Source organism: Rhodnius prolixus, unplaced genomic scaffold (assembly GCF_049639745.1).
Source record: "Rhodnius prolixus isolate KJV_2025 unplaced genomic scaffold, Rpr scaffold_12, whole genome shotgun sequence".
NCBI classification, from domain to species: domain Eukaryota; kingdom Metazoa; phylum Arthropoda; class Insecta; order Hemiptera; family Reduviidae; genus Rhodnius; species Rhodnius prolixus.
In genome coordinates this window covers 866,398-983,757 of record NW_027411635.1, presented here as the reverse complement: position 1 = coordinate 983,757, position 117,360 = coordinate 866,398, and the positions used below count along the sequence as shown (strand labels likewise).

Below are 117,360 nucleotides of genomic sequence, written 5' to 3'. Positions count from 1 at the left end.
TATTAAGTTTTAAAAAAATCGTGAAATCATTTTTGTGAAAATATATTTCTTTGGAATGCATGTACAAATTATTCGTTGCCAAAAAACCTGGCTTCCGATGGAAAAACTTTTCTTTAAATGAATTTTTTTAATAGATTCCAGCCCACTGTGGAATGTTGGAAATGAATGGGCTGACGAGTTGGCTAATATTTTCCAGAACTTCCTTTAAAATTAGTTTTCAAGCAAGAAAAATTAGCGGACAAAAAGAAGAAAAAAATGAAGCTAATTAAACTTCCGAACAGGAGACATATTCCCAACTCCGCTTTTTTGAAACTTCATTGTATTCAGATCTAATTACAAATAAAAATATTAAATCTTCGTTATTATTTATTAGTAGTAGCTCAATACATTTTACTAATGCGGGGGTTGAAGCACTTCACAATTACGCATCAAGGGGAGTTAAATGCTGTCCGGCCGTCACAAATTTAATCAGATATAGAAGACTTAAATTTCAGAGAGAATTGGCCGAACGCCTAAGGCACCTTGCTGGAGAAATGCCGCAGGAAGTTCAAATGAATAGCTGCTAATAAACGTTTTTACCTACCACTGGTTTGGTTCAATTATCGAAGTTTACGAACTTAGTTTAGAAATTAGTTGCAAAATCAAACGGTAATATCTCTTTTCGTACTATTCGGATTTCAATGAAATCTTTACCGAATTATAGAGAATAGTCAGCTTTATAAATAGAGTTAATAGCATTGTTCTAATCTCAATAGTTACTGTGATGTGGAAGGTTAAATTTTGAGACTTTTCGTATTTCTTCAAAACTTCAAACTCTTACAGCTCTCTTCATATTTATCAGATTTCATTGCTTTCTTCACCGAAATGTAGAGCATAGTATTCTTAATATGTACTATAAATAGCATTTTTCTAGCTGTAATAGTAAATGTGATATAGAAGGTTAAATTTCTCTTGTTTTCGATCTTAGTTTAGAAATTCGTTCCAAATTCAAACGTTAATATCTCTTTTCGTACAGTTCGGATTTCAATAAAATCTTTACGGAATTGTAGAGAATAATTAGCGTTATGAAAAGTGTTAATTGCATGATTCTAATCTCAATACCTATTATGATATGGAAGGTTAAATTTTGAGACTTATCGTATTTGTTCAAAACGTCAAACTCCTACACCTCTTTTCATATTTATCAGATTTCATTGCCTTCTTCACCGTAATGTAGAGAATAGTATTCTTTATAATTGCTATAAACAGCATTTTTCTAGCTGTAATAGTAAATGAGATATAAAAGGTTAAATATCTCTTGTTTTCGATCTTAGTTTAGAAATTCGTTCCAAATTTAAACGTTAATATCTTTTTTCGATCTATTCGGATTTCAATGAAATCTTTACGGAATTGTAGAGAATTTACAGCTTTATAAAAAGTGTTAATTGCATGATTCTAATCTCAATACCTATTATTATTATATGAAAGGTTAAATATTGAGTCTTATCGTAATTGTTCAAAACTTCAAACTCTTGCAGCCGTTTTCATATTTATCTAATTTCGTTGCTTACTCCACCGAAATGTACAGAATAGTATTCTTTATATGTGCTATAAATACCATTTTCCTAGCTGAAATAGTAAATGAGATATAGAAGGTTAAATTTTCAATGTTTTCGATCATAGTTATGCAATACGTTTCAAATGGAAACGATTATATATTTTTTCGTTCCATTCGGATTTTAATGAAATCCTTACGGAATTTTAGAGAATAAACAGCTTTATAAAAAGTGGTAATTGCGTGATTCTAATCTCAATAGCAATTATGATATGGAAGGTTAAATTTTGAGACTTTTCGTATTCGTTGAAAATTTCAAACTCCTACAACTCTTTTCATATTTATCAGATTTCATTGCCTTCTTCACCGTAATGTAGAGAATAGTATTCTATATAACTGCTATAAACAGCATTTTTCTAGCTGAAATAGTAAATGAGATATAGAAGGTTAAATTTTCAATGTTTTCGATCATAGTTATGCAATACGTTTCAAATGGAAACGATTATATCTTTTTTCGTTCCGTTCGGATTTCAATGAAATCCTTACGTAATTGTAGAGAATAAACAGCTTTATAAAAAGTGTTAATTGCATGATTCTAATCACAATAGCTCTTAAGATATTGAAGGTTAAATTTTGAGACATCGTATTTCTTCAAAACTTCAAACTCCTACAACTCTTTTCATCTTTTTCAGATTTCATTGCTTTCTTCACCGAAATGTAGAGAATAGTATTCTTTATAATTGCTACAAATAACATTTTTCTAGCTGTAATAGTAAATGAGATATAGAAGGTTAAATTTTCCTTGTTTTCGATCTTACTTTAGAAATACGTTCCAAATTCAAACGTTAATATCTTTTTTCGATCTGTTCGGATTTGAATGAAATCTTTACGGAATTGTAGAGAATATACAGCTTTATAAAAAGTGTTAATTGCATGATTCTAATCTCAATACCTATTATTATATGAAAGGTTAAATATTGAGTCTTATCGTAATTGTTTAAAACTTCAAACTCTTGCAGCCGTTTTCATATTTATCTAATTTCGTTGCTTACTCCACCGAAATGTAGAGAATAGTATTCTTTATATGTACTATAAATAGCATTTTTCTAGCAGAAATAGTAAATGAGATATAGAAGGTTAAATTTTCAATGTTTTCGATCATAGTTATGCAATACGTTTCAAATGGAAACGATTATATATTTTTTCGTTCCATTCGGATTTCAATGAAATCCTTACGGAATTGTAGAGAATAATTAGCGTTATGAAAAGTGTGCATTGCATGATTCTAATCTCAATACCTATTATGATATGGAAGGTTAAATTTTGAGACTTATCGTATTTGTTCAAAACTTCAAACTCCTACAGCTCTTTTCATATTTATCAGATTTCATTGCTTTCTCCACCGAAATGTAGAGAATAGTATTCTTTATAATTGCTACAAATAGCATTTTTCTTGCTGTAATAGTGAATGAGATATAGAAGGTTAAATTTTCCTTGTTTTCGATCTTAGTTTAGAAATTCGTTCCAAATTCAAACGTTAATATCGTTTTTCGTACTGTTCGGATTTCAATGAAATCTTTACGGAATTATAGAGAATAAACAGCTTTATAAAAAGTGTTAATTACTTGATTCTAAACTCAATACCCATTATGATATGGAAGATTAAATTTTGAGACTTTTCGTATTCATTCAAAATTTCAAACTCAAATTTTAATTCGATATATAAATACTATTCCTTGCAGTTCGGTAGAGTGCGAGCGAGGATTTAGTAATACGAATATTATTTTAAATGAACAAAGAAATAGAGTATAAATTGAAAATCAAGCAAGTCTCCTATTTATAAAAATTAATGGTCCACCGCAACAATTATTTAACATAATCCAGATGATTATTTAAAAATTTGTTTGAGGTCTCATCGTTCAGCAGTTGACACAACAAATTGAAGAAAGTTCATCCAAAAGATCCTGAACATAATGCTATTTGGAATATTGTACAAAAATTATGATTTTGAATGTATTATTACGAGTATAAATATTTATGCAATTGTTTATGAGTATTATAGGTATGTTATGTTGTCGCTTCCTTTCCTTTTTGGTGCATAAAAAATATTTTAAAAAATTAAAGTATATTATATACACCTAAGCGTTTCGGTAAAAAAACAATTAACAGGACATCCCTGCTCATAAGGTCAATATTATGCTACGGAGCACAGAGCTGGGGGCAAAAGTCATGATAAATAGGTTGGTTCAAGAACTGGTGAAACTTAACTACAATATATAACCCCTCTTGTAACTTAAAAGTCGCCCATCGGGAAGCAAGGTTCGCTTCCAGGTACAGTCTTTACTGTCAATATTAATTACTTGGATACAAATTTAAAGATATCCGTATTGGCAGGACCGGATTTAGATGAAAAGAGGCCTAGGCTATTCCTCTTATGAGGCCCTTTCACCTCACTTTTTTAAGTTTGTAAATTACATGAGAGATAATATAATACATCACTACTGTGATACATATCAATATGTTAAATGAAACATATTGTTATTGGTACTGGTTTTAGAATAGTGTAATTTTAATTTTGCTAACAATTTGAATGTAGGCCCCTCTTGATCTTGAGGCCCTAGGCTGAAGCCTAGTTAGCCTATAGGCAAACCCGGATCTGCGTATTGGAATGAAGTGTAGGTGCGATCTACTGGATTTAGATTGTAAGACACATATGGTAAATAAAGCATATCGGTGCTCTCTGTGCGATTTAAACCAGAATGAAGATACAAACCATTTCATAGCTAGCTGCCCGGTGTTGAATGAATTTATAAAATCCACTTTCAATAATGGTAACCTGATACAAGAAAAAGTAATTCAAATTATCAATGGCAAAGACTGAGAAAAATTGTGTCTATTTGTAAAAATGGTGGGGAATTATTGGAAGTTTTTAGTAAGTCGTTTCGTCTACTGACTGTAAATATTTTATTTTTTTACCTGCTTATAAGATTTTTTCATTGTATTTACGTTCCATAGAAATGTAGCAGTTTTAAAAAAAAACCAAAAGTTTAGTTATGTTAGCTCTATGGTAGGTCTACTTATTTTCATTTTTTATTAATTTTAGGGATGCAATTTTATTTGTTAGCAATGGCTCCTGGCAGACAGATAAATTATGTCGGAAAAATGCTTAATTCGTACATGGTAATTATTGTGAGTACTTTCAAAATAAAGCAATTTACCAATCTATCTATTTATCATTGGATTCTTAACTTCCTTTGATAGTCATAGCTGAGGCGAGTATACTTAGTGTAGGAGCAGTTCTATTTCAAAGTTTTGAGTATGGAGGTCTGATTGCGTACATCAAGGCTATTTACGGTGTCAGAAAAACATTATGCACTAGTCGTTAAGGGAACTCTTGCATTGAAATTATAACAAGTAAATTCTACAAATATATTTTGTAGAAGACAAGTGTCAAGGCATTGGTGTGCCAAAAAGCAGCTAGCTCATGGCTTTATATCGGTCCTTTGATAAGGGAGAATCAGGATAAGTTAAGCAAGATGGCGAGGGGTACATAACGGAGTTTATTGAGCATAAATGCTCTCATACATGCAGTAAGGTCCAGAAGTATGCAGATCTACTAGTGAAGGTGAAGAAAAAACAATTAATACGATAAATAAATCTTATTTGATACCAAATTTAAACACACCATACGGCTATTTACTGTTTCTGTTAGCTGCTCCAAGGATTGTTTGATAAGGTGGAAAGGTCACGTTTTGCCGGTCCTATGCTAACTACTTAAAAGCCAATTTCTAAAAAAGGCTTTTTCGAACTCAATTGGCTTATAAACGTAAATCTAGCAATAATTAAAAACTAAAATCTTACACCATTGCAAAGTATTTTGACTTTCCAGCAGTAAGTCGTTTAGTTTTTATTATCTCCTGAACTAATTCATCGTTAGAATTTATATTTTACTTGTACAGCGTTCAATATTTCATAATGATCTGAGGAATGTGGAGCTAGATATTGTTACAAACATTTTGGGTGTATTTTGAACTATGGAAACTTTAGCTGCCATTACTTCCTATACAAACACTTCGTTAGATTTATAATTTACCCTTATATATGCTCTTAAAGTGTACATTTCATAATAATCTGATGAATTGAGGCTAAAAATTAAGTCTCAAGTTTAGGGCGTATTTAATGTTTTAAAATTAAAGCGGCCATTATCTATTATATTAATAGTATAGTAATTATATTAATCTAATACTAGTATAAAGGTATTAATTCAGAATTGTATGTTTAAGATCTTATAATTATCTAATGAATGTGGAGTGAGAAATGGAACATAAATCTAGGTTTGTTTATGAAACAATACTATAAAAAAATTATCTGCTACTATCATCTAAAAAATGACATTGTTAAAATTAATCTTATACTGGTAAATAGAGAATGGTATAGACTATAAGTGTTTAAAATTTATTTGATGAATGTGAAGCGAGATATTACGACTTAAATTTAGGGCGTGTTTTGAACGATGAAAATTTTATCGGTTATTATCTACTAAACTACTACAACGTTTGAATTTATCTTATACTTGTATACAAAGACTGATGTCTGTAGGTGTTCGACATTTCATAATGAACTGATGAATGTGGAGTGAGTAAGTTTGGGTGTGTTTTGATTAGTTTAGCTGCCATTGTCTCCTAAACTAACACATCGTAAAAACTCATCTTATACTCATACTATATAGGATAGATAGATAGTGGTATAGTTTTTATCAAAACTGTCCGGTGGGGCAAACCACTTATTCTGGTCCATGGTTCTTTTTGCGAAGCAAAAATTACTGCGTAAGAGGAATTGTATAGAAATCTTCACCTCCAAAGAACTTTGGTGGTACCGTAGAGGAAATGAATTACTGGCTCAAAGTGAATTAATTTTGAAGAATAAGCTGAGGTCTTATTTTTATTTTTTAATTAAGGCGTATCAACATCAGAGGTTATTAACGCTCGAAGTTTCTTTTAGTGCATTTCCAGCTTCCGGAAAGTGTTCTCTCGTTATAAATAATTTGGTCTATGACAAAAAAAAGAGTTGTATGAAGCACCGAAAAAAAAAATTTAAGAATAGGCCTCTGGATTTGCATCTGGGATATCCGTACAACTTAACTATAGAGATAATTTGACGGGATAATTTTTAAGAAGTACGCGTCTAATTCACCTGAAAGTGCTATTGCACTGGAAGAAGAAATCTCTTCAACAGTTGGTATTAATAGTGCTTATTGTGAATGAGTAGTACGTTGTGTTTAACAGTGTGAGTGTATTTTTTGGCATGAAAGTATTTATTTGCGAGATTGCTATTGCTGTGAATGTATTTATAGGCGTGAATGTATTTATTAGCGTGAATGTATTTATTGCATGAATGATTTTATCAGTGTACGTGTATTGCGAGAATGGTGGTGTGAATGTTAGATTTAGGCTTTTAATCCGGGGTTGAAAGAAATTTATAAAAGTATTTCAACTCCCTTAGTTTAAATTCATTTAGGATTAGGTTACTTTTAGAGTGTGCAGAAACATTTGTTAAAAGTACTGCACACTTGAGTTAGATTCTACGAAATAGCCTCCTTAGGATACTAGACTAGATTAAATCTACATGGACTACATGGACTAGATTAAATCAACAGTTAACTTTAATAGTTAAAGCAAAACCTAAAGTACTTTTAATTGCTTGAATTTTGGAAAACGTCATCTTGTGAAAATAAAGGATGGTACAATCGGCCAAATCGCATTCCCCCTCGTCGGCTAAACCGATGATGTAAGAGGGGAACGCGGTCTGCTTTCGTTTGCCTAGGCTCCACCTTGCCTCGCTGAGCAAGATATGTGTGTGGCAGCCCGATAGGACAATAGGGTACCATCCCAGCTCCAGTGGCCTTTGTATGCGAAAAGAAAATGAGTAGTAGGCGCTAATGGCCACAAACGTCGATGCGCCAGGAAAAAAAGAAGAAAAAAAAATAGTGCTTATTAAGAATAGAGAACGTCTTGGTCAAAGTTTATTTTATTGCCTGCCTCAAATCACCCTAAAATATATTGAAGTTAATTTGAGCAAAAAGTGAACTCAAAAAAATTACAGACTTCTGTGCTGATATCGTCAAGCTATTAGCTGTAGAAAATGGTATCTGGAAAGTAGAAAAAAAAGTGGTCGTTTATGAAAATATTAATCTCAAACTCGTTTGTTTTATTTTGTGAGGCACATATTTATAATTATGATTAATTATTATTTGGAATGTCGTTTAAAAAATAATTATTGGGAATGCTATTATACGTTCAGATGTGGTTAAAATATTACTATTGGATATGTTATTACATAAATATAGAATGTAATTCTATTAATATGGATTCTAAGTGGTTGAATATTAATTTGTATATGTTTTGTATGATTTGTAATATTTCAACTCTCTTGCTAACAGAAGTAATTCTTATAGCATTAAATTAATAACAAAATGTTTTTCTGAATGTCGGCAAAAAATTAGATCAGCACTTAGGTACCTCTTAGATCATTTGCCATTTTAAAAATACGCGCATTTAGTGGTCAACGTTTTTCAAGAATTTGTTCCAACAAACTTCAGCAATGGTCTTAATGTGGCCCCCTCCAACTAAACAAATTACCATTAAAAACAAAATAACTTCAAAATCCAAGCCATTTCAATATAATTTTTTTAATTATCTTATGTGTAGAATACCTCTAACAAGAATTTAACAAATTCAAACAAGATAAAAGAAATAGGATCATCTAGATTTTTTAGAGTTGGATTTTTTAGCTCAAAATAGATTTTAAATTAACAAATTAAAAATTAATAAATTATTTATACAAATATTATTTAACAATTATCTGTATGTATATGACGGGAAATTATCTAAAACTGACCATGTTAAAGCCTGATTTAGAATAAAGAGAAGCAAGCTGTGTTTATAGTTTTGATATTGTAAAGTAGAAGGTTTGTTTTGCGGAAGGCGTGTATTTTCAAGAGTTTTAAAAAACTTATTATTTGATCATATTGTTTTATATTTATCTACTTCACAAATTAATGTGTTTTTTAAAAATACATTGTTTTTTATTTAATTGTTTTTTAAATTATTTTCTTTAGTTTAATTTTTTAAGAAAAATATATTATACTTATTTATAAATTAAAAATAAAAATAATGAGTGAGACAATGGATAAACATGTAGATAAACCAGAATGTGAAGATTGTTCAGAAGATTCAGAAGGTGCATTGTCTGCACTTTTGCACAAATTAGCATCTGTAAGTAACACCTTTTGTGTAATAAAAATTGTGAACCTACATTTTAAATATATGTATGTGCTATTAGTTAATTTTTTAGACAAAAAATATCGGAAATTGGGCCTCTCCGATAACGTTTTCAGTACATTTCGCTTGTAATTACACAGGTAGTCCTGTGGGGTAAAAGAGATTTTGAGGACTAATCTTTAAAAATTCATATCACACAAGAAACATGTAGGTTTTTATGTTTGAAATAATACAATACGATGTAACAAAAAAGGAATTCTCCTCTTTCATTTAAAAAATCTCATTTCGATTACTTTTTATGTATGTTTTTTTAATGTTCAAAACATGTCCATTATAATTAACCGCTCGCAAAGCCATCTCTCTGCCAGCTGTTGGATTCCCCATATATTACTGTTCCTACTGTAATCTCAAAAAAACTCCTGCATATCAGTTCGTTGTTTGTTTTTTTACTTGAGGTGTACTATGGTCTGGAAAATAAAAAAAAGTCACATTGAGCAAAATCTGGACTATAGGATGGATGTAAATAGAGTCAATAATACTGACCATTATTATTATTTCTCTTCTGAGTAAAATTCTATCTGTTGATTGCAGTCAACTTCTGATGTCGATCGGGAATGTCATTAATGACGATTTAATCCTAAGTATATCCGCCTTTCTTTTAGAAGCAATGCCAGAAGATTTTGTTTTTAAAGAGAAATTGGCAAACACTATTCTGGAAGCGGCCGTTGAGGTATATATACCCTTAATCTACTTATCTTTATCATAATGTGGAAATGACCAGCTAACGAGTTGGCAAGTTCTGCTGAAGAGTACTTATGGTTTGGATTTGATTCAGCAGCCTCCTGTAATGGCCATATGAACGTCTTACGCTTGACGTCCTAAACTTCTGTTTCATTCTAAGGTTGTATCGCCACTATTAATTTTTTGAAAAGAATCTTATCCTTTGATTTCTCTAGAGTTAGCTTAAACAACGGGAAGATTATTTTTTTGGGGGTGGACTAGGCCTTACTCTATTCAAAGGGCAGAGAGCCCATATAACGTGTCTAAAGACAACAGCTAAAGAACCAATAAAGGGTGTAGAGGCGCCTAATTGACATTTATTTCAAGAATTCGTTGATTTTTTTTGTGTATTTAATTTTAAGTGCCCTTGTATTTTTTTAGTAAGGTGTACCATTGCTGTGAGATGTGTTATCTTTAAAGGAATAAAGTATCTATTAAAAACTATTTTTTCAACATAATCCTTTTATCTTCAACCTAATTATTCAGTTCTTCATACGAGTTCTCGTATTCTATCATGTCTCGATCAATGGTACCATTTAAACTATTTTTATTTGTGTAAGCAACTTACATTTAATATGAAATTTTCTATTTTTTCAGGAGGATTTTTCGCTCATTGAGAAAAATGTTTTCAGTGAAGATGATACATGCACGTGTCAGTCATGTAATGAACGCAGGTAAGTGAGTTTCATATTATTTGTCTAGAGTGTAGGAAGCTTTTAGTTGTGGTTTTATTTTTAAAAATCACTAAAATTCACTAAGTTATTTGGAAAAGTTGAAAAAAAAATAAAAGTAAGTCTACCTGGATTTATTTATCATTTTTTTAAAACCTTATCTATTACATCTTAACCGTCTTTTCCCATAAAAACAAAACTCTTTTTTTTTTGTTTTTAAAACAAATATTCTTCTCACAATTAACATTTTGTTTAGCAATTTTTTGGACACTTATTTACCATTGTTTCCGTAAACTTATCGGGTTTGGAACCAATAGATAACCTTATATCGTACAGATAATTGACTATTACTTGCAAGTAACACTGTGCACAGTGTAACAGTGTATCACAGCAATGCCATTGAAGAAGCCCGCTCCTTGACAAAACCACTTTTCCCGACCTCTAACCTTTATTTAATGTTTTTTCTCAATAATAATCATAATAATAAGGGAGGGGATTAGCTCAGTGGTTAGCTGGATTGAAACGCAGAGGTTACGGGTTCGAATCCAGCTGCTGGCCCTTAGATTTTCTCTTCCTAGGGGCTTCTTATAGTTCACTGTCCGATAATGGACAGTGTTTTCTGTAACGAGAGAACACTGCCCTGAAACCGGCAGTGCACTGAAAAAAGCTCTGGGCGCCAATAACCTCAGATATTGATGCGCCTTAAGAAAATATAAATAAATAATCAATTTCAGAACCTTAGCTAAAGGAACGCTAGAGGAGTTGAAGATGATTCAATCTTATTGGTTAGAACTTAGACAGTATATTAGAATTGTATACCGGCTGTCGATGAAAGGATCTTTAAAATCAATTGACGACGATTATTTGGCTTATATGAAGGACATAGTTGCAAGGTAAGGTTCCACATATACTGAAAAAACCATCATCTCAGGTTTAGTCAATAGAGTCTGTGCGTTATTTCGGCTAATTTTATTTTTCTACGTGGTTTGTATAATGATCTTTGGAGACAGGCGTTGAAGATTTATACTAAGGTTAAATTAACAAAGGAAAGAGCAACTTCAATTTTTTTGCTTTTTATGTAATCGCCGGTAGTTGTTATTTGTGTCGCTAGATTTAGGAATAGAGTTTGTTTGTTGTCACATCAGTACAGAAAGCATCTTGAGAATTTTAAGCATGTCTGTACTTGAGTGTACGCTACGTGCCAATATTTTAGAAATTACCTTAATGAGTGCTCTTAAGTGCATTAAGTGCTCTTTTTGTACAATTTACGGATCTTCCAACAATTATTTAAAGAAAAACTACATCTCTCAGCTTCTTTTTAAAGGGCTAAATCTAAACAACCGATTTACCATCCATATAATGTTAAGAAGACTATTTCAGCATCTTCTAAAGTCTCCTGTCAGTACAATGTACTTGTCTGCTTCCATATAATATTTGTGGGCGTATACAATTATTTTAATAATGACGCACAGAGTGTAGACCCATCCTTTTAGGTTTTATTGTTTTTTTTTAAGTAAAGAAAACGTCCATTATGCTAATTTTTTAATTTTTGCGCGTGATCATTACAGATTATGTGAAGTATGCAATCCGCATCAATTATACCAACGCCTGGAGGCTCAGGTACGCGAGTTTGTGGTGGAGGTTAAAGTTCGACTGTTACAACTCATGGACCGTCTGGCCGACAATCCACAGCTACCGCGATTGTTTATATCAGGTAAGTTTTTAGAACTCCTTTTTTTGCAATAAAGTGCTTACAAACAAAATTACCATTTTCAAAGAAATGTCTCTCAATGTTGAATCCCTCGATGTTTCCATTTCTTGGACAACAAAAACTCGTGCCCTTCACTTTCAACTTTGGTAAAGCTATTACATTTTTTCTCGCGAAGAAAGCGTGACATCAACCGAAATCAAAAGGTAGTTGGAGGAAGGATATACCGAACTTCAGAATGGGCAAAGTGTTCATTCATAAATTTCTTTTTTTTCGATCTGATCGGGAGGTGTATAGTCCATACACGTGCTAAAAACAGAACTTATTCACTTGTCAGTACTGTACAGTTTTTGAGAATAGCAAGTTAGTTGTTGAAAATAAAGTAGAAATTTTGCGTATGCCAATCGGACAGGAATCCGTAATTAATAATACATCCATAAAACGCATAGCATCTGCTTTTTCTTAATTATTTGATTGCAACTGAAATTGCCATGCTTTCTAAATGTCCGCATAACCGTTGTTATTATTTTTTTCAACAACTTCGTATAGTACTTGATCAAGGAACCTTCCTTAATAGAACTGGCTGTTTGAAAAGTATATCATGTTTATAAAGACACACTGCCTAAATATTTATTTAATATAGTGTTAGTAAACATCAGACGTACACGTTGGGTTTATAACCCCGTGAAATTCTACGATTAGGAAAACTGCCATTTTTTAAAAACAATTTATACAATTCAAAACTGATCATTGTGTCTAGGCATGCTGGACCGTTATAATAAAATGATGAACGCAGCCAACGAAATCTCACCTGTTCTGAAACAACTAGAAGTGGATCATTTAAGCAAATTTAATTTAACCTGGAAGGTCTTAAATCAAAGATTATTCCAAACTAGTATTTATACGGATCTATTCTTTCAAAATAGTGTACCACTGTTCATAACTCAGGTAAGAAAATAATGTCCTTTATTTTCGCATATTATAGGGTGGCCAAGAGACCTTATGGCGCTTTAATGTCTAAAGTTGTAAATTGTAAGTTAAGTGTCTAAAACATCCACCGTTATCATAGCACAGCTGAATTCTGAGATATTACGGCGGAGATGATTTAGGGTCACGTGTGTGAGTGTTTCTTGTGCGACAACCTGTAACTAGTCTGTTGATTAAAACGTTTTCTGATTCATTCCTTGATGAAAAGAATAGAACTTCTCTAGTTTGGTTAAAACGGGACTTAAATAGGAAAAGTGTTGGTGAACCTTTCTGGTGCAAAATATTTATCGTTGGTTCCTGCTTTTTGCAGTTGTACCACACCAGTCGAAGATGCATGTTCAGATAAGTTTGTAAGCAGTAGGGGCCAAACATTTCTGTTGATTACGAAAAACGGACAGACTTGACTTCTATATTGCGTACATTTAGGACATAATTATCTCGGAACAATACATATATGCTCTTGAGATTTTTACTTTAAGGCTCGTCTAAATAATATTTAATGTAATTCTAGCGAGGTGCAAATCACAATTGGAATAATGCCAAGGGAGCCTGTCACCTCCAAGTTTTTCGCCTGTGTTTGTGAATGCCGTTTAACTGTCGGGTAGATTTTGGTTCACCCTTCAGTATTTCACAAATGGCAAAATGGCTTCAGCTCGTGTTAACAGTATCTTTCCCAGTTGTAGGGCTGTCATTTACCTTAGTGGGAAGAAGCTTCTTCAGTCACTGCAATGCTATATTTAAGAGAGATATGGGCATTTAACGACACTGATGATTTGGTAGAGATACAGCTACAGTTCGTGAAGCAAGTTTACAGTATATGTAAAAACACACCAAATGCTTTTGTAAGAGCTGAATTTGATATATTGCCAGTTAAAACTATAATTTTTAAATTCGTTCTTTCCTTGGTTGTTAAAATATTATTAATGCCTGCACACCGTCTGCCATCTACGAGTATCTGTTATAACTCTATGGCCTGTAAATCAAACTCTTAACTCATATTTAAACATAATCTTTTAGTTCAAACGAGTCGTTATCTCAATAGGTTCTCTCGCGTTTGTTGCTACCAATAATAAGAAAAAAAAAGAATAATTTGTGTTTACTTTTGTAAGTACTAGTATTGTATCAGTAGTGACATCCAGTATATACTTAGCTAAATTAACAATATGAATGTTCAGTTGTTCTCTAGGCGCTTCTCAACATTATCTAGATGAGGCTGTTCATTAAAAAAAGTAAAAAATAAAATAAAATAGGTTAATCAAAATTCGTTTAACTAATCTTAATGTTTTTTCTCATCGACTTCGGGTCATTAGCGCCCTACTGTCACTGTACTCTTTTATGTTTGTAGCCACTTTTAAGTTTGAGCGCAAGTCACCAGGCGTAATCCACACATCCCCTCCTGATCATCAGCCTAATATACGAGGGGGAGTGTGGAATATTATTCGTGCCATTTCTTATCTTCAACAACTTTATTTGCAATTGTTTTGTTGTGGCTTCATTTATTTTTTAAATATGGGCGAAACCAAAGGCATTTTTGAATCAATTTTTTTGTCTTTTGTTTATTTTTAATAAGACGTTGCCAAAGGAGGTTATTTACTGATAAGTAAATTAAAGGGGGTGTGCAGTACTTTTAACAAATGTTCCTGCACACCCTAACTGCTCTAAACATAATGCCATGGGGTTGAAATACTTTTCTACACATTTATGTTCTAAAACTACTAATTCATATTGCACTCTCGCCAGTAATACACTCACACTAATAAATACATTCAAGCCAATATATGCACACACAAATAAATACATTCATTCTAAGCATTCACGCAAGGGAAAAGTATATATTCATTGCCCCTTAAATTAATTGGACTAACCTAAAAGGGTGAAGCACTCTATATTCCTTCACTCATGTTTACTTTTAACCTAACTTTTGATATACAAATTTATTCCCTTCGAATAAGCAAACAATCTTCTTATGTAAGGAGAACCCTCTTACAGAAAAGCGCGTTTATCGTGTGCTAGGCCTACACTATCCCTACATAACCGTAATGTCTGACACTCTTCCAGCAAGTGTGCCACTGTTAGCCTTTCGCGGCATCGGGAGCACATTGATTTTCGTTGACCTAGAAGGAAGTGACCTTGTGTTATACGTGCATGACCAATGCTAAGACTGATTCACAGCGTGTGTAATTCTCAACCAGAGCGTTTTGCAAATGTGGTTTAATAGTCAGTTTTCCTGCTGTGTGGTCCCACTTGTGGTTCTTGTCATTTTCTTTTTATAATACGAATCTCAGTGGGACGCACAGGGATGACATCTTCAGTGGATGCAGACGCGCGTTTGGCCGCCTTGTTCGCCCGATCATTACCAGACTTCCCAATGGGGCCAGGCATCCAGGCGAATTCACCCCTTATCCACGTGCGCTCAGTTGTTGGGGTATCTTGAAAATATTGATGACGTAAGCGTCTGCCTTGTACCCGGATGCGTACTGAGGGAGTGACTCTTAGTTGGACACTCCCTCCTATGTATCCGACACTTCTTACTCCATTGCTTATTTTAATTTGGGTCGGAAATCGTAATAATTATTTAGGATTTCTAATAATTTTTTCGATAAATAATGAGTAAAATATCCTTTTTTAATGTACTGCTAGATCCATGCGAATGCTAGCGGAAGGTAGACAAAAGTGGGTTTTACGGAAAAGGAATAGGATTTGGAAGTTGAATAGGAAGAGTTGGTGCGCTGGGTCCTGAAAAAGATTTATTATTATCCATAATAATCATTTTGATTTGTCAAGGTTCGTGGTCCCGCCTACACGGACGCGCGCAAATGATTTCGGTCGGTGCCCTCGTGGCTCCCTTCCTAACCCTAGAAATGTCTTGAGGAAGGATTCCCTATCCGCTTTTCTGATGTAGGGCGGTCTTCCAGGTGGAGCACTCGGGTGAAACCAAGGAAGGCCAAAGACATGTGTTGGGATCAGTCACCCGCAGGTCGCCGTCTCCCTCATGCTCAGTATACTCTTTTCCGCTCTAGTCCCTAAGCCACGCTCGCGAGGGAGAGATATTTATACTCTGACTCTCAATGAGTGTGTGTCCTTGTTCGTGCACTGTGATTAGTCGTCTGTAGATGTGAGATGTGTAGGGGTTGCTACGCAAAATAATAGTAACCAGAATCTTTTGAACCCTTTGGTCACTTCATTTAACCCCAAAACCAGGTTAGGTTCAAGTGTTATTCGTTAAGTTAGAATTTGGTATTAAATTTAGGAATTAGGCAGATTTAAGTTGCAATAAATTGTAAAATAATTGTAAGAATTAGATAAGTTAGTTAAAGCTGGTAGGTTAGAGTTAGGCTATAGCATAAAAGGGTTGGTGCGGCAAGATAAAGAAGGCTTTGGCTGGTGAAGAAGAAGCGGTGGGGAGAAGCATGACGAAGAGGTGAAGAGAGGAAACGAATAGGTTATGGAGGGGAGTGATATCACTAGGTGATGGGTGGACGGACGGTGTTGGTTGGCCAACCGTCACGACTGATGTGAATCGCTGCCATATTCATACTTCTACTTACTGTACGGGAAACCGTGAAACGGCCCAGCCGTATTTAAGGGACTGGAGAGTCTAGAAACGCAGACGAGATTCGAGCCTGAAGAGAGAGAGAAAAGGGATGCCCAACACAGGGTGCTCTGAATGTGGGAGCTAAACCGAGCCATTAACTAACGTCAACTAACCAGTTTTTTTTTTACCTGTGTATTTTTTTGGAGACGTTATTAGTGATTATTGTAATCATTAGTATTTAATTATTTTTTATTATTACGATTATTATTATTTTGACTTACTAACTGGGCCCTTAATTTATATTTCGTTCATTTAACATTATTTTCTAATTAAGGTAATTTCCTTTTATTTCAAGAAATATATTTATATATTTTATTCATTTGGTTTTACCTGGTTTAGGGCATTTCAATTTTTGTTGTAAGGAATATTTCTTTTTTATTTAAATGTAAATATATGTATATATGTTGAAGTTACAGTTTTTTTTTTCATATGTGAATTACCCTATCATTGTGTAAGAAGGTAAGTGGAGTGACCAAAGAAGGTCAGCATACAACAGAGAACGGTGTAGTTATGGGATTAGACCCCCAGCTCACTTCATAACAGTCACCCAGGTTCGCAGCTTGCTGACCGCAGAACTCCTCACTTTCTTTTTATTTATTTTTTCCCCTGTTTCTCAATCGTTCTTTTCATTTCTTTCTATCAGTCCCCTTTTCTTTCCAATTGCCTCCTTAATTTTTCTTGGCTGGCGTAACCCCTTATAAGATTTAACCTGTCCGAATCCCCCACCTCCATAAAGCTAGCAGGCACAAAGTTACTCTTAGCTAAAACCACTTTCCGCGTAGAGAAAAGAAATTGAAAATTGTAGTTCAGCTTTAGCTGCCTTAAGTTTCCTTAAGGCGTAGCAGGGTATGTGATTTGAGTGGCGAGAAGCTCGAGTATGCCGGCAGGTTTGCTAATCCCAAGCAGCTGCGCACAACTGCCTCTGCAGGCCCTATTTGAGTTGTGTGAGTGTTAAGAGTAATGTAACATGGGCTCGTGTTGTTAGATTGGGAAACTGCAGGGATGCCAAGCTCCCTGAAGAAGTCCACTTCCCATTACGGGGAACTAATCTTAATGTAGGCCATTTGTACATCGATAACTCATCCTATTGTTTGTTTATGGAAATGTGTGTTTAAGTTGCAATAGTGTTGCCCTAGGTAGTTTGCTACATTTTGTATTTGAATATGTCATTCTCGAGCCACTTAGAGATCATTATTTTGGCGCTATTGTTCAGCTAATTGCTTCAATACATTTACAAGTTTGTCCACGTGGCTATATGATCGATTGATAGCATTCATACTTTCAGAATAGTAGTTTCTTTTTACTTTCTGTGCACATAATTTACTTATGTGTTAATTTTAATTCCTAGAAAACATTTTTAATTTTCATTTGATTTATAATAACATGATTTCAACTGAATCAGTTTCATTCTCTTTGAACTTAGTTGTAATAGCAGCACTAAACTAAGGGATTTTATCATGTGTTTGTAATTTATTATGATAATCATAGCAATATAGTATATTTTGTACATGATTTGTTTTGTTTAACGAGTAAAATTCGTTTTCAGTTGAGCTCCGAAGAAAACAAGATGCTAGTGCGAGAATTCTTAAGTTTCGACGATGAGATCACGTTAGTTGAAGGAATGTGGACCGATGTAGAAGCTCGAATTAATCAATATACGTAAGTTTTTATTTTCGGGAGGAGGATAATGTGTATTTTGGGGTTTTTTACAATGTTATAAATCTAGTGTGTACGTGTTTTAAATACTTTAACTAGAATTACTTTAACGAGTTTTGGATAGTTTATGTTATCGTTTATGTATAAACTATCAAATCTTCATATATACGAGGCGACTTTTTTAAGTAAGTACCGTTTTGAAATTGCAGGGCAGTGGTCGCATTTGGCGCATGCGCGCTGGGTACTTACATCTGTTAGGAACAAACCAGACGATATTATGGAAACATTCGACCGCGTTTACGTTTGTTAGTGAGTATTAAATTGCCTCCGCCGACAGTGAAATTTGCGCTGTGTCTCTATTTCTTAGTACAAAAATGGAAAAGCGGCTAAAATTCATCGTGAGATCTGTGAAGTTTTTGGAGAAAACATTATGAGCAGTGGAATGGTACGGAATGGGTTAGAGCTTTTAAAGATGGCGCCTGAATGTTCATGATGTGGACGAATTGGGCGACCTTCAGAGTCATTAATGAAGATTTGGTGCAGATACGCTCAACGATTTCATCGTTATCAAATGAGTTTCCTCAAGTGTCAAGAAGTGTTCTCCATGAAAATATGACCGGACACTTAAATTATCGTAAGTTGTGTTCAGCTGATCATCGAAAATGTTGACTGATATATACAAAAACAGACGGTTAGCCAGTGCTTAAATTTCCAAGTTAATCCAGTGACTACCACCTGTTTCTGTATTTGAAGATGTATCTGGTGGCCACGATGGCGATGATAAGGTCAATACGACGGTGTTATAGTAGTTGTCTAATCAGACGGCAGACTTTATGAGGATGGAATTTTACGAAACGTTAAGTGCCACTTATGTAGAAAAACAGATTAGGGTATAGGCATTCATGTAAAAATAAAAGTTTTAAAAAAGTATACTTGTTTTTCTTTTATTTCAAAAAGGAACTTACAAAAACATGCCAAGTATATGTGTGTGCCAAAAATATGAAAACCTAGCAACCACAACAAAATTTAATGTATTTTTAATTTTATTTATTAAAACTGTCCGGTAGGACAGTTGTATTGGGTTGTCCGGAAAATAATGCAGGATTATGGTTTTAAAATAAAAAAATAAAAATTAATGATTTACAACTGTTTTTATTAATCAAAGTAATCTCCATTACTTTTTATACATTTCTGCCAACGTGTGGGTAACTTTTCCATACCCTCTGTATAGAATTTGGAATCCTTAAAATTTATAAATTCAGAAAACGCATTTTCTAATGTTCTTTGATCAATAAATTTTTTATTTTGAAAATAGCGGTCCAGGTGTCTAAAAAAATGGTAATCGGTGCGAGGTCCGGTGTGTAGGGCGGGTGTGGCAGAGTCTCATAGCCAAAGCTCCAACAATTTTCGGGAAGTCAAACGTGAGTTATGTGGCCGAGCGTCGTCATGCAACAGAATGGGCCCCTTTCGATTGGCTGAAGATGGCTTCATTATTGCCAATTTCTGATGCATTACTTCAATTTGGTTACAATACAATACAATTTGGTTGATGGTTTTGCCAGGATTCAAGAAGCTGTAATGAATCAGACCAAATGAAGCCCGCCAAACAGTAACCATCACCTTTTTTTAATGATTTGAGGATTTTGGAAAATGTCGTGCTGCTTCTCCTTTGTCAAGCCACTGTCCAGAGCGTCTGCTGTTGTCGTAGAGGATCCACTTTTCATCGCAAATCACAATTCTGTACAGAACAGGATCGCTGTTGTTTCGGCAAAGAAGGGCAGCACAAATTTCATACCGCTGATATTTTTGGCGGTCGTTTAATGTTTGAGGAACCCAACTTTCAAGCTTTTTCACCTTCCCAATCGCTTTTAGATGGTCATGGTGGTTGATTTGCTGACTTCGAGTTTCCCTGCCAGTTCTCGAACAATTGTTCTGAGATTTTCTTACACCAAAGCTCGGAGAACATCGTCATCAAGGGCAGAACTTCTTCCTCGGCCTTCTTTGTCTTCAAGGCTCAAATCTCCCTCTAGGAATCTCTGGAACCACCGTTGAACAGTGCACTCACTTATACTGCCTTCGCCCCAGACATCGTTGATGTTTCTGGCCGTAAGACGAATTCAAGACTGAAATTTCGTTTTAACTCCGTAATTCATATTACAACAGTAAAAGACCAACTCCAACTTTCCCTTTTTCTTTTTAATACGCGAGTGAATGTAATGATTATTCAGAATAAAGATAAATCACAAGAATAATTTAGAATAGAGTTAAATTGAAATGCCTTTTTAACACTAACTATGATAATGAGATATATCTTTTATTATTCTAACAGAAAAATATTTATGGGTAATAAAAGGCCAGCATAAGGGTCTGCGACATCTAATACATTCTAAAAATTATGATTCTAGAAGTATGAATGAAAAGTTGGGTACTTCCTGATTTGTGTACCTTTTGGCACTTAATCAACCCTTATACTTAACTTTTAAAACTGTAAGTTTGGTAAAGGGGATTTATACAGGCCAGCAAATATGTTGTTTTTTAACCAAAATTTATAACAGAGTATGAAATCAAATGATGCTAATAATATAATAAACTAAAAAGTTAAGTAACTATAGTAACTTTCCGAAACTTACAAAATTATTGAAAATCTTAGTATAATTTAAACTTTAGTAAGACAAAAAAAATCAGGAAATGTGCGAAGAATATAACTAAATGTAAGTAACTCTGTTCACCGTAATTTTTTATAACTGTAAAAAACAACCCAATTAAGACCTACTCACATCACAATTATCTCCTAAATTGGTGTTAAATACTTTTAGGTCCTCCTGCAAAAACCATTTACATCGTTAATATCCTTAATCAATCCAAAATCAAAGTATGATTCCTGTTCAGTCGTACACAGCGTTCTCTTGACGGTTCTTTTTATATTTTTTTCTTCTCTTTCTCTCAACTTTCCTGCTCTCGCATTTATGCATTTACCCGCGCTTTAACTTTTTCATTTCTTGTTCCCGCCAAATATTTTATTGCTTTGGTTTCACAAACAAACCTTCCCCCCTCTAATCCTGTTTTGACCATGTCGTCAGACCCTTTTGTGTAGAGCAGGGATGGCCTACGCGTGCCACAGTGTGGCACGGCGGAGTTTTAAAGGGGGCTTCAGACCTTCCGTTTATCTGTGCAGTTATATGTCGTAAATAACTGTGTGTAAATCTGCACATTAATTTGAACTGAAGGTGTGTTGCCTTCAGTTTTCTTCTCAGTTCCATCCGATTTTTCCTCAGTTCTCTCTACACTTTTGACATGTTCTTGTGTGTTCTAAAATAAATAAAGTTCAATGTTGAATCACTGGCATCAGGAGTTTCCTGGTTTTTCAAAAACATCAGTTCCCCCAAATACCACAGACTCGGAACATACACATCATTAGCTGAAGCACTGGATCTCTTTGATTCGTTTACTTTCTTCATCTTCTTGCATAAAACGGATTATAGGTTATTTATTTTCTTCACTAGACAATCATATGTAGCATCAGGCTCGAGAGGTTTCAGTTTTTCAATTTAAACATCATAGGCTGCCACTTTTTTAACACGTTTGGAATAAAATATTGAAATTATAATAATGTCTTCAGGAACTTTGTCAAAATCCGTAAGATTAATTTGTACCAACAAGCAATTTTCCAAATTTACCCGATTTGGCTTTCAGATACAGATGTAGGTTTTGATCAACATATGTTTGTAAACAAAAGTTTTCTGTTATGAACATAATGAAGTCAAAATATCTCTCAAGATTAACTGATATGCACTTAATTTTGACCTAAAATACCTAATTTTGTTAGCTTCTCCAAGAACTAATCCTAATGTAGTTGACTTGGTAAAAAAACTACAATTTCAAAAGCCAAATTAATTAAGTACTAAATGTTTAATAATTATCTAGAACTAGCTGTACCCGGTCACACGCTGGCTCAGTCTGGTTGGATGGACCTATTTCGGACGATGCAAGAGTCTACGTCATTTTGGGATCAAATTGCTGCCAGAATCAAACTAATTAAGAACGTTTTACCAATTCCTCCTAGTGCATCTAAGAAAAAGATTTCTCAACCCCATGCGAAGATAGTTTGTATTATTTGATCTTAAATGCCTTTTTGCTCAAGGAATTATTTGATTGCACATACGAAAAAAATCACCCGTGTTGTAATTTTGTTCACGACGCAAATCTACATCGAACGAAGCAGCAGTAGGTCGATACGGTGATGGTATTCCCGATTGATTGGAAACATTGTTCACGATTTCTAAGCACAAATCTTCAATCATTGCATATTTCTACTGCAAAACCCATGTTTATATTGGAATTTTCCTTGCGTATTCGACGGAGAATATCTTCAGCTAAGTGCGATTTATATTTCTCCTATAACTCTGTTGGAGATGAAGGAGAGCAGTGTGGTTAATATGATTGCAAACAATGCACGAATTTGATTTGGATGTGACGTGTTGCGTGCGTCATTAATGCCTACAGTGTCGGTCGCTCTCCAATAAATTCAGAGCTTGAGTACACAGTGGAAAGTGGCATGTGTAACTCCGCTGACAATTCTCAATTGTTGGATAGGGCACATTTACCAACAGCATGCGAAGAAAGAAGCATTATTCTTGTATGGGATGCACGATGTACAGTCTACCTATCGTAGTTTTTTTTAAATATGCCAAGTTGTCTGTCGACTCGCTCCCCTCGTTTGCGTCGTTCAAATGATTTTCTACTCGTATTCCATGTGTAATACGTAGGTACATACTTCCGAATACATCAGTGTTTTCGCAAACGAGTCATTTTGAAATAACGTGAGAAAGCAGTTAACATTGTAGCCGGCACTGAATCTACCATTCTCCCCACCCCTCCATTACCACAACCCAAATTTCTCAAATTCTTATTAGATATTTTGTAATCTTGTAATTTATCATTTTCCAATTATAAAAATATTAATTCATAATTTTATTTGAAAATTTAATATCACTATCAACATAGGTAAAATTAACTGCACAACAAAAATTATGACACAACACGACCAATAACTAAGGTTTTTTACAGAACTAACAGAGAGCTTATAAAAGAGTTGTACGAATGCTGAAACCGGACTCCCCAATTAAAAAATGAATAATTACATTAAATTTGTCAAGGCGTGAAAATCAAATTGAAATAGCTTTGCGATCAAACCCAGTGCCAATCTAATAATATTGATAAAAATTAATATTTACCAACCCCTTACATTCCATTATGAAATTCTCTAATTTAAATAAAACTATTATATTCAAATAAAACATATACAAGGTTACCTTCAGAATCTTACTTTTTAAGTTCTTTGAATTAGTCGTAAACCCCTATGTATTTGTTTTGAAATTAAATACTTTTTTTTTATTTTATTTTACGATTTGTTTTTTGCTGAAGTTTAATTTATAAACAAAATGTTTATTTCCAAGTTCAAGATATGAAATAACGTTTTTACTAGTACCAACTGAAGTTGGTAAAATCACGTAAACATAATGATTTTTATTAAATTTTTAACCTCTGCGATGTCTGCAAGTTTGGTATTAGGTCTAAGGTGTGTATGTATTTCAAAATGTGGTAGTATATTTATATTGATTGTTTTATTTTGTCTTTGAAAATGTGAAGTAATGTAATGCTTTTTTTTTAGGCGGGCTTTCGTCCAACTACCAAATTAGGTAGACGGAGGCGCCTAGCTTGCATACTTTACTATTAAATTCTCATATTAACGATTAAATAAAATCTAAGGCCTATACCGGGAATCGAACCCAGTACCACAGTACTTCATAGCTTTGCGGGCATCGCCTTTTTGAAAATGTATTAATTTAGTTAGAACTATTAAAAAGTGTTGGTAGAGAAAGTTTTATTCGTCCAAACAGATTTTTTTTGTCGCATCTTCTATTAATTTAATAATTTAATTATTCAAATGATGGTTTTACAGACAAAATCAAGCAACAAATTTGGCAAAACAAAGATTTTTAAAAGACGAATGGCATGAGTTTAAGGCATTGAGGAGGACACGCGATAAACTTTGTCACAAGTTAACTACGTAAGTTGAGTTTTTGTTCTTTAAAAGTACCACTTAGCGCATTGATTTTCTACCCCTTTATTATGTGTGGAAGCAAAAGTTTTTACTCTGAACAGCCATAAGTTCATACAGTGTTCAAATCTATCACCTATATAATAAAAAGAATACAAGCATAACCTAAGGCGAAATGCAGCCAAAAACATCTGTCAGTCGGTTTACTTGCTGTTCCACTCAGCCATAACCTTGTGCCTTTGATGATATGTCTTCAAGTGGCAGAAGAAGTTAGTAAGAGTAATGAAAGGTTGCGAGCTGCCGCGAAATATTTCCTGGCATAAAAATTCTCAATTCCTTGCTCAGTATTCTGTTAAGTACTTTTTTTGCTTGGCAGTCCATTGCACGAGATAACAAGTCAAAGGAATTTGGGAGAAGTCCACGTAAAAATATTAAATTGTTTTCCTGAATCTTCGTTTCAATTAGAATTGACAAAAAAATAAATATAAGGCTGAATTAATACAATTTTACTACTGAAGTTGCTACTCATAGAGTACGATAAATTATTACAAATGTTGGCTCTATTCTTTTCTATTTTGTGTTGAGAACAAAGTATATTTTTCACCATCTGCCTATTTATTTATCTGTCTAAATTGCCGCAGAAAATATTATGTATTAGATCTACCTCCTATACAATATTAAGGGGAACTGAAACTCTAATCATCTCCCTAAACTGCAGCAAATATTATATTTAGATGTATTGCGTGCGATCTGATAACTCGATACTGCTACAGTTATTAAAATATACCAGATCTATGTTTTAGAACTGAAATCTTAAGCGTATCTGTAAAGAACCCCAGGTCAGTATAGTGTGCAGATGATATCACCAATATAATATTAAAGAGAACTGCTAACTTGAGTTTCTTCTAAAGTGCTCTAAGTAAGTAGAACGTATAGATGTTCCACTTATAATATTAAAGGAGATAACTGCAACCTTATGATTCCATGAGTTAATGCATTTTTACTTATTTTTTATTTTTATTTTCAGAGCATCTGAAAAATTAACAGATACAAATTTTAGAACATCGGAAAATAAAGACTCAACCACAGAATCCCAAATGACAGAGAACGTAGAAGATGCGAACCATCATGTTGAAGGGCGGTTGCCTGTTGATTGCGATAGTAACGATCAGCAGAATTTAGTACAAGAGTCATGTGAATGCCACGTATGCCAGGATGCCACGTCGCACACGCCGGTGGGTATTTGAAAATATGTTTTCTCTCACTTCTAATGTATTTACATTTCTGTAACTCCTCACAATCGACAGAAATCCGATTCCGATTTGTTGCTATAAGAAAATATTTCGCCTCTAGGTGTGAACCAGTGGTTTCTAGAAATGGTTGTGTGTTTTTCTGTCTGTCACTAATGCCTTATGAGATCTTCTTGTGTTATGGCAAGGTTTTTAGAAATTGTATGTGTGTGTGTGTGTGAGTGTGTGTTGGAAAATTGAAGATAGCTCCAATTCGATATTTGGTTTAAGTGCACCATCAGGAACGCCGACAATAGGATTATGGATCAAGTTCATGTTAAAAGTTCTTTGCTGAATAAATTTTTTAAGAGGTTCATCAGAAATTGCTCGATTTTTTAAAAATCTTTGGTATTAAAACTGCTGTTCGGGCAGTTGATCGTAAAAAAACTGCATGGAAGAGCGTAATATTTAAAATGGTAATACAATTACCATTTTTTCCTTTTTTCTGTAAAAGATACAATTCCGATTAATGAAAAGCGCAGTACATTTTTTGCAACAACGAAGAAGAAGAAGAACTTAATACCACTCCCTCATGGCTTTCTTCTCAGATTAAACCTTCTTCCCAATATCTTAATAGAATCTTAAGAATTTCTCACACTGTGCACCTTCTTCAACAATTATGGTCCAACTCCCCCATAATTTTATCAATTTTCACGTACCAACTTGTTCTTTATTAAAATCTTGAATATACGGATAAGCGGAAGTCACGTGAGATTTTGACTTTCTCTTATGCTTAGTAAGAAGAAGTATTGAGAACTTGTCAAAATTTTAAGTTTTTACCGGAAATCATTTGAGGTCCTTTCACTTTTATTCGAAACTTTTTTCTAAGAAAATTGCGTTTTAGGGGTTCTTTGGAGACAGCAAATCTAAGCATTTTTAAAAAATATATTTTCAGAGGTAGTTGCAGTTCTGCTGCCTACACAATATTAAATTATATTGAGAGTTCAGCTTATTCTAAGGGTTAATAAAATCTGTGAACCAAATTTGCAACATTAGAGAATAGAGGGCGCCAATAACCTTAGATGTTGACGCGCCTTAAATCATTAAAAAAAAAATAAATAAATAAATTATAGAATAGATTTTGGAATTTTCTGTAAAACTGCTTTTAATAAATTCTTTTTCAAGTTAGAATGATAAATCTAGAAATATTTATTTACTACTTTTATTTGAAACTATATAAAAAAAAAGATTCCAGGAAATTAGTGACATTGGTGTTGTTTGTGTGGGTGTCTGGAACCACAGTGCAAAAACATTTTAAAAAAGTCAGCATTAGAGTCTGTGACATGTCTGTATTCTAAAAAATATTAATGGAAGTTTAATGCAGTAAAATCACCTAATGGTATCAGTTACTATAAAATTTGCAAAAGTACAATGAATTATTGTAAGTTTTTATATCTTTTGTAAGAATCAGAATCATGTAAACATTTTTCAGAGTACTTCAAAAGCCCCCTATAGAGTAATCAGTTTAATAAGAGAAATCAGTTCAGAGAAATAGTGAAAAACTAGGAAAAATTTTCGAACGTTTTTAACTGGCTGAAATTACGAGTTTAAGTATGAATGTTGGGTACTTACTGACTCACTCAATTTTTTTTCTGCCTGATACCTGCTTATGGTAAATTGCCTTTTTGAAGTAGTCTTGGTTAAAATAAATAATAAATTAATCTGTAAATAAAGTTTCAAATATAACATAAATAGCCAAAAGCACACAGTATATTAATAATAAAGTTAATAAAAACCATTGTTCGTATATTGTTAATATTTTCTATACTCAGACCTGTTAGCATCTTCATTTAATGCCAGTTAAAATCAATTTAATCTGGAACGTAAACTCTGATAAAGATCTATCGTTTTTGTTTGAAATCGTTTTTATGAAATTTAATTTGTTGGGAATTTCTCAATCGCTGGGTCGTCATGCTTGATTGGGACTATTTTATTATCGTAAGCCTATACTGAAGTAAAAATTCAAAGTGAAAAAATCTTGAATATACGGATAAGCGGAAGTCACGTGAGATTTTGACTTTCTCTTATGCTTAGTAAGAAGAAGTATTAACTTGTCAAAATTTTAAGTTTTTACCGGAAATCATTTGAGGTCCTCAGAATGCTGAAAAATGTTCGTAGGGCGTTGTGTGGGTGTGTTTTTACAGAAAGTCGCAGTAAGTTCAAATTGGAATTCATTTTTGGTACTATTGTAGCTTCAGATATAGGTTAGTAAGTAAGGTTTTGCAGAAATCTGTCTGCCGTGCGACTTTTCAGCTTTTCATGATGTTGTTGAAAAATGACCGCAACGTTCTCCATTGGACTTCGCGGGTTTTTCACTTAAACACCTATCATTTTTATTTGTAACGTTTTCCCGTGAAAATAGATTTTAAGGGGTTTCGGGGAACTGCTACCTTCGTACTTTCTTCAAATCAGATTATTATATTGCCTCTATAAAATATCTAAGCTCATTATAAGCCTGGTTGTAATTCCATGTTTGAGGAAAATTTATGGTTGAACTATTGGTTTTCTAAATTGAACTTACTGTTTATTTATTTTTCTAAGGCTACTTGATTCTCTTCAAACTTGGCTTGCTATATACCCTCTTGAAAGAATCGTATCACATTCTTTGAGCGACTATATTTTCAAGTGTTAGGTTAACGTGGTCTTGACTGCTGATTTACAGTGCAACAATAGCACTTCCTATATTCTTTTGCTTGCAAACTACCATCTCTAAACATCGACAACCACGACGACGAGAATTCTTTGTATTTGTGGGAACAGAAAGTTAAAAAATTTATAATTTAATAATTTGAGTGGGAGAAAGTCATGTAAGTGATAAATAAGATTTTTATCTTTACCAATGTGAAGGTGGCAAACTTGAACACCTGTAGTTCATTCAGTCGACGGTTCTTTTGCCCGTTGGAGATCCCTGCTTTGGTTGAGAACATCTACTTTTTTTAAAGCAGATTTAAAGTCAACATTGAAATCGACCACTTTTATTTTTTTCTATTAATAATAATAATAATCCTGATTTGTTCTTGTGATGTTGGACACACAGGTGGAATACATGGACCATGTACTGCCTTTGCCTGCGCCTCGGGGCGGCTTCCATCTGTACAGGCACATACACGGCACAGGAGACGGTAAGTAGACTTCTAGACTTTCTAATACACTTAACAATTGTTAACAACTTTAATGTCCTTCAGCTTGACCATGAGTATATTAATTTTATGTATTCCTTAACATCGTATAGAAACATGTATGAGGTTTGTGAACTATATGCTTATAGGAAGTGTGGATAAAGCTACTCAGAAAGACCAGGAAGTGATCAACAGCCTGAACGAATTTATAAGACTATCTGATGAGCAGTTGTATTCCAGTCCCGGTATGTAAATGCTATCCATTTATAATGCAATTAATCTTCCCTCTAAAGTACCTAAAGTTCTGCTTAGACTGCAGCAACTGATGCATTATTAAGGGAAACTGCACCTTAAGTATCCCTCTAAATTTTCTCACATCAAAATTATCTACAGACTTAAAAAGTACATATATTAAGTAGAAATGCGACTTAATCTTTCCACTTAACTGCTTAAATTAGTACAGTGTCTACCACCTATGCGTGCAATAACGTGGGGAATAGCAACCCTAAGCTTCTTATTAAAGTAAAAAAAAATGTAAAAATCTAGCACCTAAATGGGGCTTAACAAGGACTTAAGCTTTCCGCTAAAGTGCCACATGTCTAAGGATGTTTACATCTACTAGCTTAATATACAGGTGTAAAAACAATTATTTGATGGCTAAAATTTTAAGTTTAAAGTGAATTTCATTATAAAAAGATTTAAAAGAAAAAACAAATTTTAATACTGCTGTGTAAGTTTTCTTTAAACTTGGATGCTATTGTACAACAAATATTAACTATTTTTCAATTGTAGTAATAATTGCACTTAGAGAAAAATATGTGAGCACATTAAAACAAATTATTGTCTAACCAGTAGCCAGTCGAAACACGAAGGACAAGGGTACTGATACTGGGTCGCAGGTACACCACGCGCACTGTAACAAGCACAGCGACACAATCAAGAGGATACCTTGTGTGGAGCGTGAGTATCCTCCCAACTTACTTTGTACTCTTATACTTTATCTTACCCTGTCTACCTCTTACGATTGCGATTATTCATTTTTTTACGGGGTATTCTTCATGCAATCAAATAGATCTCTTGCGCCCGCACTCTCTGTTGCTAGGTGAAAACATTCACTCTACAGCACCCTTAGGTAATGAAACTGATCATCCTGGTTTTCCAGAAGAGTTCAGGAAGAGATGTGGGAGCCGGTAGTAAGAGAAACCATCTCTGCGGCCAACTCATCCCTCCAATTACCTCCCTAAATATTCTGAAAAGTTCCTCTTTCCTATTTTCTAGATTGACACCATCGATTTTGTTTGAACTTGGCATGCTAAGGGCACACATATAAGCGTATAGTAATTGGTCTGAATTTTTTGCGATTTTCTGTAAAGTGGCTCCAACTGAATTTATCGTAACTCCTTACATAATAAACAGTTATGGATTAGATATTTTTTATTCAAGAATGTTGGTTTTGAGGAGTGCGGGGGGGAGCTGGATATCTGACCTATTGTTTAAAGTAAAAGAAAATAGTGTGATCGATTCTTGTGTTTTAGAAGAAGATGAGGGTAGTTTAATGCTGAATGGAAATGAAGATTCGCATTCAGATGTATCGCAGAATGACCCACGACATTGTGACTGTTGTTACTGCGAAGTATTTGGACATGGTTTGGTGAGTTATTCCGGTACTTTGAAAACAATTTCAGTTATCAGTGTAATGAAAGAATGATGCTTGATTAAAGAATAAGAAAACCATTCATTGGATAACTTTGATCGTTCAGAAATAAATGCATTCAAATAATGTGGAGAAAGAAAAATAAATCTAAATCAATTACTTATTTACATTATTTAATAAATTTAACCTTAAAATTGAAATCCTGAAAAAAAAAATCTGTGTTCAAAGTCATATTAGTTTTACCCCAGATTTTTAAAAAATTTGTTTCATCATTACAGCCAGCGGCTGCGCCGATGAGCCGAAACTACCAAGAGATGCGGGAACGGTTAAGATTACTTCTCAATAAGAAGAAGTCCAAATGTAAAAGTTCCTCGGCCAATTCCAATCACCCGCAGCAGATACCTCAGAAAAAGCAACAAATACCTGGTGAGTGACAAGTATTGTCATTGATAAATTCAATCGGAACTTAAGCTTCCCTCTAAAGAGTTACAGGTCAGAAGGATCGCTAAAATAAAATTCGAAGAAAATTCGGGTAACTGGTTAAATGCCTTCATTTATACTAAATAGTTTTCTTTAATTTTTTACATTTACTCGAAATCGTCTCCAACAATATTCATTACTTTAGAGTGCCAATTACTCGTTTAATATATACAATAATTTTTTTAAAATCATTTTTACCTTACTATCTACTATCTAAATACTAACAAAAACAAAAAATAGAGGTTTTGGAAAACTGTTTATCTGATCACATTTACTCGACCTGCATGTGAAATTTAAGGCAGCCCGCCACTATCTAGTTAGTTAAGGATAACTAAACATGTTTAGTACAATTCAGTATAAGTAAAAAAAAAATTGTTTCTTACAACTAAACTAGAGTTAGGAAGTTAGTTAATTTGTTTGCATTTATGTTAGTTAATAGCAGTGAAAACGAAGGCGACACACGGGCACTGGAAGATCTGATCGAGTACATCGAGGGCACTGAGGTCAAGTGCAGAAATGAAAAGAAGGCAGCCAAGAAGGCGCGACAAAAGGAAAAGAAGGTCCTCACAAATATTAAGAAACATTCGTAGACATGTATTCCTATACAGTAGCTTTACGATAGCGCTAACCTTTTTTATTCCTTTTCAGAGAATATTATTAATTAGAAAGAAAACTGAAGAAGAAGAACGAGCTAGGATGATTGAGGAAATGGAGAGGCGTAAAAGGGAAGAGGAAGCTGCTGCTTTGCGTCAGAAGGAGGAACGTGAAGCCGCTTTACTCAGGGCCTTGCAAAATAAATCTGGCAAGAAAAAGGGCAACAAGAAACGAGCTGTCAGCAATAATGGCAGAGGTATAGTAAACCAACAAGTTTACATTCCCCCTGTGGGTTCGGGGGTAGAATTGACCCACAGTATTCACCGCTTGTCGTAGAAGGCGACTAAAGGGACAGCTGCCCGCTGACCTTTCCTTTTCTATCCTTTTCATACCTTTTCCTAACCTCTTATATTTTTCCTTTCCCTTCCTGATTTCTTATCCCAAATCCTGGTTCCTTTCTTATGATGTGAGCTACACACGGAAATGCCTCGTGGAGCGCGAGGATTTTAATAAATGTCTCCCACGTGTAGGCCGTGCGTGGCGAATGGGGTAGGGGAGGAGAGGATCCTGGAGGTTGAGACGGAGGATAGCCTGCGGGTGTCTGATGTCAACACGCCTCTTTGGCCTCGTATTCACCGAGGACCCATGGTCTGAGTTAGCCCGCTCAGATCAATCGGCTTGGGCGACCGTAGGTTTGCGGGTCCGTTGGGCGAGTTGGGGGGGTTGCAGGGTCGATGCCGGGATTCATCCGGGTTATTGGCTTTTGTTTCCACTCAGCTAAGCTGCGTTCGACCATGCCACCTGGTGCCCCCACCGTAGTCACGTTATGCGGTGGGCTACCATCGGGTCTGTTTAGTGTCCGTGGAGGCAGGCTGGCGAGATGTGGTGATGTTGATTTCATTATGGAAATGAAAAACACTTCTTTTGATGGAGGAGAGTCGGTTGTGGAGCGAGCGGAGGGTGCGAGTCTTGGTGGTGGGAGTGATGGTGAGGTGATGGTTTGTGGCGGTGCAAGTTCTGACTGGATAACTCCGAGGAAGGGAGCTAAGCGGTTGAGAGGTTCTTCTCGGCTATGTGAAGGTGGGGTTCCTGGTCGCGGTGGAAGTCAGTTGGTAGGTAAGCCGGGAGTTTTAAAAATGGTAGCCGATTCTATTGGAATAGAGAGAGAAATTACTAGTTTTCTTAGGGAAGGGGAAGTGGCGATGAAGATCAATGAATTTGTTCTCTCGAAAGTTGGAGCCTTGGTTGGGTTGGTCAAGGATTCGGCAGAAGCATTTTTAAAATTGGAGGTGGGCATGGAGGCCGTTGGGAGGATGGAGGCGCGGCTTGGTGAAGTGGAGAAGGTGATATTGGAAATTAGGGAGAGTACGGTTCAGAATCAGAAATTAAGGATTAAGGATACTGTTGATTCTGGAGAGGCTTTGCAACCTTTGACGCGCGACAGGCAGGTTACGACCATTAAGCGGAAAACATATTCGGAGGCAGTAGATATGGTCTCTGCGAGTGCTTCGGGTAGCAAGAATGCGATGTCGATGAGGCGAAAGCGTCACTCCCCGGCCGCGGTGGTGATTGTCCGCCCTCCGGAAGGTGTGAACGACGCGAAGTCTGAATTAATTAAGTTAATAGACCCCAAGGAAGAAAAGCTGCGCATTAAAAATGTTAGAAGGATAGGAGGTGGTGGCGTTGTCGTTGAGGCTGCATCGAAAGAGGAGGCTTCTAGATTGGCAGGTTCAGAGACTTTAAAGGAAAAAGGTTTTAAAGTAAATATTTCTGGTCGTATTGGCCCTAGAGTTATCGTCTATGATGTTGAAAAGAGTTTAACTGAGGAGCAGATAGTTGATGCTATTTTAATTAATAAATGAAGAACTGAAGAGTGTTGAAGGATTTCGTGAGGGGTTTAAATTGAAATTCCGGGTTGGTCCTAGGCGGGAGGATTTGGTTAATTGGGTTGCAGAAGTATCACCGGAGGTAAGAGAATCATTAATTAGGAAAGAGCGTTTGTTTATAGAATGGCGATCGTGTAGAATACAGGAATTCATAGGCGTGCGAAGATGCTTTCGATGCCAAATGTATGGGCACGTATCTGTGGCTTGTAGGCAATCTGTTGTTGTTTGCGGATATTGTGCGACGGAGGGGCACGAGGAGAAGAATTGTACTAACTTGGATAAGCCCCCGTCGTGCGTTTTGTGTACTAGAGCTAAAAGAGTGGCGTCGCATAGTATTGCAAGTAAGACTTGTCCGGCCTATCAAATGGCGGTTCAGCATCAGATGAGTAGAATTAATTATGGCGCGTGAAAATAAATTGAGGATCGTGCAGATAAATGGTCGGCGTGCTGCGGTGGTGGCGAGTGAGTTGCGTATGAGAGCGTCGTGTTCCGAAGTGGATGTGTATTTGATCCAGGAACCCTACTGCGCGTTCGGGAAGGCGGCAGGTTTTCCCTCCCCTTTTCGTGTGTTGACTGGTATTGATAATGCTCAGCCCTGGTCTTCGATTGTTGTGTGTAATACCGATATTAGTGTCGTGGTCCTGCCTCAGTTGTCGGACCAGTACTTGGTGGCTGCAGAGTTACATGGTAGATTTGGTAGCCTTTACGTGGTGAGCCTTTATTGTAGATACAGCTGCCCCATTGATCAGTTTTTGGAGCGGTTGGAGGTGGTTTTGCACGCTCTGAGAGGAAAGCCTGTGATTATTGGCATGGGCGCAAATGCGAGTTCCCCCTTGTGGTTTGGTCAATGTTCGGATGCTTCTGGTTCACGGTTGGAGGAATTTGTGCTCGAAAAGGGTCTATCGGTTTTAAATGAGGTCTCGTCCTTTACTACCTTCTCGTCGTTCGCGGGGGAGTCCAACATTGACGTATCTTTGGCTTCTGTGTCGGCATTACGATGGAATTGGACGTGGAGGGTAGAGCCGACCTGGTGTACTAGTGATCATCGGTGTATTGTCATGGACTCGGTAGTTTCGTGTGTACAGAGGAAATATGAGGACGTTGAGCGTTTCCAGTGTGGAAGTGTTAATTGGAACAGGTTTGAGGAGAGCTTTGCTTGTGGGATTGAAAGAATGGCTGATGACCTTGAGTCCTTAGGGGCTGATGATAGGGCCGCTATTTTAGGGAGAACTATTGTTGAGGCTGCGAGTGTTTCGATGCCAAGTGGGCGTAGGCGGCTGGGGGGGGTTCCCTGGTGGTCATCTGAGATAGCTACCCTCCGTCGGGAGGTTGTTCGGGCGAGGAAAAGGTTTCAGAGATCGCGGCGTCGGCTGGGTCGGTGTGAGGCTTCTGGATTGGTCTGGGAGTCCTATAGACAAATAAGGAATAAGTATACCGCTGCGGTGAATGGTGCTAAGCTTGAATGTTGGAAAGATTTTGTTAGGAAGGAAGGTAATGCATCTCCATGGGGTTTGGTGTATAAGGTCAAGTTTAGAAATGTCTCCCGGGGTTCAGTTTTGACTTCGGTTATGTCATCTGGGGGGGATTATTCCTTGGATTGGCCCACTACTGTCCGTTCTATTTTGGACGCAGTCTTTCCGGCGGATTTGCCAGAGGATGACACTCCAGCACAGGAGGCGACTCGAAGGCTGAATCGGTTGTATCAGGACTCTTCTGACGTGGATTGTTTCGAGGAGGAGGATGTCGAAAGGGCGATTAATCAGTCAAATGGTAGGTCGGCCCCAGGTCCTGATAGAATTACTTTGGAAATGATTAAGAGGGCGTGGTCGGTTTGTCCGACAGCATTCGTGAATGTATTTAATTGTTGTCTGAACGAGGGAGTGTTCCCTGTGTGCTGGAAATCGGGTAAGCTGAGACTGATATTGAAGGGTGGAGATAGACCGTTGGATAGTCCCAGCTCTTACCGTCCCATTTGCTTGTTACCGATTTTGGGTAAAATATTGGAACGCCTATATATGAATAGATTAACGACGATATATGAGAGCAGAGGTCTTAGTCAGGCTTCCCAATTCGGCTTTAGGAGGGGACTGTCTACGGAGGACGCGATTCGCTCATTGATAGGCCACATAGTCCCGGAGTATAAATATATCGCGGGTATTTTTACGGACATTTCTGGTGCTTTCGATTGTATGTGGGGGGAGGGAATCTTGGAAAGATTAAGAGAGATGAACTGTCCGATGTATATCTTTCGTATGGTGGCGTCATTTTTGCGAGACAGGGAGGTTTTTGTGCGATCAGATTATCAGCGAGTCTCTCGGGATGTTACGCGGGGCTGTCCGCAGGGCACTATTTCGGGGCCGATCCTATGGAATATAGTCTTCGACGATCTGTTGGCTGGTGACGTTCCGGGATTGCTGGGTAGGGTCGCATACGCGGACGACTTAGTTCTTGTGGTAGGAGGTAATAGTGGGGCGCAATTGGAGGCTAATGCGACATCAGCGTTGAATTATGTTTGCACATGGTGTAAGCATAATAAACTAAGGATTGCTCCGAATAAGACGGTGGCGATGTTGTTGAGGGGGTCGCTTGCCCCTACCCGTCAGCCAGTAGTCAGATACTGTGGCGATAGGCTGAGTTGGGTGTCACAGGTCAGATACTTGGGGATGATCCTGGATGCGAAATTAAGCTTTGTGCCACATGTAAGGGATTTAAGAAGGAAGGCTAGTTCTTTTGTCGGACAATTGAGATCGGTAACGAGGAAAGAATGGGGATTGAAAAGGAAGGTAGTGAGTACCTTATACCGTGGGGTTCTGGTCGCTCAGGTGACCTACTGTGCGTCGGTTTGGGCCCATCGGGTGGGGACCGCGATTGTGAGGATGCATCTTATGGCCGTGCAACGTTCTATTCTGTTGCTCATGGGGCGTTATAGCCGGACCACATCCACGGAGGCTTTGCAGGTGCTCACGGGATGCTTGCCATTGGACATGGAGGTGGTTAGGGCCGCGGTGAGATATGGTTTGCGAAGGGGCATAGAGGTGCGTGTCCCCATGTTAAGAGCCTTACGATTGTCGGTGGCTGATATAACCGAAGATTACCGGTTATGGTTTAGGGAAAGAATGTATGGCGAAGTGGAAGAGGAATTGAATCGGGAATGGAGGAATAGGTGGCGAGCGTCAACTAAGGGAAGAACAACCTTTAGTTTCGTCCCCGACGCTGCCGGAGGTAGGCGGCTGGTTTCCACTGAGATGCCATATGCAGTTGCACGATTGGTCACGGGACACGGTATGTTGCGCGCCAAAATGTTCGAAATGGGCTTAGCAACGGACCCATATTGCGCTTGTGGAGATCCAGAGACAGCGAAGCACATTATTATGGAATGTGATCTTTATAATGATTTGCGCTGTATTATGTGGCGGAGAGTGGGATTTCCGTTCTGCTTGGCTGGAGACGTTTTCCCCTTGTTACTGGAGAACGCGTCTGCGTATGTGGCTTTCCGCGAATTCGCGCAGGCGGCCTTTGAGAGGCGGATGACCTCGGTGGTTGGTAGATGAAGTAGATCTGGTTGGTTGGTTGAAGGGTGTTGTTGGGAGTTTGATTTGGTGCGTATTTTTCGAGTTCGTGTTGGGTGTGCGCGAGTGTGTGTGTGATTTTATTTGTTTTATTTATTTGTAATTGTGTGATTGTTGTTGATGATTTGTTGTTGTTGATGATTTGTTGTTGTTGTTGTTGTTGTTGAGATTCTCTGTGCCTGTTGGCTTTGTTGCTTTGTTGGCCGGGACTTGTGAGTGTTGAGAGCTCATTTTGTGGTCGTTTGGTTGAACGGAGGAGTGTATACGTGGGGCGTGTATGAGCTAGCGCTCGGGGACCGCCCCTAAAAAAAAAAAAAAAAAAAAAAAAACAAGTAATCTGTTCTATGATAGTCTCGGGGGTTTGCCTACGTTTAGGATATCTTGTTAAGTCTTAGACAGAATTTATATCCCAGAGTTTATCAAAGCAATCAGATACGATGGAAGTACACCCGGAATCCATAAAGATGGTCATACCATCTTTCAATCTATTTTTCAAGTCATGAAAAATATGCTTTTTACGAGGAAGAGATTTGTCTTAAACCACTTATTAGGAGTTTTATTAATGAGGAATTGGTCTTTGCGGAGCAATATTGATCCAAAGCTTCTTTTAGGTCAAACTGCCACGAAAGATTCACAGAGACGAACAAAATCGAACAATGACCTTAAGAGGAAACAACATAAAGCTTTTAGCACAGCATCCAAGCAGTCATCCTGCATTGGGTCTCTTTTAACGTATTACTCTCTGTAAAATACCCAAACCAAAGCCCTAGACCTCTTAACATCTGCAATAATGAGTTTATTGTAATGTACTGTGTACCTATCAATCTCTTTATTTTTACATCATTTTGAACACTTTCAAACGCATTGCATGACATCAAATTCATAACTTAGTGTTGCTATTGATTAGCTTTTGCCTATAGATGTAGAGCCAGTTTTTTTGAGGATTCTTCAAAAAATAGTTGGATTCTGGCAGTCGATTTCGCGGCATTCTCGTGCTTGTTTTGCGGTCTGTTTGAAAGTATTTGTTGTGGCAAATGGATCACCCGGTTGTTGGAGGGTTCTTTTTTCTGCATCGATGCGACTGCGTGATTAAGGTCTACGTTTCGGCGCCACATTAAAGTGGTCTGCTGGCAATTTTGAATTTGAGTCAGAATGTTGATAGGTCTGAAGATGGTTTTATTGCAAAGAACTCTTTTTTCCCTTTCATATCTAGCTCTTTTCAGCTTTTTTGCACTATTTTATTCTCCATAGTTTCGTAAAATTAATAAGGCATTGTAATACTGTCATTTCCGCATGGGTAAATGGATTAGCCACTTCTTCAGGGATCTTGGCACACCTGCAGGCATACCATCCTAACAATACACAATATCAACAATCCTAACCCTCATATTATTCATAAGACGGCTTAGTTGATGTGTGTCATGCAATTCATAAATTGTACACGTTGATATGAACTATTTGGACTTAGCGAAACCCACAGGCTAACTCTACCAGTCCAAGGAGATGTCCTGCGATACGTGCCGAAGTTTGAAGATGGCCCTGGGGTGGTCGGGTCGAGAACGAGCCCCAGAGACACCTGGCACTTTCAGATTAGTAGCTTCTCCTGATTTACGCAGTTTTGGAAGGGCATTTAACTTCCCCAGAAAACCTGCCTAACTACCAGTCAGAGAAGAGACAACTTAGGAAGTTTCTTATTCTACCTACTCCCTAATATATGTACAAGATTCTAGTAGGGCGGCCGAAGGCCTACGCCACTGCGACCCCTCTGGATCTTTTGTGGCTAAATATATATATAGTTAATGCGCCACGGTAGCCGAGCGGTTAGAGGCGAGACCTGCGAAGCTAATATGTATTGCGGTACTGGGTTCGATATCCGGTCTTAGGCCTTGGATTTTATTTAATGGTTAATAAAAGAAATTTACAGTAAAGTATAATATGTTTGCTAAGTCGCCTCCGTCCACGACACCTAATTGGTAGTTAGACGTTAAGCTCCGCCTGAAAAAATAGGCGATTACTTTACTTTTTTTATATGTATAGTTTCTGTAACTTTGACTATTTCTGTTACAGGTAATAGTAATACTAGTAGCAGTAATCACAATAAGACTGAACAAACTCCACCTGGTCCTCAAATGGTTACAATCAAAAGAGTGATGGAGCCACACAATTCCGAGCCGACCGTAACTATAACGCTGCGTGGCGCCACACCCAACCAGGACCGAGTTTTGTACACCTTACTAAATGGACAAGGTACTTATTTCTATTTCTATGATATAACATAACCTACATGTTTTCAAGGTTTGGACCAATTTGACGGATTTTACTAAGTGGATGTTTTAGTTTTTACAGATTTTCCTAAATTCGGCAGTCACGACTGTTCTTCTAACTTCTTATATTCATTGGATTTATTTTAATACATATCTTTTATTTGAAACATTTTTCCAAGACCATTTTTTTTCAGAGTGGAAAACCACTTACTTTGGAGTGGCTAAGATTCTAAGTTTAAAGAAAGTGTTAATTCCCTAATAGGGATTTTCAAAAACTACATCAGATGGTTTCTAGAAACTTTGTGAAATAACCTAACGCAAAAAGGAGTTTTGCTTAAAACTTTTTTTCGTGAAAATTAACTGAGGTACTGGCTGAGTGAGAGCGAACGCACTTTCTTTTAATGTGGCTGTCTGTCAACTTTACTCACATCTTTGATGATGGTTAGAATTAAATTTTTTGTTAAATTGCTGTTTGCAGAAAATCCCATGTTGAGTAGCAAGTAAAGCAATCGCCTATTTTTCAGACAGAGCTTAACGTACATTAACCAAATTTGGTGCCGTGGAAGGAGGCGGAAGCACATACTTGACTAATAACATTTTTTCCATCAAATAAAATGTAGCTTCACGCGGTATTCGAACTGGGGATGTCCCAATTATAAAGCCACGCTCCACCGCTGTACCACTATTATTTATGAACAAAAGCTTATACATCAATTTTCATAATCAATCTGTTTTATTTGAGCCGCTTTCCCGAAAAAAGTAAGAAATTAATATTTTTATGAATTATAAATTTTATTCTGTTTCAGTCTGTAAAATGAAAGATGTTGAAAATTCGGTGAAAAATGTTAATAAATCTAACGTTGGAAAATCGGCCATCAATTGTAACGACCAAACATCACAGAATCAACCAAATGGGAAGAAATCTAAAAAAAAGGAAACACCAAACAATATTAATAATAATAACATTAATAGTAATAGTAATAATAACAATAATATTAGCAATAATAATTTGAATTCAATTACACCAAATCTAACAGCTGGTATACGGACAATATCGCAAGGTGTCTCGTTCAGTCCGACACTACCTTTATGTAAGGGTGTGCAATTACCACAGGCCAACCAAATACCAGTATCCGAAGGTTCCGTGAAGATACATTCTGGCAAGGGATTGACTAATCCAACCTCTATACAGATCAATAATGCTATCAATTCGCTGTCACGTCCGCACTCTTTCAGTATTGATGACATCAAGCTGCCGCCTGGCATTACGATTACCAAGGTGGATCCGCTGGTCAAGAGCAGACAGCCGACTTTAGAGAACGAGGTAACCTGACTATACATGTTTTTTATGTTTTCTTGCTCCTTGCAAAAAGAGAATTGCAATCGTGCAGATTTTTGTTATTTAGTTTTATTTGGAAAATGCAAAGTTATATGTAACTTGAGTATTGAAAAAATGGTTTTTAAAAAGTCGTCTGAGTATGTATACGTATGTCTGCCTTTTCCAGCATTACTCAAAAACGCAAAATCGCATATAGATTCGATAATGGTCGACAGTAAGTTTTAAACAAATTCGTACACCCGAAATGTCTCTTTACTGAATCTTTCTTTTAGTTTTCAGATATTTTCTCGAAAAAAAATGTACTAATTCTTAATTTTAAGGTAGTTACTTGGCTGAGGGGATTGTTTAGCCTTCTTTATAAAGGACCACTTTAGTATATTGTATGACTCTAGCGCTTACAGAATATTGACAAAAAATAATTAGTTGTTAAATTCCTAATTATTTATTTATTTATTTTTGTATTTATACAAAGTTGCATGTTACAGAAAGAGTTTAACCTTTTATTGTACTATAAGAATTAAGATTTAAAAATAATTGAAATAAACAAACTTATACAGAACTTAAACGTAATACAACTGCAGGTGAACTTAAAAAGAAAACGGAAAATGAAACTCAATAGTATACAAACTGTTAGTAAATAGGAATCTAGGCGGTACAAAATCATAAATTAATCCTTCGCATTACTGGCTGAAATAATATTACACAATCGTTCTATTGGGCACAGATTGGACATCACTCTTGTAACAAAGTACCACGTAAATCTCATTGCGTTAGTAATAAAGTTATATACGTTAAATACCTGAACTTTGTTTGTACATACAAGGATGTTTGTTAAAGAAGTATCTGACCGACTATTAAGGTATCTATTTCTATATAAACTGTAGTAGGGGCATTTTAAAAATATGTGTTCGAGAGATTCTTCGTTTGCTCTTCATAACTTACAAGTTTCAGATAGTTCAACGCTATAGCTTATCTTTTTTGTAAAAATGGTACATTTTTTGGCAGAAATAATCCTGAGTTGGCTGTACACCCTGACGGCTTCCAAACAAATATTATAGAACAAGTAATAGTTTTCATATTTTGCGTGCAGGATTTCCTTATACAATGTACTATACGAGGAGGAATGTGCTCTCTCTAGGTCATTTGAAATAGATTTCTGCCTCCAATCACCCAACAGTTTGTTTTTAAATTTTTTCATTAAATCTGCCCGCTGGCTCTCCCACAGCCAGTCGTAGCCTAACGTTATGAAATAGCTTTTTATCTGTGAAACCCAATTATATTTAATGACATTACTAGAAGAGCTATCCATAATTAATAATTTATTTTAACAAATTTTAGGCAATCTATTGTTGGGCATATCTAACAATTTTATCAGCCAGTTCAAAGCTCTTTTTAAGACAATGTATTCTAATTTAACCTGACCAATTTCTAGTCTCACCATTGCTGGCAGTGCATGCAGTTCAGCAAAATAAAGATTTAAAAAATTAAATTCCCAATTATAAGAAAATCGGTTGGCCAGTTTTGCGAATTTCTTATAAGATTTTCCAGCTTTTACGACTTTTTCCGTGGACTCTTCAGATAATTTTTTAATTTTTGAATACTAACCATTTATGAGATAATACTATTTTTGATTGAAACACAAGTTATGTACTGCCGTGGTTTTTACTCAACTCAATCAATCCTAGGCTCTACTGTACTCCCTTCATGTTTAGATTTAATTTAGGGTGGTTATTATAGGCATAGGGTGGTTCCCTGTTCCCTGACAAAAGCCAGAAGAGACTTATTGTACCAACCTCTTATATAGAGAGGAAATCGCCCCCTTTCCTTAAGGAATAATTGTTTCCCAGTTTTTTTTGTTTTTTTTTTTGTGATATCTCGACTGGTCTCGATTCGCCAAATATCTACAAGCAGCGATTGTGATGCCATCTTGTAACCGAAATATCCGCTAGATGGCATAGGCTGTACTAGTTGGCTATATTTTATTTCAAGTTTAATGTAGAGTCTAACTGACGGTTGGACTGCAAACTCTATGAAAAAAGTAAAGTAATGCCTAATTTTCAGGGGGGCTTTTTGTCCAACTACCACTCAAGTGTCGTGAACAGAGGCGATTAGCAAACATACTTTACTACAAAGTTCTTATATTTAAACATTGAATAAATTCCAAGGCCTAGACAGGGAATCGAACCCAGTACCACAGTACATGTTAGCTTTCGTCTCTAACCGCACGGCTACCGTAAGATCCCTAAGATGCATTGCGGCTGGGGCAGTATCATTAGCGAATTCATATCCTCGCTGGGTTTTAATCATTAATTTGCTCACAGCACCAAGGAGATGCTGGGGATTACACCTGAGCTAAGACCACTTTTGGATTTGCTATTATAATTGAAATCGTAGCAATAAGAGAAAGTTATGTGCATTTTCATACCAAATTTGTAAATTTGTCGATCATTTTAATTAATAAATATTTGGTCTGTTGTTCTGTAAAGGAAGAAACATTGAAGAAAATCTCTTCATCGGCCAAGTTGAAGACCACGCCGTCAGAAGTTATTGTTGTGGCGACCAGCAAGTTCAAAGATCTGGCACAGAATAAAGGTAAATCCAACTACAAGTATCTAATAATTTGTTAAATTTCCCTTACTCCTTGGCTAACTGACGAAACTGCAACATTAACAGCTTTTAAAGTGGTATCAAATTTTAAAGGGACCTGTAACATTTATCGTTTTTGTAATGTGTCACATCTAAACAATATAAAGAGCTACCATTTAATGTTGTGAGAATCGTAATAGGGAATGCTTTTCTCTCAAGCGCAATTTCACTTAAATGTACAGTTTCATCAATTGAATATCATAGGAATTGAAAATAACTAAACTTCGAAGTAAAAAAAAGTTAACCGCGTCACTTTACTGAGTAGATGTTTTAATTTTTAGAGTTTCAGTTCCAACGTTTATCTTTTAAGTGGGCATGCTAACTGCATTTCAAATAACTTTTATTTCGCCCAGGAAAGAACTTTGTAACTTTTATTCATTCCAGGATCCTTTATTCAAGTGCGCCCGTAGAAAAGGGTGAATTTAAGCTCACCTCTATAGTGTCGTTCAGTATATTGTATGGTTCTAACCCTTATATAATATTAATGAGTAAAAAATGTTACTCAAAATTCCTAGTTAAAGAATATCAATCAACCGGAAATGTGATATACATAACAGCTTTTTTTTTCGTAACTTTCTAGAAATTCGCTAAAGGGTTCTATTTGAACTTTTGTAACGTATGTTAGGCCCACCATTTTGGTTTGAACATTTTTCTGGAGAACATTATTTTTAGTGAAGTTCTCGCGGAAGTGATGTCACGTTTCCTTTCAAACTGGTTTTATTATCATAGCGAACATTAATTTTTTTGATATTGAAACTAGTTATCTTGGATCACACCAATTTTATAATTTTATAAGCACAAATAAATTTAATGTATAATTTATTGTAATAATTTCCTTTGTTACAGTAAGAGAAAGTTGTTTTGAGTGTTCACTCAATGTTTTCGTTTGTATGTCATATTTTTTTCTGATTTTTAGGATGTGAATCAGATAGCGGACCAGAGACTCCATCTTCGAAAAATAAAAAGAAAAATAAAAAGCGAGACGTGCCTTCTTCTGTTATTGAAATGGGTGATCACAGTCCATATCCGGGTCTAGAAATTGAACCCATCTCCTTGTCACCGCATTCACGGCAGAATCAATCGCAAAACGATATAGTCAGTAGGATGTCCGTACTGACCATCAGTCCATACGGCGATAGTAAAGAGCCATCAGTCACTACAATTAAGGTATCTTCAGATTTTGAAACGCCACGCTTCCCTTTAAGCAATGTCATTTTAATATGGTGTTAAAAAAAAAATAGTACTTAAAAATACCTTTTAATGATGTATCGTAATAGCCCATTGTAGGAAAGATTGGAATTTATAGAAAGTATAACAGGAATGAATTCGTTATGTATTACACTTCCGAAGTCTCAGCAACTGCACGAATTTTTCTCAAATTGCTTTTTTGCACTAACAGAAAATGCTTTTTTACCACGATTATACCATTGGTTATTTGTCTCTAGATGTCGTTAATAATCTCGCTTTTCGTCACATGTTACATTATTTTTGAAAAGTGACTTTTTGACATCTATTAAGGTGTAAGTTCATGCGCTTGTATTATCTTAGTCTCTTTTTACATTTCCTTTAGTCAAATGTTGGCCAGATAACAATGTATTCAGCCACAGCCACAGCCCGCTCTGCTGCCAATGCATGACTTTATATTTACTCTAACATTCCCTGTAAAACATCAACATCAGATGATGGCCGCCATAAACTTATCATTCTAAGATCGTATCACTATGATTACATTTTTGAAACCGATAGCGGGAAGTATGCTGAATAAAGACATCCTTTCTTTTGATTTCACATAGATCGATGTACCAATTCATTTGTGTTTTTTTTTATATATGTATACAGGGTGACCATAGTTATATGCTCCACCCACTTTTTTTTAAAACGGCGGGAAATTTCGAAAAATAAAAAACACGTATTTAATCATTTTTAGTCTAGTTTATTTTCAGTGATTGACCCATTTTTATAATCGCCTGTATCTCGAGATACAGCATCCAACTTCTGTTTTTCAAATGGAACGTTATATTTTTTGTTGCTCCTAAATATTTATAGTATTTGAGCTCCTAAAACAACAACAAAAAAATTTGAAATCGGTTAGGTTTTTCAAAAGTTATGGTAATTTAAAATATGAAAAACAAATTTCAGTTTATTGTCAAAATTGCGCTATTTTTTTTAAAGAATCTGTTCAAACTGGGCACAATCAACGGATAGGCAAGCCAAAACTCTGGACTCCCACGCTTTGCTTGTAGCAGCACTTATGGTGGCGAAGTCAAGATCTAGGCAGACTAGAGTTATTCGACGTTTCAGATCATCGACTGAAGCCACGGGATTAAGGATACTTTACACTTTATTGTTTTAGGTATCCCCACAAAAAATGGTCCATTTGGTTTAAGTCCGGAGATCGAGGTGGCCATTGGATGGGACAATGAGCCCCTAAGCACTTTTCATGGAAATTTCTGTCCAGGTAACCTCGAACCACTCTCGGGGCAACCATCTTGTTGACATACATATCTAACCGACGTTGTAGATGAATATCTTCAAGCAGAACTGGCAAAATGTCTCTTAAAAAAAAGTTAGATACCTTTCACCAGTTAAGTTCTCTCTGTAGAAGTATGGGCCAATTAGGTGATTTCCTAAAACTCCACACCAAACGTTTGTAGAAAAAACAACCTAAACGTCGAATAACTCTCTAGCCTGCCAAGATCTTGTCTTCGCCACCATAAGTGCTGCTACAAGCAAAGCGTGGGAGTCCAGAGTTTTGGCTTGCCTATCCGTTGATTGTACCCAGTTTGAACAGATTTTTTTTAAAAAAAAAAAGAAGATAATTTTGACAGTAAACTGAAATTTGTTTTTCATATTTTAAATTACCATAACTTTTGAAAAACCTAACCGATTTCAAAAAATTTTTTTTTTGTTTTTTTAGGAGCTCAAATACTATAAAAATATGCAACAAAAAATATAACGTTCCATTTGAAAAACAAAAGTTGGATGCTGTATCTTGAGATACAGGGGTTTAAAAAAATGGGTTATCACTGAAAATAAACTAGACTAAAAATGATTAAATACGTGTTTTTTATTTTTCGAAATTTCCCGCCGTTTTAAAAAAAAGTGGGTGGAGCATATAACTATGGTTACCCTGTATAACTGTGAAGCTTCTTTATTTAGGAAGAGTGATATATTTCTGTACACCCTAGTATATTTTTATTATGATGCTTCGCTCCAGATTTTCTTCACTTTGAGATATCCTAGAAAAAAATAATTACGTTAAGAAGTGTTTGGTGGATGTTGCAGTGTTGCATGTTTTGCAGGTACCACATCCTGATTTAGAGCTGCATCAGGTGAGAAATCAAGTTCAGCAACAGCAACTACCGCAGGCATCCCAGTTGGGCGTCGAACACAATAAGAAAAAAAAGAAGAAAAATAAGAAGTCTCACTCGAACAGTAGCATGAATCCCGATGAATGGAATCTACTGGGTAAGTGTTGGATACAATTGGATGGCCTTTATTCGGTATAAATTTTAGCTTCTAACTAAGTTTTGTTGTACATGCCTCGCACGTAAAATCTTAAAAAATTGTCTCTTAGGTTCTCAGGATTGAACAAAGCTTTTTAGAAATTTCTTTGTTACTCAGTAGCATTTCCTAGCCTCGACATTACAGTATCTTTTAATGAGAATGAGAGGAAATAATAGCGATTGTTAACAAATCGCTCTAAAAAAAAAAAAAAACTGAAAGAACTAAAATTTGATGTTCCATTTAAATAGGTAGGAACTAAAATCTGAATTAGGGTTTTTGTCAAAAATTCAATGGGAAAAGTAGCAACGTTTGTCTTATATACGAGGTGTGGCTATTAAATAACGAGTCTATTGCTGTAAAACATTTTATTTTAAATTTATACATATCTAGTTATTATCACCTTCAATATACACCCCTTCCCTATCCCTACAACGCTCCATGCGAATTTACCAGGGTTCGAAACAATGCTGGAAGTCTTTTTCTGTGAGCTCCTGCATGACGCGTGCCGCTTTTTCTTTCACAGCTTCAACGGACTGAAATCGTGTTCCTTTTAATGCAGATTTGACTTTGGAGAACAGATAAAAGTCACATGGAACCAGATCAGGCGAATAAGGCGGATGGCCTAAAACTGGGATGTTGTACTTGGCTAGAAACGTCTTGTCAGACAATGTAGTGTGAGCCGGCGCGTTGTCTTGATAGAGAACTCATGACTTGTTCTTCCACAAATCGGGTCATTTTTTCCTTACTCTTTCACGGAGTTGAGCAAGCACTTCACAGTAGTAATGTTGATTAATTATAATCGATATTTTCATCCGTTTTGGTCGTGGAAGGGCGACCCGGGCGGTCATCATCTCCGATGTCTTCTCGGCCATATTGGAAACGCTTGAATCACTCAAAAACTCGCGCACGTAATGAATATTCATCGCCATAAATTTCTAAGATAAGTTAAAGATAAGTTTCAGTAGCGGTTTCACCAAGTTTCATGTGAAATTTCACGACAATTCGTTGCTCTACTACATGTGTAGTATAATGTTTTCAGCAAAATGAAACTAAAACTTCTTACACAAACGACGTAGTACTTCAGTAGTCAAGTCCCCCTTCTTAATGCTTGAAATTATAGATTCTCAACGTCAGAGATTAAATAGAGTTCAGTTTGTACTGGTAGCGGATTTATTATCTCTAAAATTATGATTTAGTGGAAAATGTGATGTTTGAAGAAACATTTTTAAGTTAGTGCTGGAAAACGGCAGTAAGAAAAATTTGTGTGATTGCTAATATAGTACATATATATATTTTTAATATTTTGTTTTATATGTTTTTTCAGATAGTGTTTTTGCTCCAAAAGATATTGACCTCAATGATGGTGAAATCGATGACGCAGAAAGAGAATTAGAAGCTTTTAAAAGATTTTGTTTACAGTCTGTACCGCCGAAACGCAAAGAAAAAGTTCATCTCAACATTAAGGATATCATATTGAAGAAAAAGTCTTCTACGATCACGTGTTCTTAAATTGACAAAAAAAAAAAAAAAGGATAATAAAAACACAAACTTCGATTTTTAATTTATAATTTTTTATTTTTACACTCAAAAAAGTCCAAAATAAATTTTTTAAAAAATGAAAAATCTTTAAGTAAAATTAAAACTTCATGACACTAGTGGCAAAGCAGATCTTCTCTTTTCTGTTTAAACACAAATATGTATATATCTTTCTCCTGTAACCGTGTAATAATGTGACAATTATTCAATCAAAAGTAAAAAAGAAAGTTATTTACTTCTAATCATAAGTGCAGAAAGCAGTCATTATAGTCATACGTAAATTAATTTTATTTAAATAAATGATCTATACTAGCGCTCGAATTCTAGTGGGAAGACTATATTAAATCTATATTTATATAGATTTAAAAATTATTATTTATGTAAACAAAAATAAATACATGAAAGTATTTGTTAAATAGGCCTCTTAAATTTAAAATTATAAGTAAAAACAATTCCATCTTTATGTACACCAACTACCGTTGGGTAAGACAAAAGGTAAATATTTGTTACAAACATAAACATGGTCAAGTGACAGACATGTAAGGAAGAATGGTTATTGCCAATTCCAGTAATAAGTTTTTATTATTTTTAGCCGAGCTTTTGACCTAGGTACTAGGTCATCTTCAGGGCTTATGCTATTCGGCAATTATATTTTTTATATTTTTAACAGTTGAGGTGTGTTTAGGTACGTTAATAGTATGGACAGAAGGCAAATCAACCTTTGATGCTAAAAATGTACTCCCTAGGTAAGTCAAAAATTGGGATAAAAATGATAAAAAATTATGACTAAAGTTGGCAATAATCTTTCTTCCTTTTGGATCAATGAATCAGTCACTAAAAACAATGAATAATATTCGACTGATATATACATTTTTTTCTATGCTACAATTTCCTTTTTTGTTTAATAAAATCAAATAATTTTTATAAGTATTTATAAAATATTGATTTTTTTTTTATATAATTTTTTCCCCCAATAAATTGTTAATGGCAGTAGGCTGTACTGGTCAGAAGGTCCTAGGCATCTTGCCTTGTCTACGCCAAGATTGACCCTGTGTGTACTTTTTAAAGCGTGTTACTAAGTTTACCTTGAGAATGTTTATTAAGAAGTTATGCAACTTTCTACCGACAATTTGAAGTACCCCCACATTGTAAGATAAAGAGTTTTTATCTGCTTAAATAATGCTGAAATCTGGCCACAGTTTTATTTTTCTCTCAACGTGTTTCTATTAAAATAATACAAAGTGTCTCTCTGTTATTTAGAATTCAATTATTGTTGCTAAAACTAGGATTTTTTCAAAAAAGAAACCTACAACAAGCACTTTATTATTAGGTTTATCAAAGCATTGTTGAGAAAGTCCAAAAATACAAAATCGAAATACAAAGAAACAAATAATTGGTGTAGAATATATGCGAAAGAATTCTTATAATATTAAACCTATTAAGTGTTTTATATTTTAAATTGTATATGTCATATTTTTTAGCTATAGTTATTACTTGTAATTAAATAAAATACTTTAAAAAGTAAATAGAAATAGTCATTTATAAGATCCGTCTGCTGATTGGTGACTCTACAATTTACAGCTCTATCGCAGATATAAAGTTCTCTAATATAAAGTTTTCTTCTTTTAAAGATCTACTATCTATAATTATATTACTTATAAAAAAATATTTATTTAGCGGGGCATAAAGCACCCATCTAGAGGATCCAAGTCTGGAAGAATAGTTTAGAAGAATAGATAGGATAGAATTATCCTTCGAAGTGCCATTTTAGTAAACGATTCCCTCAAATGTACCGCATAATGGACCTAGTTCAGATTCAATAGCTTCATGCATAGTATTTAAGAACCTAAATCCAATCCTAAGCTTTGCTCTAGAGCATTGATAGCCAACAATGCCCGGCCCGAGCAAAACATTTTATTAGAGCCCGCCGCTTAAATTATTACAATTTAAAACCTAAAATTAAAGTTGAAAAGAGAAAGTTAAAGAAGAAGATATCAACAAATCGCTCTGAATGGTAGCAGACACTGTTGAAAAATGCTCAATCTAAAACAAAATAAAGTGTAATAGATAAATAGAAATAGATAAATTTAGATGAAGTTATGGCCAGCAGTAAGTAAACTGCGAATTCCGACGATGGAACTAATCAGTAGCCTAATCGATTTTATCTTTCCCATTGATTAGGTAATTTTTGATATCTGTTGATGAAATTATCAAATAAAAATGAACATGAAAATCAAAGCACATAGCAATACACTCATTTTGTAAATTTTTGAAACTTGATTTGAAGTGGTATGTTTTGGTAGTGTATGCACACAATATAATAGAGAACAAGTTTTACTTATAGGGTACCCGGGTTGTATAAAGCAATTTTTTTACATAAATAATGTTAACAATTAGAGATAAAAACAGGTAATATGATTTGATGACTACGTTCAACTGTGCAGCGCGCACTCAGTAGACCATATGAACGTTGGTGGGTTAACATACAAGGTACAGAATACCACTTGGTTGTTTAGTCTTTAGTATTTTGATCATAAAGTCCTTATTCCAATATTTTTGTCACTAATCTTAAAATAAATTTATTTAGCATACCGCCCGCAAAATTTAGAAAAGCGAGAAACGAGTTGATGTGATGAATTGAGTGATGATAGTGACGGAGATCCTGATCTGATTTGAAAACAAAGTGAATTTTCTCTCAATTAAGATAGAGGTAATAATTAAGTTACAGTTCGATTATAGGTTTACTGAGTTATCTTTGCAATAATCTCTCGAACAATGCCATCTGACTCAGAATGGATAAGAATGACGCGAGAAAGGGGCCATTGTAAAAGCAAGGTGTTTACATTTTTCAGTACCAATAAGTTGAGTCATGAAGTAATCACTTGTTAAGTTGCTGTAACGCCTGAAGGTACTGTTTCTGCCGATCCCAAATATTTTAAACTCGTTCTGTCAGATATTTACCAACGACTTAAATGAATAGTCGGTATGTCGGTTAAATTATCTTTGGAAGGGGCAGTGAGTGGTACACTAATTGTGAAGTGCCGCGGAAGATCTTAGGGTATGTAGACAGAGGTTGAAGCGGCTGTAAATTTAATACAGCTTCGATTTTTATGAAGATATTTATGAGCTCTTGTGATGAAGTAGAATTCCCAATGAGTTTCGAAGCAGAGTATAAGTAGACTTGATTCTGCCTTCCAGATTCCTCAAAAGTATGGTGCCTGTGGAGGATTAAATACACAATCGATAAGATGATGATTGATGTGACCAAGAATGCGTTTTGAGTAGTTTCTGAGCCATGCCAGGCAGTTACTTCAGCAAGATAATTGGCAGCGCCAACAAGATTAGGATTAAAGAAAGCGGGAAGGGACCTATGCCCCACGCCACCGCAGCCAAAAGAGGCTTGTTGTATCTTCCCCTTTGGATCTAGTAGACGAAATCTTCCCTACTAAAGAGGTTAAGGACTTCCTGTACTAGTTCTTTTTGCGCTACTACCTCCTTGGTATCAAAGATCTAAAGGTATGATTCATAGCGCAACCACTTGATTGCAACGCAATCGGACGAGTGAGGGGTCGTTTCCTCCTCTTCATGACACAATCTACACAACGGTTCCGAGCTAATAAGCCCAACCTTGAACCTACCATCCCTGTGAACAGGCCTGTGATCAGAGTAATCTGATCTGTGCCCAAGCAGAGTCTCTTTGGCTCTTTGTTTACACAGTCAAGACATAGTCTTGCTGTGTTTGACCCCAGGATACATCACCCTGTTCTTTTCATGTTCTCTCCAGATCCAGCCTCTGAGAGCCACACGAACTGCACCCTTGATGATTCCCTGGCAGTAGGGGCACTGCTAGGGGCCCCCGTAAGCAATAGGCAGGCCAGTCTCTGCACCCTGACTAGAGCTTTGATGGCCGTCTGTTGTTCAGTCTTCCTCCTCCACACTACCGCACCGTAGGTGATAATTGGAATGAATGATCGTGTACAGAGGCAGTGGGTCATTTTGGGACGAAAACCCCATGTCTTCCCATAGGTTCTAGTAATACCACACCTAGCCTTTTTTGCCTTTAGTGTAACTTTATCTAGATGTGCTTTCCAATTGAGTCTGGAGTCTAGGACAACGCCCAGATACTTGACCTCACCCGACACTACCAGAATTTTGCCAAAAATTCCAAGCTTTTTGTGCCCCTTCTCCTAGGTAAAGCGGACCAGAGTAGTCTTCACGTGTATGAATTCACAGTAAGATCTACCCTTCTACACCAATGCTCTATGATCTTGAATGCTTCCTGCATGAGCTCAGCAACTACTGTTTCATGCCTGCCCCTGACCAATACAGAAATAACTACGTAGCCCAGGCCCGAAGCCTAGACACGAGTCCCCATCTCAGCTTGGGTAGTGCAGCGCCAACAAAGTTCTTCCCACAATCGGAGAGGTTTATCTCAGGTTTCCCGTCCTTACAATAAAATGTTCAAGAGCATTAATGAAAGCTTCTGTGGATAATGAAGGCACCAATTCAAGATGAACTGCTTTAGTGGTATACATGCATACAAAGAGCATATATGCACGTGCACCAGAGGTGACTTTCGTCGAGGTGTTTCTTGGAGTAAACAACCCTTGTACAACTGTCCTACCGGGCAGTTTTAAAATGATCCGAGAAGAAAATATCCAGAAATGCGTGCTGCTAAGTTTAAATGAAGGTAGCCTTCACAATTAGTGAAATTGGTCGCTTAGTTTTTACATTTCATTGAAACTGTCTTAGGTTCATTTTTAATAATTTTTTTGGCATTTATAATAAATTTATTTTTCACATATTTATGTACAAATTCAATTTTAAGGGCATTTAACTTTATAAACGTTGCTTGCTCCTTGCTATCAACAGCAACTTCACTAGTTACTGTTAGTAATCAGGTTTAGCAATAACCGGATAGTTCATGTCACTACCCCTCCATTATTTTCTTTCTACCTCCACTACCATTGCTGGCAGAATCTTTATCGTTAGGCATAGTTCAAAGTTCGTTTAAGTATGAACAGTAAACAAAAATTAAGCGAAGTGAAAAAGGAATAAAATATTTATTTATAATTCTTTTGAATTTAAATTCGCAAAAAATTAAACGAATCACAGGAAAAAGCAACAAATTTAAGTTAGTAAATGTTTCCTCAAAACCACAACAAAAATCAAGGAAAAAAGCACAATATTACCGCATAAAATTTGCACAAATGCTAAGAGCACTGATAACACGCCAACTGCTCTAGTTTTTAATCAACAAAAGAATCATCCCCTAAAGTTTTTAAAAATTTTAATCTGCGATAATGGCCCCATCTCTGCTGTACAAGGGCAAAGAGGGTATTTTTTTTTTTTTAAATTTAGACCGCTCTCTCCAAATATTTTCCTTCGGCAGAAAACAAAAAGCTAATGGGAAAGAAAAATACCAATTCCTAATGAAAGTTATTGATGCCTAGAATCGTATAGAAACAAAGTATGAACTATACCAGGTATTGGAATAGTTTCGACAGTTGTGTTTCGGAAGTATTGGACTATTGGAACGTTTCTAGAATCTCTATTGGAACCCTTAAGAACATAAGTGATTCAGGAGTAAAAATTAGTTGTGGGGTTCCGCATTTTAGTTTTAATTTAGGCTTCTGGATGGATGCAGTAAACCAATAAACAACATTTTTTGTTATTTTTAGTATTAAATTTAGAATAAATTAAATTGTGTAGGTTTTATTAAATTCATTTATTTTTTTAATTGAATTTTGTAACAACACTGACCGCCCATGTATGTGTAGTGGACGATTTAACTTGTCCACGTATTTATCTTAATTATATTATGTGGCAAAGTTAGGTACATTTTGACTTAACTTTTATTAAATACATCTTCATTTGATTTTCATTATAAAGAAAAAGAAGTAAGTTATCTATTTCAATAGAAAGGTTTAAAATAATCTGAGGCTCTTTACCTTAAAAATTATCAGTGCTTTACCGATCACCCACTTCAGTTATTCTGAAGTGTGATAGCAAGCAAGAAAATTAAAAGACCCATAATGCCTTATTATTTTCATTTAAAGGAATTTTAAAGGAGTTTATGTTGAAAATTTCTCTTTTATTTCAATTTTACAGAAATAACAAGTTGATTAAACATAATACAAATTACAAGATGACTTTGGCCGAACAACCTTGCTACACGCTCATCAATTTCTCCTCGGATATTGAGCCAATTAGTGAAATGCAATTAAAGCAGGATTTGGGTAAGTACAGTATTTGTACTAAGATCTAACAACAGTCAATGCGTGGTTTCTTAATTTTCCTTAAACGAATTTTGCTCTGTTTGTGAAGTATTACCGAAGGTTCATTTTTAAGAATGATCCAGTTAAATCTAGAAATTACTATTTGACGTCAATTTCCAACGGTAAAGTACGCTTCTTCTGGAGCGGAATCTATAACCTGATTCATCGTTTTCATCCTTAAAAAACTAACTGGTGAAGTAGGGTGGTTATGTCCCACTTAACAAGAAGCGGGGATGGTCCTCACAAACATGTCAACTTTCGTTCTTTGCTAATCTCAAGCGGACTTGAAGCCTATAAAAGGTGATCAGACGTCCTGGATTAGCTGGGTCATTCCTAACCTTGTCTCTCTGCCCCAGGTTGTCATTTTTCACATGGTTCAAATTTTTCACAAGGACTCTACATGGTTAGAAATAAAAGAAAAACCTAAATTTTATTGTTGAAAATGAGCTTCTGGAGAGTTCTCTCTCGTAACTGTTTTATTACATCAGATCCAAAGAGGCTGTATTTTTATTAATATGGGTAATTACAGATATCAAGCTCGGTAAAAAAAGCATTTGGTCAATACATGTTTCAATACCTGGAAAGTGTATTAAGTAACGCCAATCTTTGAAGTACTGAGGTAGAGATCAGACTAGCTTAAATTGGTCACGGATGGTTGAGTGATTTTTGTCTTACCTTGGCATTCTTCAAGGTAATACAAAATATGGCTAAGGACATTGAGCGCAGTGGGATTTTTGCGGAATTGAGACGCGAAAAATCCATATCTTTTTTACTGCAAAATATTTATTTCTCTGGATCTAAATCAGGAAAAACCTCTATCATTTGAAAGATACATGGAAAAAGACACTTCGAAGAACGTGGTATTGTATGCAGCGGGCTCTAAATACTATTCTTGAAACTATGAAAAAGTTACTTGCTTAAAGAACAAAAAAATGTGGGGCAGATTCTGAAATTCTGTTAGAATAATTAATATTAACTACATATGTGCGAGAAACTGCACTGTAAGAAACTGAACATTACTTTTTTACAGATTTATAATACATTTTGTGCACTATGTAAATTATTCCAAATTTAGTCAGTTTATCTGCACGAGAGTATTCAGAATGTGAGTTAATAATTCGTATAATTTGTTTTACACTTGCAATTTGATATCCCCTATTTGGCATTGTGTAAAATTGGATTAGATTTATTTACTACGATTTTTATTATTACTATTTTTTTGTTAAATTTTAATGAATAGGAGTATATTTAATTAAATTATGGTTTAAAGCATGTTTTTTGTTAGTGTTTATATTATTGCTAATATCTTTATGAAAGAGCCAACAATAAATATGTAAATATTGATTCCATACTCCGATAACGCACTTTCAGATCTTTTTAAAAAAATAAATATTTTTTGAAGCTGCAAATACCCTGATTTTTTTTTCAATAACTTTATTTGTCTAAAAAACGAAATATATTCGTATTTTAAAACTTAATTTTTTGGTGTTTTAATTTATCTAAAAGCTGAGACCTAACAATTCTTTACCAAGTGCTTTTTTACTTAATGAAAAACAAAATTAGGTTAAATTTTCCAAAAGACTATGATTTTATTATTGTTATTATTTCTTTGTGTTACTTTCATTTTTATATCACCTGAGTCACTTGCGGATGCATATATAGAAAGCTGCAGGTATTATAACCATCCCTGTTTATAGCACCAATTTACGAAAAAGCTAGTCTATTCATAAACTATTTCTGTGATTCATTAAGCGTTCTGGAAGTCAGAGATTTCTAATCGTTGTAATAGGTACATACATTAATTTCTAAACATTGAGTAAAGAACAATTCTGAAATTAATGTCTCACGGTATATTCCCCCTGACTTGGGTTATAATTTTCTCATCCTCTTCCAGAAAAAGGTGACACGAAGACCAAAATTGAAGCACTTAAGAGCACGATACACATGATTGCAAATGGAGAACGTTTGCCGGGCATTTTGATGCATATTATCAGGTTTGTGTTACCATCTCAGGATCATACCATCAAAAAATTATTGTTAATCTTTTGGGAAATTGTGCCGAAGACAACACCGGACGGAAAATTGTTACAAGAGATGATATTGGTCTGTGATGCTTATAGAAAGGTAAACTTCATATCTGTCATTTCTGCATGATTTTCGCTCTGTTTTGCAAGACTGCACTAAAATAATGTACTTTTAAATTTAATATAATTTTTTTTTTTGTGTTATTAGGATTTACAACATCCAAACGAGTATGTTAGAGGATCTACCTTAAGATTTCTTTGTAAATTAAAAGAACCAGATCTACTGGAGCCACTGATGCCGGCTATAAGATCGTGTCTGGATCACCGAGTCTGTTACGTGAGAAGAAATGCTGTCCTCGCAATATTTACTATTTACAAGTACTTATTATTTTAAAATTAATTGCTCTATAGAGGCCTGATACCATTAATTTTCAGAGGGTTCCTGTAAGACGTTTCGTATCGTATTCCAGTTGTTTTTAAACAAACGACCGATATTCAATTATTTAATATATATCCATAAATAAAGGGTGAAATAGCATCAAAACAAATGCTAGTTGGATAGAGCCAGCTCAGGATTATAATTATGTGTAAAAGAAATTCATTACCATCAGATCCTTAAATTTTTTTTAGCCTAACGAAGGTGTGTGTGACCGAACGTTACTTGCTGTTACATAATTTTTTTGTGTTTAATTCAAGCATGATTACTTTGGGATAGTTTTCGTTTACGTTGTGTCAAAAATTGTTGGCTGAAAAGTTGGATATTCAGGTAAAGTCCATCGGTCCATCTTCGTTTAGAAAACGACGAACATTGATTGATTTTTGTTTAAATTGTTTTTGTACTAATCGGATACTTCATTTCACCGCGATCCCAGCATAAGGGTCTTTGACATCTAAATAAATTCTAAACAATATTAATGAAAATTTAATGCACTAAAATTATTAAAATGATATCAATTGTAAGAAAATTTAAATAAAACACATGAAATTTTCGAACGTTTTTAAATGGTTGAAAGTACGAGTTTAAGTATGCATGACTTGTTGGGTACTTGTGTTATGAAATGTGGAATCGTAATTGGGAGATCCCAGTTCGAATCCCGCGTGTAGCTACTTTTTTCAATGAAAAATGTTAATGGTACAGTATGTGCTACCGCTCCCGTCCGCGACTCCTAATTGATAGTTGGAAGTTAAGCCCCTGCCTGAAAAAAAAAATAGGCGATTACTTCACTTTTACTTTCTCTCTGTAGTGTCTCAAGAATAATCTATATAGCGTTTGTAAATATCAGACTTACCTTGTTATATCTCAGATATCGTTTGTCTTCAGAAATTTTGGCTTCTTAATTCCTGATGCACCAGAACTGATCGCTGAATTTCTGGAGAGTGAACAGGATATGTCATGTAAGAGAAATGCATTTTTAATGTTGCTGCACGCAGACCAGAAGAGTGCACTTGCATATTTAGCTTCATGTCTAGACCAGGTTTCTACATTTGGGGACATACTCCAGCTGGTCATTGTGGAATTAATTTATAAGGTATGATAATAAACTGAAAATAATTCATTGGAATTCTTAATTTATTAGGTTAAGACCATGTTTTCACGATCTAGTAGAGTCTTCTCAAATCAAGTAGTTTCACAATTTCCTGGTTTCCGAATTCCTATTTTAGATTCTTGTTCAAAAATGTCACATTAAAATAGAAAAATGCACTGTCCTAATCTTGCTCTAAATTTTCATTGCCGCTCGACACAAATACGAACATAAACACACCCACAAAATACGCCCGGTTCCAAATTAAGGCTAAGCGGGGGAGGGTAAATGATGAATTGCTATAACCTCTTCTTAGAACCATTCCACTATCCATTGAAATGAGTCCAAGCAAGAATAGCAAAGAATACATTACTCATTTTAGTTTAGCAACGCGGTATTTAGATCAACACTTTTTATCAAAACTAAACAGGCTCACCAATGGTTAATCCAATATTCTTAACCAGTGATAACTAAACACATTGCTAGTTGGTTTTGCTGAAACACTTGCAGTTAGGGCAAACGAATTAATCTAACCCAGTGGGCAGATTTAGGGATGCTGCACTATTTTTATCTGAGCTAAGTAAATTTGATCGCTTAATACTGCTTTAAAACTTTTTTTTTAATTTAACGTTTATTTGGGTAGGTTTGTCATGCAAATCCATCAGAACGATCCAAGTTTATTAGATGCATATACAATCTGCTGAACTCCAGCAGTCCGGCAGTGCGATATGAAGCAGCAGGTACTCTGATCACACTATCCAACGCTCCTACGGCCATTAAGGTATGATAATTCGAAACCTTGAAGTACATAGGCGCAACAGACACCTTAACTAGAATTGTTAGGGAAAATGATAGTTCTGATATTGTGATTAGTAATTTGATTGATGGTTTTCCAGGCAGCCGCTTCTTGTTATATCGATCTTATAATTAAGGAAAGCGATAATAATGTGAAATTAATCGTATTGGATCGATTAATCGCTCTAAGAGCCATTCCATCGCATGAGAGAGTTTTACAAGATCTAGTTATGGACATATTGCGCGTGCTTGCCAGTCCGGATATGGAAGTCAGGAAGAAGGCGTTGAATCTTGGTAAGGTATCATTTTGAGATATGTGTATGAGGGTGAGTGATGATTGTAGAAAATGGCGCCCTTGACCAAGTTCCAAAATAGTTGATGGATGATTAATATCAATGGAGTACCCTAGGTCGGGGGACTTGAGCCAAATGTGGCTCCTATCCCCCAAACCATTGAAGGCTCTGCTAAAAGTAGTACTTCCGAACTACTTTCAATGTCGTAAAATATCCTTCACATCTTTTTTACTCCAAACCCTCCAAACATTTTTTTAGGGGTACGTCTTGGATCAATTTACGGCACTCGTATACACCTTTTCCCAATTTTTGATCACTCACGTTTTATCTTCCTTCCTACTTTGTGTAAATGTTGTGCAATATGTGCAAGTGTCCACAGCTATCGAAAATCTTAGTTGCATCCTGCTCAAGAATAAATGTCTCTCTCATAAAGTAAAGTAATGCCAATGATTTCGGGTAGGCTAATTAATTAGGTGTGTTAAACAGAGGCTACTAGCAAACGTACTTTACTGTAAATTTCTTATATTAACCATTAAATAAAAACTAAGGCCGGGAACGAATCTAGTACCATAATGCAATAAACTTTGCAAGCTCGGTTCTGACCGCTCAGCTCTCGTAATGCATTTCCTGCTTAACTTTTATATATTTTCTAGCTTGTCGGCTGTCTTCGTGTTTCTCCATTCCTCCGTCTTGAAACTGCTTCGTGACATCTACCGCTGAATCGGGGCATCTAAACGATGTTAAGGATCCCTCATTAGCCTACACTTCTTCTTTTTGTCGAAGAATAGTTACAATCTTAATTCATTGCTTTTTCAGCTTTGGATTTAACGACGTCTCGTTGTATTGAGGAAGTTGTGTTGATGTTGAAGAAGGAAGTGACTAAGACGCACAATCTGACCGAGCATGAGGACACGGGCAAATATCGCCAGCTGTTGGTCCGAACGTTACATTCTTGTTGCATGAAGGTAATGATACACATGTAGGTGATTTATATTGAGTGTGATTAGCTCCGATATTTAAAGCATTTCGTTGACACACAAATGTGCTGAATGTAGGATAGAGGACACCGTGGACTTAGCTTACTCTCTATCTACGTCTGATCATGAAACCGGTCTGAGTGTTGTATATAAACATGCGTGCTACCACTAAAGATAAGAGAAAGTATGAAAACAAACATGGGAATTTTGGTAAAGCCTAGTAATTGAAACTCTGATTTAGTTTCCAGATGTGGCTGGCTCTGTCATACCAGTGCTAATGGAGTTCCTGTCGGACACCAGCGAGCTTGCATCTTACGATGTCCTAGTGTTTGTAAGAGAAGCAATACATAAATTTGAAAATTTAAGACCATTAATTATTGAAGTAAGATGTATTTAAATGAAGTAATCTAATAAAGTAAGAATAATGATCTACCACTTATAGAAAATATTAAATTTCATTTATAGCGTTTACTCGAAGCATTTGTGTCTATAAAATCAGTAAAAGTACACAGAGCTGCCTTGTGGATTTTAGGCGAATATACAAACGGTGATGATATTAACGCAGTTTTAAAACAAATTCGTATTACTTTAGGAGAGGTAAGTTTCGAAATATTTTTCATGATTGCAACTCTAAAACCTCAAACAGATTAAAATTGGAAGTAATAAGGTGTTTCGAAAATAAAGTGACAGTTTTTCGTTTTAAAATATCCGTTTATTGTAACTGTATTTGATTTTTTTTTTAGTTTAAAATACTTTTTCGTACATCTCGCTGGCAATTCTACAAATGTTGAAAACCTCGCTGATACCAATCCTTGGTTCGAAAAAAAATTGCACTGCAGCTTTAAAGTTCATTGAATTAAATACATTTTCTTTTCTTCCGCCAAGAAAGTGGGGGGAATCGGACGGAGCTAAGTTTGGAATATAAAGAAGATGTAGTAGGAATTCTTTAAATTTATCTTTAGAGTAGTTGGAGGAGTTTGGGTCAAGCTTTATTTTGCTGGAACAATATTAGTTTGTGATTGACCTGTGCTTAATAATGCAGAACCATTTTTGATTGCAATTCTAAGTTGGCAATATAGATGAAATTCATAGAAGTCCATCGGGAACGAATTCGTGATGAATTACTTCATAGTAGTTCAGGAAACGTGCAACATCCGATTATTTCTCCAATTTGCACCAACAGTATTGTCGTTTATTTTCATTTAACCATTGACATCCTTTTATCAGGATTTCGCCAGTAAATCCACATTCTCTTCCGCAGAAGCGCAACCCAGACGGATCTTTAATCGCCCTGAATCTACTTTCTCTCTGAGGTTCGTACCCCTCTAAAAATGTTTGAAACTAAGTTGAGCAGTACGCTAATCCAGAAGAACATCTTTCCCTCGATTTCACATTGAACACAGTAGCTTAAGCAACTGATTCCTCTAGTAGTGGCCTAAAATTACTATTATATAAGACTTATGACTAAATCTTCTTAAAAAACACTAGAAGTGACGATATATTTGAAGGGGATACATTTAGGAACACATTCTAGAAACCAATATAATATTCACTAGATGTTGAGTGTAAGCATTTAACATATGTGGATATTAAAAATGTGGTTAGGTTTTCCGTGCTGGATAAAATCAGCTATATGTGGATGTGTTTTAAAGATCAGAATCTTCTTTTTTTAGAAAAACTGTCATCCGTATGTACCAGCCATTATTTAACCATAAATGTCTATTATTACTCTCGAAATTCGCACGTTTTCTCTAAATGCCTATGTTATGAAAATGGTACTGCTTCACAGTTGCCTTTAGTTGAGGATGAAATGAAAAAAGCTACTGGTGAAAAGTCCGCAGAAGAATCGGAACAAGGCGGTTCAGGTTCTAAATTAGTTACATCGGACGGTACTTACGCCACGCAATCTGTCTTCAATACAATATCGTAAGAAAATAACTTCATCTGATGTTAATAGGAAATCAATAGTGATCTAAAAACAGCTTGTTTATGCTTCTTACAGTTCGTCCAAGAAAGAGGATCGACCACCACTGAGACTTTATTTAATGGATGGTGATTTCTTTATCGGTGCATCCGTTGCATCAACTTTAGCGAAATTAGCTTTAAGATATACGTCTCGTATACAAGATCCAACAATGCAGAATTCATTTTGCACAGAGGCTATGCTAATAATTGCCTCCATATTACATTTAGGCAAATCAGGTTAGCATTTTTTGGTTGTTCTTAGTTAAACTGGCTGTACTTGAAGTAATATGTTGGGATATGCCTATAAAGTCGTTTCACCGGAGGTGTGCACCTCTTTTCTAGTTTTCATTTATTGACTCAGACTATTTTTTTTTCTTGAAAATTGATGAAAATTTTTATTCGGTAACCACCTATTCAGTATTGAGAAACATTAAATATTAGACTAATTCCTAATTTTACAAATTTTTTCGTTAGTCTTCATTTATTTTATTTTATTTCAGGTTTGCCTTGTAAAGTATTAAGTAATGACGATGCAGAAAGAATGTTATTTTGCATTAGGGTGCTGTCGGAGAGATGTACTCCCATAGTCAGAATATTCACCAATGACTGCAGAACTGCCTTAGCTTCAATGTTAATGGCCAAGCAAAATGAAGAGAGTACCTTGAGCAAGGTAAGTGTACAGAGTCTCGATAAGAAAAGGTTGGAAATGTAAATTTTATTTGTTTTACTACTTTGAACCAATTATGTTCCCATTGGTCGTTAGGAAATTATCTCTGTACTTAAGAAAAGTGGGTACCGCAATACTTCATGCTTTTTTACACTTTCATACCACAATAAATATTTTTTGAACCTCTCTATCTATTTCCCACCAATTTGATACCACTCCTCCTTAACATCTTCCTACTAACTTGGAACTCTCCAAAAACGTAGCATATTTTTCACACTATGAAACAGATGAATAATAAGAATAATTTTGAATAGGATAAAAATAAAATTTCTCTTTTTTACTATTTATGGAGCATTTTAACTCAAAATATACTATTAATAAAAATTACGGTATCAAGATTGTGACATCTAATAAATTCTAAAAAATTTAATGCACAGAAATCACTCAAATTATATTGATCAATTGTTATAAAAATTATAACAATTGAAAAAGAACAATTAAAATTGTAAAAGTGCAATTGATTGATTGTTGTGTTTTTAAATATTTACTGTAAGAATTCATTGTCCAATAAATCATTGTTCAAAGGCAAATTTTCAAATGTGCAAAAGATATCAGTCAGTTGGATGAGAAAAAAAGATTTGTAATAAACCTAAGTAAAATTCATAAAGCTTTTACTAACGGTTCTTGCAGGCTGAAATTAAGCTAAATTTGAATTATACTCGTATGTATGCTATTTGTTTGGTGTACCTTTTGTCGTTGAATCAACCCTTAACTTTTTAAACTGTAAGTTTTCGTTTAGGAGATATTAAGAGGAACAGCAATCCTTGACCACTAAGAGTGGCCACTTAGTACAATATGTAAATTGTATCACCAATGTAAGAAGAAACTGCAACTTTATAATTTTTGTCTTTAATGCCTTCAAGTACATTCACAGATTTTTCTCTTCTAAACAAGGCAAAAAACTGCAAAGACTTAAGCTTTACTTTGACTCACATTGATTTCACAATTTTACTTCACTGTATTATATTAAAGCAATATGAAATATACCTCTAATCCAAAAACACTGCACTGCACAGATCTATCTCTTCTAAATGATTGAGTTATTGTTAGAATTATTAAAATGTACTATAGAATTATTAAACTAGTTGTAGGGCTCTCTCTCTACAGTACAGATTTCTAAGTTTTATTTAACATTTTCTTTTCCCACGAAAAGATCCCGGGTTCGACTCCAGCTGCTAGCCTTTAGATTTTTCTCTTCCTAGGAGCTTCTACAAGCACACCGCCCGGTGATGGACACTGTTGCCTGTAATGAGAGAGAACACTATCGGGAGGCCAGTAGAGAAAAAAGTACTGGGCACTAATGACAGATGTTGACGCGCTTTAAAACAAAAATAAAATGTTAAAATGGCTCTACCGATTTCTATAAACATGCTCATATTAATAATAATTTTTTTTAATATCAATTTCGTTTGAAAAATAGATCGTATGATTATTTCATACCAGATTTTTTTTTCTTTTGTTTACTGTTTCGTCAGGTTAAAGAAAAATCAGTTCATACAATACAAGTAGACGACCCAATATCATTCTTACAACTAACCTCAGCCAACGGTAGTTCAGATCTTGGAGCTGAGAATGTGTTCGAAGTGAGCTTGAGCCAAGCCATTGGTCTCGGCGTTACTGGAGGAACTATCGGTACCAGCAACGGAACTGGACTAACCTCGCTATCCACCTCAGATCTACTCTTTCCGGCTAGTAGTTTAAATAAGGTTACTCAGTTGACAGGATTCTCAGATCCGGTCTATGCAGAAGCTTATGTGCATGTCAACCAGTATGATATTGTCTTAGATGTGTTTATTGTAAATCAAACAGGTAAGTTCTTTTTTAATGTTTTTTGTTATATATATACTTTTTATATATAATATATATACTTATATATATTATTTTATACATTTTATACTTTTATATATATATATATATATATAAAGTGAAGGAATTACGTTGATATGATGGGCTAATTTTGTACATATGTGGAAAAAATATTTTAACATGCATATGTGAGGAGCAAAACTCGAGAGATAAGCTGAATGGGGTTGTAATCTGTTTTTCATCAGGTAGCTCCTACTTGCTCACTTTATATTCGTCGCTCATAGAGCATATGAGCTTTGAGAACATGGGCGAACTGGCTCCCAAGGCAAGTAAAGCAAACCTTTGTGGGAAGGGAATCATGCCGCGAGCTTAGAGCTCCTGTATTCGCAAAAAAAATCAGGCAAAAGAAGAGTACTCTAGGCTTAGGAAACTTTAGCCCCTCCTAGGAATTTAAATGGTCACTACTAGTATTGCTTAACTGATTAAATGATACTATGTTTTGTGGCATTGCGAGAGTTGGGCAAGAGTGAGAGATTCTTGCAAACAGGCTTTGAAACGCCCACGACTACAATCTAGAGGTGCTTCTTAGGCAGCTATAAAATAATGTCTTTAAGAAGGCGATAAAAAATTAATTAATCTCATTCGGAAACCCTAAGATTCAACTGGAAATGAAAGTAGTGAAGCGGCTACTTGGGATGAAAATCTATAATTTCTATTTGCAGTATACATCCCTAGAGCAATAGTTTTTTTCAACATGTATTTTTCCTAACAGATCCTAAACTAGTAACTGATGACCACCATATTAATGTTGTGTAAAGTTTAAATAATGTTGACACTTCAGGCCCACTAGAAATTATATATATTGTGACGAATATTTCAGGTGATACTCTACAAAATTGTACATTAGAATTGGCAACTTTAGGCGATTTAAAGTTAGTAGAGAAACCTCAGCCATGTGTGTTAGCGCCTAGGGATTTTTGCAATATCAAAGCTAATGTTAAAGTTGCATCCACTGAGAATGGAATCATATTTGGCAACATTGGTAAGCAGTATTTCCTATAGGATAAAATTTGTTTGTGTGCGTGCCAATGTGTTTGTGCAAACATAATGTCTCAAAAACGAAAAATCACTGATACTTTGTTCTCTGTTTTGATACTATTTTATTCGTCTGTGGTGAGGGACTTCTCTACACGTTCCAAGCAATAAAAAAAAAACACATGCTCACCTAAATCGAAACTCGGGACCAGGAAAGCGGAAACACTCGAAGCTTCTTTTCTGTTCACCTCTACTACCCTCCTCTTAGCCTCCAAACAATCTTGCGAATGGACGTTATGTACTGTATCTCACTCTAACATAAGAGGTGTATTATGAGCTCCTTTACACAAACGTGTTTCCTTAAACTACAATGCTTTTTAAGAGATCCTAACAGTAATCTGAAAGATGACCTTGACGTAAACAAAGTCATTTAACTGTGAGCCCCGTCTGAACTCCTAAAGATTGCCGACAACTCAGTGAAATTATTTATCCGGATCTATACTGTTGTGAAGCCATCTATTCCTGAAAGCAAGACAGACCATAAGTCCAAAGACATGCCAACAGGATCAGGATCAATAAAGAGAAAAAAAGGCCTAATTGGGCATCTTCATTTCTCATATGACATATTCACACCAGAAGAAAATCCTTGCTAGAATTCTTCCTGTCTAAAACAAATCCAATTTCAGCACCAATTTCTAGGTAATGACAAAAATTTATACTTCCAACGCATCTTATCTATCCAAACGATTGCAAATCCCTTTAGAAACTGAGTTCCATATTCGACAATCCGAGATACGAATTAGTTTTAAGACAAAATAACTTTTTTTAAAAAAATAAATGTTATGGTACTTGTGGGGAGAGGTGTAATGTAAAGAGGGTGCCACTTCTCTATGAAGAAAATCGTTTAAACAAAAATAAGAATTTTCGTAACAGTTAGCAATATAAATATTGAATGTTTGACTAATTATTGTTTGTATGTTACAGTGTACGATGTTAGCGGTGCAGCGTCAGACAGTATTGTGGTCGTGCTCAATGACATTCACATAGATATCATGGACTACATTGTGCCGGCTACCTGTTCTGATACGGAATTCAGACAAATGTGGGCCGAATTTGAATGGGAGAATAAGGTAGATTTTGAAATCTAGATATTGAGGCTTAGAAAGTAAAAAAAGTGGTGTTTTTTTTCAAAAATAGTTGTTTTGCTCACCTATTAAACTAGGTATATAAAATTTACTTTTTTTAACTTAAACCATTCTGTGAGCCTACAATTCCAAGTCTTTCCCTTCGTAATATACTAACATCTTTCTGTAAGCAAAAAGGGTTTGAATTAATAATTGCATTTTCGTCATTATTTTTAAAGTTAGAGTGGTAAAGAAATATGTATCTATTACATTCATTTGAAAGTAATAAATAATTGGATTTGAATCTGGGCAATCGATGATGTTGATGTCAAACTTATGTATGTGTACCTGAGCATCTAGAACCACTACAGCATTAATAAAAACTTTATATCCCCGTTGTATCCAGCATTATGCCGTTGCAGCACTTACCTATTACATATATTTTAAAATTCATCAATTTGCAGGTAGCAGTAAATACAAATTTGACAGATCTGCACGAATACCTGGCACATCTGGTTCGAAGTACTAATATGAAGTGTCTAACGCCAGAGAAAGCGTTGTGTGGTCAGTGCGGCTTCATGGCGGCCAATATGTACGCTCGCTCAATATTTGGCGAGGATGCTTTGGCCAATCTTAGCATTGAAAAATCCTTCAACAATTATGATTCTCCTGTTACTGGTCATATACGTATTCGGGCTAAAAGTCAGGTAAATTTGTTTAAAAAAATGTTGTGTAAGATTTTTTTTTTTCTAATGAGTTCATTATTTACTTTCCTGCAATATAGTGTTAAGTCCATTTTGTAGTAGAGTATAGAGGAAGAAAAATTATTTTCAACTTATGAACTCTTTATTTACTTTCAAAGTATAGTCCATTGCGATTGGCTATTTATTGTAAGCCACTTTTCTGCGCTGTTGGAGCCCTCGTTATACCAAAACTTTGGTTAATACTGAGACACTGGATTGGTATAAAAGAAGTTCAGTGCTATCAAGCTCCTTAATGTTTTCTTTAGTGTGAAGCAATTTTATCAGCCAAGCATTATTTTAATAGAAGGATATATCAAAACTTGTTTGAAATTGACCAAAGTTGTTAAGGTGAAAGAGTTCATGTGACACAATCTTACGTCTATATTCCTAATATGGAGATTGCCTACTAACAGTGTCAGTAGATTCTGCTTTTTCTGCTTCAAGTGCCCGAATACTTTTGGGTTTGACTCAATAGCCTCTCTCGTAAAGACCCATCAACATTTAACGATGGCGCCTCAAACCTGTCAATTCTTAGGTTGTATCATCAGCATTAAATTTTCTTTATAAACACCTGGAAAACCAAGTAGATGAGTACTTCGACTTCAGTTGTGGAAGTATATATAGCTTCAGTATTTTTGTTTCCAATAGTAATGTGAAGTTTCTAACAGTCAGTATTCTGTAACAAATTTTGCTCAATAAAACGGACTATTTGAATGGGAAAAATTCTGCACTGACTAAAGATTAGTACAATATGGTATTAGCGTACGTGAATGGGGTGAAACCTGTGATTAGAAAAAAAAAGTTGTTTTTTCAACAACCTTCTTTTTATTAATCATAACTCTATAAAGTTCTTATTTATACTTTTTTGCTTCTTGCAGGGAATGGCGCTGAGTTTAGGCGACAAAATTAATATGACTCAGAAGAGGCCACGGAAAACATTTGGATCTTAAATTATACTTTTATAATATTAAAAAAATAAATTAAATTTCTTATGCTTGGTATATTATTGTTAATATTAGTGTTGTAATTATTATTAGTTTTATATTGTATGAGAAGATTATATGAACTATTTCAAGTATTTAATCAAGGTTCACTCGTCATTATTAGATAACCTCTATTTTATGCTACGTTCTGTGCACTTTCTTGCAATTTTTTCTTTTTTAATTTTCATTGGACATACAGGTTTAAATGTCTTCTGAGTTCAGTAAAAATTGGATAGCATAAATTGAAAATGTATGATTATAGAATATCTATGTTGCAAAATGCCAAAAAGAATGTTGTGATATTCTGTCATAATATTTTTTTCTTGCGATTCTTTGCAAGGGGGACACCGCTTTTACCTCTTCACTACTTTCATTTAATGAGAGAAATTATTGCGGTCGCCACAAATTTTTGATGACTTGTTTTCATTACGCTCTGAAAAATTTAACTAGAAGCGAACAATTGCGGAAGCTCAAACATTGCATTATGGTTGGGTTAACATCAGGGAACCCCATTGAAACTTAGTAAATAAACAAACAAAAATGTAAATCCTACCAACGAGAAGAATCTGACTTAACTGAATGTATTATTATTATTATTTGAGATTTTCTCTCATAATTTCTTTATAAGTGTAAATAAATAAATACCTTTTTTTACTTTGAACGTTTTCTCTGGAAAATTCGTTGGATAATATAAACATAAGAGCATACTATATAATTTGCCGGTGGCGCTGTATGGAGGTGTGAGGTGTAATATCACTTTTACTACCTGCTAGTAATTTGGAGAGCCACCCTACTACATAGCTAACACGTCCAGCAAAATACAGTATTAGAAAAATTTATAATTAGAATTGTAATAATTGGAATCATTGAAAGATGTGTTACTGTTTGCCTACGAGTTTTTGTTTATAGTTTCTTCTCTTCATGGAATGAATTAATAAGATCTATTTTTAAGCTTTTTGAAATATCCACTTTTTTTTATTCTGTTTTATAAATATTTTTCTATTTATTATTTTTAAAAAGTTATGTTTCATCAATGGTATAAGACTCAACTCATCGTTAAAATGAGAAAAGTTTAACTTAAACTTTTTAAAAATAAAATTATTATTTCGTTTAGATAGTACCAGAGGACCCGACAATACGCTTTTGATTAAGAACAGTTTTTAGGAAGCACCACAATTTCGAATTGATTTTTCTTTGATGGGAATTTCGTAGAAAACAGTTTTTTCTTTTAACATCGAATGCCCAAATCTCAATTTATCACTCTATTTTGAAACATTTTTTACAGGGAAATTTGATTTCACTTCAGAGGACTTGTGTTTAGATGAGATTCGGTAGAGCACCTTCTAAAGTCATTCAAGTAAGTATATTGTACAGTTCTCACTCGTGTAAGAAGAGTAAAATTCTTAGCATAGTTGCTAAATTTAAAAACATTACTTTTTGACCGCAAATCATGCTATTTCTAAAGTAGCCCTCTGGTAAAATTAATATGAGGTATTTAGATTTTTCAAACACACAGTCAAATGTAAGTCATATTTTGCAAACATTTTAAAAGTGCACTGATTTAAATTTTTCAAAAAATTGTTTATTGTGTCGGGCAAATTTTAAACTTTAGAATACATAAAGAATCAAAAAATAGATCTAACTGCAAAAAAAAAATTTTTATTTTACAATTTCTCACTTTTTTTGTTTACAGAAAAAAACAAACATAATTTAGCCTTTAGATTTTTAGACTTTTATTCAGTATAATTACTTTGTATCTTTACCGCAGTATCCATCTTTTGTATAACAGATTTTTAGACTTTTATTCAGTATAATTACTTTGTACCTTGACCGCAGTATCCATCTTTTGTATAACAGTCTTCCAACAATTGCAGAAGATACTTATGATAAATTTATTTATAAGGCGAATTATTAGGCAAATTGTAAGGGATATATGGCCCTACTTGTGATTCGTTTCTAATAGGAAATAATGTCAACATTTTCAATAAATTTACGGCTGCACTTTGAACTGTTACGGCTCTGACATTGAAAATGATAGTATTAAAAAATAAAAAAATACAGTCCATTAATAGTATAAAATTCATCTTTCAAGCATCACTATTTCAGGAATCTCGACAGCTATCATCCTGAAAATTTGGATGGTAGTTGCCTCTGGTTGTATCTTTGAAGTGTATTTATCTTTTATAGAAAAAGAGAAAAAAATTGTCAAAGTTGGGTGTTTCTTAACGTTAAGCTTTTTCGTGCAGTTTTTGACGATCAACCCTTATACAACTGTCCTACCGGACAGTTTTAATAAAGTAAACTTTTGAACAGTTGGCTTCGAGCGTGGGGCTTGACCGGTATTCATAAGCACGTGAAGACTATAGCAAGCGAAAAGCAATGAATAGAAGCACAAAGAAGAAATGAAGAGTTGATGGTAAGGAGCGACCATACCATACCGAACCAGTATTAGATATCTTGTTTCAATAATAAACGAAGGAGGTAAAAATGTAAAGTTGATTTGCTGTCAGAAACATCAGGAAAAATAACTTTTGCAACGAGAATATAACACGGATTTTAGAAATAAGAATTCTTGGGTGTCACGTTTTTTTTAAATCATTTTGTATGGAGTGGATCTTGAAGGCTACAAATGCCTAGAGTGTGGACGTACCGAAAATATTTGATGGTCTACTTCATGGACAAAGAATGACTCATGTCGAGATACAACAAATTAAAATTTACAATTACTGAATTCATTTCTTATCTAAGAACATGTTGTCTGGCTAGCAAAATCCATTTGCTGGCTAAAGATGTACTAATAATTCTCTTCCCGAAACTGAAGTATCAAAGAGTTTTAAACTCAAACTAGGTATGATTAAAAATCCAGACCAACCAATTTCTGGAAGTTTTTAAATTTTTTTTTTTCCAGAGAACGGATTTGAAAGGTTCTAGAGAGGGGATGCAAGCTTGCACAAAACTCTGCCTTTTAAAGTGTCCTTTGTGTAAGGTTTAGAGTTTTGCCCACACGAAAACCATGAAGTACTTTCCAAAATAGTCAAAAATTATTTAATAATTTTTATATAAACAGGTTTATAGAAAATCTCTCTTTTATTTCAATAATTTTATGTGAATCCAAATGAAAATGAAAATAAAATTATTCAAAATCATTCAATTCTTTTTGATCATTTTTGAGAGTATTTTAAGAGAAATTAGGGATTTCTTGCGGCTAAAGCTGCGAAATCCGCAAAAGAAAAAGTCCAACAGTTGACCCTATATACTAATGAAGCCTATGTACTTTAATTAAAAATTTTAAGGTTAAAGACAACTTAGTGTAAACGCAAGCGATCACAGAAAGGAGTGGGAGATGGCTACGAAAGAAGAGAACGTGGGAGGGGAGTGAGCCTGACCGGTTGCTGGTGACGCGTGGATGGAGGCAGTTGGGGCCTAAGCGGCATGAGTCCAGTGTGAACGCTTCCCGCTCCCTAGCTATTGTGTGCGTTTGTCTGTCGCTGGAGGGAGGACATTTACAAGTATCAGTTTTACTTTCTATAAATAAATAAAGGGCTTGCGCTCTTCTGGTATTTCTTGCTAATTGTCTTTTGTTTGTTTCTCCTTCCTTCATACTACACTACACTGGTGTCAGGTGTGGGGTCCCTTTTATGTAAATAAAAAAATAAAAAATTTAAAGAAAAGTGTGTTTGCAAGTAAGTAAGTAACTTTCTGAAGATTTTGCAGCAAGTGAAAAGTTGGTGTTTAACACCTGTTGTTTTTTTATTTTTAAATTTCACGATAGAAATAATCGCGTTTTGAGGCTCTCTTAGTTCAAAAACGGAACAATTTTCAAAAAAGTGAGTTAAAAAAAGTATTCTTAAAAGTACTTGATAAACGAATTTGATCAAATTGCAGTCTTTTTACTTTTCAATCACACATTATTCTTTTTACTGACAACTTGAACCCTTGAGAGCATATTTACTAGAATAATTTGTCCTCAAAAAATCTTACATATCACAAAATATGGGTTACCAAAACTTGTACTGTTTGAGCTAATAATTTTTAAATAAAGTTTTATAGAGTTGATCAAATTATTTCATTTAGTTTTTTTGCTTAATGTGACAGATTAATAACCCTAGATTCACACGCAATGTTGCGCAAGGCCCATAATAATGCACAATTCTCATGTAGATATAAGGGTGTTACAAACGTATTGAAACTTAATCTTACCAGGGTTACCTTCATTTTATACTAGTATCCCCTTATGAAAACATCTATTCAATTAAAGTTTGGCCGAGTTTTGTCCAGAAATTACGAAGATTTTGCTTTAACCCTCACATACCGCTTTCTGGATTAACTGAAGTAGAAGAGAAAGGCAACTGAAATAGAAATTGAAAGTCAATCGTTTTCACTAGGATTCTCAGTCCTGGATAAAAAAATATTTAGCTAAGATCCTGGAATTCAGGTAAATAAGGTATGTAAAAGGCGTCCTCAAGCCTTAAATTCAGCAGTCTAACAAAAGTGAAGAGACTCTTGCACATAAGGCAGAAACCTTTCATATGAATTAGGTCACCTACTACTCGGGTTTGAGTAGACAGAGGATGTAGGCACAAAATAATGTGGTATGAAGAAGGCCAAGATTTTCGGAGGACTGTAGTGCCAACGAAAGATATTTAAAAATAAAAAGAAGGAATATTAAAGAGTTTTTTGCCTGCAGACAGCAGCTGACAAGGGAAGGAAATTAATAGCTAGTACTCGGATGATTTCAAGACTTTCGTTCGCCTCATTAAATTCCAACTTGTCTGGGCTAACAAGTCCTCGAGACATGCCCAAAGAGCTTGACAATGACGCCATCTTTCGTCAATAGAACTTATAATATTCAAAACATTAACTTTCAGTTTATTACCGATGCTTGCAGAAATAATTTTATCTGATCAACAATTTTTTTTTATTTGAATAAATCTAATTGAGCACTTATATGTGAGTACAATTTTTGGCAACCTTATCACATTTACCAAAAAAGTATGTGTAAAACATAAAAATTGCACAATTAATAATTCAAACCCACTTCCACACTATAACGATAAGAAAATCACATATAGTTTTAGGCCCTTATTAAATTTTTAAGGTACAAAAATATATATATCTATGTAAATCTAAATATTCTAGTATTGCTATTTTTGAAAGTATTCTTCAGCAGAAAAGTTTCTGCTAGAATACTAAAGAACTTTCATAAATAGTTTATCCTTATTTGTTAAATTGGTGCGAATATACGTCATTGAGCAATATGTACAAGTTCCAGAAGGTGATTTTATGTTTTTCACCAGGCAAATAAATCTGACAAAACACAATAAGACAGTTGGCTGTCTAGGCAAAAACCTATTATAGCTAATTTCACATAACCGTTTGAACCTACTACACCAAAACCTATATTCAATGTGATAGGTACCAACAGGGACTGTGGAAATCGGCGATTCTATCATAGGTAAGCTATGAATCTACTATCTTCCAACAAGTTAATCGTGTGTCTGAAAGAAACCTTTTTGTGATCAAAATAGAATTAACACATACCCTAGAAGTTACCATAAATTTTAAATAATACTTTGACAGAAAGAAGGGATTAGCTATGCGGTTAGCGTATAGGATTCCCACGCGGAGGTCCCGGGTTCGAATCCAGCTGCTGGCCCTTATATTTTCTCTTCCTAGGAGCTTCTTACAAATAGCTCACTGTCCGGTGATAGACAGTGTTGTCTGTAACGAGCGAACACTGTCCGGAGACCGACAGTGCACTGATAAAAGCTCCGGGCACTAATAACCTCGGATGTTGACGCGCCTTAAATGATTAAAAAAAATATTTTGAGAGGGAAACTGACTTGTTAAGGTTAAAATGATAAGATGAGCCTATGCATATGAGCATAGGGGACTGGGAGTTGCTCACTTCTGGGCCAAACTATTTATGGGAGGAAGATAGATTTGAGCCAGTAAAGTAAACTTCATCCAGGACGCCTTCTACACCTTAGAAGACGCCTTCTAAACAGCTGTAGAAGTAGATCCTTGTATCAGCATTATTGCTTTCAGGTAAATTATGCTATATTCCTAACCATAAAACGGCATATGCGTGCAGCTAAATTTTTTTATCATCTTAGGGCCCAAACATGTCACACCCAACTTGAAGTTTGGAAAACATTAACCTTCCGAGTGATTGTCGATTCATCAAACGAATATGCCACAAAAAGTGGATTCGTTATGACAACGTTTTACAAAATAAATAAATAAATAATGTGAATAAATAAAAATTAGTTTATATCAGGCTAACCATTTAGCTCGTATTCTCGTTCTGTGAAGGTAAAGATATGAGAAAAAACTTGCACCGTGCATAAAAAGGACTTGCAAGGACGCCATAAATTTTGACCGGTTGTAAGTTTTGTGAAAATGATGGCTTAATTGGTAAGAAAAAATAAATTAATTACAAAAATGAAAAACGCATACATTTTTATTACACCCTGAACAATATTAAAATTAAATAATTTATATAAATAAAAAATTTAATCAAAACATAAAAAGCAGGATTGCAGTCAGAAATGTAATCCAAGTTAAAATTTCTTACCAATAAGAATATATTCAGAAATGGTCATAATTAGCTATTATTACGATAGATAGATCGGATGGCTATAGCAGAGAAGCAGACGAAAGATAGCTAGGAAAGGAAAACCCTAGAAGCATCATTGGTTCAGTATTTGAAAATAGCTACTGCAGGAATAGAAAATACACCGAGCTAAGGGAGTTGAACCAAGAGGGCAATTGGGTACCTAGAATAAAGCTGAACCAGCTGCACTTGCTTGGAATGTGTTAATTCTATTTAGTATATCTGAAAATAAACCATTCAAGTCTTTAAGTATAAACGTCTCCCAACGGAATACCATCCGCAGAATCTTTCCACAGCCTGTCTCCAACTGTTGAACATTGTCTGGTACCTTTCCCGACATTCCCGCCTAGGCTTGAATTCATGGGTGATCCTTTTCAAATTGGACAATTCTTCCTTGTTCTTCCAGATGCCATAACCCAGGCCGGCCAAGTAGGCCGCTCCTAGCGCTGACATCTCCGAAGATTCATTTTTCTCTACTGTCACGCTGGTCAGGTCGGCAAGAAACTGCGATATGAAGTCATTTTGTGACACTCCGCCGTCGACTCTGTCAATGTTTCATATTCACTATCACTATTTACATAGAGCAAAAAGAATATAGATGGATTAAAAAAATTCGGAACTCTCTACTTATTGAAAGAACTTTTACATGTTAAAAATTTTTTATTTAAATACGGAGCGGGTATTGATCTAGTGGTTATGAAGTGTAGCCTGTAATTAAGAGAACAATTCAGCTCCCGCAAATAGCTTTTTTATTTGTTAGAAAAAATGTTAATACAGTTGTAAAGTATGTGCTTCTATCCTCGTCTACGACTCCTAGTTGGTAATTTGACGTTAAGCCCCGCCTAAAAAAATAGGCGATTACTTTACTTTATTACTTAAATATGGATATTTTTAAAGGTAGTTTTAAAACCACTCGAAATAAGATTATTTATTTGCTTAAGTTTTTATCAAATCACTGTTATTTTTCCTTTTTAACTATTGGATACAAATTTAGAAGAACAGAAATGCTGCAGCAACCCTCCCTTACTTACAAAAGTTTTAAGTAACCATTCGCAAATAAGAGACGAATGTACAGCAACTGCGCTGTGTTTACATGAACATTTCACTCAACTAAATTATACAAAAAAATGTAAAAGCTTTTGTTACGACCAAATAATAAATTAACAACTGTTAGCTCAAAAACAGTATTTCGATTTCTTTTTATGCACCCTAACATTTTTATTTCCTTTTACCTGATTATTCTTGACGTGAAGTCCATCTCCTTGACAAACAAATCGTACAGCTGTGCTACTCGGTAGACAATACTCTCCAGGACTGCTCGCAGTAAGTGGGCCTGACTGGAAGTAGGCTTAACGCCAATGAAGCCCGATCCGGCGCTTGAATCGTTGATTGGTGCCTTCAAAACAATAAAAATCAGATAATATGATGTGAAACACCTGTACGATTCTCAAACTGAAAAAATGCCATCAAATTATGCTGTCAATATGTTAAAGAGGTAATAATGAGAGAAACGTGTCATGCCAGCTTCCACAGAATCTCTCTACTAAAGGGTTTTTTTGGTAATATAGAAAATAAAAGTGATAGGCCTACATTATTCATTATTACTCAAATAATGTAGAGACAGTGTCAATGAAACCCCGTAGAACTGTTTCCGACAAAATCCGTGAAAACAAGGATTTTTCGTTCTTTAGTTATGCTGAAAAATTATATTATATGTTGAATGTTATACACTTAAACTTCGATCTCTCCTGCTGAGAAGTTTGGAACAAATCCTTTTGTTTATAGAGGTAACACAAATAATTTGCCTCGGTTCAATTTAGTCTTTTCAACAACTTTTCCTTATACTTAGGATTAAAAGAGTAAATACCTGAAGCCCGCTAAAGGCTGGCACGAAGTACACTCCACCGTTGTCTTCAATAGAGCGCGCGATTGTCGCCGATTCACTGATATCCTTCACTAACCCTAGAAACAACAAAGAACTATGCAAATTTTACAGAGCAGTTTGTATTTCAGTATAATAAAGAAACAATGTCGGTGGGAGTGTGACCCAACTAAGCAATAACTATGACTTCACACCTGAGTCGACAGCCCACTGTGTTAGTGCGCCAGTGTCGTGTGAAGCAACTTCAGCCAAATAGACAAGTTCATCCTTAAACTTCCAACCGATTACTGGATACAATCCTGAAATATATGTTTCAACAAGATTAGTGATTCAATCAAATTTATCAGTAATGTTCTTTTCAAATAATATGCCTAGTCAAGCACGCTAACGGCAATTAGTAGCAATTACATTTTCTACCCCAATTTCTGAGTCCACGTCCGAAAAATTGTTAAATTACTACATACTTTCTGAGATTAAAACACGAAAGAAAAAAAATGTGCAATTCAAAACAAAACAAGATAAAAACTAAATGATTTTTCCTATTAAAAATACGATAAATAATATTTCTTTTGGAATAATACTATATTTTTTACACATTATCGTTAACAGAAACAAAAAACTTGAGAATATTGATTGTTTAATCGTGAAATAGATAAAAGAGGAATGGGCATATTGTAGACTTGTAAGCCGCCATTACATAGGCAATAAGCTAACTTTATACTCCATTCGGTGAAGAACTCTAGTGGCAATTTCTGTAAACATAATTAGTTTCTACAATCACATTTAACCATATTGGTGACTCACTTCACTAGACTTATACAGGACCATCCTATCCTCATATTTCTGAACTAGAGGTGATAGATAAATACCAACCATCCCTCTAAAGTGCTATTGTAGTAAACATACGTATTTACCATAAGTGCGAATGTCCTGAAGGGTTTTTCATTTGACCATTGGTCAAAAATCCAGCTCATACCCACCATTTATACAATAGCATCCAATTTGTTTTAAAGTTTCTTGTGAAAATTTATTTTAGAAGAGTTCTGGATTGGGATTCCCTTTGATCTACATTTTTTACTCTTTTATCCTACAATTTTACGACGGACATAATGTTATTACTAATTAAAGATTCTGCTAAAATTCAGAGTTTGCGGAAAATCGGAAGAAAATGTATCTCTTTCAACAATGAGAAATATGTTAAGAAGAAGTCGCATTAGACTTGAGGTATACTACAATCATGGTTGAGGCATTCAAAGTTCTCTATTAAACGTAATTGCTGTGTCAGTAATGTAGTTCTGAAAGAAGGTACAGGCCTAAATTACTTACAAAATCATTACCCGTTTAAATTCATACGCAAGGCCGATGGACATTTTCATGTTAAGAGGGCGCGCCTACTGAATTCTCAAAATTGAATTTTTGGACAAATGCAATACTTCTTTTTTCAAGAAGAATGAGCAGAAGTTATACGATTGAAAAAAAAAAACTACCTTCCATTGAGGCATGAGCTTCTCTTCCCGTGTTGACGTCCAGGAAAGTGCCCGTGCCCAGAGTGATCTTCAAGTCCCCGACGTTGAAACAACGAGAGCCAAACAGAGCAGCCGACTGGTCAGCAACCTAGAAACAGAGTACTGGTTTTCAAACTAACTACTTAAGTAACATTATTGCTTTAAGAAAAGCAATTTGAAAGCCTGCATTCCAGACCACCTATTTTTTTTTTTTTCTCCGGCGCATCGACGTCTGTAGCCATTAGCGCCACAGACCACCTAATATTTTCAAAAGAGGTTATAAAGAGGATGTAGCCTTCATTATCCGAAAGAGAGATCTTAGAATATATTCAGAGGGAAATCAGAGTTATAAATGTCAAGAGAATTAACAGAATGGCAGAAAATTCGTCCGCTCGAGGCATGTTTTCTGACTTTTGACAGTCGGTGTCCCACCAATAAATGTCACAAAGTATGAAGCTAGATTTAAAGTAACCATATGTATTTAGTAAGAGCACATGATTTAATTGTCTATGATATGGTTACTCCAGCCCTCAATGTAAAGATCAACCTAAATGCAGTAAATGTTCTGGTGCGCATAGCATTGAGTAATGCGATATTACAAAACGGAATGCATTCACTGCTGAGAAAATCTGGCTACAAATTCGTGTACAAAAAGGAAATAAAATAGCTAAAGAAAAAGAGCATATGGTACTACTTTCCCAGGTTTCCACCAAGAAATAAGTACGAAAAGCAATAGACTGGAATGTCTGTCGGAGAAAGAAATTTCCTCCCTTCCGGATCCTTCACTCTACCTCTAAAGCACGAACACCCACAAAAACAAAAGAGGCTGCCAGAGAGAGAAAACGATCATTTTCAGCGAACATGGTAAACTATGGTGTCTACAGTGGACACCACCATAAAGACAAGGATACCAAAATCAGCTTCAAGGTTATTTGCAAAACTTTTGCCACAGTAGGTAATCCAGTGGTGGGTGCAATGTGATGTGTAGAGACAACTAAGTCTTTAGCACTACTTGCATCCTAATTTTCTGGAGGGGAAAATATTGACTCTGAAATATAACTCTGTATTCACATTCAGGGAAGAGCGCGAGAATGCTAACAAAGAACAGAGGAATGGACTACAGTCAAATATGGTTCAGAATAACAAAAGAATAATATTGCTCTTAAAGGGAGTATTCTTTTTTTGTTTAGCTTAAGAGAGCTTATACATACAGAAAGATATCCAAATATTTTTTGTTATTTTTAATGTTCAAGTGAGCTTAAATATTACACTTAAAATAAACGCTATTGTTATAGTTGTTATTACTCTTAAGCGCACTTTCATTGCTGTAAGACCTCAAAAAATTTATTTTCGGTGAAAACTCAAGTTTGAAAATTTGGCATAAACGTAGTCATTAAATGACAAATTTAAAAAAATAAAATTCTTACCGAAGCAGTTATTGGAATACTGGCACCAAGTATTGATGGTTCCACGAATCCAAGATGATTTGCTCCTACAGAATCGACAATATCTGGCAGCATAGAGGTCGACACGCCCAATAGTTTGAGCGCCCATCCGGCCCAGGACAGCGTGAACGGATCGAAGAGTCCAGTAGCCGAAGCACAGGACATGTCTGTGACATGCACCTTGCCTCCAGTTAGGCGGAACAAAACCCACGTGTCCATAGTGCCTATTTGGACATCGCCATTCTCCACAGCTTTAGCGATCCCATCGATGTTCTTCAACACCCACATCAGTCGTACTGCTACCTAGAAGGTATTAAACACAGAAATATTGCAAGAGTGAAAGACAAATTGAGCATTTAACAAAACTTTCTTATTAGCTACTCCTTTTATTTTCAGTTCACGGTTGAAAATAAATGGCTTTTAAAAGCCTCACGCGATTTAGGTAAAATTTATTTCAACTATTGCTCCAAAAAAAAACAAAGGATTAATGATGCCAAGCAGCGGTACGCTTCAAATGAAGACAATTACTTGAGAAAATAATGATGAAAATTCTTTTCTTTTTATTTTTTTTTGGAGTTGGTACCTAATTACTCTAATCTACAAAGCTAGAATGCCTAACTCCAAGTTCGGTGGAAACGTAGCCAACTTTAGCTAGTCGTAAAAACTCCTTCAGCAAAGACAAACCGAAGCCTCTTATACCAAATAAACGTACTCATTAATGGAAGATTGGAATTTTAAACTTCTCTCAGACCCAGCTTGGGCACTCAACCGCATCCTTTAACATCTCTTCTTTCTTCTCCAAGGCCTACTTTTTATCTGGTAAAAAAAAAAGGAAGGAATAGACATAAGGATATTTGGGTTCATTGACTCAATTGGTAATTCTAGAAGCTTGGACTAGTTGGCTCACAGATGGGTTCAAGGTATATAAAAATGATTGTCATATTTCCAACAATAAGTTTATAAGTGAATAAAAAAACATTTTCGAATTGTAATTCAATTACCGCACAGGTTTTTATAACACTCTCTGTTACGATCTATTCCAACAGTGAAACCCAAACAATCGCACTCATCTGGAGGAGGCCCATTGTATAATGTTGCTCACAATGCTGGGCTTTCAATGAGTTTTTTTTTATTGTTAGGCCAGACACCCCAAAGGGACGCCAAGATGGCTAGTCCACTTCCCACTATTGAGTAGCTGTCTACAATACACAGTGGACTATTAGTTGATAAAAGCTTCCCACTTTATAAAAGATATATAAACCAAGTATAATCAAACCTGAGGGTTTATGAACTTGACCAGACTTCCTGCCAAATACCTCTTAGATCGGCTAAAACTGTAGATGCATTTAGAAGCAAATCTTATAGCCTAGAACAGACGTAGAATATAAATTTCAATTTTATAAAATCCATAGATTCATTAAATTCACGTTACATTGAACATTAAATTTAAACAAACCTTCATGACAAAGGAATTGTTTAGCTCTTTGACCATCTGATCTGCACGAAGATCTTTCCACGTGATGAAGTTGTGGTAACACTGGCCATTCTTTCTGTTCCAAGTGATGAAGGTACATCGTTGCGACGACAGTCCTAAGCACTTAATCTCATTTACACTCACACCAGAGTCTAGAAACCAAATAACTTGTTAGTATTACACATAAAATGTGTTATAAATTATAGTTGTTTCATTTCAGAGTCAAATGAGTAAATCTTAACATTTTACTTACTGTAGCATATTAGAGCAAAGCTTACGACCGCGGTTTCTTTTATTCCGGTAGGACAGATTGAACAACAGTTGATCATCAAAAACTGCTGGAAAAACACCCACCTTTGACAATTTTTTCCTCTTTTTCCAAGAGAGATTAAATTCTCAAATTTTCTTTAAAATAAAGAGCATTTCCTCGTTTATAACTATAATTTTGTACAACCTAGCAGATTAAGTAGATTTCGAGAAAATCGTTACCCAAAATTGACAAAAAATGGTATTTTCAGAAACTGTTCTTGTTCTCATTCTTCTTCAAATTGTTACCTTTTTTGTGAACAACGTAGCGCCTAAACTCGTGCACTATTCAAAATTCATTAATTTCATTAAATTCCAATATAATATAATGTAGATGTGTCTTTTAATGTAGTCATGCATCTTATGGGAGAAGATATGAGAGTCCCCTTGTAAAATTATTAATAACTCTATAAATCTTAGCGCGATTCTGAAAAAATTTGGCCGGATGAAGAGGTTAGTGTTAAATGCTTTGCCTGCTCGTTGCCCTGCTCTAACTCTTTCTTACGAAGGGGAGGTATTGCAGTCTTTCAAATTATCGACACGTGAACAAAGTTGACAGCACCCATAAATAAAATAAATAATGATAAAAGTACCCCCAAACCCCCGCCGATTGCAGTAAAAAATATTAATATTATATCTATGCCATTATTTAAGAAATGTGGTCGGCCATAATAAATTCTACTGTCGTTTTTGATTGAAAACACGACAGTGTCAGTTACCGAAAGGTAGTGAAATATTTGCAACAAAATAATCAAGATTTTCACTGTTATCAACTCAACGAGGACAAATGTTATAGAGTAGTCATCAGAGGCCGGAGTTGACCCTGAGATTTGAGAGAGTACAGTCGTTTGCTTGGTGCTCTTTTGTGACTACTTTTTAGAGGTAAAATAGTAGTTTTTGAACGCGATTTTTTGTGAAACTTTTGTTAAGAAATGTTTGGAATTTGTGTTATCAATTTTCTAAAATATTGAAAATTAATTGTGTAATTCATAATTTAAAGTGAAATATTTTAATAACCTTAAAGTTGATACTTTTGTGATATCAGAAGAAGTGGGCAACCTAGAAATGTTTTATGTATGAAGATTTGGGAAAATTTTTATAATAAATTATTTCCTGAATATGTGTTTGATGATGTCTATTTCTTTGGAGTCACTGCCCCGAGATGGATTTTGATTGTACTCTGGAGGAACTTCAGTATAATATTAGTATGGCAAAAGGGAAAAAAGCCCCGGGACCGGATTTAATAATAAATGAGCTTTATAAACACCTTCCCCCTGTTTGGGTGCATTATGTGTTAAATACATATGTTTAATAACCTTTGGAATAAAGAAGTTATCCCTCCACGATGTAACAAAGTAAGTATGAATGAATGAATGAATGAATCTTTATTGCTTAAAGAGATACAGATCTCATAGCAAGGGTTGACCTTACAAATTTATAAATACAAAAAATATAATACTTTATTACAATAATTAATTAAAGATTAGTAAAGAAATAAAATATCAAGTATTATTTAAATTAACTGAGGAGAATAATTTTTTAAGCATAAGTAAAAAAAATAAAATAAAATAAAACAAAATAAAATCAGAACAAGATATAGAAAAATAAATCATAAAATAAAAAATGAAAATAAGAAACACAACTGAATAGTTCTCTGCAATAAAGAAGGTAATCTACTTAAAATAAAATAACAATTGATACAATAGGGAATTTGCTAACATGGCTTCTTTTAATTGTTTTTTTTCTTGTTATTGCTACATTGATAAGTTAAGGTGAGCAAGGAAGTTTCATTGTAGCACTATTTTTCTAAATTTGAGACAATTAGTGACAAATAGAAAAATATTATTGACTTTTTCATTATCTCGATCATCTATAGTCAATAGATCTGAAATTTTATTACTATTATCACTACCAGGGTGGTGAGAGAAATACTGAGTGATGAACTTGTTTCTATATTGATTGAGTACCGGACATGTTAGAAGTAGATGTGAAATGTTATCTAAATCGTAACAAAGTAAGTACAAAGATGTTTTATAAGAAGGGCGATCCGGCTAACCCGTTATACTATAGACCTACGTATATCTTTGGTTAATAGAATAGTTAAAATTTTTACATACATACTTAACACGAGATTGGCTGGGTGGGCGGAAAAATACAATGCAGTAAGCCTTTGGATCTAGAAATTGTTAGAGCAGCACAACGATATTATACAGCAAAGGAAGAGGACATACTATTCATGGAATTGTACGAAAAGAATGTCCGGATCAAGCAGGTGATACGAGAAATTATAATTTGATGCTCAGGATGAGAAACTTAGATCTTGAATTGATGAATATTTGGCAGACAAGATGGGAAAATAGTGCGAAAGGCAGAATTACCACTAGGTTTTTTCCCAAATTAGGTTTTTTACCGAGGATGGTCACGATCCAACCTTTGATCTTACATGTTTCCTGACTTGTCATGGACCGTTTGATGCAAAGCTTAAAGAGTTAGGATTAACAGAAGAAGAGAACTGTCTTTGTGGCAGTTCTGTGACGTCTGAGCATCTGCTGTTTAACTCTGCCTTATATGAAAATGAAAGAACTGATTTAATTACAAAAGTTGGTATAAGGTATTTGATGACTGATTTGTTTTACGAGAACATTTTGATTAACAGAGGTATGTACCAGGCATGCAAAGAATTCGATAAAAATGTTTTGGATAAGAGAAGAGGAATGCGACGGATTTAGTTGGACTTGGTCTAGGGCGTTTAATCTCTTTTTTAAGTATTTTAGGAGAGGAGGAGAAATTAATTAGTACAAAATAGCATGAGATTGTGCACGCCTCCACGTGGCGGACAGTGGCCAACTGCTTACTTATAAGCAGGCCAAGATGCACAATAAGAAGTTTCTTCGGAACTGACAATCGATGATTTAACAATCCAGCAGGTTATGAGCAAAAGCTCGGGTACTGCCATCACGACTTGACTGCTATGTTACACCAGCCGGCGCTTAATCTCGTCCATGGCGGTAGGCGCCCGGCGAGTAAAAAGGAGCCAACACCGAGGAAAGGAGCTAAGAAGAGAGAATAAATTAAAATTTATTTGGTTTTAGAAACGGTAAAGTTTATGCACGCAACAATGAAACTTCTAGAACTGTGGTAATCAGATATGATTCTGATTACATTCGTTTTCGACTTTGAAATCAAGTGTAAGTAACCTTCAATTTCGCACGAGGTTGAACTTTCATGCCAAGATAGTGAAGGTACAGACTGTTCGTCCAATGCAGGCTCTCTGAGTTCAAATAAAAGGAAACTGAAGAAATTAAAATCAAGTGATATGCATTCTTTTTTCACCAACAAGTCTTTTTTCCCCCAAAATTTGAGACCTGATCTATCTGTATGTTTTTGGAACATTTACGGATATAGTACACTGTTTCACCTAGCGAAGTGCAGTTGTTAATTAATAAACAGACTAAAAAAATTCCTTCAAAAAAGTACTGAACTAACTTACACGCATATTATTAACAGAAGTATTCTAAATTTATCGCAATTTAGTTATCTGGAAAATAGTTCAAATATTTATTTTAATAGCAATAATGTTAATTAACTGTATGATCATTTTTATTTGACCATTCTGGATGCCATGCTATTATCTAATGTAATCGTAAAAAACACTATAACCCTATTATGAAACACAATAACAAAAAGTGGTATAATAAAGATTGCCAATTATTCAAACAAAAATTGAATAAGATGTTTTAAGTGTATCGTGAATTTAAACTAAATTCTGATTTAAACAGATACTTAGATTCACAGAAACAGTATAGAGCATTAATAAAAAATAATAAATTCGCTTAACAGGTGAAATGCTTCCATAGAAACTTAAATAATCCCTCAAACTTTTTGTCCGTTATAAATAAATTTCGCCAAAGAAAGTCGCTCAATAACTGTCCCACATCATTGTTAGATTGGGAGCAGTTTTCATAACGTTATGCCTACTAAACCCAAGATAAATATCCATTTCTTTGGTTTTATTCGCTCCTATCTTGATCAAGAAATATCTCTCGAACTGTATAACAGAATAACATAGTATAAAAACAATAAGGCCGTCGGCTTGGACGAAACGAATGCTTTAAACACCTCCCCTCTGCCTGGCTTCATTACCTGCTTAATTGATTTAATAAGATTTGGCTAAACGAAGATATTCTCAAAAGTTGGAGTAAAATAAAAATGCGACTTTTTCATAAGAAAGGTGATGTTAGTGACCCTTTAAACTACCGAGCTATTGCTATTTTTAATACTATTTCCAAAATATTTACTTACATAATTTATAATAGACTCTATGAATGGGGCTGGGTACAATAAATTAATTCCGGAAGAACAGATGGGCTCTAGGAGGGAAAGTGGATGTCGGGATGCAGTGTTTACTTTGTCGGCAATAATTTCTTTTCAGTTGAGGATAAAAAGAAGCAAAATTTTTGGAAAATTTATAGACTTCAGAAGAGCCTTCGACACTGTTCAACACCATAAATTATGGGACAAGATAAACAGCTTCGGATAACTAAGGTGTTCGTTAACTAAGGTGGTCGGACCTTGCGAATTTTAATGGCCATGTAAGACCAGTCTGTTATGTTGTCGCAAGGGAGTCAGCTTTCCTCAGAGATACTGGTTAATGAAGGTGAACTTCAGGGCAAAGTCTTGAGCCCTTTACTCTTTGCTCTTTATTCCTCGGATATGGTCGTGTACATTGCCTTGAATGGAACAAAAGGTTTCAGCCTAAATTCCAAAAGAGGTGTAAATATGATAATGTATGCGGATGACACCGTCCTTCTGAGTACCTCCTGGACTGATGCTCAGTTTAATTTAAAGTTGGAAAAATATTGTGACTGCAATAGTCTTAAAGTTACCTTAATAAAACTTTCATAGTTCCATTTCACATTTCACACAGGAGGTCGTTTGCCTAAATGTCCAAACTTTGTTTATAAAAATTCTCGCATTAATATTTCTAATAAATCATTTATTTAGGAGTTTCATTCTCTTCTTCAGCGGTGTTTAGAATTGCGACAAAGCACTTTCTGAGTTAATTTATGTGTGCTAACTCAGCCGTTATGAACATTTTAGCAAAAACGCAATCAGATTCCTGGGGTTTTAAGGTTTCGTTGTTTGAGTCTCTCGCTGAAAGTGCATTGTTATACCTGTCTGAAGTATGGGGCTGTCAATATGCTAATGAAGTGGAGCATGGGCAATTCATTTTTTTCAAAACTCTATTGAAATTGCCCCCTCAACCCCAATGCATATACTCGATTAGAGACTGGAAGAATTCACTATAAACTTAAAATTTTCAAACCTATGATGTGGTGGATGTAACTATTAGCCACGGAAGAGGAGAGGCTCCCTAAACTTTGTTACTCCAGACTAATAGATTTTGAAGCTAGTAGTCTGCCTTTCAATTGGTATACACAATTAAAACATTACTTGTCAACCATTGGCTTTGAGTACCTCCTAAATAACCAAAACTTACATTCCGTTAAATCTCATAAAAATGATATGTTTCAAAGTTTTCATAGTCACTTACTTTCTCTTAATGTCGACTCCGTTAAAAACAGCTCTTATTATACCTTTTACAGACATATCAGTCCGCTGGGTGCCTTTGAAACTTATCTAACTGTTAATTGCGACATAGAAAAGCTTAGAGCTACAGCTCAAATTCGTTTGTCAGGTACTAATTTTTGCAGAATTCTTTTTAGGCGCAAAAAATATTATTTTTACCCCCCTCAAATTTTGTTCGCATTGCAGCGAAAATCATTAAGATGACTTGCCTCATTTTCTGTTTTAATGTCCTGCATTTTCACAAAGAAATAAACATTGAGTTAATTTCTTAAAATACATGGCGAGTCACCTGAGGAGCTAACGGTAATTTTTTTATTAAAATTAATGCTTTATATAAATTTCTTATTATTACATTAAAACTAAGAAATGCTACAGACCAATATTAAATTCGTCTTAGACAATAATTAAAAGGATGTATAATAAATAAGTAATTTCAGTTTGTCTGTTTAATTAAGTCAGATTGTCAGATGGTTTACTGTTTGTCAATATTTTGCACTCTAGGTATTGCGTTTCTTCTTTTCTTGTTTACTATATCATTTATATTAATATAAGTGTAATGTCTATGTCTGAGTTATTTTTGTTTTTTTTTGTTTCAGTGTTTTTTCAAGAAGTGTTTTTCTTATTTTTGCTCATTATTGTACTTTTTTTTTATAAATTTGTATTGGGCTCCCACTCCTTTGCCATAGAACTGTAAATTTTCTAGTGCAATAAATAAATAAAAATAAAATAAACTATTATTATTATTATTCGTCATTAGACTACAGCACCTGAGGAAATTAAAAAAGAGCTAATTAGCCAAAACTTTCAAGCAATCAGGGCGCACCAAGTGTATATAACTAGAGCCCCGCTTCCTTTATTTGCTGTCGACCTCGCCAACGCAAAAGCCAGCCAAGATATCTTCAAACTGCGTTACCTTCTCTATAATAAGATTAACATAGAGGAGCCCCGGAAAAGGACGCACATAGTTCAATGTGCAACGTGCCAAGAACTTGGGCACATAAGAACTTATTGCAACCATCCTACTAGGTGTGCCAAATGTGCAGGTTCGTACTCTTCAGCCAGTTGCACAAACCACTTGACATTTCCCCCACATGCGAACTATATGGAGGCCCCCACTCAACCACCTTCAAGGGTTGTGAAACCCACAAGGAACTGAAAAGACAAAGAGAAATGCGTTCACTCACTAAACAAAGACAGGAAACCCCAAAAAATGCTATTTCAGTAACCCAGCCGCTCATCTCAACTTTCAAACGTCAACAAGCCAATCATTTCAAAGAAGACAGACAACTAGCTACGCCCAAATAGCCAGTACCACAACCAGACATGTTCCCACTCCTACACTGACCAAACTCATTCCTGTCTCAATCAAGCCAACTCCTACTCCCGCCCCTTCTACCCCGGCCAACTATCTACCTATTCCTGCACAAAGACCTGTTCCTCCTCCTTACATGGACATCACTTCTCACCTTACCTCTTTCCTCAATGATTTCAGATCCTTAATTACCGTTCTCACCAATCTTGTTTCTGAATTTCTTCCCAAGCTCAACCGATAAACCCAACCTCTGGCAAACCGCTCACAGTACTGCTCTTGAATGCAAACGGAGTATCTGCTCACCGACAAGAACTAGAAGTTCTACTGATTGACAGAGAAGTTGACATAGCACTTATTACAGATACGTCTTGACTGACAAACATCACTTCTACATACTTGGTTACCGCACTTACGGGACTAACTATACTGGACAGAGAGCTCAAGGTGGCTCTGCAATCCTCGCCGCCAACTCCCTATCCCATCACGAGCACATCCTTACATCAACCGGGTCTTATCAACTTACTGCAATATCTCTCTCATGCTTTCCTTTTCCTCTAATTTTGTCAGCAGTATAATACTGCTCCCCTTCCACCACCATATATTATCGTCAACTAAGGTCCCTCTACCAAACCCTTGGTCCCCGTTTTATTGCAGACGGAGACTACCACTGCATCTGCAATGTGGCAGCGGGGTCGCCAATTCCCGTGGTCGTCTTTTACACAACCTTATCCTTTCATATAATTTCTCCAGTTTGTCTCCTGCTTACCCTACATACTGGCTTTCCGATCCCAACCGTAGTCCCGATATAGTGGACTTGTTTATCACCTCTGAAGCAGGAGCTATTTTTTCATCTGACCAGGCATTGAATGAATTATCCTCAGACCACTCTCCTCAATCTCAATATAATCCCCATTCCCAGGCCACTTTTGACTCAAGGCCTGGTTAATTGGGACCTATTCCAACAGATTCTAAATGATTCCCTTAACCTGAATATTTCACTCAACATGCCCAATGAGGTAGAAGAGGCTGTTGACCTCTTCAAATTCCATCCAATACCCAATCCAACAATATTCTGCTGATGTCCCTACCCATCCCCAAACCTTAATCACAACTTACGCCGATGACACCGCCATATTATCTTCCTACCCTGATCCTATTCGTCTCTAACTTTGCCAAGAACACCTTGAGCTCACAGAAGCTTGGTGCAGAACATGGAGGATTAAAATTTACACTACCAAATGTATTCAAGTGACAATTCACATTAAGAAGACAGACCTGCCCTCCACACAATACTGACCTACTGACTTCCACACAGGTGTCTAGGACTCTATCTAGACAGCCGTCTAGAATGGAACCCTCACAAAAGACTTAAAAGACAAGAACTGAACAGACGTTACGGACTACTAAGGAGGCTCCTTGGACCGAGCCTCCATGAACAAACAAAAAAACTTATTTTTTACAAAACTCTATTACGCCCAATATGAACATATGGAGCAGAATTGTGGGGCTCCCCCAAACCATCCAACCTATCCAATCATTTCAGTCCAAACTCCTCCGCCGAATCGTTAACGCACCGTTTTATGTCTCCTACCGCACCCTCTATCACGATCTCAATATTCCCAATGTAAATGAGAAAATCCACACCCGATTCATAACTTTCCACAGCAAACTCACCGAACACCCTAATATCCTGGCTCAATCACTATCCACATCGTCCCATTCTGACAATCCTCCATGTCGCTTAAAACGGCGTTGGCCACGTGATCTCATTGCTTCCCAACCTCCAAGTTCCTGTAGAGTTCCAGCGCTGGCTAGTTTTTCTCATCATGTCATCCCGGTTGTGGCACTGAGCACTGAGCTCTGTGACACAATTCAAATTTTCATTTGTATACACATTCGCTAAATGATATATGTACAGTCGCAAATAAAATTAAAAAAAAAATTGTTTCTAAAATAAGTGAAACGAAATATAATTATCCCAATTACCAGCAATTGCTTCCTTGATGACCGACACAATTGTACTCCACAAGTGATCAGCTTGGATCTCAACGTGTCCCGGCTCTGGATACAATAATTGTATCTGCAATGTAGCACACATTAATAAAATTGGGTCAGCTAAATTACAGAAATGTTGGATTCCAAAAAGTTTCCGATTCAAAAAAGACATATCAGAGTTAAATTAGCAAACAAATGTATAAACAGTTTATTGGACAAACTATTCAACTAATTAAAACCGTCCAACTCAACTAAATTCAACAGTTCAATGTGTTAAAAACATACAATTACAACTACAGACAATTCATCAATGATGCAAAACAAGTAAGTCAGCTTAATAAATTTTCACACATACACACATACGACTTTCTCTTACTGCAATAATTGCATTTTGAAACATTTTCTTTATTCACTAAATATCATTTAAATAGACAAATTAGATAGAAGTAAGCTGCAGTCAGTTGCCTATCTTGCAGGTTTAAAAACGGTACGACGGCACAAACTTTATTCCATAGCCAGCCCAAGCCATGAAAATTCACTTTTTCTAGAAAAATATTTCAAATGGAAGTGATACATTACATACATATAAAACATATATATATGTCTGTGTCTGCAATTACCCCATCTAGTTAAAGTAAATCACTGACCGCAGATGAAAAGTCAATTACACTGAATTTCACCTTAGAGAGAGGCCCAACCACTTTCTCGCCAAGAATTCTCATATGCAATTTTAGACTTACTGATTTTTATATAGTTATCATGTTTAATTGAACAATCAAACATTTTGTTTTTCCGTTTTATCACTTTACAGCTGTACAATAGCACAACAAGAAAAATCGCAGTTATAAAGGAGGATTTGCCATATAATTTAAAGAAAATTGGGGCATTTTATCTTTTATAGGAAACGAGAACAAAGTTTGCAAAGTTTATTTGTACGTCAACGCTACGCAATTTTTCACGATCAACCCTTATACAACTGTGCTACTGGACAGCGTTAATGAGTGCATTTTTATACTAAATACATGTGGACCTGATGAAGTTCACAGCCCAGCGTTATAGTTCTACTTGTTGTTTCAAGCCATTTAGGTTAAACTAACTAAATGATCTTTAGGCTATTATGCTTTAGGGTTTTCAGGCTTAGGGTGAAAGCTGATAATTAGGATATCAGGGAATTGGTATTGAGTGAAAAGACTGGAGTGGAATTTTCCATGTTGAGAGATAATCAGATCGGAAACGAAAGAGTAAAGTTGTTGATGCGCAGAGTTTGATTGGGGAAGTATCAGATTAGACGGAGGAAGTTAATTAGAATTTTTCTGGCAAAAGTTTCACATGAAAGATAAAAAGAACTTGTGTACAATAAGTACACAGATTTATTGATACTTGTAATAGCAGTTTTCAGAATTAACAATCATTCGGTAAAGGATAACATTCGGTTGAGTATTTTGCTTCAAACACGGAATTTCATTCATTTTCAACAATAACTTATTTTAGCCAAAACTGATATTGCCGGGACCTGCCTAGAAGCACCTAAACCAATGCTAAATTTGAATTTAATACCTTCTTACCTTATTAGCAGTAAAAGAAAGTGTAATAACTGCACTGTAATGTTTCATTACAAACAAATAAATACCAACCTCGACTAAAAATTAAAATTTCAGTCAACTAAGTTACTTACTTTGATTGCATTTTGTTATTCGCAATAACTTAATATTGACCTAAAACAATGATTCAATTTTCGATAAGCAAATTATTGAGAAAAATTTTTTATTTTATTACTTTAATATGTTTCATCTATTACCAAACTGATATAACAACCTAAAATTATTATATATACTTTTATTTAGTTTTTTCTTTAAATAAACATGTGTGTTCCAGCAATTACCCACTAATGAAACCCATATCTCTCATCTAAAAATCAAGTTGATCTAGCCACAGAAAGAAGTGGTTCTCATTAGCATTAAATAAAAGTATAGCATTATATTAACCATACTACTGGCTCAACCGTAAATTATAAAATGTGTAATTTCTCTAAACACCTCCACACCTCAAGGTAGATGAAGCGGAAACTAAGTAAGTTTTTTATCTAAAATGGAAAAGGTTCGAAATATATGAACTTTATTGTGATAAATGTGATGTAGGACCACAAAATCTCTTCTTAAGCACAGCTGCTTCACTGTAATTATTTTTTAAATTAGATTCTGTCAGCGTTGGCCAAATGCCCACGCCATCTATTGTAGTACCTCCTCCAGTAAGTTGATTAAACTTGGATTTGACGACACCATAAATTTATATTCATGAAGAGTCGAACTCTTAGTCACACAAGCTCTTCACTATGACACATGCGAGCAGAGCAAGTTTTCTCTTCTTCCTTATATAACTTTGTGCTCAAACTTAGTGATCAGTGACAGACTCAGTTATGCTATTTTTGGTTACCCTGAAGTGGCTTACTATACTAGAGAGAACAAGGCGCCACGGTAGCCGAGCGGTTAGAGGCGAGACCTGCGAAGTTAATATGTATTGTGGTACTGGGTTCGATTCCCGGACTTAAGCCTTGGATTTTATTTAATTGTTAATAAAAGAAATTTACAGTAAAGTATGTTTGCTAGTCGCCTCCGTCCACGACACCTAATTGGTAGTTGGACGTTAAGCCCCGCCTGAAAAAATATGCGATTACTTTACTTTACTAGAAAGAACTTGGGCATGTAGCCAAGTAGGTTTTTGATCGATGAACTTATTCGCCTTCTCTGATCTGGGATTTCTATCCACTAATGTTTGATGGCTTATAGTGCACCCAAGCACTGATGGCTAAATTTGTGAAATTTTGCATTGCCATAACTTGAATTCGTGAATCAACTGAACTCAATTAAACGCATGAAGAAGTTGAAATCGTATCAGTTTTGAAGCATACCTTTATAATTAAAAAACAATGCCTCATCCAAGTAACTTATGAGCCCGACTGGGCCTGATTTTGGTCTTCTGCTGTAAGTTTCTATCTCCCTATTAGTAATCTGTTTTACGACAGAATTTATAAAAAACATATTTTAATGAAGTGTATCAAAAATACATGAAAGTTCTTCATTAAAAAAACAGTTTTATATTTCCTTTTATAAATTTTAATGTCATTGATTTAAGTTCACCTTCTTTCCAGCTGTTGAATCACTCACTGAAGCAATTCCTTCAGAACGGAATCTGAAAAAGCTATTTAATTTCAGGTAAATATTCAGAAAGTTATGTGTGAGAAATATGTTGCCGTCATGAATATCTTTATTTGCGATCGCTTCAATTTTGAGAAGATTCTTCTACTGGTCTTGCTGAAGAAGTACTCTTTACCTACTTCACCATGCTGGAATATTATTCAGTCCAAAGCTAAATAGAGCGTACTTAACTAAATAGAGTATAAAGTTCAGATATAATTGCATGATTTTTTAGAGAAATAAATGACACCCTGTATTTCGTTAATTCTTTCTCAAATATGTATCTTCAGGAGGCCTTTAATGTGAATTTTTTTATGCCAACCTGTGGCAGCAGTGCGACACAGTTTCTGTTGCTGGTGCAAAGATCCACTGCTTCAGTTGCTGTAATAAGTTAGTATCTAAGAATGAAGGATGCCCAATGTCATTCTCTATTTATTATTATACTACCAAACCTGATCAGCCATTGTAAAAACAGAACCTTCTAACATACACTTCATTAATCTGGAAACAATGTTATGAGGCTAGGTCGTCTGAATTTTTAAATACTACTTGGTAATTTAATATTTAAAAACATAATCTTATAAATAGCTAATAAATAACAAAAACAATATTTTGTTTTTATAATGCAGCCCATCAATTTAAAATAAAGGTAATACCTATTACTACTTAAAACAAAAAATACTTACATCTCCGCTACCTTTTCCTACAGTGTTTCCATAATTATCAAAAATATGGCATTTAATCCTAGTTGACCCAATATCTAATGAAGCTATATAAGAGATTTCATTAGACATAACGAATATTTCTATTATCACTTCAAAATATCTTAAGGCACTATTATTATTTTGTTCCTAAAGAGACTGAATAAAAAAAATATTGGATTTTGGCCCCTAGAAAGTAAAATTTACCAACACACTTATTAAAAAAATTACATAATCAAAATAACCCTCACACTAATGAGCTGATAACAGGGTAAGGTAATTTTATACTTAAAAAAACAAACAATAAAAATAAGAATCGATAATTAACAAGTAAAAAGGTTGTTTATCTATCACCTTGAACGAATTATAATTCTAAAAACAGGATTTTACGTAGTACAGTGGAAAATGCAAAAAGTCAACAAAAATATTGAATTCTTAAATAATCATAATTATATGCCGGAGAGTAAGAGAATAGTGTTGGTGGTAGGACCCAAAAACGTACTAACGCAATTTGGGAAGGGGCTCCCCACCGATTAAAGATATTAGTTTTTCATAATTACTAGTTTTTTGTTTAAAACCATTTTTATTTAGTCTGTAAAATAGACATTGTCAAGGGTTCTAAGAACAAAAATAACTAGCCCCAGGGTTATTTTTTAATTCCCTCTAAGGTGACTAGACGTATATTTTAAAAGACTAGGTGTAAGAAAGCCTACTTTTTTTTTCTTCTCACTTAATCATCAACCGTAGCTATTATGTTTTCCAGCCACTTCTTATTTTGTTTTTAGTTCACACATATCAGCATATGAAAAGAGCTGTGCGTTTTTTTTTTTTGTAAATTTTTTGTAATTCGAGAACTTCTGACGATTTAGCGTCACTATTTAAAAAAATCTGATATGAACAAGCAACGTATAACACCCAGTCAAGTTGAACAGAATTTTAGAAACAACCTTGATTCTCACAAATATTGCTCAGATGGTCATATAGCGCAATTCACTGTGCTGCATTCTCCATCCCTTCCCTAGAACTGCATGAAATGAATTTTTATGGATTAAATAAATTAATGCTAAAATCCATTGAAGGAGTGGCACATGAAGTAGTATGGATCGACTTTGACCAAAACCTTCTTAAAGTGTCTTCTAGAAGTATACAAGCAAAATTAAAATTTGAACTATCTTTGACTTTTTCGCTGGCCATTACTGATAGCTGCCATCTCAACGGCAGCCAATTCCGCTTGAAAAAAGATGCATAATTATCAAGATCAAGACAGGTGCGTTCCCATTTGAGCCCAAACTGGAGTCCCCAGATGCAGAGGCCAGCACCTGCCCTATCCATCCGTAAAAACATGAAAGGCGTTTATTGGCAACTCGAGATCCGAATTGCAAGCTTCCTCTCTTGCCTGTATCCGAACCCCATAATTCCTACGAAAGCCCAGAGTCACAGGGAGAGAGTCCCCCGGCATGGAGAGCTCAGCAATATGCTTTTTATCTTAACAGACCAGATCATCATGACTAGAATGCCTGCCTTCCTAAACGAGAAAGTTCTTCAATGCCCACGTGCCAGCACTCTCAAGCCCACGCGCAGCCATCAGAGCCTCCCCCTGAGAAAAATATCTAAGGGAGGAAGCCGTAACATAATTTCCAGGGCAGCAGTAGGGGTACTCTGCAACGCTCTAGTAATCAATAAACATGCTAGCCGTTGGACGCGTTGCAAAACATTACAAAGCGTACTTAGCCGAGTAGCAGTCAACAACACAATACAGCCATAGGCTAAAATAGGGCGCACTACGGCCGTATATATCCAATACTAAGTTTAGAGGAAATTCCCCAGATCTTGCCAACCACCCTGCAACACTGCATAAAGGCAGAATTATCCGCGCGTTCCTTGACATGCGGAGTCCAAGATAATCTAGAATCCAGGAACACCCTAAAATATTTCACTCTTGAGCAAAACTGGATTTCCTCTCCCTAAAGCGTAAGACAACGCTGCGGTCGTTTTCTGTTCCTGGTGAACAATACCACCCGGGTCTTAGAAACACTGAATCTCAGCCCATCGCTCCGCGAAGGCTTTGCTGCGAAAGGTCGAGAAGCAACTCTTCAGATCTCAGATTTAAATAGGCTCTGGGCGCTTCTATACGTATCCCAAACAGTTGAAGACTGGGAGCGCAAAGCTCGACTCTGCGCCCACCTTGCTTGGCCACGCAAGTGAGCTAGCCGAGGCGACCACTAAGCACAAGTACGCTTAGTACTAAAAGCGGCCCGCAAGGGCAAGCGCTATGTAATGCTAAGGTGAAATGTTAAGGCTTCAGTGATACGCCCAACTCCACCATCAGGTTTCCAATAGCAGAGGAAAGACTCAATCTAAAACTTTCCCAATTGGCCTGTTTGATTGGCCTCACCTCAGGTAGCTCAACCCCCTCACGAATGGAAAAATTTCATTATACAATGGTCAGAAACATCCCACCCAGAGACCATGTCAGTGATATCAGAAGAGACCAAAGTCAAATCTAGAACCTCCTGTCTACTTCTGGTAACAAAGGTGGGCTTATGTCCACGATTGCACCATACCAAGTTAGTGCTCATGAGGTACTCTAATAGAGTTTCACCTCTAGAATTAACGTCAGAACTACCCCATGCTGTGTGATGCGCATTCGCATCGCAACCCAGAACAAGGGGCAACCTACGTTCATTATAATACACTATAAGTTTTCTAGCCACCAAAGGGGAAAACTCATCATCATGAGGAAAATACACAGACACTACGACAATACTAGTACTAGGAGAAGAGAAACTATATAAGTTACTCACCAAAACCGCGGTTGCATCATCTGAAGAAAACTCAGCTAGGTGCCAAATATGCACACCACGTGACACGATAATTGCCGCGCGCGGTCGTATTCCAACTCCATGCTGCGCAAAAACCGTGGCGCCGGCCAGTTTACCAAAAGCCTTCCCCTCCCTAGTCCAGGGCTCCTACAACATGACAATAAAAGGATCCGCACCACCCAGGACCGACGCCAAATATATATATTTTATTCTGAAGGATAAAGATCCCCAGGACCGCTGCCAGATTTATCCGGCTCTACCCCGGTGCATGTTCTTGCACCAAAAGAAAGTGGAGAGTTCGCCTGAAGGTCAAGACTTTCATCGCAGGGAAACTCCATGGGAACACTGGGATCCCGAGCGGCACATGATATTTCACCGACCGCGGGGGCCTTACCAGTTGCCTCCGAGGAGAGTTGACTGAGGGGTGTGGGAATAAACTACAACGGGGTAGAAGAAAGGGGTGTGGGAATAAACTACAACAGGGTAGAAGGAAGGGGTGGAGGAAGTGTTGGAGCTGGAGCGAGGTCAGGAATAGCCACCCCAACAGTAGCTGCTGGAATAGAATCAGGTAGGGGCGCAACCGGGGGCTGCCGATTATCTGGACCCTAACTGCATTCCGCCTTCACCAACAACCAACCGCAAACGTTTTTCCTTAAAGTGGGTCAGGTAAACATCAAAAGGTTTTAAATTTTCCCTTCGGAGTAGCTCCACCATATCGGTCTCCACTCCTACAAGAACTTTATTCCTTTCCTACCGGAAATAACAGGGCAAATGTGAAATTTCCTTTGCTCCATACTCCGGTTACACGTAGCTACAAATTCCAGCACCGTATTTGGATTAGCATCCTACGGAAGACAGATATAGTAATTCTTCAAAGGGAGTTGATCACCAGGACCGATCACACAATAACCAGGATGACCCTCCACCTGTGGATCAACTCCCTTCAGATCAGGTTTCAGCCAATCAAGCGTCTCCTTGTCCGCTCGAGCGAACCGGACACATCCATGTCTCAATACATTTGAAGGATTCTCGGAAAAACCGAGCCATCCGTTTTAAGTATAGCGAGATCAGCCGCATTAACTAAATAGTCGAGAGCTAGCCATGCCTTATTTTGCTTTAATTCAAACTGTAAATATTGTATACAAAATAGTGTAATATGAATAAAGCGTTTATTATTATTATTATTAGTCGAGAGCTCTCTTGGTCAGCTCCGAGGCGGTATCCCTGAACAAAACCCGAACAATGGAATCTGACGCCGCTACCTGACCATAAATGGGCGTGGATTAGAGGAGCCTGCTAAATAGACGGCAGCCACTTTCAGTTTTTTAACCGCACCAATGGGGGACTACCCTCTGACCTGGGCCCCTTCCCACTGGCCGCCTGCTGTTGAGGACTCGAACCGACAGCAGGTACGTCAGTGGGATTATCTCCACTGATGTCCAGCGCACCTTAAGTCTTAGCGACTCTTTAGCGCTCCCAATGTCGAAAGCGTTTAATACGCCGTTTACTATTTCCTTCCGATCCGAAGGGATGTGATACATTACCAGGCATAGCCGCTTCAAGGAAATTTAATGCGTTTAAAATACTAACACTATTATTGACGCCATCCATATAAATTATTTTTAAAAATTATAAATCCATAAAGAAAGAATAAGGAACTCCGAACAGCAACACCCCATCCCACCAGGGACAAACACCGGACCCTAAGCCCGAAACCTCCCCCGCCAGTGGCCTCAGAAGAGCCCCTCTCCATAACGAAATGAGGGATTTTCGCATTTTGAGCAGGGCAGCCATCACTACCTGGTTACCCAGTGACGGGCCCCTTCCTTCCATGCAGCTCCCTAGTTTTATCTTCGGTACCCTCTGGCAGAAGGTAGGACGAGGGCTCGAGAGATGTACCGATTTCGTAAGAGTAGCTACCACCCTGGAATTCCGAACCAGTCCTCCAAAACCGATCATCAGGATTGCCGAGGACGGATCCCCCCAAAAGTAGGCTTACCATCACCCTGCGGGCCCAGCACACCTTCACGTACCGCCTACTCACGGAGAAATCCTGAAACCGACGAAGCCGCTACCATGGCAGGTCGACAGGGAGAGGAAAACGCACAAGGCAGGCATCACAGACCCCAACGACCCCGTCAAGCCCACACCAGAGGAGGCCTAACTCAGATCCAACAAATTGGAGCTAGGCCCGAGCCATCCACCCGGAAGGTCCCCAACCATCAACGCCGGAAACGAGCACTACGCAAGCGAGAACCAGACTAAGGAGGAAAAGGGAAAGACAAGAAAGGAAAAAAGGAAGGGTAAAAGGAAGCCGGTCGGGGAGGCACACCATGGCACGCTATAATTAAATTAAAGTAATGATTGCAATTGTGATTTTTGAGATGTGGTAAAGTTAAACATTTTAGGGAGCGCTAAAAAATAATTTATTCTCAAAGTGGGCGGTAGACAAAAAAGTTTGAAAACCTCTGGTCTAGGATGTAGGAAACTAGAGGGGCCCCAAACCTTCCCGATAAAAAACCCTGACACTCCCTAATTGCTGCTCTTAAACCTACCAGTTTCGTTACAGTATCTTCTCAAATCTGTTAGATATAGGTTTATATCTAATTCCTTTACTGCTGACACTGTTCGGCACTCACCAAATTACCTTCATGTTCAACAAGTGGTGAGGTACTGATGCAAGTCCAGTCATCAGCGCTAAAACGTTCCTTAGATCTTTCCTGCTACATTTGATGATCTGACAAGAGAATCTTTAGACTTAACATTAAAGGTAAAGATATCTTTTCAATAGGGCGCAAAAATTTAGTTGGCGCTATATCATGTTCATTTCTATTGTTCCCACCAGAATAATTCCGGTGTTTGTTTTATAGTCAATGTTTATAAAGCGGTCAGAGAAGACTATAAAATTTGGCAATTTCGCATTAATTCCTCTCTTAGAAATAAGAGCATGTAAAAGCGATTTGATATTCATATTCACACGTTTTTTAACTCTTAATTTTCTACTCACACATTTTTTCAAACTTTATTTGTTTTGCTAAATGTTTGCCGACTTCAACATATTATATTCGCATAATGAAATAAAGTCGTACATATGGAAGAAATATCACATACCCAATGCCCAAGAACATCCCTAAAATGACTTCTGCTAATAAAATGTTTTAAACACAAATAATTAGACCATGTATTTAATGGGTATTTAAACAACTTTAGAGTAGCTTTTCTGAAACTTATCATCAGTTGAAATAAATGGTTACCAGAGAATCCTCTCCTCCCAGAAAAACCAATATTCCCGAGAAAAAGTTTCAAATAAAAGAAATAAAATTGAGACGCGAAGTTTAAAGAAATACCTATTACACAGGCAAAGAACGTTTGTTAAAAACATATTTTTCATATTCATGGTCATTTTTATTCATAAAAAATGATACAAGTATTTTCCAACGAAAAGAGAATTTTAGAGCAAATTTTCGACATACATATATCGCAAATTACTTCCTGAACTAAGTAGTAAGAGAAAGTTAACTTATTATTGCAACGGAATCCAACGGAAAAGACCGAATAAGTAAGTTTATTTTAATATTGTTGGTGTGTGACAGGGCGAGGTACTGTACTGACAATTGAGTCCACTTTTACGCATGAAAGGCTGTATGGCAGTGAACAAACTTCACTGTTAAAAGAAGTGTTTTGTGAAATTGGTTTATTATTTTTTTTTGTGTTTAATTAACAAAAAGTTGTAAGTCAATGTCTACTGTGTTTTTCCCGCTATTTCAAGAAATGTTCAGCCCATTATCTGATGTCAGAAAGGTATGTAGGTATATTGTTTTTGTTCCTCAATTCTAATACAGGGTTCTTATTTTATTGGATTGAATTCAACTTTCAAATTTTCTTTATCGAGCAGTTATTTAAATTTAATTTACAATATGAAAATAATTTGGTCTTATTTCTTTGAAAATAATTAAAACTAGCCCGATCCTACTAGTTTTTTTTAATGCATATAGTAACCTACTTTAATGAGCTTTCAAAAGCAACCTGCTCTACAGAATGTAGAGGTATGCATTTTTTTTTAAGGTTGTCTTAAGATATTTAGCTTTATTTAACAATAATTTATATTATTAAGAAATAAGTTTTCAATCTTTTTAAGAATGTTTGATCGTAAGTTTGTTTTTATTTATAAATAATTATAATTCCAGTAAATGAAAATAAAATAAACCCATGTGTGACTTTAATGCTGTAGGAAATGGTACGTAATTTAGGACAACTTTTCGCTGAATTCTTCCTTATGTACTTCTTTATTTAATTTTTTAATTTAGGCAGATTCCGAGATGAGTTTTAAAAACGCTTAGATTTCATTTGAGATATCAGTTTTTTAACTTTGTTCTAATTTCTTGTTTCATTCGTTTAGCACTTAGAAGGTGCAGTACAGCTATTTCGTCTAAATTTAAATTGGTTTTTATTCTAATAGATAGAGATTAAGGAAAGAAATGAGGAAATGAACCCTTAACAAGTTGAATTTATATTGTGCAGTGAACTATTTATATCAGGCATTAGAACATAATATGGGACGTTAACCTCTTTTAAATTTCTTCGGATGGAAGATAATGTCTTTGTCATTTTTTTAACTTTACATTGAATTCATCCCCGTAAGCAGAGGTAAATCGGTATAAGTGTTGAATACAGTTCGACCTGGTCTTAACGCAAACTTTAAATATCCAACCAAATGTATTTTTGAGTATAATGTTTATTTATGTATCTGTCTGACAGTTTTAGGTTGTATCTTTGAACCAGTACCATGAATATCCAGAGATGAGGGAAGAAGATCTGGAGGTCGCCATCAAGGTCTGTATAATGTTAATGTGACACTGTTTTTAACTTCAGGATGTTTGATTACACGAGCAGGACTAAACACAAAGCGTTTCCGAAGTATATGGAGCCAAGCAAAGTTGGCATTGCTTTAAATTTTGGTGAAACAAAGGCAGGCAAAACCTTACAACATGAATAAACAACTCTTGGAATCTGAAGTTTTGGGTGTGCTTGTTCTTTCTAAAGAATCTATAGAAGACATCGCTTCAAAAACCAAGCACTTCTAGATGTTCCCAAATCTACAACACCTTGTAGCTTGTTTGGTTAGAGTTAGTAACAATGTTATGAAATTGAGGCACCCTAGCTTTCGTTAAAGTTATTAAATTTTCTCCGGCAAAGAAAGTGTGCCAAGGACCGAAACAAATGGTAGTCGAATTGCGCTGAGTCTAGTGGATGTAAAAGAAGTTCAGTGGTATCAATGATATCAATTTTTTGTTCACTTCAGTCTGACGGGAAGTCTGGGCTCACAGTTTATCTTGCATCGTAATGAATACAATCCATTCATAGTTTTAGAAAATGCACGTATTATTATTATTTTTTTTAATACTCTCTTGTATCGTTTGAAAATGGAAAATATCGTTTTTGTTCAATAATTGACGACTTATCTGTAATAGGTTTCAAGAAGCTTTTTTAATTTTTATTTTTGTAGGAGTGCAAGGCAGTTCATTGTTCTTCTTCTTATTATTTTTAAGAAATTAGTAGGTACTTATTCTGCGGGTGACATATAAGCTGTAAATTCATGCAACTTCTTTCTACTTTTACAAGAATATGAAAATAGATAGCTAACCGAGGCTTTAGTCACTGACGTTCTACTACAAGTGCTATCGATTACAATACAACAGTATTAGATAAAATAAGAGGCCATTTGTGTTTTTTCATCTTATCACACTCTATCCCTCCTCGTCGGACTCCTGAAGAGATATTTGAGGAGTGTAATAGGCCTTATTTAAAATCAGAGAAGGAGAGATCGAGTCAGGAAAGACCCGCAACCAGTTTCTGGCGGAACCTCGAGAAAGTGCGATACAGCCTTGACCAGCACTTCAGGATTTTGAGAGACTTGTGTCACATTATGGACTTAAGCTCCAAGAATTGTAAGCAAGGGGGATACGTTTAATCGTCACTTGCTACATTAAATACTCAAAAGCTTGAAGGAGCGCAAGTGGCAGGGGTGGGTCTTCTCGAACAGCCGACGGGTCTAAGCCAGATAAATCATCCAGTACTGGAGCTATGTAGCTGCCTAACGATCATCAACCAAATTGAATTAAGTTCAGTAACAGGCATCCCTGTACAGTCTACAAACGAGCTCCCGCTAATTCTTCTTGACGGAGATAATGGGAGTAATTTGAGCATGGAGAATGTGGCTGCTTCTCGCCCCGGCTTCCTAAATGTAGATGGGTTTTAATAGTCCAACAGACTTCTCTATTAGAAAAATGGTCATTTAAAATTATCCATTTAATACGTCCATAAATATATGCATTCATCCCATTATCAAATACCGTTACAGGTGGTGATTGTGGGGAACGGTGCTGTCGGAAAGTCCAGTATGATCCAGCGATATTGTAAGGGAACTTTTACCAAAGACTATAAGAAAACTATAGGGGTTGACTTTCTGGAAAGACAAATTGAGTAAGTTTTAATATCTTTTTGTTCTATATATATTACTAAGCGGAAATTTTGTTATTGTGTCTCATTGTTGAAATTGATTTTTCGTCACTTTTGATAATAATAGTTGTAGAAATGAAATTCCAGTGAGTATTCTCATCAGAGTTAACCTTACAGATGCGACGGTGAAGAAGTACGTCTGATGTTGTGGGACACAGCTGGTCAGGAGGAATTCGACGCGATTACTAAGGCCTACTACCGTGGCGCCCAGGCTTGTGTACTGGCCTTCTCGACCACAGATCGAGATTCATTTGAAGCGATCCAATCTTGGAAAAAGAAGGTGAATTCCTATTCTTGAATCTTCTGAGATAAGAATGAAGGGAAATGCTGTCACGTCGATTGTTCAAATGTACTCAGAAGTATTGCTTTCTACAGCTTCATAGTTGTTAGTTAATCATTTTGTGAGAAAAGTACTTAAACGTTATGCCGATGTATCCACCGAAACGAAGTGAGTTTGCTCTAAAGCGCGCAATATTTTTTCTCATACTTCCGAAGTATACGTATCTCTATATCTAGACAAATAAGATTACATTAGGCCTGCTTGTTTCCACTTCTCTCGTTCAGAGATTGAGGCAATATCTTACAGGATTTTGTCAAGTCGTTTCGGCGAACGTGCTGAGGATTTCATTTATTAATAAACCACCTTCTTTTTAATACCTCTGTGCCTTCTAGTAAGCATCTGCTGAACGTGATCTCTTTTACTGAGCATCAACAGCAGATTTGAAATGGGTTACAACTATTACCTATGTTTAGGACCTAGATAAGTTTTTTGGTAGGATCGGGACCTGAATGTTATTAATTTTGTAAGGTGCGTCAACGTCTACCTTTTCCATTGACGCACTCTCAGCCGTCCCAAATCCTTCTCTACATCGTCCAACCATGTATGGTGGTTAAATAATGGTAGACAAACTAGTCCAGATTTTTCTAACATTAATAATATTATTGATAACCATGATTATTGTGTGCTGTGCAGGTCGAAGATGAATGCGGCGAAATTCCGACAGTTCTTGTTCAAAACAAGATGGACTTGATGGATCAAAGCGTCGTAGAACCGTACGTTACGTTTTATATGTTATTGTACATCAGAGGTTTTCCCAACCTATGTGTGTACTAGGGCACACTTTAAATTACTCGTGTACCGCCTAAGCAAATTTGTAGTTGAATTTAATTAATATTAATGAAAAAATTCTAAACGAGTAATCAGGCACTACTTTTGTTATATAGAATAAATACATGTCAGATTTACAAATTTTACTTCGTTTTTTGTAAAATTTGGGATGCATTTGATTTCATGGAATATCTTCAGCGATGTCAGCATATCTTAAATTTTTTCCATTTTTTATTTATTTATAAGTATTAATTTTGTTTAAGATTAGCAGTAAGAGAAGTCGTGTGAAAGGTTATATTCTTTCTGTAACCTAAATTAATATTCAATTGTGTGTTGTTCTAGAGAGGAAGTAGAACTAGTTTCGCGAGCACTCGGCTGCCGTGTGGTTCATACTTCTGTCAAGGAAGACGTCAATGTAAATACCGTGTTCAGACACTTAGCGACCAGGTGTCTGGCCGAACTCAGAGCCTCTAACGAAGAGGAGTATTCGCTGCCCTCAAATTTAATTCATCCACTTACCATGAGTAAGCATAGTACTTTTTCACAGTTGATAAGAATCTTAGCAAGAAAGTTTCAGACATCCATTATGTGACGTTAGTAATGATTTATGGAAGAAGCAGTTGAGTCAAATCCTATCCCATCTAATGGCAGTATTTAAAAACAAACTCAAGAGACAGTACATTTTGCCATTTAATTGTCAATACTTGATATTAGGGAAAAAAATTAAGGAATTGTCCTTTATCCACAGTTTCAAAAACTTGTGAGTTGTCCTTCCTTGCGACGGCAATATCTTTTGCTATGAGAATTGTATTTCTAGGGAATTGTGTGTCTAGGGAATATCTTTTTTCTACTTTTATTTCTTCCATAATCTATGGTTGCCTCTTACTCCATCTGAGAAAGGATCCACAATAATTCTCCTAAACTCATAAGCGATTGTACATGGGGATAAATCTTATACTATCTAATTCATGGATCACCTAAAACAGCGGAAGACTTCTCGGACTGTTGCTGCAAAGAAAAATCCGTAAATAAAAAAATAAACTATAAATCATAAATCATAACTGGTGGGATGGGATACACTGAGAAAGTTGGTCTAATGATAAGGCTGAATTGCTATAAAATAAGTCGATTAATTTATTAAATTTTTTCCTTCAAAGCAAGCTAGCGGCGGATCTACGAAATAAATGGTAGTCGAATGGAACTTAGTCTCGACTATAAGGTGGTATGAAGCTTTCTTCATACCATCAAAGTTCTTCAAATTTGTCACTTTAGTCTGACGAAAAATACATGGCAGAGCGTCAAATCTTTCAGGAACAAAACGTTGCGTCATCTTACTTCATAATACGCCAAACATTAGATTAATTTTCTCGCAATTTTGCCAGTATAATCCATTTTTCATCCCTTGCGACAATTTTTCGTAGAAACGCATGCGAGAAGAATTTTTGAAGAGGAATTGACAAGTATTCATTCAGTTGGAGGATTGTTGAGGTGTACTATTGGCTACACTATTGAATGCACTATTCCCCTGCATCTTCTTTTCACCTTTCTGCAACTTTGGAGATGGCCAGCTCACCGAGTCTTTAGACTCTGTCGTACTACACCAAGAGCCCCAGCTCTTGTGGTTGGATTTGACTCGACAGTTCCTCCTCAAATGTGGATACATTTTAAAGTCTATTGAACTTTATAAATAGTTTCATTTGTTTTAGAAAGTTGCAAGAATATTTCTCAGAAGATTTTAATTTTTTTTTTTTTCAGACGCATTCGGAGCAACTAATCAAGTAAACAAGCCCCAATATGGTAACGGTACTATTGTATTAAAATCGACCAAATCGAAAAATAAAAGGAAAAAGAATTTGTTTAGAAACACATGTAGACTTCTCTGAGATGAGAAACTGAATTTTTTTGGGATGTAAATAGTAAATACATAATTGATATTTTGTTATAACAATTTGAAATTCTCACAAACTTAATTTTTTTAATTTTAATATTATTTATTTGGAATTAAAATTTTTACACAGCCAAAAATCTATATTTTTACCAAAAATAAGTATGTAATAACTATAATTTCTGTTTAAAAAAGCAAATGTTTTTATTACCTATTTCTCTTAATCCTTAAACTTTCGTTTTGTTTATCAACAGTTTCTTGTTAGCCACTGGTATCTGGTATGAAAACATCTATGTATGTTTAAAAAGGCTGCAAAGCTTTCCATAAGATAAAACGTAATCATCGTTCCATGTTCTCTTTATCTTAATTCCATACATCTAAATGCAGAACCGGGTTCTTGCAACCAGCATCAGAAAACATTCAAATGAATTAGACGTTTATGGTTTAAAACTGGATTTCGCAGTATATCTAATTATCACTGATTGTCACAGACATTATTATTGTACATGATATTCATTGAAATTCAATGAAATGTTACTCAAGAGGGAAGCCTGTCCTGATCCATCCTCAGAACTGCTTTAGGATCGTATACTCTGGTATTTTTAAGTATTAATTTTTGAAAATGTGGCTTGGTCCTCAGTGCTGGATATCTTTTGTCCGTCGCAGCACGCTTTTTTATTTTAATCGTCTATAGTTCATATGATTTCACGTTTTATATAGATTTGATGAATGTGGAGTGGAATATTACGACTTACATTTAGACCGTGTTTTGCACTATAGCTGCCATCATCTCCTAAATCATTAAATTGGTACTTTTACTGGTATTTATAGAGTGTTTATAGTTTAAATTAAAATTGCCTGATAGGATAGTATTTAATTGTCAACAACTGCACGAAAAAGCGTAATGATGGAAAACATCGAACTTTGACATTTTTTGTTTTGTTTTTGTTTTTGAGCATATATGTTTAGGTCCGCAGTACTGGATATGGTTGATATCCGTTGTAGCAAGCATGTTAATTGTATCACTGACTAGTTTCGCACTTTCATCAGTAATCGCAGGTAATTCCGATTAGTGTAAGGATTTCGACTTCACTCATGACTTACACAAGTTATTAAAAACAGATAAAATGCTATTATAAATTTGAAAATTTTATAATAATTGAAATCATTAAGTAATTTTAGTGCATTAAATTTTCATTATATTTTTTAGAATTTATTAGACGTCTTAGGCCTTTACGATTGCATTTTTCATACATTATATACCTTTGTTCATTTAATAGTAGTACTCGTCAGTCGCCTTAAATTTAGATTGATGCTATTACTAGATATTAAGCTATTAATGAACAGGAATTTTAATGAGACGCTATTAAACCCTTACAAAATTAATGATGATAATAAAATCAAAAAAGGTTAAAAAAAAGAAGTGTACTCTAACATACTTTACCAGATTTTTTTTAGGAATTCAGATTTAAGTGCAGGCTTAACACAATTGTAAGCTAGATATCGTAAATTTAAGTTCATCCTATAATAATTTGAATGGTATTACGCTTCATGAAGTAGTTAAGTATTAAAATAAGTTACATCGTTAATTTTTATACTGGTATATTTTAATATAGTATTATTTGGGCGAATATTAAAGTACTTTCCAAATTATTTAATTATCAAAGTACTCAAGGTATGAAGTACTTAATGGGCTACATTTAATGATAATTTAGGCGTAAATTATAGCAGGCAATAATTTTGTTTGTTCAGTGTATGCTATTTGTGCTCTGACATTGTGCTATAAGAAAATTTGATCATTGGACTACGTTTCATTTGCATGAATCAGATTATGATGTATTAAGATCCTTTTTACATTTTTCTATTCTATTTGATGTGCTTGTGAATTATGGTTATTCAAAACTGGTAAGTAAAAAGCATAATAAAAGTAAATAATAAGAATGACTTTTAATTAATTTAAAATTATTAGAATTTATGTAGCTGCATATACAGGGTGTTCAGCATAAGACTACGGTAACTTCGGGAGGCGATTTTGGGCATCATTTGCAACAAAAAATTCCATATAAACTATGGCTCGATTCGGCTCCGTTTTAGAGATATTTTTAATTTTATGTTTTTTCAAGGTGTTACTACTTTTTAGAAAAACGTTGTCTATATTTCTCAAAATATTAAAGCTACAGCTATTTTAATAAGCTCATTAAAAAGAAGGTTAAATTTCCTTTTAAATAAGCTAATTTGTATTCCAAAATAATAATATTAAGTATTTTACTTTGTGGCCCAAATATAAGGAACAGCAAGTTTCTAATTTTTTCCAAAAACTTTGACTTCATTTTTCTCAAAAACATTTTATATGAAAAAACCGTGCACTATTCAGGAAAAACATCTACATACGATCACCTTTCGAACGGTATACAATAATTGGGGTTATGTTAAAAATTGATGCAGAAATCTGTGATTAATTGCAAAAAAGTAGGCCTCAAAACAGCGTCGGCATTATGAAAGGAATTCACCTACCATAAGAATATAATTGTTCAGAATCATCAAATCCTGTACCATTTTTTGCAAACGTGTAATTTAATAATTAATTTATTTAAGAACTATATTCAAAAATATAGTTACATTTACTTACATTAAAAATAATAAAATAAAATAAAAAGAAGAAAAATGAATATGATGTTAAATGAGTGTTAGGTACCAATTTCGATAGAAAGGATTTTCGTTTATCGAGTTTAGATCTGTGTGTTATTCTTTAGTTAATTAAAGAAATATTCCAAATAATGTGAATAAATCATCATTTTGAACTACTCAATAAACTTTTGGAATTAACAGGTTGAAGAGCTAATGAATAAGCCGAGAACTTACTTATCGCTCTAATCTCCAAGTTAAAAACTGACTTGTTTTATCCTAATACGGCTTATAAAAACAAATAAATACAACAAGAAGAAAAGATAGTTTAAAGTCTACATTTTCATTAGATATTTAGTTGTCATTTTGCTATCATTATGCCAACGAATTCGAATACTGAATATCGCGATATGTTATAAATCTACGGTTTCGTAGATGGGAATAGTGGAGAAGCTAGGCGGGGGAATCTAGATGTTTTCCAGATAGCGTGTTCCGAACGCTAAGACGATCATGGAGGTGTCTATCACTCATTTAATATCATATTCATTTTTCTTCTTTTTATTTTATTATTTTTAATGTAAGTTTTATATTTTTGAATATAGTTCTTAAATAAATTAATTATTAAATTACACGTTTGCAAAAAATGGTACAGGATTTGATGATTCTGAACAATTATATTCTTATGGTAGGTGAATTCCTTTCATAATGCCGACGCTGTTTTGAGGCCTACTTTTTTGCAATTAATCACAGATTTCTGCATCAATTTTTAACATAACCCCAATTACTGTATACCGTTCGAAAGGTGATCGTATGTAGATGTTTTTCCTGAATAGTGCACGGTTTTTTCATATAAAATGTTTTTGAGAAAAATGAAGTCAAAGTTTTTGGAAAAAATTAGAAACTTGCTGTTCCTTATATTTGGGCCACAAAGTAAAATACTTAATATTATTATTTTGGAATACAAATTAGCTTATTTAAAAGGAAATTTAACCTTCTTTTTAATGAGCTTATTAAAATAGCTGTAGCTTTAATATTTTGAGAAATATAGACAACGTTTTTCTAAAAAGTAGTAACACCTTGAAAAAACATAAAATTAAAAATATCTCTAAAACGGAGCCGAATCGAGCCATAGTTTATATGGAATTTTTTGTTGCAAATGATGCCCAAAATCGCCTCCCGAAGTTACCGTAGTCTTATACTGAACACCCTGTATATATATTCGATTATTATTTTAACAGGAAATATACATAAAAATGGCCAGCATAAGAATCTGTGAGAACTAATAAATACTAATGAAAATTTAATGCAGAAAAATTACCTAAATCTATTGTTATAAAATTTACAAAAGTATGATAAATAAAAATCAATTTTACTTTTGGAAATTGTCATAACGTGAATCACAGAGTTAAAACGAAATATACATAGTCTAGAATTTGTGTTGCAGCAGAATACTAGAGCACATTTACACACTCCATAATTCATTACTTGTAATAATCATTCCTAAACCTAAACCTAATCATTCCTAAATGTAGTCCATTTAATTAACTCCTTAACAAAAACTTACAGTTTAAAATGTTAAGTATAAGGGTTGATTAAACTCCAAAAGGTACACAAATCAGCGAGTACCCAACATTGTGGGAAGAACACCTAGATTGAGAATGTAATTGAAGAAAACTATATTATTTGCGATAAAGCCAGATAATTATTACCTATTATATTAAACGTTTGACTGCTACATAAAATAAAAATTACTTTAATCGAAGAATGAACTTAAACCGACGATTTTTATTTAAAAATAAAAATAAATAAATAAAATAAACAAAATCATTGATGTAAGTTTTTTATAAAAAAAAGTTTTGAATTTTTTAGCCTCATATTTTTTTTTCTTTTTAACCTGTAATTAATAGTTTGATTATTATAAATAACTAGATATTACAGTCAATCTACAGTGCTACTTGAACATATATTTTGTAGACGAAAATGGCCAGCATAAGGGTCTGTGACATCTAATAAATTCTAAAAAATAACTTATTAATGAAAATTAATGCAGTAGAATTACTTGACTATTAATGAAGTATTAATGAAATGTTGGGTACTCGCTGATTTGTGTACCTTTTGGCGTTTAATCAACCCTTATACTTAACATTTTAAACTGTAAGTTTTTGTTAAGGAGATTTTTGTACCTTTTGGATAGACTTTCCTTTTTGTCTATTTTACAAAGTTACATATCTGCTTTACAGATTTTTTTAAATTTGGAATAAGCAATTCTATCATTATAACCTGATAAGGTGTTAAGTCGGAACCGTAACTACCACTGGAGAGATCTTTTTAATGAATGATTACAGTTGCGGACCCCCAATCCATCCTTAATAACAATTTTTTTGAAAAAGCGTTTTGAATAACATAGGAAGGTATTTGTACGTAAATAGCAAAATTAAACTGCGATTTCAGTTCTTCCTTTTAAGAGGAGTAAGAAAAATAAACTGCGATTGCAGTACTTCTAGGCAAAGAGGCAAAGATTTTGTAATCGAACGACAATTCATTGATTTAAATCGGTTCACTCATTGATAATTTAAACGATTGCAGTACTTCCTCTTAGTAGGTGCAAATTTGATAAGTAGTTTTGATAAATATGCAAAATAAATTTTCCTCTAACTGAAATAAAACCTTATCATTTTGGCTACGTTGAACAGCAAGGATTTTATTTTTGACATTGAGGATTATATTTTTTTAAATTTGGAATAAGCAATTCTATTATTATAACCTGATAAGGTGTTAACTACCACTGGAGAGATCTTTTTAAAAAATGATTCTAGTTGCGGCTCCCAAACCATCCTCAATAACAATTTTTTTGAGAAAGCGTTTTGAATAACATAGGAAGGTATTTGTACGTAAATAGCAAAATTAAACTGCGATTTCAGTACTTCCTTTTAAGAGGAGTAAGAAAAATAAACTGCAATTACAGTACAGCTCCCTAAAAGGCAAAGAGGCAAAGGTTTTGAATCGAACGACAATTCATTGGTGTAATTCGGTTTACTCATTGATAATTTTAACGATTGCAGTACTTCCTCTTAGTAGGTGTAAGAGCATGATGGCACTTCGCAGCCACGTAGAGGAGCTTTAACCACTTATTCGAGCTGAATTTTATCAAAATCGGACTAAGCGTTATAGAAATATTGGTAATAATAGTTTTAGAAAGGGCCTTACTTGGATGGGGCAAACTCCCCTCCTAATGAGGCATAGCGTCGAGACTTTTAAAGTGCAAATCTGTACAAAATTTCGATTCGAATGACACTTCATTCATGAAAATCGGTTCACGTGTCGATAATTTGAAACGATCGCTATACTTTCCCTTAACAAGTGTAAGAGCTGATCGCCGCTTTAATGTTACGTACGGAAGCCCTAACTCTATCATCCTACCAAATTTTATCAAAATCAGGCCAAGATTTACAGAGTAATTAGTAATAATAATTTTTAAGGGGGCCTTACATAAAGGGGGCTAACTCCTCTCCCATTTGATATACAGCGTCGAGACCCCCAAAAGGCACATCTACATAAAATTCCGAATTGAATGACACCTCATTCATGAAAATCGGTTTACGCATTTAGGCGCTACGTTGTTTACAAAAAAGGTAACAACAAGAAGAACAACAACAACAACAACAACAACAACAAGAACAAGACCAATTTTTGAATATGCCGTTTTTGCTCATTTTCAGTAACTTTTTTCTCGTAATATATTAAATCTGGGTTTTGACAATAAAATTACAGTTATAAAGGAGGACTTGCCCTATAATTTAAAGAAAATTTGGGAATTTTATCTTTTATAGAAAAAGAGAAAAAAATTGTCAAAGTTGGGTGTTTTTCAACGTTACACTTTTTCGTGCAGTTTTTGACGATCAACCCTTATACAACTGTCCTACCGGACAGTTTTAATGAGTGATTTTCAGTGTGTAGTATGAAGCTGCTCTGACACAATTTTATTTTTAAGTTACCGAACATTAAATCATCTAGAAATCTCTTTAACAAAAACTTACAGTTTAAAATGTTAAGTATAAGGGTTGATTAAACGCCAAAAGGTACACAAATCAGCAAGCACCCAACATTTCATTAATTCTTCATTAATATTTAAGTAATTTTACTGCATTAATTTTCATTAATATTTTTTAGAATTTATTAGATGTCACAGACCCTTATGCTGGCCATTTTCGTCTACAAAATATTTGTTCAAGTAGCACTGTAGATTGACTGTAATATCTAGTTATTTATAATAATCAAACTATTAATTACAGGTTAAAAAGAAAAACGTTATAAAAAATAAAAAAAAAATTATGAGGCTAAAAAATTCAAAACTTTTTTTTTATAAAAAAAAAATGTAATATGTAATATAAAGTAAATAAGATATGTATATTTTTAGGACAGCTAATTATTCCAGTATTTTACTATAAGTAAAATTAGGGGGACTAAATTAAATTACAATTGAGAAATGAATAATTGTTGTTGAATAATCTACTTGTTATTATCTGTGTATTATTTGTGCTCACGAATATTTCGGTAAGACGAATTCAAGACAGTAGCCTACTCTAACTTTGTCTTTTTCTACTTTAACATGCATGTACGTATATATGTGATTTATCATAATTATAAGAAAAAAATATTATAAATGAAGTGGCCAGCATAAGGGTCTGTGACATCTAATAAATTCTAAAAAATAACTTATTAATGAAAATTAATGCCGTAGAATTACTTGACTATTAATGAAGAATTAATGAAATGTTGGGTGCTTGCTGATTTGTGTACCTTTTGGCGTTTAATCAACCCTTATACTTAACATTTTAAACTGTAAGTTTTTGTTAAAGAGATTTTTGTACCTTTTGGATAGATTTTCCTTTTTGTCTATTTTACAAAGTTACATATCTGCTTTACAGATTTTTTTAAATTTGGAATAAGCAATTCTATCATTATAACCTGATAAGATGGTTAGTCGGAACCGTAACTACCACTAGAGAGATCTTTTTAAAGAATGATTATCGTTAAGGTCCCCCAAACCATCCTCAGTAACAACTTTTTTTGAAAAAGCGTTTTGAATTAACATAGGAAGGTATTTGTGCGTAAATAGCAAAATTAAACTGCGATTTCATTACTTCCTTTTAAGAGGAGTAAGAAAAATAAACTGCGATTGCAGAACTTCTAGGCAAAGAGGCAAAGATTTTTTAATCGAACGACAATTCATTGATTTAAATCGGTTCACTCATTGATAATTTAAACGATTGCAGTACTTCCTCTTAGTAGGTGCAAGAGCATCAGCAATGTAGAGGAGCTTTAACCACTTATTCGAGCTGAATTTTATCAAAATCGGACTAAGCGTTATAGAAATATTGGTAATAATAGTTTTAGAAAGGGCCTTATTTGGGTGGGGCAAACTCCCCTCCTTATGAGGCACGGCGTCGAGACTTTTAAAGTGCAAATCTGTACAAAATTTCGATTCGAATGACATTTCATTCATGAAAATCGGTTCACGTGTCGATAATTTGAAACGATTCCTATACTTCCCCTTAACAAGTGTAAGAGCTGATCGCCGCTTTAATGTTACGTAGGGGAGCCCTAACCCTATCATCCTACCAAATTTTATCAAAATCGGGCCAAGATTTACAGAGTAATTAGTAATAATAATTTTGGAGGGGGCCTTACATAAAGGGGGCTAACTCCTCTCCCATTCGATGTACAGCGCCGAGACCCCCAAAAGGCACATCTACATAAAATTCCGAATCGAATGACACCTCATTCATGAAAATCGGTTCGCGCGTTTAGGCTGAACGTTGTTTACAAAAAAGGTAGCAACAACAACAACAACAACAACAACAACAACAACAACAACAAGAACAAGAACATTTTTTGAAAAAGCCGTTTTTGCTCATTTTCGGCAACTTTTTTCTCGAAACCTATTAGATCTGGGTTGTTGCAAAAAAATTACAGCTATAAAGGAGGGTTTGCCTCATATTTTAAAGAAAATTTGGGAATTTTATCTTTAGTAGAAAAAGAGAAAAAAATTGTCAAAGTTGGGTGTTTTTCAACGTTACGCTTTTTCGTGCACTTTTTGACGATCAACCCTTATACAACTGTCCTACCGGACAGTTTTAATGTTATTAATATAATTCTCAAAACTTCGGGAAATAATAAAAATATATATAAGTGAGCATGGGTAGTATTTTGGTTTTGGTTAGAGTTTAGTAACTCTATTTTTTTTTTTTTTAAATCCACTGTCATACTAAATTGAAGCCAATCAAATAGGAAGGGTCTGGTCTAAGTATCCTTGAGGAGCAGAGGAGATTTCTTACAAAAGTTCAGAATAAAACTAGCAAAGACGTATCAGAAAAACGATTATGGTCACTTCAACGAGTGAACTTAATAACTTAACGAAAGAACGAAACTGAATTTAAAGTAAGTAAAGTAAAGTAAAGTAATCGCCTATTTTTTCAGGCGGGGCTTAACGTCCAACTACCAATTAGGTGTCGTGGACGGAGGCGACTAGCAAACATACTTTACTGTAAATTTCTTTTATTAACCATTAAATAAAATCCAAGGCCTAAGACCAGGAATCGAACCCAGTACCACAATACATATTAGCTTCGCAGGTCTCGCCTCTAACCGCTCGGCTACCGTGGCGCATTAACTAAACATATATTTAGCCACAAAAGATCCAAAGGGGCCGCAGTGGCGTAGACCTTCGGCCGCCCTACTAGAATCTTGTACATTTATATTAGGGAGTAGGTAGAATAAGAAACTTCCTAAGTGGTCACTTCTCTGACTGGTAGTTAGGCAGGTTTTCTGGGGAAGTTAAATGTCCTTCCAAAACTGCGTAGATCAGGAGTAGCTACTAATCTGAAAGCACCAGGTGTCTCTGGGGCTCGTTCTCGACCCGATCACCCCAGGGCCATATGATACTGAATCAGGGTATGAAACTGAATTTATCTTTCCGAATGGGAGAAATTGGCCAACAAAGTACTGAAGATAAGATTTTCAATATAATTAGGAAAATTAGTTGAATGCTAACCCAAGAATAACTGTAACAACAGTTGATATGACGTAACGGCCCAAAAACTTGGCGGCGTTCCATTCTTCCTCGTTAACACACGTGGAAATACAAGAAACTATGTAAGATAACTACACAAAACAATGGAAGTGTGTTAATTTAACTAGACCTAGTCCGATATTCATATTCATATTTAGAAAAATGTTTAAGATTTTATTACAGTTGTTGCCCTCTGTTTTTACAGGTTTATGGTCAATGCTCAGTATGAATTTAACAGCTCTATAAGGTTGGTGCTGTTGAAGGCTAGACAAGCGCCGCTTGAGAATCCATTAGAAGTAGAGTAGTTTATATTCGCGCAACTTTCATTTTCGGGTAACCAAGTCGTAAATTGCTTAATGTTAGTGCGTTTTGCTATCAATTTAGGTTTGTTAATTTGCAACGATACCTAAATAAATTCAAAAATAGTGGATTTATAAATAAAAATGCACCATTTTAAAAAAAATGTATAAATTAATGCTAATTTTTTTCTGTATTTTTAAATCAAATGACTAAACGTCCCTACTCTTTCATTGTTCCTTACATTAGCATTAAACACAGGCTATTAGAAATTTTAGCTTTTTATGACTTTTTTGAATGATTTGATATTTCATCAAAAGGGGAAAATGAATAATTTTTTTTTTGCTATAAATAATTAGCAATAAATTATTGGCCTGCCGAAACGAATAATGAAGTTGTAAAATATTTGTGTGCATTGAAGTACCAATCTTTGAACCAATCAAAAGCAGAATACTCTTAGTCCGGCTCATGTCAAAAAAAAAAACACACTAAAGTACACCTACCTTTCATTCGTCAATAAATTGTTCAGCATGCACATCTTATACTTTTCTCTATGGAATTCGTTGCATATTTTACTCTCTCCTT

The 117,360-nt window shown here is 35.2% G+C and overlaps 4 protein-coding genes across 9 annotated transcripts; 3 read left to right on the top strand and 1 right to left on the bottom strand.

The window, feature by feature from the left end:
* The first annotated feature begins 8,462 nt into the window (after positions 1-8,462).
* LOC141462059 (uncharacterized) lies at positions 8,463-49,518 on the top strand. 4 transcript variants are annotated; one of them, XM_074143646.1, is made up of 22 exons: positions 8,464-8,808; positions 9,406-9,544; positions 10,192-10,268; positions 11,000-11,158; positions 11,834-11,979; positions 12,734-12,921; positions 18,102-18,214; positions 24,174-24,281; positions 25,300-25,507; positions 28,599-28,683; positions 28,830-28,925; positions 29,536-29,640; positions 30,216-30,331; positions 30,613-30,760; positions 31,247-31,374; positions 31,463-31,664; positions 38,931-39,110; positions 39,934-40,451; positions 42,953-43,058; positions 44,029-44,279; positions 46,415-46,580; positions 47,944-49,518. In XM_074143646.1, the coding sequence occupies exons 2-22, from the start codon at positions 9,416-9,418 to the stop codon at positions 48,126-48,128; spliced, it is 3,414 nt and encodes a 1,137-aa protein (XP_073999747.1). In that variant the 5' UTR covers positions 8,464-8,808; positions 9,406-9,415; the 3' UTR covers positions 48,129-49,518. The 4 variants fall into 4 exon arrangements, with proteins under 4 accessions (XP_073999749.1, XP_073999747.1, XP_073999746.1 ...); XM_074143645.1 differs by having other exon boundaries at positions 29,533-29,640; XM_074143647.1 differs by lacking the exon at positions 9,406-9,544 and having other exon boundaries at positions 29,533-29,640.
* Positions 49,519-53,914: 4,396 nt separating this feature from the next.
* On the top strand, positions 53,915-68,528 carry betaCOP (coatomer subunit beta). Of its 2 annotated transcripts, XM_074143641.1 has the most exons (18): positions 53,915-54,055; positions 54,267-54,394; positions 56,328-56,557; positions 56,666-56,835; positions 57,779-57,986; positions 58,624-58,761; positions 58,877-59,069; positions 59,885-60,033; positions 60,287-60,427; positions 60,511-60,642; positions 61,835-61,971; positions 62,048-62,247; positions 62,511-62,680; positions 64,213-64,546; positions 65,424-65,585; positions 66,563-66,708; positions 67,167-67,409; positions 68,324-68,528. In XM_074143641.1, exons 2-18 carry the CDS (start codon positions 54,304-54,306, stop codon positions 68,393-68,395), a joined length of 2,916 nt encoding a protein of 971 aa, XP_073999742.1. In that variant the 5' UTR covers positions 53,915-54,055; positions 54,267-54,303; the 3' UTR covers positions 68,396-68,528. The 2 variants fall into 2 exon arrangements, with proteins under 2 accessions (XP_073999742.1, XP_073999744.1); XM_074143643.1 differs by lacking the exons at positions 53,915-54,055; positions 54,267-54,394 and adding an exon at positions 56,109-56,222.
* Positions 68,529-74,904: 6,376 nt separating this feature from the next.
* On the bottom strand, positions 74,905-94,687 carry LOC141462058 (glycerol kinase 5). The gene is made up of 10 exons (XM_074143644.1): positions 94,433-94,687; positions 90,544-90,637; positions 81,333-81,502; positions 81,153-81,242; positions 79,859-80,179; positions 78,414-78,540; positions 77,121-77,225; positions 76,912-77,006; positions 76,277-76,440; positions 74,905-75,588 (listed from the first exon to the last, which is right to left on the bottom strand). The coding sequence occupies exons 1-10, from the start codon at positions 94,538-94,540 to the stop codon at positions 75,282-75,284; spliced, it is 1,581 nt and encodes a 526-aa protein (XP_073999745.1). The 5' UTR covers positions 94,541-94,687; the 3' UTR covers positions 74,905-75,281.
* A 6,162-nt stretch (positions 94,688-100,849) lies between these two features.
* On the top strand, positions 100,850-106,991 carry Rab23 (RAS oncogene family member Rab23). Of its 2 annotated transcripts, none has more exons than XM_074143639.1 (7): positions 100,850-101,070; positions 102,028-102,102; positions 103,631-103,752; positions 103,906-104,068; positions 104,762-104,841; positions 105,239-105,420; positions 106,652-106,991. In XM_074143639.1, exons 2-7 carry the CDS (start codon positions 102,070-102,072, stop codon positions 106,777-106,779), a joined length of 708 nt encoding a protein of 235 aa, XP_073999740.1. In that variant the 5' UTR covers positions 100,850-101,070; positions 102,028-102,069; the 3' UTR covers positions 106,780-106,991. The 2 variants fall into 2 exon arrangements, with proteins under 2 accessions (XP_073999740.1, XP_073999741.1); XM_074143640.1 differs by lacking the exon at positions 100,850-101,070 and adding an exon at positions 101,294-101,315.
* The last annotated feature ends 10,369 nt before the right edge of the window (positions 106,992-117,360 follow it).

Excerpts from the sequence above, each read along its gene's own strand:
- LOC141462059 (XM_074143645.1), top strand. The coding sequence starts at position 9,416 with ATGTCGATCGGGAATGTCATTAATGACGATTTAATCCTAAGTATATCC. Across the intron at positions 24,282-25,299 it reads CTTTGTCACAAGTTAACTAC|AGCATCTGAAAAATTAACAG; the intron begins GTAAGTTGAGTT and ends TTTTATTTTCAG. Across the intron at positions 28,684-28,829 it reads CATACACGGCACAGGAGACG|GAAGTGTGGATAAAGCTACT; the intron begins GTAAGTAGACTT and ends ATATGCTTATAG.
- betaCOP (XM_074143641.1), top strand. The coding sequence starts at position 54,304 with ATGACTTTGGCCGAACAACCTTGCTACACGCTCATCAATTTCTCCTCG. Across the intron at positions 61,972-62,047 it reads TCTGTCTTCAATACAATATC|TTCGTCCAAGAAAGAGGATC; the intron begins GTAAGAAAATAA and ends TGCTTCTTACAG. Across the intron at positions 67,410-68,323 it reads GTATTCGGGCTAAAAGTCAG|GGAATGGCGCTGAGTTTAGG; the intron begins GTAAATTTGTTT and ends TGCTTCTTGCAG.
- LOC141462058 (XM_074143644.1), bottom strand. The coding sequence starts at position 94,540 with ATGTCTAATGAAATCTCTTATATAGCTTCATTAGATATTGGGTCAACT. Across the intron at positions 81,503-90,543 it reads CATCAAGGAAGCAATTGCTG|ACTCTGGTGTGAGTGTAAAT; the intron begins GTAATTGGGATA and ends TTTGGTTTCTAG. Across the intron at positions 78,541-79,858 it reads GTATTCCAATAACTGCTTCG|GTTGCTGACCAGTCGGCTGC; the intron begins GTAAGAATTTTA and ends CTCTGTTTCTAG.
- Rab23 (XM_074143639.1), top strand. The coding sequence starts at position 102,070 with ATGAGGGAAGAAGATCTGGAGGTCGCCATCAAG. Across the intron at positions 104,069-104,761 it reads TCCAATCTTGGAAAAAGAAG|GTCGAAGATGAATGCGGCGA; the intron begins GTGAATTCCTAT and ends TGTGCTGTGCAG. Across the intron at positions 105,421-106,651 it reads AATTCATCCACTTACCATGA|ACGCATTCGGAGCAACTAAT; the intron begins GTAAGCATAGTA and ends TTTTTTTTTCAG.